At 44.1% G+C, this 138,495-nt stretch overlaps 7 protein-coding genes across 8 annotated transcripts; 3 read left to right on the top strand and 4 right to left on the bottom strand.

The window, feature by feature from the left end:
• Positions 1-18,616: 18,616 nt before the first annotated feature.
• On the top strand, positions 18,617-20,107 carry LOC308165375 (delayed-rectifier potassium channel regulatory subunit KCNS3-like; the record flags this gene model as incomplete). The annotated part of the gene is made up of 1 exon (XM_080539531.1): positions 18,617-20,107. The coding sequence occupies one exon, from the start codon at positions 18,617-18,619 to the stop codon at positions 20,105-20,107; it is 1,491 nt and encodes a 496-aa protein (XP_080395657.1).
• Positions 20,108-39,329: 19,222 nt separating this feature from the next.
• mideasa (mitotic deacetylase associated SANT domain protein a) lies at positions 39,330-53,429 on the bottom strand (the record flags this gene model as incomplete). Its single annotated transcript, XM_080546496.1, has 12 exons — positions 39,330-40,382; positions 44,563-44,741; positions 44,899-45,018; positions 45,152-45,295; positions 46,059-46,147; positions 46,285-46,360; positions 46,498-46,601; positions 46,870-47,012; positions 47,377-47,443; positions 48,281-48,641; positions 50,171-50,401; positions 51,891-53,429. The coding sequence occupies 12 exons, from the start codon at positions 53,427-53,429 to the stop codon at positions 40,058-40,060; spliced, it is 3,378 nt and encodes a 1,125-aa protein (XP_080402622.1). The 3' UTR covers positions 39,330-40,057.
• Positions 53,430-56,901: 3,472 nt separating this feature from the next.
• ttbk2b (tau tubulin kinase 2b) lies at positions 56,902-69,580 on the top strand (the record flags this gene model as incomplete). Its single annotated transcript, XM_080525420.1, has 15 exons — positions 56,902-56,936; positions 57,773-57,904; positions 58,227-58,374; positions 58,595-58,668; positions 58,814-58,954; positions 59,635-59,739; positions 62,402-62,467; positions 62,576-62,668; positions 62,949-63,074; positions 63,435-63,592; positions 63,972-64,161; positions 66,053-66,267; positions 67,059-67,551; positions 68,227-68,978; positions 69,202-69,580. Exons 2-15 carry the CDS (start codon positions 57,836-57,838, stop codon positions 69,578-69,580), a joined length of 3,009 nt encoding a protein of 1,002 aa, XP_080381546.1. The 5' UTR covers positions 56,902-56,936; positions 57,773-57,835.
• A 569-nt stretch (positions 69,581-70,149) lies between these two features.
• churc1 (churchill domain containing 1) lies at positions 70,150-72,226 on the bottom strand. The gene is made up of 4 exons (XM_080544709.1): positions 72,091-72,226; positions 71,692-71,827; positions 71,515-71,585; positions 70,150-71,173 (listed from the first exon to the last, which is right to left on the bottom strand). The coding sequence occupies exons 1-4, from the start codon at positions 72,127-72,129 to the stop codon at positions 71,081-71,083; spliced, it is 339 nt and encodes a 112-aa protein (XP_080400835.1). The 5' UTR covers positions 72,130-72,226; the 3' UTR covers positions 70,150-71,080.
• Positions 72,227-73,704: 1,478 nt separating this feature from the next.
• On the bottom strand, positions 73,705-89,949 carry capn3b (calpain 3b; the record flags this gene model as incomplete). The annotated part of the gene is made up of 22 exons (XM_080525409.1): positions 73,705-73,739; positions 74,174-74,232; positions 74,366-74,482; positions 74,750-74,828; positions 74,958-75,026; positions 75,504-75,565; positions 75,731-75,788; positions 76,158-76,223; positions 76,787-76,876; positions 77,999-78,038; positions 78,840-79,048; positions 79,836-79,847; positions 80,554-80,723; positions 81,658-81,818; positions 82,405-82,482; positions 82,842-82,933; positions 83,046-83,129; positions 83,523-83,691; positions 84,412-84,545; positions 85,486-85,604; positions 86,392-86,461; positions 89,659-89,949. 22 exons carry the CDS (start codon positions 89,947-89,949, stop codon positions 73,713-73,715), a joined length of 2,256 nt encoding a protein of 751 aa, XP_080381535.1. The 3' UTR covers positions 73,705-73,712.
• Positions 89,950-91,050: 1,101 nt separating this feature from the next.
• On the top strand, positions 91,051-101,180 carry LOC308152417 (macoilin; the record flags this gene model as incomplete). Its single annotated transcript, XM_080525398.1, has 11 exons — positions 91,051-91,127; positions 93,664-93,805; positions 94,438-94,564; positions 94,764-94,887; positions 95,791-95,969; positions 96,541-97,024; positions 97,353-97,511; positions 98,258-98,431; positions 98,851-98,977; positions 99,944-100,118; positions 100,990-101,180. 11 exons carry the CDS (start codon positions 91,051-91,053, stop codon positions 101,178-101,180), a joined length of 1,959 nt encoding a protein of 652 aa, XP_080381524.1.
• A 1,978-nt stretch (positions 101,181-103,158) lies between these two features.
• nrbp1 (nuclear receptor binding protein 1) lies at positions 103,159-124,354 on the bottom strand. 2 transcript variants are annotated; one of them, XM_080549249.1, is made up of 18 exons: positions 124,108-124,354; positions 123,447-123,701; positions 123,185-123,307; positions 119,127-119,228; positions 118,899-118,988; positions 117,668-117,708; positions 117,430-117,524; positions 115,045-115,128; positions 114,857-114,915; positions 114,164-114,262; positions 113,368-113,500; positions 108,951-109,041; positions 108,472-108,522; positions 107,648-107,783; positions 107,419-107,469; positions 105,642-105,705; positions 105,430-105,485; positions 103,159-105,319 (listed from the first exon to the last, which is right to left on the bottom strand). In XM_080549249.1, exons 2-18 carry the CDS (start codon positions 123,672-123,674, stop codon positions 105,224-105,226), a joined length of 1,599 nt encoding a protein of 532 aa, XP_080405375.1. In that variant the 5' UTR covers positions 123,675-123,701; positions 124,108-124,354; the 3' UTR covers positions 103,159-105,223. The 2 variants fall into 2 exon arrangements, with proteins under 2 accessions (XP_080405375.1, XP_080405376.1); XM_080549250.1 differs by having other exon boundaries at positions 123,447-123,698.
• Positions 124,355-138,495: the final 14,141 nt, after the last annotated feature.

Raw genomic sequence — 138,495 nt, 5'->3', positions numbered from 1 at the left:
GTGGCCAGCCGGGGTTTGAACCACCGACCTTGCAGTCGTTAGATGCCGGCTCCACCTCCTGCGCCACAGCCGTCCCACCTGACACCTGAATTGTTTGTACTCTTTAATTGTCCCTGTAGTTCTTCCAACAATCACTGGTGGCTGTGACGAGGAGAACTTCTACGTCAGCGTGATGTACGGCAACCAAGGGCACAACTTCCAGACCATCATTGGCGTCAGTGACCTGACTGCAGAGCTAGCTGCAGCATACGGGCTCACTGAGAACAGCACACACTTCAGCCTTGTGATGCCTTTCTCTGCTCCTGACACGGTGTTTGAGGTATGAGGCTTTCTGATTGACTGTGCTTGATACCCTACTAAATCAAGACAAGGGTCTAAGTGTTCCCTTGCATTACAGCTAGTTCGAACCTCTTCCGTGAGGGGCAGGATTGACTTACTTCTGTACGAGCCTCAGAACAAATGGAAACTCAACGACTTTTCCCTGGCCTGTGGCTTCCACCTGCCCACCACTGGTTGGTTGAGTTTAGTTACTACAGATTTGTGCTGCTTACAGGTTTCAATGCTATGTTTAACTCTACTCTCACTTTCAAGGCAAGTTTATTTGTATAGCACATTTAATACAGTGGCAATTCAAAGTGCTTTACATACCGTACATTATTTAAAAATACAGCAAGAGGAACATAGTAAGAAAATGACAATGAATAAAAGCAAATGTAGGAAGTAAATAGATACAATTGTTAATGGATAAAAGACTGAAGTTTGTGTTTAATCATAACTGCTGCAAAACATGAAGGGTTTTTAAAATATATATTTTTAGGGTTTGATTTCTTCAGGGAGTTTGTTCCAGGAGCATGTGGCAGCGTGACTGAAAGCTGCTGCACTGTTTTGCTTTCAGAGTGTTACTCTAACGGAACAATGACTGCACTAGCAGTGAAGGTGGAGTCTACACAACACCTCGTCCCCAGTCAGCTGACTCTGAGGGACAAGTCCTGCAAACCTGTCTTCAGCAACGACCGCTTTGCTTACTTCTCCTTCCACGTGGACACCTGTGGGACCACTAGAGCGGTACGCTGGCGTTGGGAGTATTACCAGCGATCTCTTCTACGGCTAGTTTGACAGCACTAATCGTTTTTCTTCCATCTTTCCAGTTCTTTGACAATGTCATGCTGTATGAGAATGAAATCGCCTTGCATCATGACAGCCCAGCCAAAGGACCCGGAAGAGTATCGCCAGTAGATCCAGAGTTTAGGTTGGCATACATTCACCCTCCCTTTTTTTGTTGTACAGTCATGTCCACATTTGTCTCCTGTTTTCTCTATTCTTTTAGCTGTACATATAATCAATAAAACAAAAAGGGTAGGGAGATTGGGGTCAGGTTGTGTGAGTGTAATGATGTAGCCGTGTGTGGTAATTGATCTCCCAGATTCATTTTGATGAGTCCCTTCACCGAGTCTTTTCTTTAGGCACACAGTCTCCTGCTACTACCTGCTGAACAACACTGAGACCATGGCGTTCCACACCAAACCACGGGATGTACAGCCCGTCGCTGAGGTTGGGAAGGGACAACTGGTGGTCCAGATGAACTTAGCCCAGGGTAAGCATGCACTACGTTAGTTTGACGTTAAGCAGTTCCACAGGCCTCTTTGCTAATTTGGTTTTCCCTTTCAGATGTTTCTTATGATCTATTCTACCAAGCGGAGGATTACCCAGTGGCCAAGTACTTGAGAGAGCCTCTGTATTTCGAGGTGGAGCTGATTCAGTCCACTGACCCTCAGATAGAGATGGTCTTGGAGAACTGCTGGACAACTCTGCACGAAGACAGGACCTCTCTGCCTAGTTGGGACGTTATTGTGGACAGGTAAACATGTCATACAAACTGTCAAAGATATGATCGATTATTTCCCCTGGATGTATGCTTGTGGACAATCATTTTGTCGTATTTTCAGCTGTGAGAACCTTGATGACCGTTACCTGACGGTCTTTCATCCTGTTGTGGCTGACGCCAGAGTTGCGATCCCTTCTCATGTCAAACGCTTTTCGATCAAGATGTTCACCTTCACCCGGGACGAGACAGTTCTGAAAGACCAGGTAATGTAGCCCTTGTACACTTCTCACTGGCACAGCACCAGAATGTCTGAAATACCTTTTGCTAGCATATCAGCCCAATAGAGCTCAGGTCTTCTGATGCCGGCTTTCTCTGTGTACCATGTACAAAAGAGATTTGGTGAGGCTGTATTCTCACTATGCACACAAATTGTGGAATGCACTGCCAGTTTACATTAGGAATGCAACCTCAGCAAACGTGTTCAAGACTCAAAACCCATCTTTTTAATATTGCCATTAAATGATTATATAATGATTTAAAGCACTGAGCTGCAATGTTTGCAGGAAAAGTGCAATACAAATAAAAGTTGTTATTAATGCGAAAATGTTAACACTGTCTCTTTCACAGATCTTTGTCCATTGTGATGCAGTCATTTGTGACTCCAACAATCCAACAGACAGCATCTGCAGTGGCCAGTGTGTGAATCCAAACAATCCTATGAGCAGTGCAAAGGGCCAAAGAATAACTACCCCGAGGAGAGGTAAAGATTTAATCACACCATCTGAAGTTGGTATGTAGTATTGAGGGTCTTTAATCTTTGCCTTTTTTCCAGGTCGTAGAGGTGCAGACTCTCGCGTTCAGTATCAAAAGTTGCAGAGCTCATCTGGACCCATTATTCTGTCTGACCCTTAATGATTTTGTTCTAATAAATAAAAGGTTTCTTAAAATATCTGTTTTGTGCTTCATTAGCTTGCTTATCAGTAGTGACTGGTTCTTAAGTCAGTATAGCAAAAATGATTGGAACTGTCTTGTCCTAATTTCTGGTAAATACTATAACTTGTACAAGTTATTCTGTGTGCTCCCAAATGGTATTTGATGAGTAATGGGGTGCCTAGTCCAGGGTATTGCCAAATCTCTCAAACGGAAGGGATGCTACACATTTAGTCACTGCTTTCAATCTGAAATGCTTTATTGCAAGAATGACTATGGAATCCTTAATGACTGTTGCAGTGACTTGGTGATCACTTCTTGATCACTTTTGTGGATTCTAATTCCAGTTGTACATGTACCTTGTCTTTATTTGGCAACTGGATCCTGTTTAAGATTTTTTATTAAGAGATCTTTATAATATCTATCTTTTTAATTGATAATTTTACCTGATTCGACTAATTGGCTCCCAGGGCCAGCCCAAAGCATAAACGGACTAAGCGGTCGCTTAGGGCCACAACCACTAGAGGGGGCCACACTTAAAAGAAGTTGAGGACTGGTGTTGGATGGTCCATTGAGTCCATATTAATGCAAGGCAGTGGCGTACCGCAAAATCCCGAGGCCCCCCCGCAAGGTGGTGGCGGGGGCCCTTTCGCAACGGAGGTAAAAAATAATAATAAAATAAAATAAAATAACGTGCGTTTTTTAGAGGCCGATGCGTTATTGACGTTGCGAAATTTCGCAATATGCACTCTACATTCTAAATGCTTGACTTAGCAAAAGGTACAAACAAGTGAGAGCAATAACTAAAACCAAATGGTAGACTACATCAGTAGAATGTATTATACATTTCTTTTAACAAAGTGTGGTGTGCACAGCAGCGCGATATCTGTAAACATACAAGCTGTAGACTCTCCGCTAAGGGTTGCCAGATGGGATTGAGAATTTCCAACCTAACCAATCTAAACTTCTAAATCCAACAAAAACCAGCCCATCTGGCAACCCTGTCTCCGCTGCATCAGAGTCTACTTGTTGCGTAAAATTGTCCAGGGTTAGGAAACTAGATGTCCAACAAAGGATTTGACTAAGTCCTGGTATATTGTGGCATTTCTTTACTGTTTGCCATCTGGTCTAGGAATACCCAGGGAGACGCAGACAGCAGAAGTAGAATAGAATAGTAGAATAGAAAAAGAAACAGCTATATAGCCTAACCATGCTGAATTATGTACCTGTATGATGCACTGACAGCCTGTGACTGTGAACCTGGCCGGACCCTGCCCTTCTGCCTGAGTTTGAGTATGATGCTGCCCAAATAAATGTTATTGTTTATTGCTGTACGCTTTCGTGGTATTATATTGTGTGAATTATCATCTGTATGTTGTTTTTCTTTCACTCGACTAACCGCCGAGATAATACTTGAGACATGTACTTCCGTAAACATAATTTTTTATTTGATTTTTTTACAATATCGGACCGACAGTCCCACATATAGCGGCTATAATGTCCGAATAGAGAATCTACCACCACCTAAAGAATGCTTATTGTACTTTGTATTGTATTTTCGCTTGCTCATTTTCCTTGTGTCTCGCTGCCTACGTGTGACGTCAAAGTCATGTTGCTATTGGATACGGCTAACTATGTATATATTTTTTAAATATAGGCCTATATATTAAAATTAAGGTTGACACAATGAAGGGCCACTTATTTTCTTTGTTTTATATATTTTTTAATTATAAAAAAAAAAAAAGTTTGGATCCAATGTTAGGGGCCCCCCTAGGAATCAATGTGGATCAGGTTGTCATTATAAATTGAGTAAATGGAGAGGAACAAAACTGCTCAGGAATGTGACCGAAAGGCCTGAGGAGACTTACAAAATGTACAAAGTTGAATGGAGGAGAGGAAAAAGCACAGTCGATGGGACATCTCAGTTACTCTACAAAATTGGTCTATAACCAAGTGGCCAAACGTTTGATGCTCCCAGTTTCTGCACCATCTCTTGTGTGAAGAATAGTGGTAGCTGTATCAATTTATGGGCATATTTGTCACTGGCAGGGACTGAGGAGTTTGTCAGGATCAAGAGAAAATTATACAATTTGCTGAGTTGGTAGTGACATCCTAATCTACAGTGTGTGATTGATTCCTATGCAAATCAGAGGCCCTATAAAAACAGATATTGATTCTAAAATTACATTAACTATTATCCTTGCATTAAGATGAACTCAATTCAACTGAGTGATTTGACATTTGTCACTCTTTTTAGCTAATTTTATGGACATGAAGTATTTCTGTGTTTTAATTTTAATACATTTGCAGAAATTTAAAAACGTTCACTTTGTCATGGGGTATTGTGTGTGGATTGATGACAATTTTTGATGCCCCCCTGTTGATTAAACATCCGTCTATCGAAAATGCCCATCAATTGAAAACTCCAACCCCCCCGACAAAAGTGTGTCCCCCACACATCTCTTAGCGCCACAAAAGGCCTTGGGCCGGCCCTGCTACTCCCTCTAGTACTTCAGCTTGTCAGAAGGGACTCATTTATCTATATTACTACTGACTGGTATTTGCAATTTAATTTAAAAAATAAAAAGCTATCCATTCTAACAATTAATCTGGTCTTGCATAAACATTTTTAAATTTAAGCCATGCACTAGTACATGTAGTGCAATCAGTAATTGTAATATGCATTTATACAATATTGACTTCTCAATCTTGTTTTTCTCACTTTCTATTCTGCGGTCAATCTTTATTTTTCTGTCATTCTAAGGACCATATGAGTTTGTGCTCCTAAGTGTTCATTTTCCAAGGAAACAAATGTGAACAGGTTGGGACAGCCTGGCACAGTGACTGTGTAACCTCCAAATCTACCATAGCATCCCACCACCTTTCATCTACCATAGCATCCCACCACCTTTCAGGAGCCAACAATAAAGATGACCATAAAATGAAATATCTGAAGGAAGAACAAAAAACAAGAATTGAGCTATGATCCAAAAGAGTAATGAGACCATTGTGATTACCAGCCATAGTGAACAATATAATGGTAGATTATTTTTTTTGTCATTGGGATATTCACAAGTATTTTATTCACTGCAAAGTACATTTTAAACCAGCCTTGGTTTAGTCACATTTAATTTTTCTGTACACTATTTACATTTTCTACAGAACAAATATACGCAAGAATAATCAATGAATACATTCCATATTTAAATGAATCCAGTTGATGTGCTGCAATGTGAAAGCAACTGTGTGTGCACTAAGTCCCCGTTGGTCATTGCCTGTGTTACGACCCCATATAAGATCTAAGGGATATGGGATGTAACAATAAGATAAAACCGGGGGGACAAGAACCAGAGGAGATGGGAGAATATAAAATAAACAAGATTTATTGTAAAAAGGTAACAAACAGGTTTCCGAGAAACACGTTAACTGAAAACTACTCTATGAAAAAGGAGAGCGAGATGAATAATGTATAAATGAAGGATAAAGTAATTTAATTAACTGATCAAGTGGTAACCCCAACTAACAGATCCAAATACAAATAAGACTAAATTGCTACAAACAAGATTAGCAAACACAAGATTAACAAACACAATCTACAAAACTAGGATCTACAAAACTACAGCTGTATCAAACAAAAACAACTCGGGGAGTTGTCTGGCCCACTGGCACCATTGAAGTGCCTCTCCCAGCATTCTATCCTCCCTCCACCCTTGATTGAGGATTGAGCACAGGTGTGCCCAATCAGGCCTTCACCATGGCACTAGGCAGGAGGAAGGCCAATCACCTAGGAGAGAACACAAGAAACAAACAAAACACACAGGACCACACACTACGGACGTAACAGCCTGCCTCAACCATGGGCCCAGTTGTTCAAAACTTTTAATCTGGATCAGAATGATCCTGAATCTTTTTTGCTATCCAGGATCAGATCAACCTGGCTGATTTCCCCTATATGACTCAATCAGCCAGATAGATCTGATCCTGGATAGCAAAAAAGAATCAGGATCATTCTGAACCAGATTAAAAGTTTTGAACAACTGTGCCATGGGCACATCTGCTTGATCCTGATCTTCCATTGGAGAATCAGGACAGCAATGCTGCTACGAGTAGGTGTGCAGCACAGCTGTAGCAGGGATCACCTCGCAACATCTTCTTGGCTTGAAACGAAGTGTATTGCATAAACACTGGAACAGATTTTTCCATACTCCAAACATACACTCAACAAACCAGTGCAGATATGAGCTCTGTTGTATATCTTTGCTGCTCAGCTGTGGTGGGATTTATAAGTGGAGTGAATAAACTGTTACTCTGACCATATCCACTGTCACCAAGTAGTGGTCCACTATATTGTCCTCTCTGAAACTGAGCACACAATGAAAAGTAGAGAAAAAACCTTGAATTGTGAGTTGCACCTTTCCAACAGGCAGCAATGTTTGAAAACCCTAAATTAGGTGTGCATTCATACACCCTGAACATTGATAGAAAACCAGTTGTTACGGTTCCTGTACTCCTCAGCATCAGGAGTTGATGGGCACTTGTGACGGCCCTCTGGCCTGTCTGTTAATCTTTGGCTTCGTTCACACTGCAGGTCTTGATGCTCAATTCCGATTTTTTTACACAGACCCGATTTTTTAATTTGGCAGTTCACATTACTTTTAAAATGTGACCTATATTTGACCTACATTGACTCCCGTGTGAACATTCCATGGCCCTGAACAGACCCGCATGTGCAGAAGGACAATAACAATGACGTCAGGATGTCACGCGCAGCGCACTATTTACGGAAGTAACCATGGATAACATGATAACGTTACAACCGGTTTCATTTTCAAGCACTCGCTGTTATATTTGCGTCTAGAGTGCAGAGTTACCAGATGGGGCGGGTTACTGCCGAATGGACTACTGGATTGAGCGGTTATAGACTGATTAGGCTGTAAACGTCAATCCCATCTGGCAACCCTGCTAGTGTGACGTAAAAGTCGCATTAAACGCAACTTGACAGTTCAGACTCCGGGTGCATTGCTAAATATCAGATATGTATCCGATATAATACCACCTCTGAACGAGACCCATTTTAAAAAGTCAGATTTCATGTGACTTGCGCTGTTGTCATGCGTAAATCAGATCTGAGTCGCATGTCGGCAAAAAAATCGGATTTGGGTCACATTTCACTGCCGTGTGAACGAAGCCCTTGTTTGTGTTTTAACAACCGGGTAGGCTGCCTGGTGGGTGGGGCTGGAGCCCAATCAGGCTGATTAGGGGGCAGCTGACTGGGTCTCCTGGTTAACTTAAAAGGCGCTCCAATCCTCCATCTCTCTCTTTCCCCCAGTACCATTATTCTTTTGTTATGTTATTTTACACCATACAACACTCTCCTCTCCTCATACTTTCCACTGCATTCACTCACTTACACTACTGACATACTGATTATCATACCCCATTGGATTATTGTTCAGTTTGGCCAACTTTAATTATATACAATTCTTGATTATTTCAATTATCCATGGTGTGTGTGTCCCTTTTTGTTACGGCCGAGAGCCAGGTCGTAACACACTTGATGGAAACATGACATCCATCTATACAACCACTCGCTCCATATTCATAGAATTGCACTTTATAGTTGGCTTGGCCAGCAGCTTCAGGAAACTTGATGTAAAGACTGAAATGGCCCTGCACTGCAGACTTAACTATTCTACACAGTTGCTTCACTGGCACCACACAAATCACCAGTTTCACAATGAAAGATTGCAGATGCCAAAAACCTCAACGTGATCAAATTATGGAGAGTTGGGTAAAGCCCTTCCTCTTTGGGACAAAGTTAAAGTTATTTATTTCAAAGTAATTTAATGGATTACTCCTATCCACAAGTACTGGTCTGGCTGGCCTCTGTAGAGCATGGAGGTCTTCATTTACATGTCCCAAATATGCTCCATGCTCCCTCACAAGCAGTACTAGGCAGAAGTTATACCTGCCTTTTTGAATCATTAATTTAAGCTTCAATTTAGTTGTAGATTCCCTCTTGCAATCATCTTTGTTTAATACAGAACAAGCTAAATCTAAGACTATTCAAAGTGATTTGCATAGACTTAACAGCTCAAACTAGCATGTTATTCTGGGACTAAGCTTAACAGCCATGGGTGGGGTCATTTGACCCTATGAGTAATTTAATACATCTGCACTCTATCAAATTTCAGGACCCTCCTTTCATGACTTTTCCTAGATATGTGCATTCTACCACCCAGTATCCTTACATTTTCAAAATCACATCAGGATAAGCTAGTATAAAGCTATTTCAGTTTTTCTGTAGGAGGCAGGCTAATTTACAAGACGGCCAACTAGTGGTCGTTGTATGTAAGTAGCAGCTTCCCATTTCTAAGACTATGGTAATTTGGCTGAGGCAGCTCTTATAGTAGGTAAAAAAAAAGGCACAGCTGTACTAGTGTTAAGACTTGTGTAAAACCAGTCCTAAGTAAACTAATCATCAAGTATTGACTTCACTTAACATTAGGTGGTGTTATTAGAACCCATGAATTATTACAGGTTGAGTGGAACCATCACAGTAGCATACTACTTACAACTGTTATACTTGCAGCCTGCACAATTTCAAAGATGCACCAATGAACAGGTTGTTGTTGAGTCAAAACTGAAATCTAAACTTATTAGGAGGGAGGTTTAACAAACATGTTAAGAGACTGCTATATGTATGCAGTGTCTATACAGCTCTTAAATTACCGTAACTATGCGCAAACGTTTTATTTATCTAATGTCGACTGAAGCGCTACTGGTTAGTCATCATATTCCAGGGTTTAGATTGTGCCAATTAAATATGATAATAATAACTTTTATTTGTATAGCACTTTTCCTGCAAACATTGTAGCTCAAAGTGCTTTAAATCATTATATAAATCATAATTTAATTATTTAGTCATTTAAAGGCAATATTAAAAACATGGGTTTTTAGTCTTGACTTAAATATTTGCTGTGGTTTGCATCCCTAATGTAAACTGGCAGTGCATTCCACAATTTGGGATCAATTACAATGATGTAATGCCAATGAATTAATTAACATGCAAGTGAATCCTTGTCATGGAATATTTTTTATTAAGATTAACATGTTGGACTGGAGCACATTCACAACATAATAATGGGTCCTGCTGAAACCTGTCTGGAATGGAACTCATCAGAAACTGCACGTCTTTGACCTAAGACACAGAGAGAGAAACAGTCAATTTCTGTCTGTCAGTGTATAATGACCTTTGCAAAAGATTTATTCCATACCTTTTTTCCCCTGGTTCACACACTGCCCACTACAAGAACTACCGGCATCGCAGATGAGCACGTCACAATGGACAAAGACCTAGAAATCAAGTACATTATTAAGGTCTGACTTAAAGGGAAGATCAGTGGTGCACAACTAAAAATAAATGATCTGTGATTCTGTGTAGCTTGTGTAAATGTCTGATCACCATTGTTTTGATGTTGATGGCATGCAGGTTTTAGAAGGTCTTGTTTTAAAAGTCAAAAGCAAAACCATAGAGAAAATGATGAATGAATTTCATTACCTGGCCCCTCAGATTGTCCTGATCCGTGGCAAAGGAAAACATCTGGACCTCAAAGCGTTTGAAGTGAGAAGGGTGCTGGACTCTGGCACAGGCCACAACAGGATGAAAGACAACATGGTGAGGGTCCTCTGGGTTCTCACAGCTAGGAGAGATGGATTGTGTTATGATCAAAGAATGATTAAACTCTCCGATTTTGTCTTAAGAGGGCAAAGACATGAAGGTTACCATATTTGTAGGGAAATAGGCATTCAAAATCTATTTGAAACGCTTGTTTCCCCCCCCTCCCCCCAGATGTTACCCATTGACGATGAGGTTCCATCTGGGTTGGGATGACCGGTCCTCGTGGAGCGTTGCCCAGCAGTGCTCCAACACCAGCTCCACCTTGGGGTCATGGGACCTTGTCAACTCCACCTCAAAGTAGAGAGGCTGTCTCAAGTACTTCACTATCGGGTAACCCTCCTGGACTACTTTATACGCACGATCTGGAAGACAAATGTTTACACATACAACGTTTACAGCAAACACCACCCAAACTGGAGGTCTGAAGTTAAGAAATTCTGCCCCCTTCTTACCCTCAAAGAGTCTCATTATGACCAGCAGTTCGCCCTTCGCAGGCTCAGCAAAAGGCTCTTTATTGCGTGGCCTTGTGAGGAACGCGACCGTTTGAGTAGTGTTGACCACATAGTAGCAGGACACCTTCAACCTACAGAGTCGTCGTGGTTAAATAGGGAACACTTGACAAACCAAGAGCATGAAAGCATTTCATTGTGAAACACACTTACTCATATTCTGGCCCCTCTTCCTCATGTGTCTTTGAGACAGTTTCCGCCTCTTGTTCCTCCGGCAAAGAGACCTCGTTCTCATACAGCATGACATGGTCCAAAAACTAGGTAATAGGAGTGACTAACTTTAGAGCCCTGCAAAAGAGAAGTTTAAAACTACACAATTTTCTGGGCCGTTCTACCTTTCTGGTGGTGCCACAGGAGTTCACGGTGAAGTGAAAGAAGGCAAAGCGATCGTCACTGTAGGCAGGTACACAGGCAGGATCTCTAAGGGTCAGCTGACTGGGGTTCAGACCTGGAACTGACTCCACCTTCACAGCCAGTACGGTCATAGTCCCATTGGAGGAACATTCTGGCAGGAAAAACAGTTATTAGACTGGTGGCCATGATGTCATACATGATTCCACTGCATAAATTTGAGAACAAACCAGTAAGTGCTGACTGGAAGCTGCAAGACATGGAAAGGTCATTGAGGTTCACATTGTTGTCCGGATCCCTCAGAGTCACGTCAAGTCTGCTCCTGATGGACGAGGAATGGACCGTCTGAGAACCAAGGGAAAAGTTTGGTTGTCTGGAGCTTGTGTACAGAGGGTGTTAGTCTAGTCCAATATAGTGCTGGTAGATAAAAACAGCACCAATCAATTTAGCATCATACCTCAAACACTGCATCAGGTGCAGCGAACGGTACAGTAATAGTGGAGTGTGTGCCGTTCTCAGTAAAGCCATATTCTTTAGCCAGTTCCTGGGTTAGCCACCTTTTGCCCAGTCTCGTTTGGAAGCCTTGTGTGCCGTGTTTAACACTGATATAGAAGTTCTCATGATCACAGCTGCCAATGACAGAGGGTTGAACTACAAAGAGATACAGGGACTTAGCAACATGACATGTATTCCAAGCCCCATGTTGTGACATCACCCAAATATATTATCCTTCACTGACCAAGACACTGGATAGGTAAAACCCAATAGATTTGAAAACTATGGTGATCAAGAAGGAAGCCATTTTGAAAACACCAAGGAAAATAAGGTCAACATACCAATATCCTGCAGTACAGCTTCCAAAACTGCAGGGTGAGCAAAAGGCAAGTAGTCTGGCACAACCAGTAAACCAAAGATCAGGTGAAGCTTGTAGCTCAGTACTCCATGACTCTTCTGTAATGGAGGTGGAAACATGATCATTTTTGTAAGATATTCAACATTTATCAAGTGACAGTACATTAAAGCCACAATCCCAACTACACCAGCCCTGCCAATAAAGCAAATTGAGGAATGTTACCCCTCAAATTCATAGACAGAACACTGTATGCAAGGACCGGAAAAAAACATGGTTGTGTAAGCTCAGAGGCAAGTAATATTCTTCAAGAATCAATGGGTACATCATGAAAGCAACCTTTTTAAATAGGCATTACAGATTGTGGCTTTAAATAGTGGGACAGGTGGGCCCATTCATGTTTGTTTTTGAGAGAAACCTACAATTTGCAGGACGACAGGGTCAGAGAAGGGCACTTCAAGAGTGATGGTCTTTGTGCTGTTGTCGATGCTCTCCTGAACTCTGAAGTGTCTGGCATTGCACTCAGCAACAGACAGCACACCACTTGAGAAGGTAATGTTCACCAGATCCACATCAGAGCTGATCCTCAACTGTACCCTAAAAACCCTCTCCTTATGAACAGTGTCTATGGGAAAGAATAAGCAGTAAAAGGATATCAGTGTAAAAATCATTCCATAAGGGCAAAAGTACCACTATTGGAAACAAACCAAACTCACGGTCAGTGACTTGTGGAGGCCTGGATATCAGAGGGGTGGTGATGGGGAACAGGACTTTATATCTGGTCTCTTCATGATCATCATCAAGCCACAGCAACTCAAGCATGGGCTCAACTGAGTAGGTGACATAGTACTGGTTCTCCTGGACATGGCTCTGCATTAACAAGCGATAAGGGAGTTAGTCAACTATATAATATTTGAAACACTATTTGAATTATACCCTACTAACCTTTAAGTAGCCTCCAACCACCCCGACTGGGATCTTAATGACAATATGAAGGTCAGTGATAGTCAGGGAGATCTGTCTGGCAGCCATCTCTGCTGGTTCCAGCCACTTGCCGTCAATCCCCATGTGCATCTCCAACATCCTGAAGTGGTCTGAGGAGACTAGCGGGTCGATGACCTTGGGCATAAACCAGCTGATCATCTCCGGGGTATAGTCAACACCACCTGCAATGAAACAAAAAGCCAGATACTGTACCAACACATACACAAAATGCTTTCCTCTTTCAAGAACCCATAGAGCCAGTCACAGACCAAATGGGGTATTCATTAACAACTTGATCTGTGCCTCTAACTCAGTGTAGTTAAAGTCAGTCCCTCTACACAGATAATTAGTCAATGAAAACCCCTTCTGAAGAAAAATGACTTAGACTAGTCTAATTTTAGACCGATTTCCAATTTTTTTTTTTTACAACCCCAGAACAATAGTTTAATATATATATATATTTATTTTTTACAGTTAAATGACTTTAGACACAAATTGTATCCTTGATACTTTTCAGTCAGTTTTTTTACCCTCATCATAGCACAGAGACAGCACTGGTCAAGGTTGTAAACGACCTCAGAATCAACACCGACTCCAAAAAGCTGTCTTTGTCCTTCTGGACCTGAGTGCAGCTTTTGACACTGTAGATCATGATATCCTTATTAGAAGACTTGAGAACTGGGTCGGCCTCTCCGGTCCAGTCCTTGACTGGTTCAGGTCCTATCTAACTAGCTGAGTTGTCACCCTTGGTGATCACAGCTCAAAACACTTGACATGGGGGGTCCCACAAGGATCCATTCTAGGGGCCTTACTTTTCACTCTGTATATGCTACCCCCATGTGATGTCATTAGGAGGTACAATATTAGCTACCATAGCTACACAGATGACACCCAGCTCCATTTCTGTGGCACACGATGACTACAGCTCAGTTGACTACTTGGTAGAATGTATTGCTGATGTACATGCATGGATGCCACTGAACTTCCTTCAGTTAAACCAGGACAAAACAGTAGGCCTAGCTGTACTTGTCAATTAAATATTTTCACTGTTTTCTCTTGAACTTTTTATATTTGATCTGTCTTGCTTTGTTTTTCTTGTTTTATGTACCATTTAATTGAACCATGTTTTTATTTATCTTTCCTTATTCTGTAAAGCACTGCTACATTTGCTTGTATGAACAAAGTGCTATGTAAATAAACTTGACTTTGACTTACACATTCTGATACAAAACTGAGGTAAAGCTCAAATTAATCCATTGTGGCATTTGAGAAGAAAAGTTTAGAAAAGCACACCTACCTGATGGTGTTGGACAAACAGCATCGGCATCTACCCTGGTCGACAGCCACTTCTGCACAAAGAAGGTCGAGGTTTTGAGCACCTTCATTGTAATCCCTGCAACCTGTTAAGACCAGAATGGGAGACCAGAGTCAGTGGCAATGTCAGAAATCAAGGAAAAGTTTAATGCTTATGGAGAAATGTGGAGTAAATCAGCTTCTTACCTTCAAGGAAAAAGTCTCAGGCGTTTGATGAGGGCTCCGCAGTACCAGCCGTGTGGGAGTGTTGGTGATGCCATAACCACTTCTGAGGAGCTCACCCACAGTCATGCTCCTCTCTCCTCCAGGAGTGTAGAAGGACACCGCTTCCATTTTGTATCCTGAATGTGTAGCCTGTCTCAGGAACAGGACAATCAGAATCACATCACAATAGGCAGACTCTGGGAGCTTGTTAGTGCCATGGGAGCCATTAAAACATGAATAGGAGATATACCTGTGGTTTGGTGTCTCTCGGTTTATGGCCAGGCTTTTCATGGTGCCCAGCGGTGGCTGGTTCACGCAGTATCCTTCTGACAGACACCTACGGAAGGGGGCCATTACACCCCACACAGTTAGTGGCAACCCATCCTAACACCAACTATTAGGTACTAGGATGTTTCATAGAAGCAGAAACTGAAGCCCCATGGACCAAATCCTGGCCTTTGAACAGGCAGGAAGGACATGCTTGTCAGTGGACATCTGCCCAGTGAATCCTCCTGCATTCACTTACCTAATGGACTAACTTAGCGCTTTACAATGGTCTCATTCACACACATTCACACACCAATGGCGGCAAGCTACTATACAATGAGCCGGCACGCTCATTGGGAGCAATTTGGGGTTCAGTGTCTTGCCCAAGGACAGACATGTGGCCAGCCGGGGTTCGAACCACTGATCTGCCAACCTTGCGATCATTAGACGCCGGCTCTACCTCCTGCGCCACAGCCACCACTTACCTCCATGTAATTGCGGTCACAAATGATCTCTCTGGAAGCCCAGTGAGTGTAGCTGCAGGTTTTGGCCACTCCTAACACTGTGTCCTCGGTCATGTGATTGCATGACAGTCGCAGCTGTGTGGCAATGCTGAAGGTCTCGTCTTTCTAATAGGGGGGATGATGCATTACAATATATTGTTTAGGAGTGACGTTCATTTTATGTTGAAGCTATACTCATTTTAACTGTACTCATTTTGTTACCGTGTTTTGGGCAAAGCAGTTTTGGAGAGAGGCAAAGATCATGGCATTCCCCATGGGGTCAACCTTAAAACTGTATCCACACTGAGAAGCGAGGCTCGGGGTCAGGGGTATGACCTTAGTGCCATCTGAAAGTGAAGGACAGTATAAACCTAAAATGCAGTGAATGAAAACATTTTACCACACTTCACATTAGGGATATTTTTCTGGTTTCAACTTACTTTGGACTGCTTCAACTTCAAGATGAAGTCCCCATGGCAGACTCATACTCAGACGCAGTACATTACCCAGGCATTCCGAGTGGACGTCTCCTGGATTGGCAGAGAAGGGTCAATAATCATTAAATATTCCTGTCAGTTATTTTACGGAATGAGACGCAATTATAAAGCACTTACTTATAGAGGACGACTCATGTGTATGACTCGAGTGTATGCTCACAGCCACCATCATTAGGAAAAACGACCTGAAAGTACATTTAAAATATAAGCGTGGAGGCACAGCCTAAATATCTACAATAGATTAATGTTACAGACAGCAAGCCTACTAACCCTGATCGGAGAAAACGGCCCATGGCAGAGCAGAAACGTAACATATAATTATATATTGTTGTGTGTATCGCCTACTTGCACAGTAAAATGCACAGTTTGAGAATATTTGACCACCGTGTTGGTCTTCGCTACCTGCGCGTCATAGTCCACCTACTGCCCAGGCGTCGTTATAAGCGCCATAAAAGCGCATTCGTACAGGTGGATCTCATTATTGCTTAATTGTAAATCTGTCAATTGAAATTAACAGCCCAGCCTAATCATGCAGAATAATTTGGATTTGATCCCACTTGAGAACATTTAGCCTACAACAGGTCAACAATTCGAGCCCAAAAATAGGACAGGTCCAAATTGCCATTATTAACAATAATTGAAAACCGGAAAATAGATTGTTTTTGTAATGTTGTTTCAGCGTCTATCTGTACGCCCACACAGGATGCCTATGCAATCGAGCGTGTAGAATCCCACAGGCTGAACAGCAGCTTTGTCTTTGTCCCTGAAAACCATACAGCTCATGTATGTGAACTTGCATGTGAGTGTCATCTGCATTCTTCAAGACCATTTTTTTTTTTTTTTTTTTTAATATATATATATAACATCCCTATTATGCTATGATGAACATATACTACAATAACTCAGACTCCCCCCACTTTCAAGCTCCTCCCCACTCAGAAAGGCAACCCTGCAGTATCTGGCCACAAGTGTACGGACGTTGGTGATGTTGGCCGATGCGTGTCCGAAACGCGCAGTCAGCATCCGCCGGTCTCCTTGGAGCGCTCGGACCGCAACAACACGGCGCGTGGGGATTATAGTGAACCATGTTAGTTTTGCTGATGCAGTAATCTGAGAATCACTCTCCAGAAAGTTATTTAAATGGAAAGAAAGACCGCAGGAATGTTTGAGACAATTTACCGTTGGTTATAACATCGATGGATACTTATTTATCTGAGACACTGTGAAAGGCAAGTCGTTTATAATTGAATTATAAAACATTTGGTTTCCATTTGACAAAGCAAAGTTACAGTAAGGGCAAATAAAAACGAAAAAAAGTAACTTTTATGCTGAGGCATAATCATTTAAGAGAAAGTAAATAGCTGTCATTATATAGCCTATGCATGCTATTATTGCTTCCGAATAATGTAATATAATAAGTAATATGCAGGTCTTATTCCATCCTTTTGTCAAATTCTTATTTCCTCTGGTGGCCTCGTAATTTCATTCTCTCGATGATGATCCTACTTTAGCACTTGTGTAAGTGAAACTGAGCCGTCCATACAGTAGGGTACAGTGACATTCTTACCATATCTGCTTTAGCCATTGCCTGCTGACACCAGTGTTTGCCTCTGGCAGCAGACGGTGTACTGTATATTCCTACAACCCCCCCCCCCCCCCCCTCCTAACTAGACATGGGCAAGTCGACCCATGACCAAAATGTGAAATTCATAGGAGCATATCAAATTGGACAGCCTTGGTGTCAAATGAGGATATTAAGTTCGAATTTTTCAGCCATTTTCCAACATTGCATTTGGGATAAATCAATGGTTTCAACTTCTTGTTAAACATCTAAGAAAATCTAAGAAAACATGTACAAGAAAAATAAGGGATTAGAAAAACATCAAACCACATTAAGGTTCAAATGTAGACTCTTGTTAACTAATATCAACACCAAAACCCCACATATTTGTAAGATATTTTCTAAAATTCACTCATTTATTTAACTCCCAAAATTGATGTACCAATCCCAGATTGCCCTATTGTTAAAGCAGCAGGGTGGAAATCTGTTGGAAATCTGCCAGTCTGGTCACCACAGCGAATTCAACAACCTCCCTAACAATGATATAGCCCCCGAAATGGTCTTTCAGTTTCAGCATTAGCTGTTGTGTTTCTGCATGCACAGAGACAGAAAGGCAAAAAAACAGCGAGTCCACTCCTCTAAAACACCCCTGACCAGTAAAAAAACATGTTTGTATACAAACCAAGTGTTGAGCAGGACACATTTTAGACCAAAACATTGTTCTTATTAATTAGTTTTAAATATTTCTTCTGCTTTTGGAAAGCTTAAATGTTACATATTGCACCTTTAAAAGTAGTCCTTGTACATAGAGTTGTATAGTTTGTTAAATATTTATATCAAAGGTTTTTGTTTGTGCTATATTTAAAAGTGAATCTTAGTATCAATCATTACCGTAGACTTGCCCATATATTCCTATGAGTTCTATTAATGTGTAGACCCATATTCATCTGTAGACCCATTGCTAATGCTTATAGCTTGTGCTATTGCTTGTGTAATAGAATAAAAGTAGGAATTTCTTTCCTCCCCTTATAGATGGACCCTTGAGCCTTAACGATCCCCACGAGCAACCTGAGGGCTGATAAACACCTTCAGTTCCCACCAGCATCTCCGTGCCCATGCGCTCTATGGATCATCACCACAATGGGATATGGGCAAGTCCTCCACCGGTGTGGGAATGAGGAGGACCAGGTCCACCTCAATGTGGGAGGAGTCAGGCACGAAGTGGACCAGGACATGCTACTCCGCTTCCCTTACACACGCCTGGGCCGCCTGCTGCACTGCCACAGCGAGGAGGCCATCCTGGAGCTCTGCGACGACTACAGCCCCACCGACAAAGAGTTCTACTTTGACAGGAACCCCCGCGTCTTCCTCTGCGTGCTCAACTTCTACCGCACGGGGAGCATCCACATGATGGAGGAGCTGTGTGTCTTCTCCTTCAGCCAGGAGATCGAATACTGGGGCATCCAAGAGATCCACCTGAGCTCCTGCTGCAGCAACTGGTTCCAGGACAGGAAGGAGTACATTGAGGACCGCGAGTGGGACGTGAGGAGCGATGACCAGCAGCCGCCCAGCTTCGACTCTTCCTTTGAGGAGCTCTCGGCCTTGGACAAGGACCTGGCCAAGTTCAAGGGGACCTGGTGCGCGGAGATCCGGAGTTACGTGTGGCTGAGGCTTGAGGACCCGGGTTACTCACTCGCTTCGAAGGTCATCGCCGTGGCATCTCTCGTGGTGGTGCTGACCTCTATCGTGGCCATGTGTGTCCACAGCATGCCCGAGTTTCAGCAAGTGGATGAGAACGAGAGGCCCATCGAGGACCCTGTGCTGGCCGTCCTGGAGGTCGTCTGCATCATCTGTTTCTCCGCCGAGTTCATCATCCGGCTCCTCGTAGCCTCCTCCCCCAGGAAGTTCCTCAGCAACCCCCTGAACATCATCGACGTTGCCTCCATCCTTCCGTTTTATGCCACGTTGGCGTTCGAGACTGTGGATGAGGAGAACAGGGAGGAGAACGAGAACCTGGAGAACGTGGGGAAGGTGGTGCAGGTCCTCCGGCTGATGAGGGTGTTCCGGATCCTCAAGCTGGCCCGCCACTCCATCGGGCTGCGTGCGCTGGGCGCCACGGTCCGCCACAGCTACCACGAGGTGGGCCTGCTCCTCCTCTTCCTCTCCGTGGGCATCTCCATCTTCTCCGTGCTCATCTACTCCGCCGAGAAGGAGGTGGCGGACTCCGAGCTCGGAACCATCCCCGTAGGGTGGTGGTGGGCCACTATCACTATGACGACCGTCGGATACGGCGACACCTGCCCGGTGACGTTGCTGGGGAAGCTCGTGGCGACCCTGTGCATCATCTGCGGGCTGCTGGTGGTGGCTCTGCCCATCACCATCATCTTCAACAAGTTCTCCAAGTATTACGCGAGGAACAAAGCCAACGAAGAGAGCCTGTGTTTGAGTCAGGCTAACGAGAGACAGGACCCGGACCTCGCTTACTATAACATTCGAGAACTGTACGCCCACACCTCCTTGTACCCCTTCATGGGGGGTATCTCCTTCAGGAACAGTGAGAGCAGCGGAGGGGACGACACGGATGCCTCCAGCCTCCAGGACATAGAGGACGTGTGTGACACTGACACTTGAAAACGGCCTGTGAAATGATGCCCTCATACCCCCCTACTGTTTGTCATGGCCGCTACTCCCCTATGAGCTCAGTACACCATAAAGCACTTTGTGGTTCTCAGGGTGAGCTTCTCCGTCATTAACTCCTTATCTGTCTTCCTTTCATGGCTGACACCATAGACCCTGACATCACTGTGACAATGGGGGTTTTGTACTTTTGGAAAAAATCTATGAAAAATATAGCATAAATAATAGGGAACAAAGAGAGCGACTTGAATCCCATTCAGTGGTGTCTGAATGAATGGAATTTGTCTACTTTGCAAATTGCAACGGTGCATGTGTATGTCAATGTTTTGCGAGATATTGTACTGATTTGTCTGCTTGAAAAGTCGAGATTTGCATGTGCAAAGGAAAAGAAAAAAATAAGATTTATTCTAAAAACAGCATTAAGAGCATTAACTTATTCTTCACATTTCAGAAGATGATGATGTTTCTCCCTCTGCATGAACCAAATACCTTTAGAGAGTAATCTATCCTGAAAGTGGATCATTACTGTGGAACTGCAACTACATAAAGAGACTAAATGTACTTCTCTGCCCACCGCTATAAGCTGATATATGGCCCTATGATTACAAAGTCATTAAGACATTGACTTAGACATTTATGTTGGCATGTTAGCTCCCAGGTTAAGGCCATATGGACATACTAATCAAATAAAGTCTGACCTGCTAAAGCGGATGAATTATGTCTCTTTATTGTGACATCGATCCGGCCCTCTGCGTCATTTATTTAGTTAAGTCTGTAAGTGGAACCGGATTACACTGTATAGTTTGATTCTACAGGAATATGCAGGAAGAGAGGCCGTCACTTTTAATTAATAATTGCATTTGAACTTACTGTACTTTTTATAGAACTTGTTAAGAAATTACTCAAATGTTTTACCATAAAAAGAAATGTTACATTCAATTAAACACTCGATTGTACAAATCAGCTTCAGGGTTGAATTATTATAAAATTCTTATCTAATTTGAAGACTTTTTTTTTACTTTATTGCATTTCAATGCTTTGTAGGCCCTGTTCAGAAACAGCACCCTTGGCTGTAGACACTTACGTAGATTAGTGTAAGCTAATAATAATTAGATCAGTATAAGCAATATTATGGTAGCTTCATCTTTCCTTCTGATGGGTGCAGTGTATTTATGCCATTTGGCTTGTACCCTAACCCTAACCCTCTCAGACCTATACACAACCCTCTCAGACCTACAGAAGTGTCTAGGAAGTAAGGGTTGGGGGTTGTTTCTGGACAAGGCTGTAGAGTACCATTGATTTACTGTCATCTGTCATCATCCCTGGATGAAGGACTTGTTATCCCAGCAGGCAGGAATGTGGGAAATTTGCCCCAAAACTCAGCAGGGACTCTGAAGTGGTCATGTAATTGCCATTGTGGTGTTCTCATTCGGCTATGAACCCTAGCAAAGGATTTTGCAAACAAAGTCTGAAGAAGCTCCCTATGAGGTGCAGATTTGCTCAAAATAAATCATGATTAATTTTAAGCTATGCCTTGATGATTATTGGTTAAAAATGTCAAGACACATCGAGTTACGTCTTTTTTGCTGATTGTACACTATGTACACATTGTAAACACAAACAGTTGCCGCAAACACAAATCAAATTTTACTCTGATTTAATGAGTGAATGAACATCACAGTGGCAAATCCTCAAACCTGAATCTGCGTTTTAATGAACAGCATTGAGATCAGTTTTATTCTGAAATAACCCTTCCCTGGATCATCAGATGGCAATGGGACACCCTTGGCAACACTTTATATCACACAGCAATAGATAGCGATGATATTTTTATGTGTTCCCCATCATTACTTTCAATGTTGTGGATTGAAGCGAGAGATACTTTGATGGTGTATGCAGCCAGTAACCTGCTGGTAGTGTTGACATGACATATATGACATATTGATTATGACATATTCTGTCATGTCTTTATTTCCTGCACAGCGTAATACATTCAGCAATTGGATTTATGTCAACGTGTGTGTCTTTCTTTAATACATCCCCAATTCACACCAGGCGCCATGACTTTCAAAAGTTACTGTCTGTTTAAAGTTAAGCTGTCTGTTTAAGTTTCTGTGTAGGGTTGATTTTCTTTTAGAAGGGCTTTATAGTGTGTTTTCTATGTTCTATGTATTTTATATTTATGTCCCTGTGATTCAGTGATTCTGAGCCGTGTCGTTTAGAAATATCCTAATGTCTCCTGGTTTCAGTTGGCTTAAGATAAGATGAACGGAATATATTTGTGAAAAAGAGTAAAACATATGTTGTTATGTATACCACCAATGTGGCTCAATCAGCAGTGCAAACGTTCTATACGTGACACTCCTCACCCACGTGGCGATGGAGGGGTTGGCTGTCGGCCACGGAGCCTCGTCTGTGTTTACTCTATCAGCCTGTCCAGCCACACGGAACCTCCTATGGGATGTGGGTGAGCAGAGGCCCGGGTCCATATGGATTTGTGAGAGGGTTCAGCCCCAAGGACAGATCGACATTGTGTCATGGTGAATCAGTCAGAGAGACAATTCTTTGGTCTAGTGGCCAGGGCAGAACAAGGCAGAACAGAACGGACAGGCTTAGCCTGTAGTGGTGAATGGAGCTTAGATGTAGACCATGTTGGATGAAAGGCAAATATCTATATATTGATTATGTATAACGTATGTATATTGATTATATATATATATATTGATTACAATGAGAGTATTTCAGAAAACCTTCTTAAAAAGTAAGAAAGGTGCTTTCTCTTAGACGTAATAACGTCTTGAAATATACTGTACATGTCTTGAAATGGGTTGTACTGTATGCGCTTGCCATTTCTCTTGCTTGTGTGCTTGACCTAATGGCTGTAAATATCTTGCGAGCATATCATTTTCTCCCCAGATGAAGGGATGTGATGGTGCATTAAATTGATAGAGTATGAAGTTCCATTAAGTGTAAAAAAAAAGAAAAGAAAAAGGACTAAAAGTTCAGTCAAAGGCGCTGCGGTCAGCTCAGATGGTCATAAAAAGAGGTGGTTGAGGAGGGGGGGGGGGGCGATTTGGGGGTTGTGGGGGGTGGAGATAAAAGATGGACATAATTCATTGCTTGCTATTTCCATTTTGATTTATATTTCCAATCAAAGCCCAACGGTGCATCTCTCCAATTCCGGCCAACTGGTCTAATGATCCTGTGCATGTAAGAGAGAGAGAGAGAGAGAGCTGTCATTTCTCAGCTGTCAGCATGTTCAGGAGAGTGGGGTTTTTCTTAATGGAGGACCCTGTACAGTGATTGGCTTGACATGAGAAACAAAAGGGCTGGCTCTTACTGGCTTTATTGGTGTACAGGAAATGGAGTGGCAGAGAGCATCATTTGATGGATGCTACTGTAGTTAGTTTAAATAATGAAATTATTGTTATATAATGATTGGAGCACTTTGAGCTGCAACGTTTGCAGGAAAAGCGCTATACAAATAAAAAGTTATTATTGTTATTATTATTATTGTTATTATTATATTATTATTAGAGTTCCCACAAGCATATGTAGTGCAGTGGGCTTAGAGTCAGATGCTAACATTGTCAATCAACCATATTCCTGCCTCAGATGCATAGTATAAACACTCAGGATATGTGTTATTTTACGTCATACACATACACATAAATCAGATTGTGTTCAGTTTACTGTCTTGTTTATTTATTGCTTGAAGAGGAGTACATTGTGAGTTCATATCCATCCGAGTGTTATCCATCATGAATCAAGCACATTAATGATTTCAAGTGGAAACCTGTCGTTCCTCTTATGAAGAGGTGCCATTCCATTCATGAGGGTGAGAACATTAATTCATTTTTGCAAAATGTGCCCTAGGGTCTCCAAAAGCTGTTGTTGCCTTAGCTTTTTAAGATTGCAATAATAAGGTCACTGATTCCTGGGGAGAGAGGAATGCTCTTGTGGAGAGAGAGAGAGAGAGAGAGAGAGAGAGAGAGAGAGAGAGAGAGAGAGAGAGAGAGAGAAGGAGTGTGTATAGTGTGTCTTGAGAATGTGTTTGTGTAATGTACCCCAAAATACATGAGAAATGTCAAGCTTTTATAACCACATGATTTGAAGCAAATGCCTGAGATTATTAAATTAGACCAGCACCAAACTTGACAAAACATTGGATTTAAGTTCATTCAAGGGCAGCTACTATTGGTGTTAAAGTGAAGGGGTAATGATAAAGATTGCATGACTCATTCATTTATTACTGTATTTCACAGCGTTGCAAACGCTTTTTAAGACATACAGGGTCTGCATGATATAGCCCAGAGAAACATAATGGCCCAATCTCACGGAGAAGCACTCAGCCTTATGTCTTTTTGAGGCCGTAATGAGCTGCAAAATGATGTTGTGGCGCTTGAGTGCAATCAGCAAAGTGGAGGGAAAGAGAGAACAGTTTTTCTGCTTTTGAAGTGAAGGAGGATGCAGGAAAACATTTGTTTTAGATTAAAACATTTGTTTTCAATAAAACATTTACTTTCTGTTTAGTCCAATGTTATTTTGTAAATATGTTTCTTTCTTAACTACAGCTAAATCAATATTAATTGTATTAATACAATACAGAGTATTGATGATTCAACATCAGTGGGTTTTCTGTGTGAGGCGTGGTGTACACTGAACTATTTCAATTAGGTTTTTGTCTTGACCTTTCCTAGTTCAGTTTTAGTACACTGAGATTGGATGCTCACTTTTACTGTGCCACTCAATCATCATTTATTGCAGTGACCATTGTTTGTATTTTGTTGTTAGTGCACCACTTCATAAATTCCTTTTCTTCACTGATTCAAGGGTATCCTTTATGTTCAAGGGCATTTTTTATTATTATTGAACTTCAGGTCCCCTCCAACCTCTCTTACCTTGTCCTCTTGACCTGGAGTGTGACTTATCTTATTATAGACAGGAAGACAGTGAGGCATTTTGCAATTAGGATCTTTGGCCATGCCTATTGTCCTCCATTAGAGGCATGCCCAGGAACCCTCACCAATTAAGATGGCGGAGATAAGCGTGCAATCCCCCGTCCCAGGTGGACTCTACTGTACCTCACATGGGGAGGACCACAGGCCCTGTTCAGTAGGACTGCAGTGTGCAGTTATCTACTCTCTCCTCCCCACCCCCACACCCTCCTTCCTTTGGGACCTCTAGTACTTACAGCAGGCTGATTCAACACAACTTGTTGATGCATAAAGGTTGCAAGGTTGTTATTTTCCCAAAAGTGCTGGCGATGTTCACTGAAGTAAAATAGAGAGAGGCAGACCAAAATTAAACAGCAGACTAAAGCCTAAAGAAGCTAACTTTATTTGGTTAACCATAGCTGCTTTGAAAAGAAAACTTCAGGAGATATACAGTATATAGTATATATAGTATCAGACACCAATATTACACTCTCTCCCAATTCCTTCTGCTGTATATCAGGGGCACGTCAGAGGCAGATTGGGTCTCTGACATATCCCTTACACTGCATGCATTGGCTGCCAGACACCTTATAAATTTACACATCGTTAATCTGGCCCAAACAATCCTGAAGAGTCAATCTGAACGACAGAAAGACGAGAAGAGCCAAGCTTTAGCCAGGCCAGGCTAAAGTGAATCAGATGAGAAATGTCTATGAGGGGGCGAAGGCCATTAGCTCAGATGATGAAGTGAAAGTCCTCTCCTCGATGGCCTGAAATGGAGACCACGGATATTATGGAAGTAGTAAAAGACAGAGGAAGAACTCTCTAAGCCCAGAACACACTTTCTGCGTGTGCGTGGTGTGAGTGTGGCGTGTGTGTGGCGTGTGCGTGGCGTGGCGTGAGCGTGGCGTGTGTGTTATTATTAAGTTATTATTATTATTTGTATTATTTCGGCACTTCAGCCGCGCTCGTGAAAATTATCTGTTGATAGTCACATAGTCAGATATCAAGTTGCAGGTGCTCCCAGAGTTGAGACGGCCAGTCCAACAGCTGCATGGGCGGGGGTGGAGCTGGAGCCCTGGTCTTACCACTAAGGAGTGGTAAGTGTGTCCTGTGGCCAGTGTCCTAGACCAGGGTCTCCAGTTCCCTGTCGATGCCTGGCCACCACACAACATCACGACAGCGCTGCTTAAGTCTGACTATGCCGAGGTGACCCTCGTCCGCCATAGCAAGGATATGCGCCCGAAGGACACCTGGGACCACAGTGCAGAACCTGCGAGCGACACAGGTGTCATTCCAAACCGACAACTCCTCCCTGATCCTGGAGTAAGTGAGTAGCTCGTCAGGTACTCTTGCTGGCCACCCCTGCCGGATGTAGGTCGAGAGTGTAGAGAGGATGGGGTCATCGGCTGAGGCGTCCCGGAGCTCTTGCAGCGACACCGTCTCCTGAAGGGGTGTGTGGAGGAGCTGGACGAGGTCATGCTCAGCCTGGTCCCGTCCGGGGGCCAAGGTTGGGGCTGTGGGTGGGCTGGGGATTGAGCGTGATAGCATGTCGGCTACCACGTTGTCTCGTCCTGGCGTGAACTGTAGCCGATAATTGTACTGCTGCAGGCGGTCGGCCCAACGATGGAGGCGGAGCGGCTTGTGGCCGGTACCAGACGTGGCCAGGAGGGTCGTGAGGGCCTGGTGGTCTGTCCTCAGTGTGAATAAACGTCCATAGAGGTACATGTGCCAGCGCTCACATGCCCAGAGGCATGCTAGGGCCTCCTGCTCCCCCACCGAGTACCTCTGTTCCGTGGGGCTGAGAGCACGGGCGAAGGTGATCGGTCTCTCCACCCCCCCTTGCAGCTGGGACATCACAGCACCAATGGCTGTGGCAGAGGCGTCACATGTGACAAGAGTGGGGCTGGCCAGGTCGAAATGCACCAGGACCGGTGGTGAGGTGAGTTGGGACTTCAGGAGGCGTACGGCATCTGAGCAGGCAGACGTCCAGAGCCAGGGCTCGTCATGCTTCAGGAGCTTCTGCAGTGGTGCAGTTGTGGCCGAGTACTGTGGCAGGAAAAGGAGGTAGTACGCAGTCCTACCTAGGAAGGAGACCACCTGAGCGGCTGTGGTGGGCTCCGGGACATGATGGATGGCCTCGGTGTTTGAGTGCAGCGGGTACGTGCCATCAGCTGAGAGACGGAACCCCACGAAGTCAATGGCTGAGGCGGCGAAGACACACTTCTCGCCATTGAGTGTGAGGTGATGCTTGGCCAATGCACTGAACAAACTGTGGACACATTCGTCGTGGCTCTCGACGGTGGCCTCGTGAACCACGATGTCATCAAGATAGATGGCCACACCTGGGATCCCAGCGAAGACGGAGGCCATGATCTTTTGGAAGCAGCTGGGGGCGGAGCTTAAGCCAAAAGCCATGCGTTTGTAGAGGAAAACCTCTCTGTGACTGATGAACGCTGTGAGGTTGCGGCTCTCGGGGTGTAGTGGCACTTGGAGGTAACCCTGATGGAGGTCCCTTTTAGAGAATACGCTGGACCCGTAGAACTGGGTGGTGAGCTCCTCTATCGTTGGCAGGGGGTATTTGTCGGGGATGATGGCCTTGTTTACCGCTCTCAGATCCACGCAGATGCGCAGCCCTCCAGACTTCTTCTTCGCCACCACCAGGTTGGAGATCCAAGGCGATGCATTCACCTGCTCAATGATGTCGCTATCGAGCATGCTCTGTAGTTGAGAGGAGATGTCATCGCGGAGAGCCAGTGCGGAGCGGTGGAGGGGCTGTATAACAGGCGTCACTGTAGACAGACTGTAACAGAGGCTGGTGGGCAAAAGTGTCGAGGCAGCCCACACCGCTGAACAGCGCAGGCCACTGTTGCTGCCAGGGGATGGAAACGGTGTGAATCTCTGAGCCAGCGGTGTCTAGCAGTGTGAAACCGAAGGCGTTGAAAAGGTCGAGGCCTAGCAGGTTGGTCCAGTGGCGTGCAACATTGAACCTGAAGGCCGGCAGTGTCCTCCCAGTACTTCACAGGCAGCTGAAAAGAGCCCACAATGTCAATCTCAGAGTTGGCATAGCCACGCAGGGTGGTGGAGGGCAACCCCAGGGGCACATGGGAGAAAAACTGTGTATAGATCGTCAAGTTCAGAAGGGACACAGTGGCTCCAGTGTCTAGGAGGAGCGGCAGAGTGACATCACCAACCATCTATGAGCATGTTTTGAATGGCGCTCGTCCTGAGCTGACATTATGGATGATTGTGGTAGGTGACTGGGAAGCTCTAACTGGGGCAGCCGCAGACCTACAGACTTTGTGAAAATGGTTTAGTTTCCCACAGTTGGAGCAGGTTTTACCACGGGCTGGGCATGTCTGAGCTCTTGAATTGTGTGAAGAAGACAACAATTCCCACATGGCTGGTGTGGTTGGTCGCAGTAAAATGCTCTCCCCGCCGCTGGCTGCACTCATGTGGAGGAGGGGCACCTGTAGGCTGTGCGCGCCCGCTGTCTCGGGCCGGTGAGTTGGGAGAGGCTGAAAAACTAACTGCACATTCCAAGGCTGTTTCAACCTGGGCCACTATGTTTAGAGCTGCTGCTAATGTAAGTTCGTCATTTTCCAGTAACAGTTTTTCCCTAATCTTGTCACAGTTCGTGTGTAAGATGAGTTGGTCTCTTATCATTTCGTTCTGTAATGTCCTGAACTTGCATAAGCTCGCCAAACCCCGCAGATCAGCCACGTACTGTGTCACTGTCTCACCTGTACGTTGGTGTCTACGACTGAATATTACGCGGCGGAGTAGTGCGCTTTGTGGAGGGGCGAAGTGTTGCTTCAATAGTTCCACAGCATCTGTGTATTTCGCCGCGGTGCCGAGAGTTCCGAACACGCGCTGACCCTCCGCTCCTAAACAGTGTCGCAGCAGCGCACATTTCCTCCTGTGGAATACCTCCTCCAAGCCGGCAGCTAGGATATATGTCTCGAAAGAGGAAATCCAGCGGTTCCACGGCATCGGTGGTTCTGCCGGGACTGCTATGAAAGGAGAGGATGGTGGCAGAGAACAATCAGCCATCCTCGTCGCCAAATGTTATGTTTAATAATGGAGACTGAAACTCTGAGCTCAAGTCGGAGCTTACTCAATTTAATCAACAACGTGCTAACCACATAACGTAAGTCGTCATAACACAAAGCAGAACACTGCACTGTAGTAAAGTCCAGACTGTCGTAAAAGTCCAGACGTGGGGCGCTTAGGTGGCGTAGTGGGTTAAGCGCTGACCATGTAACCGCAGGGTCCCCGGTTCGATTCCGGGCGGGGACATATCCTGCATGTCATCCCTCCTCTCTCTCTCACCCATCCTTCCTGTCTAAATCTTCACTGACACTGTCAATACATTTTTTTTTAAATATGAGTGGGACTGCCCCACTCAGAAAAAATTACTTAAAAAAAAAAAAGAAAGTCCAGACGTAACACAGTGCACTCCATACGTATTAGAAAGAGGAAGCTAATTTGTCAAAGCACAGATTCTCAGCTTTACGTAATTATATGGGGGGGGGGGGGGGGGTACACGGGTAACATCAAATTTGATCCAAAGTACTTTCTATAAATGAGGCCCCTGGACTACACGTATATGGATATTTTTTTAAGCGGATATTTTCGTCCTCGTTTAAAAAAAAATAACTCTGTCCACACCACAAAAATATCTCTGTCCATACGAAAAGCCAAAACTGAACACGATCTGTCAAATACCATAGAAGAACGTTATGGGCATGCGCAGTCAGTTGTAATCAAACGGCGGCAGTGACTCAAAACGTAAACAGACCAAACTCTTTGAAACAGACAGAAAAGAAAAGTACAAAACAGACAGAAAAGCAAGTTATGGCGACCAAGAAGAAAGCAAAAAATAATTATTTTGTGTGGACCGACGATGAAGTTGAGCCATTGTTAAATTAATTAAAGCTGAAAAAAACTCTACTTTAACCTGATTGTATTGTTTGATTTATAGAGCTAAAAATAAGACACAATGCTTCCCCATTCCAATACTAATGGAGTGCAGTGTATAAACACAGCCTGACTTACAACATACTGTACATCTATTGAATGATTGCATGGTTGAAATTCATTCAGTATACAGCCTGTAATTATCCAAGCTTTGCTTAGCTAAGATCAATGCATCCGTAAACTCGGAGACTGAGACTGTAAAATATTGCAGGGGCTTTTTCTTTCTTTTTTTACCATAATTCCCAAAAATGTTTAATTGGAATTCTAACCCCAACCCTAACTGTTCTATATCACGCCTGCATGAGGAGAGAGAGAGAGAGGGTGAGAGAGAGATAGAGAGAGAGAGAGAGAGAGAGAGAGAGAGAGAGAGAGAGAGAGAGAGAGAGAGTGTGTCTCTGAGCCAGGGCTCGTCTTGTAATACACACTCAACCTCTCACAACACTAATAAACCGAAGTAATGAAAAATCAATGAAAAGCAACAGTGCTTCTTCCTTTTTTCATGCAGTGTTTTATGCGGTATGATTTCATCTGTTAAAGCCATCTCCTTAAGTACATGCACTGTATGGGATTTCTGTAGAGTGCTTCCCAATACTGTTTCTAATCAGTGAAAACTACTGGCGGAACACATTGTTGGCACTGTGCCAATAAAGTGCTTACCATTTTAAAAATTACAATAATCAGACTCATAATGTCAATTTAATATAGCTATTAAATGATTATAGTATTCAGAATCAAAAGGCTTTAAAAATTAGATTATCATTACCAAGATTATTTAGCAATTTTTGGGATGTGAGTGGAGGGATGAATCTCTCTCTCTCTCTCTCTCTCTCTCTCTCTCTCTCTCTCTCTCTCTCTCTCTCTCTCTCTCTTCTCTCCCTCCTTTTTTCTTTCTCTCTCTGGGACTGCCTATACACATTGATCACCTGTGAAGGTGATCCATAAATCAAGCTGTAATCAGCTGAAAGTGAGTTGTGACAGGATACTTCATGATGATATATTTGCTATTCACTATCGTCCCTTTTTCACTGTAATTGTGCCAAATGACTCTAATCCAGTCGTCTAACACAGATCTCTGAACCATTCCCCACCCCATGTGTGTAAGAGGCCTGCAACAGAATCTCCATTTAGTCCTTGAGAAAGGTTAATGTTTAATGGTAAAAAGCTATCAAGCTTATGGCAGGAGAGGAAAATATCACTCTCCCCACACATCCCTTGACAGCACCTTATGGGAGTTCCCCGGCCCCTTCATTACAGCAAGGGCACAGAAATACTACATGCATTAGTGGCGAAGCTTCCAAAAATGGTGGACTTCGATCCATTCTACTCCACCCCCCCCAAATAGAAGTTCTGTTGATATCATAGTATGGGGGGCACCTTGGTCCCAGAGTTACAAATCACGCTGTTTCTGCTGAGTCATTCCTCAAAGGTCGCGTCCGTCCTGGGGGCTCATCCATCCTCTGTCCTATCGGCGTGCCTCTCAGGTTGCTGTGACTGTAAAAGAAACACAGCCAGCTCTCCCTCTCTCCCTCCAAGCACTTGGCTCATGTGACTTTGTGGTCCTTCATTTCGTGTTTCAAGGTGTCAATATCAATCACAAGGGGACTGGCATTTGGCTTTTGTTGTTGTCGAGGAAACTTTACAGGACAACAATGATACATGTGCACTGTGTGGCCCCATAGGCACTAACAAAGTAATTATTCATCGGGTAATTGTCTAATGCATTCAAAGCAGTGTTGGCGGCATCCAGTTGTTGAATACCTTGATACTGTATGTCCTCAGGCCTTAAGTGACCTAAATAGTTAATTTATATGCATTATTTACCTGATGTGATTATATATCAATATAGGTACAGCCAGTCAGGAGGTGCTTAACCAACCAGGAGGTGTCACCTTGTTGCTCTTTTATGCGTGCTATGTTATCCATCTAATTAGCTTAAGTACAGTATCTACTCATGCAGGGCAGGTGTAGTGTTTTAGCCAAAGGGTAGTGAGGCAGGTACTACGTTCTTATTTGTGATATTAACAAGGTATTGTAAATGCATTATAATTTGTTCTCATACACTGCCCTTGGCAGGAAAGCTAGCTAGCCACAGAATGAATATTCTGTCTGAAATTACAGTAGATATAACTATCATTAATCAGCCTAAGAACTGAGCAGGAATGCAAAGACTGACTGTATACTTTGCAATGTAAACAGAGAGAGAGAGAGAGAGAGAGAGTTACTGTACAAAACTGCAGCAGCAGGGTTCTTCAAAGAGCAATGCTATTGGCCTACGTGTCCAAACACAGAGGGGACAGAGGAGACAGAGGAGACAGAGGAGTAAGGGGGACACAGAGGAGAGAGAGGAGTAAGGGAAATATCCAGCACTGGCTATGATCATGAGAGAATAAAAGTAGCCTTATTCATCCAGATCAGGTTCCAGACGCCAGGCGCAAGTTCACGGTGATCTAATGGACAATAAAGTCAAACTAAAATTGTTTTTATGTGACGTCGTCATCTTTCTTCAGCGAAATAAAACCCAGCAGGTTGAGTAGGAAAAGGCAAATGCATTACATTTGTGTCTGTTTGGAAAATGCAAGTGCAAAGGTAATGCAATGCAAAAGAAACTGTGAAACTGTGTAGTTTTATTTTTTTTGTAATCAATTATTTATTTCAAAACAGTACACATGAAAAAACAACACCAAACAAAATAAGTGTCTGTCCTGACTTTTCTTCTTGATCTTTATCTTTGTCTCAGTCACAAATCTGGGGGTTAGGTTTGACCCCCACCTGACCTTCAGTGACCATATAAAACACCTGTGCAAAACCTCCTTCTATCATCTCAGAAATATTTCCAAACTCCGTACCACTCTAACCCTGTCAGATGCAGAGAAACTTGTCCATGCCTTTATCTCCTCAAGACTGGACTACTGCAATGCGCTCTTCATCGGGATTCCTGGCAAAAGCATACAGAAGCTGCAATACATCCAGAACAGCGCTGCCAGGATCCTGATGAGAGTCCGCAAATACGAACACATAACCCCCATTCTACACTCACTACACTGGCTCCCTGTCTCATTCAGAGTTGACTACAAAGTCCTTCTTCTCACCCACAAATGCATCAGAGGACACACACCTCCCTATCTGCAAGAACTCATCACTCCACAAACCTCCACCCGCACCCTCAGGTCTTCAAACAATTTGCTCCTCCAGGTCCCCAATACCAGGCTCCGCACCATGGGGGACCGAGCCTTCTGTTCGGCTGAGCCGCGCCTGTGGAACAGCCTTCCTAGACAGTTAAGGGCATTACAGAGCCTGGACTCTTTTAAGACAGGCCTAAAAACCTTTTTATTCAAAAAGGCCTTTGACTGCTGAACCTGTGTTCATTCTTGTGATTTATTTTGTTTTTATATGTTTTTAACTTATTATGTTTTTAGGTTGTTTTGTTTTTAACTTATTATGTTTTTACGGTTGTTGTTTTTTTTCTTCTCTGTAGCACTCTGAGATTCTTTTGAATGAAAAGTGCAATACAAATAAAAAGCATTATTATTATTATTATTATTATTACCCCCCCCCCCCCCCCCCCACTATAAACACCCAAGTAACCAACCATTACACTATAAAAATTGAGTTTTATTAGAGCCTCCGTCCTCCAAATAGACAGAGAAAGGTCGATCCATTGGTGCAGTCCACAGCACTTTCCTAGGATCATGTTTTGTCGTCTAATACCCTATCATGTTTTTGCAATTAGACACATCCGGAGTCCAGACAGGGCAGACTCCTGTCCCAAAAACCATGGTGACTTTCATACTGAAACTGCAGTATAGGCAGAAAGCCTTTGGGGGCAACAGGAACCATTCCGTACAGCCGTACCTGTTTGACCTGCTATAAGAGCTGCCTTGGGGATCAAATGATCATAGTCTTTACAGTGGAAAGCTGCTATTTACACACAATGACCACTAGTTGGCCGTCTTGTAAATGAAAAACAGCAAAATAGCTTTATACTAGCTTATCCTGAACTGATTTTGAAAATGTAAGGATACTGGGTGGTAGAAAGCACATATCTAGGAAAGGTCATGAAAGGAGGATCCTGAAATTTGATCGAGTGCAAAGATATAACACTTTTCTACTCAGAGATAAAGGACATGCAGGCTTTTGTTCCTAGCCTAGCAAAGAAACATTTAACTGCATAAATCAACTGAGTAACAAGACCATGATTAGTGAATCAGGTAGGTAGGTCAATTATGTCTTGATTAGATTAACCTTGTTCTGGCAAGAGCTCTATTGAAGGGCATTGTCAGAGGTGCATGAGAGTCTCTGTATCACAACTTGCTTTGACATCTCGTGCTCAGTAGTACGATTAAGATAGATAGGATGGAAACCTCGCCTGTCCAATTTGATATTGTTCTATTCAGTCTCTGACGATATCAGCCCTGAGCAGCAGATAACATGTATTGTTGCTGATGGAAAAAATGATGTGATTGCTAAAGACAAATCATTCTCTTAGTCATGTCAGCAACTCCCAAATTAAATAAGAAGGTGAGTTTTATGCTGAGGAACTAAGAAATGCACAGTCAGTATCAATCGTTGTTCTGTCTCTTTTCATTACCAAGACGGCTTGCTTGTTTCATAGTTCAGTGGCAATAGATGGACCTGCCTCTACCTCTTAAGATCCTTTTCCCAGACATGACAATTCTTTAAATGCTCTATTTATACAGTATACAGGGCTATACTTGTTATGACCTTTACAACCCTAAAGCAATGCCTTTCAGGTCAGATGTTAGTGAAAAGGCTACTGATGAAAGCCTATTATAATATTTCAGATATTCCTGTATTCCTGCGTGGATTCATCCACACTTATGTTAAAGTAAACCCTTTCGGAAACACAGCAATACCGCTGAAACGCCTCACTCATCTCACTCCCAGCTCAGTGTGTTGTTTGTAATCTACCGCATCACTAATGGACCCTTGGCCGCGGGCCAGAATCAATCATGAGGCTGTAATGCAGAACAATCCCTGAATTCACAGAATCTGGACACAGACCCCCTTCGCCCTGGATGCACAAGTGCCACTTAATCAAGTCTGTGGAGGGATGTGGAGGCTGGAGGGATGATGGGGGGCAGGTGAGATGGACAGCAGGGTTGAACACAGAGCCTGTGGGTGAATCACCCAGATAAATCAACCTATCCAGGCCACTAGATCACCTCAGCTCTGAGGGAGGAAGGCTGGATGCTGATGGGTTTATGATTGATGGCAGATTCAAATTCCATCAGAACGGGCTGATGAATCACAGTAGCGCAGGTTGACTGGGTGTGCGTGCCTCTAAAGTTGTTGGCTCTGGGTTAAGAAGAAGCAATTGCCTTGCAAATGTAGGCAGAGGGGAAATGTATACATGCTGACACTGTTTTTCATGTCATCCAGTGGAGACTGGTGGAGGTAGAAAATCCAATGGGAACTATCCATCCCTACCTCCACCACCCTACACTGGTGTCATCTGTGTTTAGCTGTGAATTTGTTTATGTAGCGTGTGTTGGTTTCATCATATTTCACTTCTTCGCTTCTTTAAAAGAAAGTATAGCTTAAAGGGTGACAGAGATATTCGTGTATCTGAGCAATTGTTCGAAGACAGTCCTTCTCTAATGTTGTCCAAAGCAAGTGCTGTGTGATTAAACTTCATTCTGTTGAAGCCAAGCCCTTTGGATTCAGATCACACGGAAAATTCATGAATGCAAATGTGGTTGGCTGACCTTTGTTTTGCTGAGATTCTTTACCTAGAATCTGTGCCAATCTCTGTGGATAAGCATTAACCTAAGGAAGCAGCATTCTGTTTTATTCCATAGAACGTTTTTGTCAAAGCGGTGACTCAGCAAGGACGGACTCTGCGCTCTCATTGGTGGATTGGCAGGAGTCAAGGAAATGAGGTCGGAACGGATTGTAGGCTACATTAAAAGGTGCATTTGGCAACAGACTATTTAGGCCACAATCTATTAATCATTTCAGTATATAATATCAAATATGAAGCAAGCTGACATAGAGAAAAGTGACCTCTACTGTTGTTTAGTCTCCATAAATGAATAAATCGACTTTAATGCATTTAAATATTATAGTGAGAGTTCTAAATATTACAGTTCTTATATTTAAAAATAGATCAAGTAGAACTACTCCATTCACCCTCTCCAGACCTCACTAAAGTTTACACTCGACTGATTAAAGAGTTGGAAATAATCCCCCTGCCTTGCCAGTAACGACCCCATCAGTCCCGACGCAGAAACAACAACGTGTCTGTCGTAAAAGCCTTGGTACTCCTTCAGTGTCACTTGGGGACAAGAGCCAAAGGACCTAACTGGAGCCCGGGGACTCTTTTAAACACGCCTCAATGCTTCATGCTCCAAAACCTTTGAGGGCAAGACCGACACACTCCGTCACCGTAAGCATTCCGTAGCGAAGCAGAGTATAAGTTTGCGGGCAAGGCAAAGACAGGCACCATAGACTTCGAGGGCAAGACAGACACACTCTGTCACCGTAAGCACTCCACGGGAGAAGCACCGCGGAGCGTCTCTGTACATCTCACTTTGACACTAGGCAGACTCACATCCTCATCTTAGTTTTTTTCCGACATTCATCAGGAGATGAATGTACACAGTACCTGCGCTACCCTCAGTCTGAGGGGTTATTTACATAACCGTTTGAGAGTTATGTTGCTGACGCCGTCGGAAATACTGACAGATGGGTTTAATTATGCTAAATGAGTTAGTGTGTAAGGGTGGAGCACCGTAGCAGAGCTTGATCTACACAGCATGCCACAGCTCAGCGCGGGCTTGTATAAATACAGCCAAAACAGTATAAATTGTATAGTAACCTTATGCATCCTACAGTGAAGTGAGGTTGACGGATATTGCCAATTGCCAAACTAGAGAGAGGGGTTTGAAAGGTTAGGTCAGTGGGTCATTCAGCGAGATTGGGTCCCCTTGGTCCCTGGGGGCTCGTGACTACAGGTTTAAGCTAGAACCCATTTGATTATTCAATCTCCCAGTTGCTTTAAGTGATGACTACAAATCAACCTCAAGGTTGGTGACCTACCTAACCCCCCAACCCATCTCAACGGAGCAGCGTCATCATCACCTTTGATGGACAGGCGAGACGAAGATGGACGAAGGTGGAGGAGGTCCACATCAAGGCCTGCTGTACTCATGCATCACTGATGAGATCACTTTACAACTACAGTATCAACAGTACACACGTCCACGTGCGACGATACTGCGTGGTTCCTATGGTAACCCTTTTCTCGTGTCACTTCTACTAGCGAGTTTGACCGTGACACCTGTTAATACAGGTCATACTGTCAAAATGATCCCGGCCTTTAGGTTGAATGATATTCAGTTTAAAGGCCTACCTGTCCGAACATATAAGTGATAGAACGGCATATTTCCAATGTACATCATTTTTAACCTCGCTGGGAGAAAACCCCCCCAATTGATCTGGACATTGATCCTCCTTTTGTCCTTGTTGTCCCCCTCTCTCTCTCTAAGCCCACACCCTAACGTTGTCTTCCTCCTCTCCTCAGTCCTTAACCCATCACCCAGGATGAACATGGCTGTGCTCCTAATGGGGCCTTATTAGCTGGCAGAGTGCTCGATGATGACATCTGATCCCCCCACTTAGCCCCTCCTGTCTCAACATTATCCCCAGGGAGAATAGGACCCATCATGACTCCCTTACAAGAGGAGGGGCCTAGTCATGGGCATCCACTCAGCCTCCTTGAAGTATTCATAGACATTATAAATGATTGATACTCAAAAATGAAAACATCACCCATGAGTGGAAGAAGACAGCAGCAGGGTGGTGGTAGATTTCTTTTTCTCTGGCCAACAACCATAAAGTATATTTAATATATTTCTTTCTGCTAGAGGGGACAGCCTTGGCCTGCATCCAGATCTCTCTCTCTTTCTCTCCGGTCCAGCAAAGCATCTTTGCAATGGTAGAAATGTAAACAAGAGCTGTCAGGCCCCAAACGTCTCAATGATGAGTGTGAGATGGAGGTGGGGGGGGGGCACTTTATTCACTATAATCTCCAGACGTCCAGCCCCCATATCTCATCTCATAAGTGCTGCAGGGCGGACTGCGCCAGGCGATCCGGCTCTTACGGAGCGTGCTTTTTAAAATCGCTATGAGTTATGTCACCACTGCATGGTCAGCAGCAACCACCCTCACCACCACGCCCTAGACTCTCGGGGGGAGCTTGTCCCTCTGTCCCTCTCTCCCTCTGCCAACCGGACGGACAGACAGCTAGGACACAGTGCCACCTTGACCGTTACCAACAGGGATTTAGACTAGCTCCGTGCTGGACTTTTGTATACCAATACACAATACAATATCCCATTTTCGAAACCAACAGTACAAGAGTGACTGACTAAACAGATAGAATCTAGAGCCTTTATCTAGAGCTCCCCGCCTCTGGAACTCTCTTCCACCTAACATTTGTAATATTGACACTCTCTCCACTTTCAAATCCAGTCTTAAAACACACCTTTTCACAATGGCATGTTGGCTGGTTTGACCTGCTGTATTCTGTTTGTTGTTATATCTGACTTTGCTGTTTTTATTCGACTTTGCTTTGTTGATTTTATAATGTTTGATATGTGGTTTTAACTATGTCTTGTAAGGTGTTCTTGAGAGCCTTGAAAGGCACCCATAAATACAATGTATTATTATTATTTGATATGCATATATAAACTAGTATATGGCTCTGTGTTATTAACATTTCTATTATAACTTGACTTAGTTACATAATATTCCATGATCCTGTAATGCTTTTCTGTTGTAATGTAATGTCTGTTTTTTATGTATTTGTGATGTTTTGTGTATAAGGAAAGTCATGAATTGTAACTCCGTTCTACATGATGACACTATTGGCATAATGGAGGATAGATACTAAGGAACTGCTTCCCTCTAGTGGAAGTTACTAGTAACAGTATCCAGGTTGTTGTTGGGCCCAGTTGTTAAAAAAATGTAATCTGGATCAGAATGATCCCACATTTCTTTGGCTATCCAGGCTCAGATCTAACTGGCTGATTTTGAGTGGTATAGGGGAAATCTGATCTAATCCTGGATCAGAGAAAAGAATCAGGATCATTCTGATCCAGACAAAACGTTTTGAACAACTGGGCCCTGATAACCATAATTCCTGAATGTTCTAAAACAGATGAAATCTCTAAAGCATGACACAGAGATTGAAGTCAATAAACAAAGGATTTAATCAACTTTTCAATTCACTATTCAAAGGGCAGTTGACATGATTGATTAGTTAAATGTTGGCACAAATATTTGCAATGCAGCATAAATATACGACATTTCATAAACATTTTTATACAGAAAACATTCAATTTAAAGGTCCCTTAATTGTAATACAAACGTGCAATTCAACCTTAGAGTTAGATGACAATTCTTAAAATTCACCATTACCGGTATTTTCTTTTAAAAAAGCAAAGAGGAATTTATACAAAATGACCTGCAAAATCCAACATTTTAGAAAATAGACTACTAATATAAAAGTATTTTTTAAAAATTGCTTTGATCATTATCTAGTGGGATATTACAAAACAGGTATCCTTAGGGTAACTATTTTGATGAAATATCAAAGGGCAACCATTACAGTGAGTCACACAAAGAAATAGAAATATATTTCAATATAGATATTCAATTAAATAAGTGATATAAAAAGCAAGATTGGCGCAAGCAGTAGAATAAAATATATAAGTGCATTTACAAAAATATATTTCCTTGAAGCTGTGAGATAAACACATCAAAATTGTCCAAAAGAGGTGGAGTGCGAAGGGACAGACTGGAAGACTGCGTGGCCCTGTGGTCAAGATTCTTGGGCTTCCTTGTTTTATTTTGTTTTTTGTTTTTTTTCTCCTGGAAGTTAAATATCTCTCTTATCCATCACTCCCTCTCTCTCTCTCTCTGCCTCTACATCTCCTTCCTCCTCCTTTCTCTCTCCCTCTTCCCACCTCTCTCCTCTCCCCTCTTCATTCTAGTTTCTCTCCTCTCAGTACCAGTCTTCATCATTATTATCATCTTCGGTCTCTGAGGACTCTTCCTGGCTACTGACCTCTGCCTCTGCACCCTCACCCGCACCCTCACCCGCACCCTCACCCCCGTTCTCATGCCCTTTCCCATTCTGCATGGCCTCTGCTGCCTCCCTCGCCTGCACCTCCTGTGCTGCCTCCCTAGCCTGCACCTCCTCTGCTGCTGCAGCTGCCACCGCCGCCACCCGCTCCTGCTCCTCCTTCAGGCGCAGAGCCGCAGCCTTCTTCTCCTGCTCCGAGTGACTCTTCATGTGGGCGCTGCGGCTCTTCACCTTGTAGAACACCCTGAATGAATGAATGAATGGTCTTTATTGTCATTGCTACAGTACAGGTACCAAACAACGAAATTTAGGAGGGGTGGCTCCCCTGGTGTTAGGAAAGGAAAAAAAAAACACTTTAAAAAAAACACAAGAAGGGAAGGAGCTGGTTTACATAAATAAAGGTACACTATCCACTATACTATACTGTACAGATAGACGACTAGGGTTGTCATATTGCACATAGTGTTATTGCACATTTATTTAAAGTGTCGCAGTTTGCAGGCTTGAAATGTACATATTTGTGCCTCAGCACTACACCTGATTTTTTTTTCAGTCCAGCAGCTGCCATCAATCCGTCCAGACTGTCCAGGGCCCAGAACCTAGGTCTTTGCTGTGTTCAGGGCCTGGACGGCCCTGTGGTAGAAGCTGTTCTTCAGTCTGTTTGTCCTTGCGGCCATGGTCCTGAACCGCCTTTTCGAGGGCAGCCGGGTAAAGTGTTCGTACCCAGGGTGGGTTGGGTCCCTGGAGATCTTGGAGGCCTTCCTGAGACAGCGTGTGTTGTACAGCTCTTCCAGAGAGGGGAGGGGGGCGCCGGTGATCTTCTGGGCTGTTCTCACGACTCTCTGTAGCGCATTTCTCTCCGCGGTTGTGCAGCTGGAGAACCAGTTGCAGATGCCGTAGGTGAGGATGCTCTACACTGCGCCGCAGTAGAAGGTCACCAGTATCTCCTGCTTGCTGTGTTCCTTCCTGAGGACTCTCAGGATGTATAGCCGCTGTTGTGCCTTCTTGATGGTGGCTTTTGTGTTGTCCTTCCAGGTCAGGTCATCCTGCATGTGCACCCCCAGGAATCGGAGGGTTGAGACTCTCTCCACGCTCTCTCCGTCGATGAGCAGGGGCTGGATCTCGGACTTTTTCCTCCTGAAGTCTACGATGATTTCCTGGGTCTTTGACTTGTTCAGCAGCAGGTTGTTAACCTTGCACAGCTTGCTCAGTTGCTCTACCTCATCCCTGTACGCCGCCTCGTCCCCCCCCGAGATGCATCCCACCACGGTGGTGTCGTCTGCAAACTTTACGATGGAGTTGCTGGGGTGGACGGGGGTGAAGTCGTAGGTGGTTGTAGAGGATGGGGCTTAGCACGCAGCCCTGGGGGGACCCAGTGCTGAGTCTGAGGGCTGTGGAGGTGTGGGGGCCCACCCGCACCCTCTGGGGGCGGTCGGTCAGGAAGTCCTTGATCCATGCACATATAGAGTGTGATAGACCCAGGTCTAGTAGTTTGGTCACTAGCCTGTCTGGAAGGATGGTGTTGAAGGCGGAGCTGAAGTCCACAAAGAGCAGTCTCGCGTAGCTGTTTCCCCTCTCCAGGTGGGATAGAGTGGCGTGGAGAGTCGTCGCGATGGCGTCCTCTGTGGACCTGTGGGCTCTGTAGGCGAACTGGTATGGATCCAGGTTGGGCGGGAGCCGTGAGTATGTGGGCCCGGACTAGTTTCTCGAAGCACTTCATGATGATTGGTGTGAGTGCCACCGGGCGGTAGTCGTTTAGGCAGCTCACCGTGCTTTTCTTCGGGACTGGGATGATAGTTGAGGTTTTCAGGCAGGGTGGGATGGTGGCCTGGGACAGGGACTGGTTGAAGATGTTGGTGAAAACCCCGGCCAGCTGGTCGGCGCAGTCCCTCAGCACCCGTCCCAGGACGCCATCCGGCCCCGAGGCTTTCCTGGGGTCCACCGCCTTCAGCACGCGTCTCACTTCATGCTCTGTGAGGGTGAGGCTGCTGAGAGCTGGAGAGAGTGGTGTTTGTGTTGTGGTTACCTCCGTTCGCCCCTCGTCGAACCGGGCGTAGAAGGTGTTCAGCTTTCCCGCCAGCAGGGGGTCGTCCTCTGCGGCTGTGAGCCTGTTGGCTCTGAAGTTTGTCATGTGCTGAACCCCCTGCCACATCCGCCTGGAGTCGTTGCTCAGGAAGCATTCCTCAATCTTCTCTCTGTGGTCTGCCTTGGCCTCTTTGATGCCGCGCTTTAGGTTAGCCCTGGTGGTGCTGTACAGCGGTGTGCTCTTCCCTGCGAAGAAGGCGTTGTCCCTCTCGTTGATCAGTTTTTGGACCTTCCCAGTCATCCATGGCTTCGTGTTGGGGTAGACCCGGACCCGTTTGTCCACGGTGACTGAGTTGGTGCAGTTCACTATGTGGTTCAGAACCGACGACGTGAACTGTTCCAGGTCCTCATGCTCATATTCCTGCCATGGGGTGTCATTTAGGCAGATCTGCAGTGGAGCGGACCCTTCTGGCCAGGTTCTGACAGTCTTAGTGGTGATGGGAGCACTTTTCCCCATGGTAGTGTATGCTGGGATCAGGAGGATTGACACATGGTCAGACATGCCTAGATGAGCTAGCGGTCTAGCCTTGTAAGCACGTTTGATGTTGGTGTATACCTTGTCCAGTGTTTTTTCTCCTCTTGTTGCACATTTAACATGCTGATAGACCTTGGGTAGTACTGCCTTCAGGTCGACATGATTGAAATCTCCTGCTATAATGTGAATTGCCTGTGGATCTGTGCTTTGTTGACCACTGATGACGTCATATAGCCGCGCCAATGCTAAGCTACCGTCTGCATTTGGTGCAATATAAACGCTTGTAATATACACTGCATTGAATTCTCTCGGTAGGTAAGTGGGTCGGCATTTAACAGTCAAGTATTCCAGGTTTGGGGAACAGTGGCTACTTACAGTTTTCGTGTTTAAGCACCAGCTATCCTTCGTAGATATTATGTTGCCGCCTCCGCGAGTCTTACCGCTGAGTAGCGTGCGGTCTGCGCGGTGTAAGGTCCGTCCTTCCAAGCTAATCGCGGAGTCCAAGATAGTTTCATTTAGCCAGGTTTCAGTGAGAATAATCACACAGCTATCTCCCACGATGTTATTTTTGGCAACCTGTAGTCTCAATTCATCCATCTTATTCGTCAGGGACCTGACGTTGGATAGGAAAATACTCGGCAAAGCAGGTTTGTCTGGGCACCTCTTTAGCCTAGCTAACAGGCCTGCCCTGCAGTCCCGTCGTTGCTTGCGGTCCTTACGCCGACGTTTGCGCCTCAGGGAAGGGACTGAGTACCAAGGTTCTCCCGGTAAGCGGGCGATATCGTGATGAATCCTTTGCTGTTTCAGGAACTCCGCTGTTACAGTCCTCTCGTTTTGCGCACCAACTTCTAGTAAGTCGTGCCTGCTGTAGGTACTATTTGCACAACCGTTCCCTATAAGTACAAAAATAAAAATGTACATACAAATGCACTTAAAAACACTAAAGAACACCAGTTTTGAAGCCACTCCAGCCGCAGCGACTATGCGCGCAGCCATCTTGCATTCTAAGGGTCAAAGGTTACACATGAACACAATTGTGTTTACAGTCACAACACTGGCCTGGGATGTTGTTGTTGTAGACATACAAACACGCAGACAAAAAACCTGTTTATGCCTATCGCGTTATTGTCTTGTGCTGCAATGTCATGAATGTCAGGAACATCAGCAATGTCAGGAAACGAAGCCTAAGAATTTTACTCTCTTAAGGTATTTGCACATTGATGCGAAATTTCGCAATATGCAAAATGGATCAAGCAGTGAGGATGATGATGTGCTCCTCTCACTTCTTGAGAATAGAAAAAGAAAAAGAAAATATTGGATCCACTTCAATCCTCAGAACTCGTCGGCAGCAAGGACAGTTTCACCTGCTGGTAAAAGATCTGAGGAATTATCCAGATCATTTCGAGGTCTACTTCAGGATGTCGGTGGTCCAGTTTGATGCGCTGCTAGCAACACTGGAACCACACCAATTTCCGCGATCCAATTGATACAGAACAGTGGCTGGCAGTATGTCTAAGGTACGCGCGCACACGCACGCGCACACGCACACACACACGTCAAGAGTTGAATCCAAATTGTGCTACTGGAAAAATGCGCGCTAGGTGATCAGCCTTTCCACTGGAGCCGCGATATTACATTTATGATAAGACAAAAAGGCTTTTGAGGGATGCACATTTTTTTTATGACAGATGAATATTTCGGATTAGGTGTGCAAACGTGATTGACGCAACATGAGTTCTAATTTTCTTTTGTAAACGGGTGAACATTTTGGACATAAAAAAAAAGATTAAATGTGCAAAGACCTTTACACTTGTGTAATTTGACCTAACGATAAACATGAAACTTGAAAGACACACAAACACACCTGCTACATTTCTTGCAGGGGAACACGCCCTCAGGCTCCTGGGAAGGCTTGGGAGGGGCTCTGCTCCTCTTCCCTGCAGCCTCGGGCCGAGGTTTACGAGCTGCAGGAGGAGGGGTCGACTTGAGAGGACCGTCCTTATTTATGAGATCCTGGTCCTTGAGCAACAGCACGGCTCCTGTCTGCTGGGTCAAACATGTCAAGTGGTAAAAATGGGGGTCAACTACAAAAAGCTGATAAGAAAAAAAAAATCTAATAAGCTTAGAATTTGAAAGTAGCAACAAAAAAATTGAATACCTAGCACAATTAAACAAGTGAAAATGAAAGAAGAAGACTTACATTTTCATGAGCCTGTAGTGTCTGGGTTACCCTCGCCTGGCCGCCATCTTGGCCCTGGTCATACCTTTCCCATTTTCTGTCATCCTCGCCGGCCTTGACCAGCGTCGATCCCTGAGAGCTCTGTTGTTGTTGTTGTTGTGAAACAGGGGGCAACGAAAGAGGAACAGTGAGTCAAATTAGACTAACAATGCAGCCTGCTTAAACTAACCAGTTTAACACTTCGGTTTAATAATCCACATTCAGCTCTGTTTACCTTTACATCCACTTCTGCCTCTGTGGTTTTCTCCACTGTCCAATCAGGAGGGCCATAGACGAGACTTCCGTTGCGGCCTATCTTGACTTGTTTCTTGTAGGTGTAGTAGAACTCCACGCACTGGGCCACTGTCTTGGTCTGAACCTGTGTGCGCACAGACACAGGTTACTTCCAATCTCACCGTTTACCATGCTAGTCATAATATGATGGAGGGTGTCCACCCACTGGTCATAGAACATGAGAAAACATGAGGGTTTTGCCAGGGTTGCTCTACAAACATTGACAGATTTTGTCTTACATGTCCATTTGTATTATAGTTTAGCTCTGTGTACTTGTAATTTCAATGTTACTGTTGCTATTCACTACTGCTTTCAGCAGCGACGTTCTAATCCCTATCTCAGGTGATTTTAAACTATTTACAAGCTCTCTTTCTTGCCATTTCTGCGTTTTGGACCAATAGTATTTAGTAATAGTATTTAATGGACCATTGTTTTTTTCATGCAATTCTCTATGTGGAGTATTTGCGGCCCACACAGGCATGTTACGCAAGCATACACTTTTTTGGGGTGTCTCATCATTATTCTCTTATTCTTGGATTGGATATTTCATATGCATCATCAATGATTCATCATACAATCATCATACATTCAGTGCAGTAGGCCTAGTAGTATCACACTGATGATGCATTTTTTAAGGTTTTAAAGAAAAGAATACAGTACCACGAATATTATTATTTTTTAATTAAAACGTTTTTGTAAAAAAAAAAAGTAAATAAAAATAAAGATTTCCCCATCATTTGGCGGCCCACTTGCAGTACCCTGGCGGCCCGCCAGAGGGCCGCGGCCCATAGGTTGATGATTCATGCTGTGTGGTGGAACAGACGTGGCCTGATGATAGATGGGCGTACCAGTTTCTGCACCATGAAGAAGTCCTTCCTGTAGGCAGAGATCCCTTTGTTGAAGTAGCGTTTTTCTGCTGGAGACCAACTGCCTGATCCTGAGGGTAAATGAATCACACTATTGTCGTTGAGGTCACACTGGGTTTGTGTGTGTGTGTGTGTGTGTGTGAGTGAGTGACACTCATCAAGCTCCCATTTCCCTCTGAACCAAAGCTACCTGAGCTAGCTTCCCTACCTGAGTAGTGATAGTCAGCCAGGTGATGGCCTTTGGAGAAAATAGGTTCCTTCAGCAGTAAGAGTGCCAGCCCCTCCTGAAAATCAACACAATGTATTATTCGTGGGAAGGAATCATTCATTTGGGAACATTTTTATTTATCAAGTAACCACATCACCAGGAGTCCACATCAATCACTGTGTCAACCAGGTGATCGTGAGTCATTAAACTCACAAGGACGTCGCCCCCGCATTCGTGCAGACAGTGAAGTGCCAGCTCCTGGTTGGTGCCTCCGCCATTGAGGGCACTGGAGCAGGCTAAGTTCATCAAGTCGTCCACTAGGGGGGGAAAGTGAGTATGGTTTATTTTTTGGAAGGAGGAGGACGCCAGAAGGGAGAGAGAGAGAGACAGGTGTAGGGAAAGTGAAAGAGGGAGAGAGAGAGAGGTGTAGGGAAAGCTAAAGAGGGAGAGAGAGAGAAGTAGCAAGAGAGACCAGGAAAGAACACACAGGACATAAAAGGGAATAGGTTGTTATGTGATAACTCATTAACTCAGGTAAGTCACCGCTGACAACAGACAATGGTTGAGAAAGAGCAATGTAGTTACCGCTCTCCTGCTCTGCATGTCTGCGTGTTGCCTCCTTCATGGGGAGCCACACCAGGTCAGCCTTGTGCTGGTCACACTGGACCAAGGACCGGTCCTGCAGCTCTGGGACCTCGGCCTGGTACCTCAGCCCGATGTTTATCCGCCTGTGGAACCCAGGGTCAAGACAGAGAGCGAGAGAACAGGTATGGAAAGAGGGCGAAAAAGCGAGATATAGAGAATAAGAAAAAGAGAGAGAGAGAGAGTAAAGTGTTTTGACACTTGGTGAAGTGAAATTTCAGCCTTGTAGGGACACCAATGTCTTCAACATCAAGGCTGAAATTGTGTGTCCTCTGCTTTCAATTCTGCCTGTCCTCCCCGCCTTAAAAGATTGGGGCCATATTGCATGTGGTGTAGATGAAGTGGCCACCACAGGAGCAGAGCAAGATGAGGGGTGGCATAGCACTGGTCATACTATGGGTAGAGAAGTCTTGACTGTTAAGTTTGACTGTTTGGGAAGCTCGTACTCACGGGTCAAAGCTGACAGGTGTGGCATCAGTGATCAAAGGGAGAACCGGAGGCGTGATGTCTGAACTGGCTGAAAAACACAAAGACCCCCTTATAGGCACTATCTAGACTGAGATAAGAGTACATTAGATTTTTAAATCTATCTTTATGGTCATTGCAGCTTGAGTAGAAGTTGACTTAAGGTAGTTATAGGTATATACAGGAGATGGATATCGGTAAGCTATACAGTTACACTAGCTATGTACAGTTAAGGTAGATATGTACAGTTACGGTAGCTATGTACAGTTAAGGTAGATATGTACAGTTAAGGTACTGTGTACAGTTAAGGTAGCTATGTACAGTTAAGGTAGATATGTACAGTTACGGTAGCTATGTACAGTTAAGGTAGCTATGTACAGTTAAGGTAGATATGTACAGTTACGGTAGCTATGTACAGTTACAGTAGATATGTACAGTTATGGTAGCTATGTATGTACTGTACAGTTAAGGTAGCTGTACAGTTATGGTAGATATGTACCGTTAAGGTAGCTATGTACCGTTAAGGTAGCTATGTACAGTATGGTGTATACAGATGTAAAATTAGAGGCTGTATCAAAAAAGAGGTATGTACAAATGTGCAAAAATATGGTATGGGCAAAGTTAGTATTTGCAAACAGCAGCAGTGCAAAGGGTTATTGAGACTGAGCTACGGTAAGGTTAGCTAAGACTAAGGTTGAGCTGAACTGAGGTATCTTGACTGAGCTAAGGTAGAAAGATTCCAAAGTACCAATGACAAAGAAAGACAAACAAAGCCTGGAAGAGAGACAGACAGGTTTAAAAAAAAGAAAAAAAAAGAAGGATGGTAGATATCATGAAAACTGGTTAGACATGTACACGGGAGGTTCCATAAGCCTCCGTTAAGACCTACTTGAGCGCAGGAGGCTACGCGACGCAGACTTGGGCTTGGGCGTGGCCGGAGGCGGAAGGAGGCCCTGATTGCCGGCGGCGATGGAGGACAGGAAGGTGGAGAAGTAGAGTCCCGAGCCCTCGCGCACCGGCGACAGGATGGGCGGGGGGGTGTACGGGGGCAGGGTGAAGGGGTGGTCCGGCAGGCGTATGGGGGAGCGCAGGTGGCTCTGGTATGGAGTGATGCTGGAGTACACGGAGGGGACGATGAAGGTGGCCGGTTTGGGCGGCGGGATGAAGAGGGGCTCCGGACGAGGCCGCCGCTTGGACTTTCCCGCCGATTTCCCGTCGTCATCGTGCCCCCCCGCGTCGCTCTCTCCATCCTGGTGGGACGAAACACAACAACAACACGAGGAATCCCTGTTATATTTCAGATGAATGGAAAAGGACCCTACCTCCCTGGCCAAAGGACCTACCTGGCCAAAGGACCCTACCTGGCCAATACACAACAAACAACAATATTTGAACAAATATGAGATTTTAAGTGACTTGTAAGGGTGGGAAAGTAAACTGCGATAATATAGGGAACCATTCTCAATAAGAATTGTGAGAAGATTAATGTGAGAATCTGAAGAAATTATTATGTACAGAATATTTTGAGTACATTATTTTTGTTTTATTTTCACATTGTATATTTAAATATTTTCTTCATTCACTGTACAATACCTGCATTCATTTAATTTGTTACCTCTTTTAAGTACTCTTTCCTCTTTAGCCTATGATGGGCTTAAAAACACCCTAATAAACAAACAAACAATCAAACAAACAAACAGGAGTAACGAGTCCAGGTGTTTTCAACCAATATCAGAGGCCCCACTGTCTCTAATAATTGATGATTCTTGCTAATCCAATTGTGTTTCTCCATCTAATCTCTGTCCCCTTGCAGGACCCTACCTCCCTGGCCAAAGGACCCTATCTACCTGGCCAAAGGACCTACCTGCCCAAAGGACCCTACCTACCTGGCCAAAGGACCCTACCTACCTGGCCACAGGACCCTACCTACCTGCCCAAAGGACCCTACCTCCCTGGCCAAAGGACTCTACTTCCCTGGCCAAAGGACCTACCTGCCCAAAGGACCCTATCTACCTGGCCAAAGGACCCTACCTAGCTGGCCAAAGGACCCTACCTCCTTGGCCAAAGGACCCTACCTACCTGCCCAAAGGACCTACCTGCCCAAAGGACCCTATCTACCTGGCCAAAGGACCCTACCTCCCTGCCCAAAGGACCCTACCTACCTGGCCAAAGGACCCTACCTGGTCAAAGGACCCTACCTACCTGGCCAAAGGACCCTACCTGGCCAAAGGACCCTACCTACCTGGCCAAAGGACCCTACCTACCTGGCCAAAGGACCCTACCTACCTGGCCAAAGGACCCTACCTACCTGGCCAAAGGACCCTACCTAGCTGGCCAAAGGACCCTACCTACCTGGCCAAAGGACCCTACCTACCTGGCCAAAGGACCCTACCTAGCTGGCCAAAGGACCCTACCTACCTGGCCAAAGGACCCTACCTACCTGGCCAAAGGACCCTACCTACCTGGCCAAAGGACCCTACCTGGCCAAAGGACCCTACCTCCCTGACCAAAGGACCCTACCTACCTGGCCAAAGGACCCTACCTACCTGGCCAAAGGACCCTACCTACCTGGCCAAAGGACCCTACCTACCTGGCCAAAGGACCCTACCTACCTGGCCAAAGGACCCTACCTCCCTGACCAAAGGACCCTACCTACCTGGCCAAAGGACCTACCTGCCCAAAGGACCCTACCTCCCTGGCCAAAGGACCCTACCTACCTGACCAAAGGACCCTACCTACCTGGCCAAAGGACCCTACCTCCCTGGCCAAAGGACCCTACCTGGCCAAAGTTTTCCGACAGAGAGTTCCTCAGCGAGCGGCGCCGGGCCACGATGACCGAAGGCTTGTGTTCAGGCTTGGGAGGGGCCGGGTCGCGCTGGCCCGGGAGGCGTCCATGAGGCCAGGCGCCAAGGGGGTCAGTTTGACCCTGACGCACCGGCACAGACACCGGCATAACCAGGGGCACCATGCCCGCCTGCCTGGGCACCGCGGGGCCCTCTGACTGGGACAACTGAGAAGGGGGGGAGAAAAGACAGAGATATGATAGGGGAGAGGGGGACATATATACAAGTAGAGGAATAGAAAGGTGACGAGAGTGCCAAGTTAATACATGGATGAGTAAACTTTCCATTCGAACATGCTTCAATTATAGAAAACCCTGGAGCAATATTGTTTATGTCAGACGAACGTTAAACGCCCAATGTGGACAGATCTTGCCTCGAGGCATCTGGAGAATAATGACTGCACACATTTGACACTTTTGGCGCATGTTAGTTTACATTCAGTTACTTACTGTGGTCACTGACAGGAAACAAAATTCACAAAAAATCCACAACTTTTTTTTTTTTTATAGAAAATGCAACCTTGTCTATCAACCCATGATGCCATGGTCACATAATAATGGAATGACATTAATTCCAGTCAATGCGACTGGATCAACCTCAACTGTACTTTACTCTGTTCAACTCCACTATACTACTCCAGTCAGCTGACTCAGTAGTACTACAAAAATAAAAACAGTTCAGCCTTGGATTGTGAATAACATTGGTAGGCCTGTTTGGAGCCATCTGGGTGGGGGAGTGGGAGTGTGCGGGCCTGGCCTGGCTGTGTGTGCTGCAGAGCGCGGCCCCTCCCTAGTTCTGCTGAATAGCTGGGGAGAGCCTGAGGAATGTGGAGGTGTGTGTAGACATGCAGCTGCTTCAGCAGAGCACCCAGCACACTCCTCCACAACTCCCTATGGACAGAAGCTCTGTATTCTGCTCACGCACGCACACACATTTCCCCCTATGGACAGAACTCCCTATGCAGTGCAGTATGTTCCCCAAAACTGATCAACAAAAAACTGGAATGTTTTGCATGACTCATCACTGAGTGTTTCAATGTTTAGCGTGATAGTGAGAGTTTTGTAAGACTAGGAAGTTACAAATGCGAGAAGAAAAAATGCAACTGCTGCAAGTGGGAGTGCCGAGAGGCATCATAAACATCATAAATCCTATACTGCCACGTTAGACTCTTTCGCAATAACATAAGGATATGACTCGACTGAGGATTCTCTGTTAAGAATTTGCTTTTCGAATCTATGTTCTATAAGAACAAGCATAGAGAATTAACCGTCCGTCCGTCCGTGTGTGTGTGTGTGTGTGTGTGGCTTGTGTGTGCGTGTGTGTGTGTGTGGCCTGTGCGCAGATAGACCTCACAAAAAGCTTTTTAAAACATAGGGAAGTCCTGCATAGAAACCACGTTCTTTCTCTTGGAAGAGGAACAGAGCTTTGTAGTGGTGGCAGCCAAGGATGTGAGTGTGTGACACAATAATTTCTCACATCAGACAACAAGGCCTAAACTAAACTTGGGTCCTCTGATCCCATTCAGGGAAAACATCCCAAGAAAAGGAATTTAAGTAAAACGAAAATCCTTCACTCTCGGACTGACACATTGTGTACAAAGGTTTTAATACATCTTTTTAACAAGTAAGTAAACACATCACTCACAGGCTTTGTTACCTTGGCAATCTTGGAAGGCAGGGACTCCATCTCAGAGGCCTTCTGGGCCAGAGTCTCCAAGTTGATTTCTTTAGACGCCCTCCTTCTCCTGCGCGTGCTCTGGATGACACCCCCAGTCGCAACCTGGGCCTCCTCCATCTTGACCCCCTCTCCTCCCGCTTCCAGTCCGTTCTGGGGGGCCAGGGGCTCCCTGGAAGTCTGGGTCCAGGGGGTTAGAGTGGGAGGGCCACCGAGTGGGGAAAGCCCGTCCCTAGAAAGACGACGCGAGCGGCGGGGGAGGATGTGAGGTGCGTCGGAGGGCTCCATGTGGCATGGGGAGATCTTTCGGAGGCAGGGCTCCTCTGGAGTGCCTGGGGTGTCACTGGGGGAATTATCTGCCTCCAGTGGCTGTCTTTGAGTATCCACTGATTGAACCTTGTCCTTCTGGGCGGGTGGGCTAACGTCTGATAGGCCTTCATCAGGGGGGTGATACCTCAGGAAGTGTTGATTTTGCTGCTGTTTTTGCTGAGACTGTGGTTGTGGCATTTCCTGTTGTGGTAAATTGTGTGGTTGCTGCTGTAGTGGGTGCCTTTGTTGCCTTTGCTCCTGTAGTTGCTGCTGTCGGTACTGCTGCATTTGTTGCAGCTGCTGATGTTGGATTTGATGCTGTTGCATTTGGTGTTGTTGCTGTAACTGGTGCTGCTGCTGTTGTTGTTGTTGATGATGCTGCTGCTGATGCAACTGTTGTTGTTGTTGTTGCTGCTGCTGTTGATGCTGCTGCTGGTGCATTTGATGCTGCTGCCTCTGCATCTGCTGCATCTGCTGCATCAGCTGGTGTTGTTGCGCTTTCGGCTGCTCATTGTAGCTCAGGTTGGGCATACCTTTGTTGCCTTGGAACACCTGGTAGTACCCAGACGGGGCATGCGGTTTGGTGGGTCCGAATGCCGTATGAAAGGGCTGCAGCATGGACCCTGGCAAAGGGTGCGTGGGGGGGGCATGGGGCTGACCCTGTTGGTCCGCAGCCTTGTGGCCCTGCTGAAAGACCTGGAGCTGGGCTTGGCGCATCGCACGCTGCTCCCACTCCAGGCCCCTGGACCCTGACCCCTGAGCGGCCTCTCTATAAGCCTCCATGGAGCCTAGGGGCTGCTTCTCTCCTCCCATCTGCAAGCCGCCGCGGCCTCCTCCTCCTTCATGGTTCCCCTTGGGGAATGCCATCTGGGCCCTGACGTTGTTCATCCCGCCCATAAACGGGCCAATGTTCTGCCCCCAGGTTGGCATGGGGGCTTCCTGAGTCCAGCCAGGGCCCTGGAGGGGTTCCGGGTGCATCCATTTCACAGGGGCAGTCTGCTGGTAGTGCTGCGCTCGACTTTGGGGCCCCTTCTCTGGGTTGAAGACCCCAGAACTGCCTCCAGTCTCACTGTGGACTGCTGACTCCAGAGCCGGGGTCACCATGCCATAGTAGACCTCCCCCGAGTGCTGCACAGGCTCCTTCATGGCTGCAGCCCTGGGTTTGCCACCCTTGTCAGTGTTCACTTTCTGCTGGGGGGGGGGCTGACTCATAATAACAACATCAAGCTAACAAGACGATGACAGAAAAACCAAAACGAGTTGGGCTCCTTTTTTTTTTTCTTCAATTGCTTTGAGTTCAAAAGGACCAACCAAGGCTTAGGAATTGGGCCTACCCTGCCTCTGTCTGATTGGGAATATTCTGGTCCCCCCTTTGTTTAATTCCATGAACAGAGGGATTTGGGAGGAAGCATAAGTCCTACAGGAAAGGGCAGAGGGCGGGGTCCACACACCCCCTCCTCTCCAAGTCAGATCTGAAGTGTGCTGCAAGGGGTCGCTGCAACCCTTGATCCTCCTTGGTCATTCATGTGAAGGAACCTAGAATTAAGACAGGACGGTTATTGACACGCACACACATGAGTATCCACCTGGTTTGCCTGAGATGTAAAAGTACAGTTAAGGTTGTAGGCATGGGCCATGCTCTGCACGGGAATGCATCATCAATACACAGTGAAAGTAAAAAAGCGTTCAAGAGAGAGCACAGTCAAGCACACGTAACACTACACCCCAGAGCACAGCTATGCATAAACAAAACGAAAAACTAACAGAATGCAACTTACTTCCAATGCGCTGCAATGTCACAGTCACCACAGAATACAAACAAGACCTGAAAGGAGCCGTGTCAGCTGTGTTTACAGACCCTACTGATTTCAACGAAGATAATAACAGAAGCCAACTGCAATACGGAGGCAGACACTGTTATGAACTGCCGTTTGACACAACGAGAAATACAGGAAGCGAGGGAAAACAAGCAGAGCCACTTTTCACCCCCATGCCGAGGCCCCCCACCCCCACGACCGTGGCGTGCAACCTTTTGTTGCGGCGAAGTTTACAGTAACCGGACCACAACCACAACCGGACCACTGGCTACAACATTTACGGTTTACGGTGCGTAAAAGCTTGAGTGAAGTCAAATGTCGCCAGGCTTCAGTCTGAAATCCGCCTACTGTAAACGCGGTTGCTTCCTTATTATATTATACATTTACCCAAACAAATGTATGTTTCATGTCCCTTGGTTTAAAATCATATATAATATAGTTACTTTATTTTAATACCAACAAACAACAAGACACATGACACGAGTTAAACAACTCAGTAGTTTAATCCAAGGACCTTACCGTTTCAATGTGGCACTGTGCAACAGAGCAACTGCGCTCGGCCAAAGTCTGCAGACATCTCCATAACGGGGTCATGCGCAACAGATGACATAGGCGACTTCGAGAACTTTTCTTCAAAGAGTAAAATAGGCTGTAATGTTGCACTTAAACCGCTAAAAACACGACATATGGTGCCGTAGACAGTATATAAGATCACAAATCCATACAGGCAGACTACTAATTTTGCACCCCGCAGTTAAATTGTACATTTCGGGAAACAACATGTCCACAACAACTCTCTCCTGGTTCGTTCGTACACAGATAATTTACAAAAAAAATCGTTGAGTGCATCAAAAATGCCACGTACTTTAAACTATTTGCTAATGTTCACAGACTTAACCACCATACACATGGTCTATAGTAGTATTAAGTGACTGCTCATTGGTCCGCGCAGAGTGTTTGCAGATCTGTGAAGCTGCGCAAACACCCTGGCTGCATTCGTAAATTCGCTCTGAGAGCGCCGGAGCGCACACTGGGTTCAAAGTCGTAAAGGGACCAAGTAATTTGATTGGACAAGAGACATTCCACGAGTGCTGATCAGATTTCAAGAGCAAGTTTACGAACGCAGCCTTTGACGTTCGGACGCCCGTGACGCCGCCGCCTCACCCTTCAACCGCTCACTGCTCAACTGACGCAGGTCTCCTGTTATCCAATCCGCGTGTATGGTCACGCCTATCTCCATATCCTAGTAATGTTTTCCCCCCTAGGTGTACTCGATTTAAATGTCTTGGTGGGGTTGGTGTGCATGGGAAGGGGGTGCGGTGTGCAAACATCATCCATCATGTGCGTCGTGGCCATGAAATGGAGCGCAACTGAAACTATGACATCATCCAATAAATCGCTGCACACATGTTTGCGTCTGCGGGGAAATTCCAGCAGCGAGGGGGGAAGGGGGGCGGGGGGCTTCCACATGGGTAATAATAAGTCAGTCCATGGTCAAAAGTCGAAGTGTGCATGGACATTAAGGCTCTACCAGTTTGCCGATTGGGTAGTTCAAGTCAGGCAATGTCAATCCATAATTTGCATTTTCAAAAGTAATGCATTGTAGGATTTGATGACACAACACAACACACACCATTTGTTATCATTGAGAGACATTATGGGTTTATTTATTGATAGTTTCACCTGTCACACATTGTACGCCAGCGACCTGTGCTGTGCTGCGGTGTCATGTGAGTTCCTACTCTTGCGCAATAAGTGTGACAGTAACATTTGTGTTCCAACAACTATCAGTACAGTATTGTTGTCTCTTTAGTTAGACAGACTAGTTAGACTAAATTAGACTTAACTTAAAGCTCTCACTGGCACAGCACCAGAATATCTGAAATACCTTTTGCTAGCATATCAGCCCAATAGAGCTCTCAGGTCTTCTGACGCTGGCTTCCTCTGTCTTCCACATGTACAAAAGAAGAGATTTGGTGAGGCTGCATTCTCATTTTATGCACCCAGAGTGTGGAATGTACTGCCAGTTTACATTAGGGATGCAACCTCAGCAAATTATGTTCAAGTCAAGACTAAAAACGCATCTTTTAAATATTGCCTTTAAATGACTGTATTATTTTCTAAATGTATATTTTAATGTTAGTTGATGAATCTATATATTTATGTATGTATTTATTTATTTATTTATATATGATTTAGTTATTTTGTTTATCTTTGTTCTATGCCCATTGGATATGGTTTATTCTTGTTTTATTGTGTAGTTTATATTATTGCTATTGTGTGTTTTATTGATTACCATTGTTCTATTATTATTTCAATGCTGTGTGTGATGGTAAAGCACTTTGAGCTGCAACGTCTGCAGGAAAAGTACTATACAAATAAAGGTTATTATTATTACAGAGCCTCGCAGAAGAACTCTGCAAGGATGCAGGGAGCTGCAGAAGGATGCAGGGAGCTGCAGAAGGATGCAGAGATGCAGAAGGATGTAGAGGGATGCAGGGAGCTGCAGAAGGATGCAGAGATGCAGAAGGATGTAGAGGGATGCAGGGAGCTGCAGAAGGATGCAGGGAGCTGCAGAAGTATGCAGAGAGCTGCAGAAGGATGTAGAGAGATGCAGAAGGATGCAGAGAGATGCAGAAGGATGCAGGGAGCTGCAGGGGGATCAATCAGTGTATACAAGGAGGAGTGCTTGGCTGTGACGTCACAGACCACCGCTGCTGCTGTTGCGTGAATGAGCGAAGAAGAAGAAACCTTCCCCGTCCTGTTGTGTCCACATTAAAACATTTTAAGAATCAAAAGCAAATGGATTGATGATTGATAGCCATACAGCTCACACCAATGGACACATCTATCAGCTAACTGTCTGATTTAATACTACAGGCTTGCGATGGTGCCATCAAAGGTAGGTTAGTAGGAAGCTGTATGGGGCAGATGATAACATCCCAGGCTAGCTAGCTGTAACGGGTGCGTTCGTAAATTTTCTCTGAGAGCGCCGGAGCGCACACTAACGTTCCACGTCATAAAGGGACCAAGTAATTTGATTGGACAAGAGGCATTCCATGAGTGCTGATCAAGATTCCAGAGCGAGTTTACGAACGCAGCCTTTGTTAGCTAACGACCGTTGTTGTGAACCGGAGAGCCTTGATCTGCTACTTGCTAACCCAAAGCGTTCCCGATACCTACCATTTGTTACGCGGGACTAGGTGGCTATAGGTGGCTATCACGTACATCTAGGATAACCCGTGGCAATTCCCCTCCTATGTTTTGTATGGATGCAGTAGGCGCTTTGTCAAGCAATGTATGTAGTCATCCTCGGTGCAAGCCCTATTTCAGCAAAGCGATTTAAATACATCCTTCCTCCTGCAAGGCAAGTCTGTTTTGTGCTCATCAGCTGTGATTAAACATGTGGTGCATGTATGTACATGTATCCTGGTGTCATGATAAGTTGGTGTGCAGAGATTGATGCATGATTCTTACATTGTTTACCTCTGGTAAATCTGTACCGGATTGCAATAGAATTTAGAAATGGACATCTTGCAGTTATAGGCTGAGGTGTTTGCAAATTTGGCTTTTACACTGCGCCCAGTGACATCTTTTGCATGGAGCATATTGGTGCATTGGAGTGACAGTGATTGATTAACCATTATTATGTCATGACATTGTTTGCAGATGGAGGTTGGTCTCCCAATTTCACATGAATTGTCACTTCAAATCTCTCTGTCTCCTTCCTTTGTGCAGTGAGAAGCCAGCATCACTGATGCCAGGCGCAGGCCTTCCTTGTGAGCACTCAGAGCACTCAGGATGAGTGGGGCTGCGGAGCAGGCAGACATCCTGTCAGTAGCAGACCTGGTCAGGGAGAGATGGAGAGTGGTAAGTGGCACTAATGAGAGCAGGCAAGAATCTGCACATATTGAAAAAAAAAATCTGTTGAACAGAGCTGAAGAATATGTCCAATACTGTTACACTCCTGGCAACAGCAGATACATTATTTTCACTTTCACTTTTATGTACTAGTGAGAGATCTGCACACATATCTGTCATTACCTGTTACACACACATACACACTCTCTCTCTCTCTCTCTCTCTCTCTCTCTCTCTCTCTCTCTCTCTCTCTCTCTCTCTCTCTTTCACTCTCTCACTCGCTTCTTGATGTCTTCAATGTCTTCTCTCCACCTTTCCCATCTCTTTGCAGGCGAAGAAGATTGGCGGGGGTGGGTTTGGGGAAATTTACGAGGTTCTGGATCTGTTGAGCCAGGCCAACGTGGCCCTGAAGGTGGAGTCTGCCCAGCAGCCCAAACAGGTCCTGAAGATGGAGGTGGCCGTGCTGAAGAAACTCCAGGGTGAGGGACTCAACCCGCTGTAATGGAAGTTCTACTCAAAGCGAAACTGTTTGACAAATATATGATTGTATAACCAAGTTAGTTTTAAGTTTGGTAGACCACTTGAAAGAAAAACAACCAAAGGTATTTTCACGAAGGTAAAAAAAAGACATGTTCCCCTCTCCACTGGTTAAGGTGTCACTGTACCCCAGGGGTAACTCATTTCACTCTCTCTTTTCAGGTAAAGATCACGTATGTCGCTTTGTGGGCTGTGGTCGCAATGACCGCTTCAACTATGTCGTGATGGAACTCCAGGTAGGAGTGCCTCTCTAGTGTTTTTTTCGGGGGAGTGATTAGGCCTGTGACAATTATGAAATAATTGTCTAATGGCAATTTTGACTGTGCTCCAACATGCTAGCTAACTAGCTCTGACTCTTCAAACACTTCCTGTGTGCTACAGGGGAGGAACCTGGCGGACCTGAGGAGAACCATGACCCGGGGCACCTTCACCGTGTCCACCACGCTGAGGCTGGGCCGGCAGATGCTGGAGTCCATAGAGAGCATCCATTCTGTTGGCTTCCTTCACCGCGACATCAAACCGGTAACGGAATAGGGTAGTGGTCGGGGTAGTGGATAGTGGGGTAGTGGGTAGTGGATAGTGGGGTAGTGGGTAGTGGGTAGTGGATAGTGGGGTAGTGGGTAGTGGATAGTGGATAGTGAGGTAGTGGGTAGTGGATAGTGGGGTAGTGGGTAGTGGATAGTGGATAGTGTGGTAGTAGGTAGTGGATAGTGGGGTAGTGGGTAGTGGATAGTGGATAGTGTGGTAGTTGGTAGTGGGTAGTGGGTAGTGGATAGTGGGGTAGTGGGTAGTGGATAGTGGATAGTGAGGTAGTGGGTAGTGGATAGTGGGGTAGTGGATAGTGGGGTAGTGGATAGTGGGGTAGTGGATAGTGGGGTAGTGGATAGTGAGTTGGACTGGAAATCAGAAGGTCATGACTCATGAGTTCAAATCCCACCTGGGAAAACACCACCACTAGTGTGCCCTTGAGTGAGTAAGGCACTCAGCCATAAGTTACTCCAGGGAGACTGTCCCTGTCAAGAGTCTGCTAAATGTGTAATAATGTAAATGGAATATGTTTAGAAGATGAGAGACATAGGCAGCGATGAATCAGGAGAGAGAGAGAACAGGATAAGGGTATATAAGATGACTGCTCATTAAATTTTACAGCAAGGACTCTTAATCAGTTGTTGTTGTTTTTTTGATTTTTTTACAACCCCCAGTCAAACTTTGCCATGGGACGCCTCGCCAGCACATGCAGATGCTGCTACATGCTGGACTTCGGTCTGGCCCGGCAGTTCACCAACTCCTGTCAGGAAGTGCGTCCAGTAAGTATTTCAGCCCCACCTCAGTGGTGTAGTGCTGTTTATTGTATTCTGTATTATGGGCAGTAGATTTGTGACACAGTCTGATCATTTGGTCCGCATGTCGGGATCCGATGTAATGATCAGACTTTTCTTCTTTTTCTTGTTGAGAATCAATGACAAATCGCTAGTCAACTAACACAGCTTGTTTTGTGAGCCTGCTAACAATGTAAAGTAGTGTTATAGTTAACTAGAGCCTCTTTCACACATAGTTCCCTGTAATTTCCATGGAATTATGTGTGTATGGAAGCTGTGTCGACCGGGCATTTTCGCCGTTCACACATGAGCTAAATGCCGGTAGATTCCCGTGTTGCTCCCTTTCACACGTCGGCAATTCCCTGGTTGCGCGATCTACTTGAATCATTCAACTGGATGCAGAACTGGAGCGGGATGGGCGCGTGGGACTGCCATGTATCATATATACACTACCGTTCAAAAGTTTGGGGTCACCCAGACAATTTCATGTTTTCCATGAAAACTCACACTTTTATTTATCAAATGAGTTGCAAAATGAATAGAAAATATAGTCTAGACATTGACATGGATAGAAATAATGTTTTTTATTTGAAATAATAATTTTGTCCTTCAAACTTTGCTTTCGTCAAAGAATGCTCCCTTTGCAGCAATTACAGCATTGCAGACCTTTGGCATTCTAGCGGTTAATTTGTTGAGGCAATCTGAAGAAATGTCACCCCACGCTTCCTGAAGCACCTCCCACAAGTTGGATTGGCTTGATGGGCACTTCTTGCGTACCATACGGTCAAGCTGCTCCCACAACAGCTCAATGGGGTTGAGATCTGGTGACTCCGCTGGACACTCATTACAGACAGAATACCAGCTGCCTGCTTCTTCCCTAAATAGTTCTTGCATAATTTGGAGGTGTGCTTTGGGTCATTGTCCTGTTGTAGGAGGAAATTGGCTCCAATCAAGCGCTGTCCACAGGGTATGGCATGGCGTTGCAACATTTTGTGATAGCCTTCCTTATTCAAAATCCCTTTTACCATGTACAAATCTCCCACATTACCAGCACCAAAGCAGCCCCAGACCATCACATTACCTCCACCATGCTTGACAGATGGCGTCAGGCACTCTTCCAGCATCTTTTCACTTGTTCTGCGTCTCACAAATGTTCTTCTGTGTGATCAAAACACCTCAAACTTGTCTGTCCATAACACTTTTTTCCAATCTTCCTCTGTCCAATGTCTGTGTTCTTTTGCCCTTTTCCTTTTATTGGCCAGTCTCAGAGTTTTCTTTGCCACTCTGCCTAGAAGGCCAGCATCCCGGAGTCGCCTCTTCACTGTAGACGTTGACACTGGCGTTTTGCGGGTACCATTTAATGAAGCTGCCAGTTCAGGACCTGTGATGCGTCTATTTCTCAAACTAGAGACTCTAGAGCAGGGGTGGGCAATTATTTTTTCCCCAGGGGGCGAAATGAGCAACTGAAAATATTTGTGAGAATAAATGGGCTTCAAAATAAAAGCAATGCGGTTTTAGTCCACCCATAAGATAATCGTACAACGATTCTGATTCTGGCCGGCCCACGAAAGATCGCATGATAATAATAAAAAAAACAAAAAAAAACATTATTTTTAAATAATTTTCTAATTATCTTATTATACTTGGTGATAAGCATAATACGAGTTGACTCAATTAGACATATGCGCTCTGCGGGCTATGCGCGATGCAGGACAGCTGAGAGGAGACGGTGTGTGTGCACTGCGTCTATATCACAAAATGTACATTTGATAAGTAAAAGTAAGCTAGCTAAGTAAGTAATCTAGCTAACTATGATTGGAAACGAAGTACTATCTAGTTAGAATTATAGAAGATCTAGTTGTGTTTTCCTGCTGGTCTCGCTGCTGGGTTTGAACAGACTTTGGGATCAACTACAACATCTCCATAGGCTACATTAGAACTTTGCATCCTTTGAAAAAAATGGTGGGATGTAAGGATCTTGTAACTTCGCAAACAATAGCAGCATTTAAATAGTTTCGTTTATGTTCAACTGGAAAAGGTAGTGAGCGCAGATTTTCATGTTTTGACTTTGCTGGGAGTTCGTTAAAAATGCCTTAAAAAATGCCTTTCCATCAAAGAACCGTATATATATATATACAGTATATGCCATATATCATACCTCCACTATGATTGGAAATTGTTGGAATTGGTGGCAGTTCTTATGCGCTTTTCCCTGCTGGTTGCATGATGCAGGACAGCTGTGAAAGGAGACTGACCAGGCAATGTTCAGGCTTCCATTCAGACATACAGCGACCTGGTAAATTGCATGGAATTATTCATGGTCTCGACCAGCTTAATTACCCGAGCGGATTTCTCTGGTCAGCCGCATTCAGACTTACGTCGACCCTGGAAATTGCATGGAATCTACTGGGAAGGCTTGTATGTGTGAAAGGGGCTTAGGTAGCAGTGGGGATTACTCACCCAATCCATTGTGTTGCAGCATTTTGGCTTGACTAGCAAGTTTGTGTTGTGATTCTCAAAAACATTGAAACGTAGTTCTGTGTTTCAAAAGAAAAGTCTGAACATTTTGATTGGTTGCCGACATGCGGACCAAATGATCAGACTGTGTCACATATCTCCATCACTAAATGTCCCCCCCCCTCCCTCTCAGCCTCGTCCAGTTGCAGGGTTCAGAGGAACAGTGAGATACGCCTCAGTAAACGCGCATAAAAATAAGGTGATTTTCGCATCATACACACACACACACACACACACACTTCTAAGCGCTGACCCATGCTGACTACAGTCTCAATGTCAACTCACCCGTGTGTGTCTGCGTCTGCAGGAGATGGGTCGCCATGATGACCTGTGGTCTCTCTTCTACATGCTGGTGGAGTTCATGGTGGGTCAGCTGCCATGGAGGAAGGTCAAAGACAAAGTACGTTTTTCCAAAGCAATGTCAGTATATTATATTGTGAATTTGTATCAAGGAATTAAGTGATTCTGCCCCTAGTACCTAGATAGCTACATTGTACTTGTGGTGTGGTTTCATATTACAGTGTGTTTGCGTGTGGTTGTATGGGTTGTTGGTTGCAAGATGTGGCCTTGTTGTCTTGTTTTGTTGTTATGTGCTTTAACAGAAAATAAATAAACATTTGATCACAAAAAAAAGGAATTAAGTGATAGTGAAGATAACACTCCCTTTCCTGTACTCCCAGGAACAAGTAGGAAATCTGAAGGAGACGTATGACCATCGTCTCATGCTCAAACACCTCCCCTCAGAGTTCACGGTGTTCCTGGACCATGTCTTGACCTTGGACTACTTCACTAAGCCTGACTATCAGGTACATTTGTATATGTATTTACTTGTTTGAATCTTATAGTAATTCTTATATTATTTTGTTTATCTTTGTTCTATGCCCCTTGGATTGTATGGTTTATTCTTGTTTTATTATGTAGTCTATATTATTGCTATTGTGTGTTTTATTACTATTGTTACTATTGTTCTATTATTATTTTAATGCTGTGTGGATGTTAAAGGACTTTGAGCTGCAACATTTGCAGCAAAACTGTACTATACAAATAATGGTTATTATTATTATTATTATTATTATTATTATTATACATCTCTCAGCCAAAGACAAAAAGATTGCCCATTGATTCTTAATGCTTAATGTTAATGGGTTTGTTTATCCTGTCCACAGCTTCTAATGTCCGTGTTCGAGAACGCCATGAAGAGCCACAGCGTGTTGGAGAACGACCCCTACGACTGGGAGAAGTGTGATTCAGAGGACATGCTGACCATCGCAGGCTCAGCCACCACCGCCCAGCAGCTCACCCGCCTCACACCAGCATACATGGGGTAAGTAAGCACCTCAACCTGCCTCACACCAGCATACATGGGGTAAGTAAGCACCTCAACCTGCCTCACACCAGCGTACATGGGGTAACTAAGCACATCAAACCCACCTCAAACCAGCGTACATGGGGTAAGCACCTCAACGGGGGAGGAACTCTCCAAAGTTTGTTGCAATACTCATCCTTATTACATTCAACTGATATTTCAAGTCATATGCATGTACTGTATGAAAAGCTGAATTTTTTGTGGGGGGATGGGGGGGATGGGAACCTGCTCAACCAGAGAGATCCCTCAGAAACCCCCTGCTCTAATTTTGTTTCGCTATGCACAGAGCAGCTAAAAAATTACCTTCTCTCTGTCCTTGCCTCCTGTGTGCTTCCAGCATGGCAAATGCCTCGGTGCTGCCGGGCGAGCTGCAGAGGGAGAACACGGAGGACGTCCTTCAGGGCGAGCGCCTCAGCGACGCGGATAACTGCCCCCCCATCCACGACCATAACACCCAGGGGGCCGACGTATGGGAGGAGATGGACCGCAACCTCAACAACAAGCACGCCCAACCGCTCATCAGGAAGGTTAGGAACATGTTAGGACAGGGATTGTTTTGGCATTTTAGCAGACGCCTTTATCCAAAGCGACTTACAACAAATACATTTGTCTACGTAAGTGAATCATCTGTCCACCAGTCATAGCAGGAAAAAGTAATCTATGCTGTGGCCAGGGGCCATTGGCAATTGTAGTGCTAGTAGAAGGAAGATATTTGTTGTTGTTGTAGAGAAACTGTAGTGGGGGGCGGGGTATAGAGAGGAAGTAGATGTCTCAGGACGGACAGTTAAGGTGTAGCCTGAATAAATGGGTGTTCAGTCTACGGCAGAAGATGAAGGGAGTGATTCTGCAGTCCTGACAGCAGTGGGAAGCTTGTTCCACCAGCGGGGAGCCAGGACAGTAGAGAGTTGTGACCGGGTTGGACAGGAGAGAGTTGTGACCAGGTTGGACAGTAGAGAGTTGTGACCAGGTTGGACAGTAGAGAGTTGTGACCAGGTTGGACAGTAGAGAGTTGTGACCAGGTTGGACAGTAGAGAGTTGTGACCAGGTTGGACAGTAGAGAGTTGTGACCAGGTTGGACAGTAGAGAGTTGTGACCAGGTTGGACAGTAGAGAGTTGTGACCAGGTTGGACAGTAGAGAGTTGTGACCAGGTTGGACAGTAGAGAGTTGTGACCAGGTTGGACAGTAGAGAGTTGTGACCAGGTTGGACAGTAGAGAGTTGTGACCAGGTTGGACAGTAGAGAGTTGTGACCAGGTTGGACAGTAGAGAGTTGTGACCAGGTTGGACAGTAGAGAGTTGTGACCAGGTTGGACAGTAGAGAGTTGTGACCAGGTTGGACAGTAGAGAGTTGTGACCAGGTTGGACAGTAGAGAGTTGTGACCAGGTTGGACAGTAGAGAGTTGTGACCGGGTTGGACAGTAGAGAGTTGTGACCGGGTTGGACAGTAGAGAGTTGTGACCAGGTTGGACAGGAGAGAGTTGTGACCAGGTTGGACAGGAGAGAGTTGTGACCGGGTTGGACAGTAGAGAGTTGTGACCAGGTTGGACAGGAGAGAGTTGTGACCAGGTTGGACAGTAGAGAGTTGTGACGGGGTTGGACAGTAGAGAGTTGTGACTGGGTTGGACGGTAGAGAGTTGTGACCAGGTTGCGCGACAATAATACAGGCCACTGTTGGAGTCTCCTGGTAGGGTCTCATCACTGCTGTGATGTCAGGAGACGTTGTCTCATCCCATTGACTTTCTTTCACGATGCAGTGGATGGATGGATGGAAATCCGCTGCATTGCAGTGAATACAAGCAACACCAGAGAGACTCAATCGTGTTGTGTATTTTATTTTATTACATAATATTAGATTAGATTCAACTTTATTTTGCAGAGTCACTGCAGAGGTACCAGACAACGAAATGCAGTTCAGCATCTAACCATAAATGCAAATAGTGATATATAAAAACATGATAGAAAAAGTAAGTGCAGTATGACAAGTAGAGATATATACAGTTATAATAATAATAATAATAATAATAATAATAATAATAATAACTTTCATTTGTGTAGCACTTTTTCTGCAAACGTTGCAGCTCAAGTACAGTTATGAGCTATGTACAGTTAAGGTAGCTTATGTACGATATGTCATTTTATGTTGAGCATACTACTACTAATAATAATTATTATTATTAATAATAATAATAATTATTATTATTAATAATAATAATAATAATAATAATAATACATTTATATACCACCTTTCTGGGGACCCATGGTCGCTTTACAGAGAAACAGAAAAGAACGAAAACAAACAATGACATGATATTGACCTTCTCTCCTCTCTCTCCCCCCTCTCTCTCTCTCTCTCTCTCTCTCTCTCTCTCTCTCTCTCTCTCTCCTCTCCTCTCGTCTCTCCCCCCTCTCTCTCTCCCAGGTGGTGAGCGAGGACGAGCACAGTCAGAACCAGGGGAACCAGAGCCCCAACACCGGGTCGGTCCAGAGTTCCCCCAGGCGGGTGCGTTCTGAGACCATGTTCCTGGACCGGGCCGCACCGCTCCTCAGGAGGATGAGACACAGCCAGAGCCTGGCCTTCGAGAAGAGGCTCGCCCCCGAGCCCAAACCCACCATCGAACGCTTCCTGGAGGCCTAGTCAGTACCAGAACCTCTCTCATTACTCTTCCTGGAGGCCTAGTCAGTACCAGAACCTCTCTCATTACTCTTCCTGGAGGCCTAGTCAGAACGAGAACCTCTGTCATTAGTCTGAATATCAGTGGATTTCTATTGTGGCAGTGTGGAGTGATACACACACACACACACCAGTTGACTGCCTCACATACACACACACACACACACACACACACACACACACACACACACACACACACACACACACACACACACCAGTTGACAGCTTCACACACACACACACACACACACACACCAGTTGACAGCCTCCACAAGTTAAGCTGCACCTCACCATCTTGTGTTGGACTGTTCATTTATATGTATTTTCATGTATATTTTGAATTGCTTTTAACACTAGAACAGCCATGGGTGAGTAAAACAAATGTTATATCTTTGCACTCGATCAAATTTCAGGACCCTCCTTTCATGACTTTTCCGAGATATGTGCGTTCTACCACCCAGTATCCTTACATTTTCAAAATCACATCAGGACAAGCTAATATAAAGCTATTTTGCAGTTTTTCTGTGTAGGAGGCAGGCTAATTTACAAGACACGTCAACTAGTGGTCTTTGTGTGTAAGTAGCAGCTTACCATTATAAAGACTATGGTCATTTGACCCCCCTATTATAGTAGGTAAAATAGGCACGGCTGTTCTAGTGTTAATGATGCTATTCCATAATTTTCGACCTGTGACTTCAAAGATGAATTGATGAACCCATTATACAAATTCCCACTTATCTCCTTATCTTCTCAGCTTAGGGAAGCAGCGTCCAGGCGGCCACTCCCAGGAGAGAGAGAAGACCATCCCCGAGGGGGAGCAGGCGCCCTCGTGTGATGAGGAGCACACTGGCGCCGGGACCCTAGACCCGGAGGAAGGGGGGGCGGCCAGCAGCGGCTTCGTGGCCCTCAACCCCGCCCCCCAGGAGGGGGACTCCCAGGAGTGGGTGATGCTGGAGATGGAGCAAGGCAGCGGCTCGGGGGCGGCTCTCAAGCCTCCTCCAGCTCCAGACACTCTGGATGAAGACAAGCCGGGGCTCAAGACACAAGCCAAGACTCAGGCCACCCAGATATCCGGCTCTCAGGACCCCCCGTCGGACAGCCAGTCCGCGGCAGCGGGCCCCCCGAGCAGCCCCGTCCTGTCCCACATGGCCATGCCCTGCACGTGGCTGCTGGGCCACCGCAGGCTGCCGGGCATGCTGGGACAGATGCCCTCCGCCGTCCACATGAGCAGAGCCCCACTGGAGCAGGTAAAAGGCGTTTAGATGAACACTCCTCCATCCTCCTTTCTCTCATCCCTCCACCCATCCTACTTAAAGACCATTCACGTTGGTTACCTCCTCCTTAGGCCTGTAACATTTCCAAATGTAGCTGTGCAATTAATTGTCTCAGAAATAATTGCGATTGGGGCGCTTAGGTGGCGTAGCGGGTTCGAATCCGGCCGGGGACATATCCTGCATGTCATCCCTCCTCTCTCTCTCACCCATCCTTCCTATCTAATTCTCCACTGTATCTATCAATAAAAAAATGAAAAATATGAGTGGGACTGCTCCACTCAGAAAAAAAAAAAAAGATTTTTTTTTAAAATTGCGATTAACAATATCATTGTTTCACTGTTATGTGACCCAGATAATGTACTAACACAGCAACCTATGAAGTAAACCATGCCTCTTTATTATCATAAAACATATTTCTGAACATAAAATTGAACATGTATTCTCGTCGATATGTGTTTTTAGCATGTTCATGTTCTATCAGCATGTTGTGATGTGCTAAACATGCAGAGCAGTTGTCTAGCTAACTCCATGTTCTTTGTTCAGCTAGCTAGCTAGTGTGTTGTAGCACAGTCAAGATTGCCATTAGACAATTATTTCATAATTGTTACAGGCCTACTCCTCCTAACGATCTCTGCTGTCTCTCACCAGTCTGCCAGCTCCACGGTGCCACAGTCGCCCATGCAGGAGAGGAGTATCGCCATCCCCCTAGAGGCCCCGTCGAGCCCCAAACCCCCCAAGCGCCAAGAGGAGGAGAAGGTGGAGGAGGGAGAGGCAGTTGGGCCAGTCCCGTGCCCCGCGCTAACCCTCCTCTCAGCTCACCTGGCTCACGTCGTCAACGACAAAGACCCGGAGAGTGATTCGGGGTTACCCGACCGCTCCTCAGAGCCCAACCTTCGCTCCCCCCAGGCCGCAGAGATGCCCGTCGGCGGTGGTGGTGCGGAGAGCACAGGCACGGTCTCCTCCTCCCCCCCACCACCCCTGCTTCGTCTAAGGGACCCCCCCTCCTCCCCCAGGCTGAGCCGCATCCCCAGACGAGACCTGGCCACCACCGCGACCCCCCCCCTGGACTCCTCCTCCTCCGCCAGAGACCCCGTCGTCATGGAGAGGCGCCATCGCTGGAGCAGCCCCGTCCCCGGCTCGCCCTCTCACTCCCCCTCGCCCTCGCTGTCCTGCGACAACCTGCCTCTCGCCCTCCCCCGGGACAGGCTGTCCTGCTCGGACCGGGGCTCACGCTCCGACTGGCTGGGGGAGGACGCCCTCTCCTTGTCCTCCTCCTCGGGCAGCAGGAGTAAGATCCCACGGCCCGTGTGCACCCCTCTGGTGCTGGAGCCGCTCACAGGGAAGTTCCTGCCTCGCCCGCCCCCAGGGAAACCACCGAGCCGTCCGGTTGTGGACAACAGGTACGAGCACAAGCACAGAACCTATGACAACTACTACCCCTCAGCACTGTGTCTCCTGAGACACCTGCCTTCCCCTATACTGTGTCTCCTAAGATTTCTACTTCCCCCCTTGTACTGTTTCTCCAGTGTCTATCAACAATATATATATATATATATATCTTTCTTCTATCACAGCGACTGCCAATTTTGTTTGTAAACTGTAACGTTATTCTCTGCTCTCTAGACGGCGGCGGTTCCGTGTCCGCGCCAGCAGCACCAGCGACGCCGACTTCCTGGCCAGCCTGACCCAGCTGATGCAGGACCGTGGGGGGGTGCTGTTCAGCCCCCCGCCCCACCCTCCGCGTAGCTCCTCCTCGCTGCAGCGCTCCCTCAGCTCCTCCCCCTCCCGCCACGAGCTCCGCGGCGAGGGAGGGGGGTTCTTCTTGGGGCGTAGCCGCTCTCCGTCCAGCTTTTCAGGATCCCCCCCCCCTCCTCCGAGGCATGCTTACCCCCAGGACAGGCCTGTCACTGGGCAGATTCCGTGGGGGTCAGGAGGTCATGGGTCAGGTCAAGGCAGAGGCCACAGCCATGAGAGCAAAGGCACTGGCAAAGTGAGCCGATAAAGTGAATAGATGTTACCGTGGCGACCACGACTGTATTCATTTACAAGGACTGTATCTGGTCCAATGATCTTTAACTCTGAAAAGCATGTGTAAATATATTATCTACTCAAAGGAATGTACTGTATGTAATGTAAAATGTATGATAGAATGTATTTATTTATTTATTTATTGTGTCTCTCAAAAGTACTTGACGATGTAGCTTGACTCAGCAGTCAAAACAAAGGTTTTCAAAGCCTTGATTGCCAACTCTTCTTCTCTCTCTTAATGCCTATTGTCTAAAACACTCTGTAAGCCATGAGACCAAAAATATCTGTACTGCGTAATATTCAAGGGATATAAAGGAGGGTGTTGCCATGTAGATATGTACCATTTGAAAAAATATATATTATAGAAAGCCCTCGAGTGCTTTTAACGTTACATTTTTCTCCTTATCGTACCAACATCAGCATTCAACCTTACATAAGGACCAGGGCATGTAGACCCATTTTAACTTCATTCCTTTTTCCATCAGAAACTATTAGATTAAATGTATTCGAAACTATGTAAACAAGTAGTAGTCACTCAACCTGGCATATTTACAATGTACTTGTATGCCTTTATTTGCTAGCAAAATAGCTCTCTTCTGTCATGCGAAAAAATGTCACAATGTTGGAATGTACAGTTAATGCACTCATGCTGAATTAATGTAACAAGTGCATGGATATCATTGCAAAAATATTGTTATTGTTTTTTTTATCATTTGTACAGTGTCAGCTATAAGAATCTGTATTTTTTAATGAACTGGTCCTGATCAAATATATTTATCATGCAGACCAGCAAAATCAAGAGTCAATTTGTATTTCCCCCCCACAGTGTAACTGATATCAGACAACTATTACAATGTTACAGCAAATTCAGTCTTTAACTGCAAGAAATGATTCACATTAGTTTCAACATGATCTTTACATTTAATGAGTCACAACATGCATACAAAAGTGTCTTACTCTTTCAGAAGTTCTATAAAAACATTACCCCAACACTTTCATTATGTTTCTAATTGTAACGAAAAAAACAACAACACTGTCAAACCTTACTAAACACACGTTGCGGTCTGTAACAGTTTATCTTCTGAGCGGCAGTCTACCTGGACTCTACCAGGAACCAAACTCCTTTAACTGTCTGGGAAGTTGAAACCTACCATAGGATTCTAGCAGAAACGATGTTTCTGGAATATTCTGTTGTGAGTTATGTTCTGGCTGCTGCATTGTGGTCTTTGTGTCTGCTGCATACTGGCAATCATGTCTTTTGATACGTTCTACAAGTATGTAAATGATGACTGGTAGTTAATGTTTTGACTTTGGGCCCTGTTTTAGAAAGGAGTTAGATTAGATTGGAGTCTGCGATACGTGTTCTAGATTTGAATATGTGCTCTAGATCAGTGATAAGGTATGTCCACTACAGCCCCTGTTGACCTAGTTAGTAGTTCCTGGATGTTTACGATCAGCCACGTTGCACCGAGGTCTAGAAGAGAGGGGCTGACTGTCTGGGGTCATCTGGCAGCACACTGATGGAGTCCTCCGCCTTCCCACAAAGCAAGCAGAGCATTGTGTACTCCTGTCCATCAGGTCAGAAATCGCAACAACAAGATATTAGGTAAATGCAGTGACAAATGTGTAACTGATGAATTTAGAAAGAATTTTGGAGTAAATGAGGGCTAAGTGCCTTACTCAAGGGCACACTAGAGGTGGTGTTTTAGGTGGGATTTGAACTCACAACCTTCCAATCACTCACTAGATCACCACTACACCATATCCCAACCCTCATTCACTATAACACAATTATCCACATTTGACACACTAGAACATATTCCAATGTGTGTTTCTTCTTTCCAATTTGAGGTTCTTTCACCTAGACTGACGTGAAGTCAAGAGGTCTCCAAAAACAGAGGTCCTTACCTGATAATCATCGACCACAGAGAACGTATACTCATGCCTGGCTACAACATGATCACAGTTTTTACACACATCTGCAAGAAAGAAAGTGAAAAAGGTTATTTGTCCGATTAAATGCATCTGTGTGAACTGCAGATACAGTATACCTGATCAGGGTTCAGGGGTTACAACAGGACTCACGGTCGTAGGTGACAATCTCCTCCCCATCCTCATCCTCTGTGGCCTTGTTGCTGATCAACAACAAGTCCCTCTGGTGGCAGTTCGCACATCCCAGGTAGTTCATCAGGTAGGACCCATTCTCCAGACAGGTATTCCCCTGTGGAACACAGGTGAGGATGTTGGTAAGACCGAGACATGCACAGTAAACTGGACAACTGCCTTCCGATTATTCATATTATTTATACATTTACATCATGTGTGAAACACAGACAATCTAATATGGCTAAAATATGGCTATATGGCTATATATATCATGGATAAGTGGTTAAACGTCTGTCTCCAGGCAGCAGAACAGCACATTTAGACGTGTCACATGTCAGTGATGTTTGATTTCTCTTTTTAAACATAATAATAACTCACCCTGTCAGGGTATTCTTTCTGCACACAACCATTGCACATTGTTGCTCTTCTCCACAAGGTGCCAGCAGTAATTCCTAAAGCTCATTAATGTTGTGAAATTGAAAACAAAAAATGATTTCCTCCTTGGACTTACACTTCCGCGTTGCTGAACGCTGTTTCCCTGCGCTGAAAATAAAATAGATCCATATAGTATGCGTTCAGGGGGGATGGCAGCATGTTGTCGTCTGTAGATCTGTGAAAGCGGCGTTTCGCCGAACTTCCGACCGTCGTGAGGTGGACAGCGAAGGGCGGCCGCAGCCACACGTGACGGGATGTGACGGGATTTGAACTACCAATGGTTCGTGGCACGTCACGTGTGGCTGCTGCTGGACTCTACTCCATATTTTGGAACAGTGTGCAGTATTTTACAGTGTGTCCTGCAATTTACAGCGGGGTCAAGCTGGTGGAAGTGTTGGTAGCTTAGAGGATTTGATAAAGTGCTCGTTATAGAGATAGACAGCTACCATGAAGCCTTGTTCGGCCTAATGCATTAGATACCTTTGGTATCAGTTCCATCATCACAAACACATTGTGTTTGTATGGTAGATGTTCTGCATTGTTTTGTGGTGAACTAAATGGTAGGGTAGCTAATATGTGGCATCTCTGAAAAGCCTTAATGTAAAGTTAGGAAACAATTGTTGTCTATTAGAGCTGTTTATAGAAACCAAGCATTGTATCATATTAATTAGGGCCACATTAAATAACTATGCTCTAAGTTATGTATCTGATAAATGTGTATACTATGTTTTTACAAGACTGTACATGTATATACAACCGTAAAATGACACATTTTAATTACTGTGAAGTGTTTTTGAGTGACAATGAATAATATACACAAGAAGAGGGACAATGATGTATCTACATTAAATATGTCTTTATTCTAAATGGTTTCTAAACATTGTTTATACTGTACCCGTTCATCAATCTAACAAAGCACTAGTCCAACTGTATCATATCATAGTCAGTCTCTCTTGAGAGCTTCTGAATATCCTCGTTCATATAATGACCTAGCCAGGAACTAGTGCAACACAGCATGGATATTGTACATAAGCACCACCATAGAATTATATTTTACAAGTAGCACCATGGGGAAACAAGCTAGTGTGCCTCTTCTTTAACACAAGAACAGCTGTGCCTTTTTTATCTATAGAGTCGCCTCGAGGGTCAAATGACCATAGTCTTTACATCTAGGAAAAGTCATGAAAGGAGGGTCCTGAAATTGGATCGAGTGCAAAGATATAACATTTGACCCCATCCAAATGACCCCACCCATGGCTGTTCTAGTGTTAACACAGTGATTCCCCTTCAGTCTCTCTCAGAGCTACAGTATAGTATCTCTCCTCACGTTCACCGACTTCAGGGAAGGCAGGCCCGGCAGACCTCTCTCCCCTGTCAATACCTTGAATTAGTAGGTTGTGTTTTGAATGAGAAAAGTAGCATAAGAGACTTCTTTGTAGAGAAAAGAAGACAAGTGTAGGTAGATGCGTTTGGTAGATGAAGGAGGGGATGTGATGGTGCCGTCGACTGTGGAAGACTGGCTGTGGTCAGACCGAGACAGGGACACGTCAGACAGCAGGGTGACCTTAAGCGTACATTGTCAACTGGAGCCACTGTTGAAGGAGAGTAAGAAACAGTGTTAAAAGACATAATATGTGACAAGTTCTAGTGTTTTGCTCCTCATGTCGGGATCTGATGTAATGATCAGACTTTTCTTTCGAAAAATACATTTCGTGAATACATTTCTGTGTTGTTGAAAATGACACATCGCTAGTCAACTAACACAGCTTGTTTTGTGAGCCTGCTAACAATGTAAAGTAGTGTTATAGTTAACTAGGTAGCAGTGGGGGATTACTCAACCAATCCATTGCGTTTTTTGTGATTCTCAACAATGTTGAAATGCAGTTCCATGTTTCAAAAGAAATGTCAGAACATTTTGATTGGTTGCCGACATGCGGACCAATTATCAGACTGTGTCACATATGAGATGAAGGACTGCTGTCCACCTTTATTTCCTTGTGACATCACCTCTATTGAATCGGCTTACCTCAAAGACGTTGAGCTTGATGACGCCGGCTCTGTCTTTGTCGAAGGCGTTGAACGCCCCTGCGAGGAGACCCCACACACACATCAGACAGTGCTTTGACTTCCTCAGTGAAAGAGATTGATGCTAGCATCAACAATGAGGTTGTTTCTGATTTCAATTCATTCAAATTCAGACAAACAAGTGCATACTTACTGAACATGCCCTCCAAACGTACAAAGCAGCAGATGAAACTGTCGAAGTCGATGTTGAGATGCTCGTCAGCGTAGCGCATGGTGATGATGTCATACAGCTGGTTGTTCAGACGGAACCCTGAGCAGGAAAACAGAACACAGAAAAACTGCAAAATAGCTTTATTTTATTAATAATATTTATTAATAGCTTTTGAAAATTTAAGGATACTGGGTGGTAGAACGCACATATCTAGGAAAAAGGGTCCTGAAATGTTATGAAAGGAGGGTCCTGAAATGTTATCGAGTGCAAAGATATAAAAACATTAGTGTTAATAAGGATCACTCCTATGGCTTTTTTAGGGAAGACAGTTCACTTGTTGGGAGTTAATGCATAGTGTTCATTCACCTGCTTCAGTGACAGCGTTCCTCAGCTCAAAGCTGCTAATGGAGGAGGACCTGTCCTTGTCGTAGCGTCTAAAGATCACCTGTAGTCACAGCAGAGATGAGTGTGTGTGTGTGTGTGTGTTAATGTAATGTATTATCTGCTTCAATAACAGACTCATATGATTTGGCCCTTGATGCTGATGGTGACAGCCTTGGACATGCTGTCCTACCTGCCATGTTTTGATCTTGTTCCACAGATGTTTGAACTCCTGCAGGTTCAGTTTCCCTGTTCCATCAGTCTGAGGAGAAGCCGTGAAGGCAACACAACCAGGCAGCCACAACTAGGCAGCAGATTTACCTCCAATGTAAATGGTAAATGGACTGTCGCCTTATTCCAAAGCGTTTTACAACAGCCTCTCATTCACACACACATTCACACACCAATGGTGGCATGCAAGGCACCAGCCCCGCTCATTGGGAGCAATTTGGGGTTCAGTGGCTTGTCTAAGGACACGTCGACATGTGGCCAGCCGGGGCTCGAACCGCAAATCTGTCGACCTTGCGATCATTAGACGCCGGCTCTACCTCCTGAGCCACAGCCGGCCCTATATGTGACGTAACAAAGTACTTTTCAGGGTCGTACAACACCATCCTCTGTGATGACATTGTTCACCAGTGTAAGCAGACAAAAACATGATGAAAACAAGGTTCTATATAGATTATAAGATAGATAGATAGATAGATAGATTCCCAGGCTGAATGAAATGAAAGGATACGTCCATCAAAGCGATCATGCTCCGGCAACTCTCCAGGCTGAAACCTTCTGTCTTCACGTCATCTATGGAGACAAACAGACAGTGAAGTGCACACACACACACACAAACACACACACACACACACACACACACACACAAACACAGGACAAACATGTGAAGAGGAGGGGGGTCACAGGTCAAGTCTGGGTGACAAGAGAGAGGAATGAGAGACGTGCACCCTGACTCACGTTTGGCCAGCACCTTCTTCATGACCACCTTGAGCTCGTTGGCACAGATCTGCATATCCTACAGGGAGACACACATCATCTATATAATATATACATGTAATATATGTATCTAATATTGCATTAGGGATGCAACCTCAGCAAATAAAAACAAGACTAAAAACACATTTTAATATTGCCTTTAAATGACTAAATAACTTATGATTATATAATGATTAAAGCACTTTGAGCTGCAACGTTTGCAGAAAGTGCTATACAAATAAAGGTTATTATTATTATTATTATTATTATGATTATTATTATGATGATTATTATTATCTGAACTGTGTCCATATAGTCTTCTCAGACTGCTCCATTTTATTTTATTTAGACATAGCGGTACATTCAGACTCGCACTGCACCCAGTACTCCCAGTAAACCCAGCACTTACCTCTCCAGCAATCTGCTGGAAAATGGCTCTGAACTGTTTCTCCTCTTCAGTCTCCTCCTCTGCTTTCTGTGATTTTGCCTGATAAAAGAGGAAGTAAATTAGAAAGAGAGGGGAGGGGGCGTATTTAGAAAGACAAGACAAGAGAAAGATAAACGCATGCTGTTATCACATGATAGTTCAACTCCACCTCTCAGAACCATGCTTTTCTTTTTCTTTCTATTTAAAAAAAGAAAAGAAAAAAAAAGCTAATCAGCCATGCATCTCCAAAGATTCTGTAGGTGGCAGTACCTCTTTTTACCAGAGGAGGGCAGTGCCTCTGTTAAATAGTAGGACCTGAACATCACCAGTTTAAACACAGCTCTGAGAACAGGTGCAATATGGCCACTGGAGATTGTTTGACCTTTTAAAGTTGATTGTCGCTCAGTGGGCAGACTTATTCTTGGTCAGGAGATGCAGTATGTGACCGAGTAAGTATTGGGTTTCAATCCTGTCCATGACCACACATTAGAGAGAGGGTAATCATTGCACTGATTACCCTCTCCCTGACTGCAGACACTCTTGACCAACTTTCACTGCACCATGCTCACACACCCCTCGCCCCCCCCTCTCCTCTCTCAAAGGAGAACAACCTTGTCTTTCTTCTCCTTCTTTTTTGCCTCAATGTCGTCTTGCTCAATCTCCTTGTTGGACTTTGCTCTGTCTGATACAAACACGATGGGCTGGGGTGGGTGGGTGGATGTGGGGGTGGGGTGGGTTGGGGGGGGGGGGGGAGAAGTTGGCAAGGGTTATGGGCAGATGGGTGGGGGTTGGGAATGAGTGAGACACCAAGGGTAAGAGATGATAGAGTTTACAGACAAAGTAGAAAGGGAAAGGACAGTTTACTGGAAGTTCATTCTACTGGCTACAGTTTGCATGTGAAATAACACCTGTCAAAAATACAATTTACATATCTTGAGTGAAAGGCGGTGTTATTGAAAAACTGTAACAAATATTTTATATATACACTCACCGGCCACTTTATTAGGTACACCTTTTCAACTGCACGTTAACGTGAATATCTAATCAGCCAATCATGTGGCAGCAACTCAATGCATTTAGGCATGTAGACATGGTCAAGACAATCTGCTGAAGTTCAAACCAAGCATCAGAATGGGAAAGAAAGGTGATTTAAGTGACTTTGAATGTGGCATGGGTGTTGGTGCCAGACGGGCTGTTTTGAGTATTTCAGAAAGTGCTTCCCATCTACTGGGATTTACCCGCACAACCTAATCTCTAGGGGGTATCAGAGAATGGTCAGAAAAATAGAAAATATTCAGTCCAATATTCAGTCCAATCCAAATGTCAATATGGACCAAAATCACTGAGGAATGTTTCCAGCACCTTGTTGAATGTATGCCACAAAGAATTAAGGCAGTTCTGAAGGCAAAAGAGGGGATCTAACCCAGTACTAGCAAGGTGTGCCTAATGAAGTGGCCGGTGAGTGTATATCTATATATACACAATATATATATATAGAAAGAAAAGATACTGTGATTCACACATGCAGTACATGCATTACCTTTTTTTTCTGTTTGCCTTGCTGTTGGCACGATGGTAGGAATGGAAAGGTGAACACATGAAATGGAGGAAAAGACATGGAGGAACAGCCTGCTCAGCGGTGACAGGTACAGTCATTCAACAGCGATTGTTAGTGTGGATGATGGGAGATGGTAAAAGACTTAATTCAAAGTTTTTAGATGTGCTCTTGGTAGATGGACAACAACAGGTGGATATAGAGACAGAGGTGGTGAGGGATTCAGGACAGCCGAGTTCACAGAGAGAGAGGGACTCAACTTACTCACCTCTATTTGGTCAGACCCTATCGTTGTGTTCTCTAGTTCCCTGAGAGAGAGAGAGAGAGAGAGAGAGAGAGAGAGAGAGAGAGAGAGGGAGGGAGAGAGGGAGGGAGGGAGAGAGAGAGGGACAGGGAGGGAGAGAGAGAGGGAGGGAGAGACAGAGAGAGGGAGGGAGAGGGAGGGAGAGAGAGAGAGAGGGAGGGAGAGGGAAAGCGAGAGAGGGAGAGGGAGAAAGGGAGAGAGAGGGAGAGAGAGGGAGGGTGAGAGAGGGAGAGGGAGAAAGGGAGAGAGAGGGAGAGAGAGGGAGAGAGGGACAGGGAGAAAAGGAGAGAGAGAGAGAGAGGGAGAGAGAGAGGAAGGGAGAGGGAGAGAGAGGGAGGGAGAGAGAGAGAGAGAGAGAGAGAGAGAGGGAGAGGGAGAGAGGGAGAGAGGGAGAGGGGGGGAGAGGGAGAGAGAGAGAGGGAGAGAGAGAGAGAGAGAGAGAGAGAGAGGGAGAGAGGGAGAGGGGGGGAGAGGGAGAGAGAGAGAGAGGGAGAGAGAGAGAGGGAGAGAGGGAGAGGGAGGGAGGGAGAGAGAGAGAGAAGGAGAGAGGGAGAGAGAGCACAGGCAGACATTACTCATCATCAACTTTGAAGATTATTGAGGTTGAAAGGTCTCAAAGACGCTGTTACTGGTTGATTTTGACTGGCTTACTGTCAACATTTCCCACACAAGCATATTCGTTCAAACAAATAGCCAGGCAGTAATCCTCGTACTGTCGCACATACACACTCACGCACACACACACACACACACACACACACACGCATACACGCATACACACACACACACCCTGCTAGGCACTCACTCTGAGGTGCTCCTTTTCTCTGAGAAGACCCTGAGGATGAACTCTCCCTCCTGATTGGGGTCAAAGGTCGAAGGGATGACAATATACTCGCCAGGGGGGAGACGGAAGCGCTCGCTCACCTCGCGGAGGTTGATGTAGGACTTGCACTTGGCCTTGGAGGCGTTGTACAGGAAGAAGTCCTTCTGCAGGTGCTCCCTGTTCCCGTGCATCTGTGGATGAAGAGGGGGGGAGGAAGGGAGGAGAGGGACAGAGGGACGGAGGTGGGGGAGAGAGGGACAGAGGAGGGGGGGAGGAAGGAGAGGAGAGGGACAGAAGATGGGGAGTAAGGGAGGAAGAGGTACAGAGGAGGGGGAGTAAGGGGAGGAGAGGGACAGAGGATGGGGGGAGGAAGGAGAGGAGAGGGACAGAGGAGGGGGGGAAGGAGAGGACAGAGGAGGGGGAGGAAGGAGAGAGACAGAGGATGGGGGGAAGAAGGAGAGGGACAGAGGATGGGGAGGGAGGAAGGAGAGGACAGAGGATGGGGGGAGGAAGGAGAGGGACAGAGGATGGGGGGAGGAAGGAGAGGGACAGAGGATGGGGGGAGGCCGGAAGGAGAGGGACAGAGGATGGGGGGAGGCAGAAAGGACAGAGGACGGGGAGTAAGGGAGGGGAGGGAGGAGAGAAAGAGAAGATGGGCAAATAAAAAATTGCTGAATCAGCATATGATGAAGAAAATTAAACATATTTTTTATATTTAAAATGATATGATATTTAAAGTGATATGATATACTAACAGCCTATGGTAGTTTCTGTGTCAATTCTTTTTAACACAAAGATAGCATCTTGAACACTTAAAGACACAGACAAAACTACACACAAGACAGTAGAGCTACTCCGATGCTTTAGATGCAGAAGCAGAGGCGAACAACACACACAAGCAGCACTTTGGAAGACAGGCAACAAGTGGGAACAGCTCTAACATCGTCACATCAAGGTCCTCCTTCCAGACGATCATACCTCCTTGGGAACCTACGGAAAACAACATAGACAAGTCGATCACAACCAGAATCAGAATCAGAATCAGAATTATTTTTATTGCCAAGAATATTTTGCATATACAGGAAATTGACTTGGTGAGGTTGGTGCATAGGACATAACAAAACAACAATATATAAGCAAATCTTTTTTAAAACACCACCACCAGAATTAACTGAAAATAGGTCATGAGAGTTCATGATGCTGATATGTATGGGGTTGGGGGTTGATTCATGGTATGGGGTTGGGGGTTGATTCATGTTTGTGGGCTATGATTTCCCACTTCCCACGGCTGTCAGAACTGCAGTCACTCCCCAACTTCCGTCGGAGACTGAAGACCTCCATCTCTTCAGGTTACAGTTATCTTAACTAGACATGCTTCTCCTGAGACATCTGCTACCCCCCAGCACTGTGTCTCCTGAGACACTTGCTTCCCCTTTGTACTGTTTCTCCTAAGATTTCTATTTCCCCCCTTGTACTGTTTCTTCAGCTATTCTTCTTCTATCACGACGACTGCCAATGGCCCCTGGCCTGAGCTAGATTACTCTTCCTGCTACGACTGGTGGATTAATGATTTACTTGCTTAGTCAAATGTATCGATTGTAAGTCGCTTCGGAATACGGCGTCTGCTAAATGGCAAAAATGTCAATGTGAATGGAAAGGATTTCAGTTCAGTGCAGCTGGGGGGGTAACCCTGTACCTCGTAGATGGAGAACCCGATGGTGAACAGCTTGGCGCCCTTGCTGCGGTCCCTCCTGCGGCCCTTCTGCATCAGAGCCACCACCATGGTGCAGGCCACCTGCTCGTCCTCCGGGTCGTCGTCCTCCTCGTACAGACGCAGGCGGTACTGTGGGTTGGTCCAGAACGTGTCTGGTGGGACATTAGATAGAAAACTCAGTCTCAGTGGTGTCTTCTTCCTCTCTACTGTCTATTGACTTGTTACTACCAGGCTGGGCATTATGAGACCAACTTAACACTAGAACAGCCGTGCCTATTTCACCTATTCTTAGCGCGGCCTCGTGGGTCAAATGACCATAGTCTTTATAATGGGAAGCTTCTACTTACACACAAAGACCACTAGTTGGCGTGTCTTGTAAATTAGCCTGCCAAATTAGCCTGTAAAATAGCTTTATATTAGCTTATCCTGATGTGATTTTGAAAATGGAAGGATACTGGGTGGTAGAACGCCGATATCTAGGAAAAGTCAATGAAAGGAGGGTCCTGAAATTTGATCGAGTGCAAAGGTCAATTTCTTTTTTACTCACTTGGTCAAAATGACCCCACCCTTAGCTGTTCTAGTGTTAAAGATCTTCCACAGAGCTGAATTACACATTACCATGACTGCATACACAATGACAGTTGTGTATAACGACACACATCACAGTTCAGTCCATTCAGAGCTGTCTTAACAACATCGTCCAACGTTAGCTCCTTTTCTATTGCATGAACATGCCCCAAGATGAGCCATATCTGTGCTTGTTCTCATCCCTGAAGCCTACCCTGCAGAAGTCCCTAGATGGGTGCCAACACACGTCGACCACGAGGGCGTCCCACACTAACATACGTGGATGCAACTCAAGAAAGATGCAGGAGCGGAAAGTATCAGCGAGCTAGCCAGATGTATGGAAGATCAGGGAGCTAGCCAGATGTATGGAGGATCAAGGAGCTAGCCAGATGTATGGAGGATCAGGGAGCTAGCCAGATGTATGGAAGATTGGGATGACTGGAAGCACCGATGGAGGGCTAGTCCGAGAACGACCTAGTAGTAGGGGTTAAAGGGCAGAGGTTGACTCGAGGCATTTACCTGGGAAGTTCCTGCAGCCCCCGGCGGAGCTGCCTCGGACCCAGCGGCCCTCATTCACGGCCACCGTCCAGCTGTGCGTCTGGTCGGCCTGCAGCGTGTCAGGGGTCAGGTTACACATCTCCAGCTTGGTGAAATTCTTCCGGAAGTCATCGAAGGACATCCTTACAAGTCCGGGAGGGAGGGGAGAGAGGAGGACAGAGGAGGGAATGGAGGGAAGGTAGAGAGGAGGAACAGAGGAGGGAATGGAGGTATGGTAGAGAGAGGAGGGACAGAGGAAGGAAAGGAGGGAGGGGAGAGAGAGGAGGGACAGAGGAGGGAAAGGAGGTAAATGTTAAATGGACAGACTTATATAGCTCCTTATTCCAAAGCACTTTACAATGGCCTCTCATTCACCCATTCACACACACATTCACACACCAATGGCGGCAAGCTACCATGCAAGGCGCCGGCCCGCTCATTGGGGTTCAGTGTCTTGCCCAAGGACACATGGCCAGCCGAGGTTCGAACCGCCGATCTGCTGACCTTGCGATCATTAGACGCCGGCTCTACCTCCTGAGCCACAGCCTCCCCAGGAGAGATTGTATGGAGAGGGAAGATGGTAAACAGCAGATGGGGAGGAATGTTGGAGAGAAACTGTCGATACTTTTATGAGCAGCTAAGCTAACAGACATCTCATTCATCGGTCTCAGCTTTTTCAGAGGGCCCCACTCATAGAGAACAGTTCTGTATCTATCTACCCCCACTTACCAGAACTCGCTTTCCTCAACGGTCTGCTTCTTTAGTCTGTTCTTGTCTGAACTGGAAATAGAGGACCAGTCGTTTGACCTGTGGAGAGGAGAGGGCGAACGAGACAGTATAGCATTATGTACAGTGGGGTGGTGCTTTATACATTTACATTTGACATTTTGGGCATTTAGCAGATGCCATTTAGCAGACACCAAAATTAAACGATTCTGTCTCTCACTGTTGAAATGAACCTACCATTAAAATGATAGACTGTTCATTTCTTTGTAAGGGGGTAAACTCACAAAATCAGCAGGGGGTGAAATACTTATTTTCCCCACTGTATACATATACATATATAAAAAGTGCTCGGGCCAGAGGCTATATAAAATGCTAAAGAAGGAAGTTTTTTATATAGATGTTCAACAAGACTGTGAACTTGCTTACTGCAGTTGACTTACTTTGCACTAAATGGTCCTTTCCACAGCACCATACCCCAGGGGTTCCGCATACGAATCAGGCGAAGTTTGGCGCCCTTGGTAGCCTTGTCACACTAAGAAAGAGATCCCCCCCCCATGTCAACACTAGGGGATGTGGGAATTTTAAAAGTAGTAAAATTGCTTTTGACAATAATGCTGTTTGGAAGCTTTGAGCAGCATCTGTACCTCCTCCAGTCCAGTGATAGAGTAGGCGTGGCCCTTGACCAGTCCTTGTTTAGTTTTAGATTCAGTTTCACTCTGGTTCAGGACCTGAGAGAGAGAGATGATGGACAGAACATCAGAAGAGAGCCAGATATGAAAGAAAAATAAACTAAAATGTTTTTTGCACAGATTTGATTGTGCTGATGCTGTTTTTTTGCACTCTAGAGAATTTGCTTGAAATACTACATGATGTTAGACTTGCATGTGGGGGCTACAATACACTATATACTGTTTTTGATGCGTCTAATTTAGTTAAATTAATTGTTCGGTCTTACAACCAGGAATTGCGATGCAGTACTATTAGAATTACAAGCGTGACAATCAGACGGTCGACGCACTGCTGTACAGTAGATGTTTCTACAAGCTCTGTCGTGTTAGGATCCATGCCTTAGGTGATCAGTAGAGAACCCTATTGGGTCACAGAGGGCAGAGCAGACTCACGTCTATAGAGCAGCCCATCAGGGAGCCTCTCTCCAGGGCCTTCCTCATGATCTTGTACAGCTCCTTGGGCGCCTCAGACACCTCAAAGAACTCAGTCACGCCCCCAGTGAAGTCCTCCATGGCCTCCAGGGTATTACCACCTTTCAGGGCCTCGTAAGACCCGTGCAACCTGACCAGGACGCAAGGCAACAACATCAACTTCAACAGGTCATAGTTGACTGTTGTTCCTGCTGATTTCCCCCCTCCCCTCCCACATACACACACGCACGTGCACTCACAGACACACACAACCCGCCCCCCCCCCCCCCTCCTCTCTTTTCACTCATAGGTTAGTCGACATTGTTTTTATTTATTTTATCTTCACTTGCCATGCTCATGTATTGTATGTATTGTTTTGAGTTGACTCTTGTGTGTATTTCTGTTTATATGTTTGTTTTTTTATTCTTGGCCAGATCATCATTGTAAATGAGAAGTTGTTCTAAATTGATATTATCTGATAAAATAAAGGTAAAATAAAAATATATGATCTTATAGAACACGATTATCTGAACTTACTTCCATATGAATAAAATGTTTCAATGAATTAATTTAACTCCTATCGTTATATATATTTATATAGAATGTTATATCGGCCCGACCGGCCCAAAACTAGCGCGGCCCACCTGCCAGCGGGCAGGTAGATTGTATGGCCAGTCCAGCGGTGTTGGTGAAGTGAGGAGAGTGAGGAGTGAGTGTGAGGATTAGTCTCGGGTGTTTGGGGTGGGGAAATCTGAACCAGGTTATAGAGATGGATAGTCACACTGGGGCAGTCGCAAAAAGTGTTGTGCACACTCGTCCTCTGAGAGTGTATTAATAAACTTCATTCGTAAGGCGGCGTCATCGCACTTACTTGGCGTAGGCTTTTTCCAGGAGAGCGCTCCAGAACTCGTTCTTCCTGCCAGACTTGGTGAACACCAGCTGGTTGTTACAGGTGGGGATACGGTCGTCCACAACCACGTCCAGCCATTCACCGTAACGCCAGAACTGCAGGTGAGAGCAAACATGGGGGTTAATAATAATAATAATAATAATAATAATAATAATAATAGCGCCTTTCACAAACCCAAAGATGCTTTACAGAATTTACAGAGAGAAAGTCAAACAGACAGGACAGAAAAAACACAGAGACAGCGACAGCGAGAAAACTAAACTAGAGACCAAAGGCTTTGGTGAACAGATGGGTTTTGAGGGCTGATTTGAAGGTGTCCAGGGTAGGGATGTTAAAGGTGTCAGGGTAGGGGTGTTGAAGGTGTCAGGGTAGGGGCGTTGCGGATCACTGTGGGGAGGGGTGGGTGCTGCCACACTGAAGGCTCTGTCCCGTTGGGAGTGAGAGCTCGGTACCAAGGAGACTGTGTTGTGTGATGCGTTCAGTATTGGGAATACTCATCTTTATACTCCAGGGCCCAGTTGTTCAAAAAGTTTAATCTGGATCAGATCTATCTGGCTGATTTTGAGTCGTATAGGGGGGAAATCAGCTAGCTCGATCTGATCCTGGATCAGAGAAAAGAATCTGGATCATTTTGATCCAGATTAACACTAGAACAGCCATGCCTATTTTACCTACTATAAGAGCCACCTCGGGTGTCTTTACAATGGGAAGCTGCTACTTACACACAAAGACCACTAGTTGGCACGTCTTGTAAATTAGCCTGCCTCCTACACAGAAAAACTACAAAATAGCTTTATACTTGCTTATCCTGGTGTGATTTTGAAAATGTAAGGATACTGGGTGGTAGAACGCACATATCTAGGAAAAGTCATGAAAGGAGGCTCCTGAAACTTGATCGAGTGCAAAGGTATACATTTTGTTTTACTCACTTGGTCAAATGACCCCACCCATGGCTGTTCTAGTATTAAAGGTTGTGAACAATTGGGCTTTGAAAATGTGTCTCTCTCCAGGTCATGGACTAACGGGCGGCCGTACCTGAAAATGGAAGATGCCAGCGTAGTTCTCTGTGAAGCTCTGATCCGTAGGGATCACCCTGTACAGCAGCATCTCATTCAACGTTAGGCAGGCGATGGCAGCAAGCAGCCAGCAGTCACCTGTCCATAACAATAAAGGCTTTTATAAGGGCAAAGGTCAAATGGCAGGATATCACTTCACATATGATGTAATCCAACAGAAGAAAAAATGATGGTCCCTTTCTCCAACAGTGATTCAGATGGTGTCATGTTAAGCGAACCCCCCCCGCCCCCCCCCCCCCCCCCGCTCCCCCCAGACAGACTGTCATACTGCATACTGTGTACCAAAGCTAAAATAAGACCACTATACCAAGACACAGAATCCTACAGAATAGTTTCATTGCAGGTAATTTGCTCACATAGACACACACACAGACACACAGACACACACACACACACACACACACACACACACACACACACACACACACACACACACACACATACCAGCCATGTTATGCTGTAATACACTTTAGCCTTTTCGTTGTCAATGTTACAAAATGCTGAAGTCAATAACACGGCAGTCAAGTGACTTTTAAATAATGGAATGCAGACAAAGTCTTCATTATTCTGTCTATGGTTCTGTCATATTATTAGTTGCATTGGGGTGTCTGCAAGGTGTTTTGAACATCCATAATTAATGGAGCCCTCTGGGGCCTATCTAAGAGTATAAGGGAGCAACAAATCTAAATAAACACTGTCTGGGCTAATCAACTACTGCCAAACCAGAGAGGAAATGTTCAAAGGAGGAACACTAAACCCCCCACTGTCTAATGAGAGTTCTGTCTAAATGTGTGTGCACTGTGCAGATATTATTATCAGTGCCTGCTTGAAACTATTGATCATGAGCAAAGAGTAGGTACCTTACCCAGGTCTCCTTGACAGATGTCAGTCCTATTGGCTCCATCTATGATGAACTGGGGGTTGTCACAGATTTCCTACCAGAGACAAACAGACAGAAATACAGATGTAACTGTGATGGTGTTTTTTGTGAAGCTTTTATGGGGATGTGGCAAGGCAAGGCAAGGCATGTTTATTTGTATAGCACATTTCATACAACAGGGGCAATTCAAAGTGCTTTACCTATAGCTAGCATAAAAAAATACAGAAAAAGAAGGATAGTAAACCCTAACCCTAACCCTTTTTTTTAAATGGCAAGAGTAGATACATATATATAGAAAATAAATAGCTAAACATTTAACAACATAATAAGACAATTAATTTAAAAAAAATATATAGATAAAAGTATTATTACTTCAACTGTATTCAAGCGCTGGTCTTTCCGATATGGCGTGTGAGATTGCAGGTACTGCGTCTGTGTTTAGCTGCTATCTTGCGCGATGCGGAGTGTGAGATCGCAGTGTAAAATGACACCTTTGATGTGGTGCATCTTGTGAGAAAGTTGAGCTATTCCATTTCATACGGTTGTATGCCTTGGGAGGAGAGCGGGAGGACTGAGGGCATTGATCATAGTTGGAGTGGGCCTATCTTGGTCAGTAGAGCGTGACACTAACAACCCTATAGACTGTGAGTCTGATTCCTGCTGAGACCATACAAATGCATGTGGTCTCTGTACTGTAAATCACTATGAATAAAGGCCTCTGCCAAATGGTATTTATATAGACATACTGGGCATCCATACCATACAAGCAACATTAATTTAAGCCTGGTGCGACTGTGTTTTTTTGGCCATTGTGTACTTATTTGGACATAAGGACATGGAATTGTTCACCGGGAATATGAGGTGATTCATGTCCTGGAATCATGACGAGACTGTGTGTGTGTGTCTGTGTGTGTGTGTGTGTCTGTGTGGGGGGGGGGGGGGGTTATTAAGTTATTATTAAGTCCTGTACAATGCAATGACAGCTCTGAGGTCTTCATACCAACAGCGGCAACACTGAAGTAAAGGAATTGCTGGCAGAAAGAGACAATGTGTCAACCACCAAATAGATGAACATGGCTTTTGATAGCATGATCAGACAAATGACCAAAATAGTGCTTTCATGGTATCATATGGTATCATGGTATCATATGGTATCCATATTATTTCTGTCCATCAAGACCAAAGACAATGATTGAAGGGGAAATCAGGGTGAAGTTGATTTCTCTGGCTGGGCTGAAGAATACTTAAGACATCCAACTACAGTATATGAGCTCTGTCATGGAAGAGCAGCTGTCATAGGGTCAAGCCCCGGAGAGTCCTCTCACCAGAGGTTAACGTGGTGTCTCGTAATAGGTTCAGCGTACACTTTCTCTGTTATGTGCAGTAAGATTGAGTACCCAAGGGAGTAGACTGCAACGAGAACTATCTTCTCAAATGATCAAGATGTCTGTCAACATGAGGCCTGAGGACTGTTCCAGAAAGCAGGATTCATGAGCTAACTGTCAAATAACGTCATATTTCCACATGTATAAAGAATGATAGTTGTTGTAATTGACTACTAGACACCCCCAACAACCATATTCAAGTTTAGCTACGTTGAGGAAACAGAAAGTGATATATCTGAAAGTTAGCTGGCTAATTTAGCCATCCTGCTTCCTAGAACATGTTGTTGGTGAGAGTGCAGAGTACTGGTCAGTGATGGGCATGTTTATGGAAGCATATGTTAAAGGTGTACCGAGGTCACTATAAAAAGGGGCTCGAGTTTCAACTTTGTCACTCTCAATTTACAGTTTTCACCCCCTTGCAGCAGAGCAGGCGTCAGCTTTCTCTGTAACCTAATGAGGGCCATTTTCTCAGATGGTTACGGTTGATTTTTTTCTAAAAAATAACATGCTAAGCTGGAGATATGGTTGAAATTTATGGTTGTTTATTTTACACATATCTACCATGTTTCCAACGTGTTTTGTCATAAAGAGATGTCAAGTCAGCATGCTCACACCGGCAGCGACCCCTCCTTCCACATCACATGAGATGTCCCTTGGGTTTGTGGGATATGGCACAAAGTCATATCCTTAAATTAGCTTGGACAAATGTTGACCCTTTGGCAGTGAACTTAATCGAACATGCCTGCAAGAAAGCTTGACCACCAAAATCAACACAAACTTACTGTATCGCATACGTTTGTATACACCGTTTAGTGACTTTGCATACATTTTCTGCTGAATGAATAATGTGTAAACACGATAACGTGTATAGATATGAATAGACTTCATACTTTTTAATTGAGAAATTCTAATGCCAAACCAATATTTGACTGTATGCATAATATCATACTTTTTCATTTTACTTGTGGAATGAGAACTGATTAACTGCAACAACAAAAAAAACATTAAACTGAAAGCTGCAAAGCCTTGAATACACAGATTTGCCCATCAGAGCCGTGTAACTACACACCCCCTGGCGAGGCCCGCTATTGGCTGACTGTAATATCCCAGATCTCCTGCTGACAGCCCTGGATCGCCGCCAGCAATGCTGCTGGGGCCTCCTGTTGCAATGACTCAAGTGCAGGAGGGTTCAAGAACGTGACAAACCAAAACTATGCCCCAACAAACATGCAGCAGATTACCCTCAAATGCCTCAGGATAGGAAGTGACGTAGCCAGCTTCTTTTTCTGTCTTTTTGTTTTTTCTTTCAATATGGACATGACTAGCCACACATTGGACTGTTAATCTACCTGATTGCATCTATTTTTTTGTCTTGGCTTATATTATAACACATTATTTGTAAATTGAGATCCTGTGTTCTAGCCACCTTAAATGCAATATGTTATGTTATGTTAATTTTATTTATAATGCGCCCCCCATCCAACTTTTACATCGGCCCGGGGCGCAGAATATGAATGGGTGAAGACCATTGATCTTTATTTTGTTCTTTATTGATCTCTTTATTTAGTTCTGTAATTTTAATATTTTTCCTTGATTTATTTTTTCATTAACTGATTAAATTCGATGATCAAGGGAGACGCTCTAGCCCCTCAGGGTTTCTTGTCAACCTTGCACTTACTCTATCTATGATGTATTACGGTTATTGTATGTATGATTTTTTTTTTTTAAAGACTGTTGGTAGACCTAGATATGTTGGTGATGCTCTTATAGATTACTTAATAATATTCTATCCCAACATAGAGGTATAGTTCCAACCCTGAGGCAATTCAACACCTTCAAATGGAAAACCCAGTTACTGTACACTTACAGATGGACGCTTCCACTCAAAAGTCATGGGGAATTTGTTGTTGTAGAAAAGAGAGGAATCATTTGCTGGGAAGAGAGGGTCCTCAAACAGCACCTTCTTGCCTACATATTTGTCCCTCAATTCCAAGAAGTTCTTCAAACGTTTGGCATCTTTGACAGCCTCGTTTCTGCTCAGAATGGCAGTGTACATGGCGTTGCTGGCGGTGGAAGGGTAATCAATTTTATCCTCAGACAAAGGTGATGCTCCAGTCTGCAACGCCACTGACACTGGAACTTCTTCATGTTGGGCCATCTTGTCTTTGTCTTCACCCTTATCTGTATCAGCCTCCCACTTTGTCATTCCTCAGGGGTCAGTTAAAAGTGCAAATTATGAATCCTTTAAGATTTGCAGATTCAGAGTATGAACTTGCAAAACTTCCCGTCTCCTCCCTCGTGCTTTATTCTCACTCTCAGTTCCTTTATATGCTGAGGCCACACGCAAAGCACAAACACTCCCTCTCTCTCTCCCCCTCCCTCCCTCCCTCCCCCACACACACACACACACACACACACGCGCACACACACACACACACACACACACACACACACACACACACACACACACACACACACACACTTTCAATAACTCACACACACACACACACACACACACACACACACACACACACACACACACATACACACTTGCGCCTTTGCCTCTCTGGTGCTGGGTCTAAAAATAGTCCTCAAGAGAGAGGGGAGGTGGCTACTCAAAAAAGGCTTGCTCTCTCATCATTCCCGGTCTACAGTGTGCAGTCAGTCTACTAGGACATGGAGATATGTAGAGTATCCGCTGATGCAGGGCTTTGGAGTAATGACTGACCCAAATGCAATGCATACAGGATGAAAACTAGGATTGAGATGTTGTGGAGAGATCCATCACAGGAAATTGTCCCATATACACTACTGTGATACCTAGCTACTCAATCTGCCATGTCACATTGAATCTAAAGGACTAGCCACTAACAGTCTCACATTCTCATGAGGGGAAATGTTATATAAAGCAAGCACAGTAAACACAGCTACTTCTTATTCTTCGCGCTGCATGCGAAAGACGTATGTGATATATATCTCTAACTGTAATTTCAATAGTCACAACAGACTGGGATGATAACAGTCTGGTGAATGGTCAGAGAGGGATAACAGTCTGGTGAATGGGCAGAGTGCGCCTGTCATCTCCAACATGGGCACAGAGCATGCGCAGTGTATCATCCGCGGATGGGTTTCATTCAGATACACAAAGACTCAGAACATCAGGTTGTTGTATAAGGCCATCCATATCCATATTGGTTTTACTACTTTGTTCGCCGCGTTTTGCGGTCACTTTGCAGCACACAGTATTAGAAGTCATACAATGAAGAAACGTTTTGTGGACGCCAGCAGGCTACGGAAAATGAAAAAACTCAAAATTACGGAGAAGATATCTGAAAGGTAAGGCTGTGAGCCGACGCATCGGACGGGATGCTTTTGTGATGTGAAGGCTTTGTTTAAATGCGCATCTTCATCTTCATCATTCTCACCTGGTTGTCTTTTTATTATCGCCGTCGGCATACAGTTGCCTTTCTTCGTGAACACTTTTCTATTTGACGTTATAGATTATGGTAAACGGAGCATAGTTGCCAAATGCAATCATTTTAGCTATCCAAAGTCAACATGAAGCCCCTACCAGGCATTTACAGCAGGCTGAACAGTAAGCTGATTCATTAGCTGCCATTAGGGGGCTGCATACATACATGTTGACGGCCTGTGCGCATTATGCATTATTGTTAGTTTTTCTTACCATAAAAAAATGGCTGACTGAAGTATAATTGTAATTGGTATTATTATTGTTATTGTTATCGTTATCATTGCTGCTGTTTTTGTTATTGTTGTTGTTAATTACCACCACTGTCATATATTGTGTTTACATAATTCGTGGCAACGGTTATACCACTTTAACGGTTAAAGCACTTTGAGCTGCAACGTTTGCAGGAAAAGTGCTATACAAATAAAGGTTATTATTATTATTGTTATTATTATTATAATTATTACTATTATTATTATTATTATTATTATCATTATTATTATTATTATTATTATTATTATTATTATTATTATCATTATTATACCAGTTGCTCAAAAGGTAGCCATTTGAAGCGCTAGGACACAGACAGCGTGTCTAGACTAGAGGACAGTTCCATTTCCCTGTGTGACACAAAGCGCTGAGGAATGTTGGGAGGTTTTTGCATTATTCAAGAGAGGGGAATGCTCCACATAAACGATCTGTCACTTTTACCCCCCCAAACCCCCCCCCCCCCCCATTTAAAAAAAAAAGATAATAATAATCATAATCATAAATACATAAATAAATAATTGTATATATATTGTCCATTGTTCGCCTGGTAAAGGGTAATGTTACTTGCCTTTTCTAGGTTTTACAGATTCATAGAGCTGTAAATCTGCTTTATTTTTTTTATAAATGGGTGAACATGATGTGTAGCGGATGAGGGGTTGTCATGGTTACCAAACAAAAAGGGGGCTACGATGAAAGTAGAACAAAGGATGATAGAGATCAGCCTGTAAGGATGAGGGCTACACACCACCTAACCCTTTTGAAAATGTTCCACTGTGTAAGAAACTGTGAGATGATAATGTAATTAACTAAATAATTTAAAGGCCATTTGTTTATTTCCCTTTTTTTTTTTTTTTTTTCGGTGTGCAGGGCAACAGGGCTTAGAAGCTATTGTGACATAATATGTTGCTGACATCACTGACATCGCTTACATCACTAACATCACTGACATCACTAACATCACTGACATCACTGACATCACTAACATCACTTACATCACTGACATCACTAACATCACTAACATCACTGACATCACTGACATAATCACTGACATCACTTACATCACTAACATCACTGACATCATCACTGACATCATTGACATCACTGACATCATCACTGACATCACTTACATCACTAACATCACTGACATCATAACTGACATCACTGACATCACTAACATCACTGACATCACTGACATCACTAACATCACTGACATCATCACTGACATCACTGTAGACCATTTACAAAAGTACAAGGCTACATATGCCCATAATTACTGTACCTATTCACCCATAATTACTGTACCTATTCACCCATAACTACTCTACCTATTCACCCATAACTACTGTACCTATTCACCCATAACTACTGTACCTATTCACCCATAACTACTCTACCTATTCACCCATAACTACTGTACCTATTCACCCATAACTCCTCTACCTATTCACCCATAACTACTCTACCTATACATATTCACCCATAACTACTCTACCTATTCACCCATAACTACTGTACCTTTACCTATTCTGTGTGTCTCCGATCTCCATACAGTCCATGGCAGTAGTCCATCATGGAGTCCATGAGCCTAAACTAACCCGCATAACCCTCATAGGCTCAATGGGATTCCTCTCAAGTAGGCCTAATGTTAAAATAAAGCAAGGTTGATACTGAATTAAACAGCTATGGACTGTCTAACCAATGAGCCTTTATACACGATAACGATCAAGAGACCGCAATGTGGGTTAAGTGGATAGGCGAGAGACTGTCGGAGGTCATTGATTGAAAATAGACATTGATTGCTTTCAAATAATACTGTCATTGGACTGCTTTCAAATAATACTGTCACTGGACTGCTTTCAAATAATGGGCTATAGGCCTAGCCTACTACAAAAATACTAATAAAAAACACAAAAGAACGCCTCTCAATGCCTGATAGCGACTTACATACGATAGGAAACACATTTCGACAGTTTGACATGAATGTACCTGCATGCCGAAGTGATTGTTACAAAGGTCCATCTCAGCTGTTTCCCTGTCATTCAACCTCCTGATTTTTTTTCAACCATGATTTTAATGCAATTGTATTATGATACATTTTGACATAATATTTCATTTACAATTATGTCTTGTCAGCGCTTACACCTTTCTGAAGTTCATGATGGTGTGGACCCTGGTGCTGCTGGCAGACTTTATCCTGGAGTTCAGACTGGAGTACCTGTGGCCCTGCTGGCTGTTCTTTGGTAGCGTGTACAGCACTTTCCACTGCCACGGGCTGGTGAGGACCTCCTTTGATTTGATTTCATTTTATTTAAGGATCCCCATTAGAAGTACACGGATGTACCTCTAGTCTTCCTGGCGTCCTGAACATACAAAATACAGATATACAGACATAATAAATGTACAGTCAACGAAAGATAAAAAGACACTCAGTCAAGCTAAGTGTCTATAGTAAAAACAGACTATAACTGACAATCGACATACCGATTGTGAGCAATACCGACATGTGGAATAATCAGGTACAATCAATTGTACAGCAGTGCAGGTATAGTCAATTGTACAACAGTACAATTAAGCTCACAAGACAAAGAGAACCATTTAATATAATAAAGTATGTTGCTAAACAGCTAGACAAAAGAAAGAGTTAGAACTGGAATATTTAAAATACCAGTCAACAGTCATATTCAAAAATAACAGTCAGACATACATACAAAAATCTTCCATGGAATCTTCCATGGAATCATGACAGTTCCAGTTAGGCTTATTCTGCACATAAGATCAGGGGGGTATTCCATCAACCTCGCTAAAGGAAAATCTAGGCTTATTCAAGACATCATTTTTGCTCACGGTTCTTTGAATGTAAGTCAAGATATCAATGGCACCAAAGTGAATGAATTCTCTCTATTGCAGGTTATTTGTGTGGTGTTTGTTTGTGCTGCGTTCACCCTGGACATATTTTGTTTGATTTTTGTTCCTCTGCACTGGCTGTTCTTTGCCGCCAGCACCTATGTTTTATTCAATTACATATGGCACACAGGTACGTATCTTGATAATGTTTCATTGCTATGTGTTATCTTAAAGTAGCTAATAGTTTTAAAAGATCAGTTATAATCTGTCACCTAGCCTAATGTTCACTTAAACACATCTATGATAGTTCATGGTTGAATCATATGTGTGGTGGTAGTAGCTTTATGCATAGTTTTTGTATTTTCTCATGCAAAGTTTATTTTTCTCAGAGAAAGGCATCTGTATGTCAACAGTGTCCCTGTGGATCCTGCTAGTCTACACAGAGGCTTCGCTCAGGCTTAAAGACCTGAAAAACTCCCACGCTAACCTGTCTCATCTCTTTGCTGCACACTGGTAGGTCGATTTAACAAAGCAACTCTCCCAGGGGAGACTTTCCTTGAGCAGAATCCAAACAGACTCAGTCTATTGTAGATCCTTTTAAATGATCTGCTTATAATGCAAGGACATTCACACTATTTGAATCCAGCAGTTGTAAGCATAAATCAAGCATGTTTTTATTAATCATTAATACAGGGGACTGTCAAATAAATAATATATAAGGATGTCAGAGGTAATTAAAAAACAGTTTGTATTTATCGGGCTTAGCATTTACATTTACATTTACATTTTGACACATTTGACTAAGCAAGTAAATCATCAATTCACCAGTCGTAACAGGAAGAGTAATCTAGCTCAGGCCAGGGGCCATTGGCAGTCATCGTGATAGAAGAAGAAAGGAAGATTTATTTTTTGGGACACTGGAGAAACAGTACAAGGGGGGAAGTAGAAATCTTAGGAGACAGTATAGGGGGAAGCAGGTGTCTCAGGAGGCACAGTGCTGGGGGGTAGTAGATGTCTCAGGAGGCACAGTGCTGGGGGGGTAGTAGATGTCTCAGGAGGCACAGTGCTGGGGGGGTAGTAGATGTCTCAGGAGGCACAGTGCTGGGGGGGTAGTAGATGTCTCAGGAGGCACAGTGCTGGGGGGTAGTAGATGTCTCAGGAGGCACAGTGCTGGGGGGGTAGTAGATGTCTCAGGAGGCACAATGCTGGGGGGTAGTAGACATCTCAGGCGGAGCAGTTAAGGTGTAACCTGAAGAGACGGAAGATGGGGAGTGACTCTGCAGTTCTGACAGCCGTGGGAAGCTCATTCCACCAGCGGGGAGCCAGTGTAGTGAAGAGCCCAGGGGAACCATGCACTATCTGCATTAGTATTCTATAGCCCACACATAAGTGTCTCTCTCTGTTTGCCCCCTGCAGCATTGGCTACCCTGTTGTTTATTTGGGGTTTGACGCTACCTGCTACTTCACCAGCATCTTTAAGCTGCGCACGCAGAAAGCCGTGCAGAGCGAGAACGACTTCCACATGCATCTCCTGCAGCAGTCCCTGCCCCCGGGCCTGCACATCTACCCCAAGAACCTCAGGGACGGCGGCGGCGGTAAGACCGCTGATTAGGTTCATTTCCAATACTGTTTTTTATTTTATTTGCTTACAGAAATGATTTCCATGGAATGATAATTGAATGCTGTAGGTTGAGCCGTTAGAACCTTAAAGATGCTGCTTTGTTTGTGGTTTCTCTTGTCTTATCTACATCTATTAAGTGTTCTTTGTTGTATATTGAACTTTAGCTATTGACGGGAGTGGAGCTATGTACAAGCCTTCTGGGCTTCGTTCCCTCCTTGCACTGTTTTTTTAACCCTAACCCTAACCCTAAATCATGCGCTAAATAAATAAACTAAACTAACTGAACTAACCGTTTGATGCTAAGATTGATGCTAAGTGCAGTAAGGTCTATATACATACAGTATTCATGATAATGTGCTTATGTTCATTAGCTGTCAATATGTATGCATGGCAATCATGGCAATCATTTAAAGAGACATTACGAAATGCTCCACTTTAACGCTCCTGTTCTTGGAGACATCAAAGACATGTTTGATTCCAGAATAACTGTGTCCAAAAATCTGTAAGACATTGGCTCTGAAATATGGCTGCGTTGTACTTCGCAGACTCAAAGTCCAGCCAATATCAGTGTCAGAACGATGCTTTGGCGTCTGACGAGCGACACACAGTGGAGTGCCTCCAGATCCACAGCGGGGAGCGAGGAGCAGAGAAGGGGGGGGTGGAGGAGAAGGAGACCAGGCCGAGCGACTCAACAACCCCCCAGCCTCCGTCCTCAAAACACCGCAGCAGTGAACCCAGAGACCACCCCACTACTGGAGCAGGAGGGATAGACCCTCCGTGTTCAGTGACCTCAGAAAATCTACCTCAGGAGGAGCAGGGCGGGAAAGCCCCCCGGGCGGTGAAGGGCTCCCCACCACCTAAGACTCGTAGGGCCCCCGCCTCCAACACCCCTCTGCTGCCCCCAGTGGGCAAGACAGATAAGAGGCAGCAGAAGAACAGCTCCAAAACAGTCAGTCCCAACCGGGACACAGCCACAGACAAGAACACTGTCTCGGCCAATCAGAACCATCACGCTGAACAGATCACCAAGTAGGCCACATTTTTTTTCGGAGCATAATTTGCTAAGTAGAGAAATCTGCTGGAGCATAGAAGTACTTAAGCATTGCCCCCTCATGCTCTATCATTCCCTAAATCCCCTCTGTCTCTCTCTCTCTCTCTTCCTCTCTCCCTCTCTCTCTCTCTCTCCCCGCCCTCTTCCTCTCTCTCTCTCTCTCTCTCTCTCTCTCTCTTCCTCCCTATCTCTCTCTCTCTCTCCCCCCCCTCTCTCTCTCTCTCCCTCTCTCTCTCTCTCTCTCTCCCTCTCTTCCTCTCTCTCTCTCTCCCCCCTTCTCTCTCTCCCCCCCCCCCCCCCCCCCAGGTTGGAACAGGAGTTCAGGAGGCTGAAAGGGGAGCTGCAGGCAAGCAGACAGAGCGAGCAGGAGATGCGTAGCCATGTCTGTAACCTGACCAACAGCGAGCGGAGCCTGAGGCCCGAGGTTTCTCTGCTCAGACAGAACAACGAGCTGCTCCAGAGCAAGTGAGTGCTGCTCCAACCTGTCTGCAGGCCTTTGGCGTCCTCTACTGGTTATTTGTGGTCATTTGTTTCTCTTTCTTTTTGCACCAAGGGGGCAATCCCTCCCTGTGTGCAACGGACATGCATCATAAAACAAAGACAACGGCAACACAGTCTGTAACTGATAGCCTTTAGGGGTCACCAGGGGCGTTGTTTGGGGGCCATCCCATGTTTAGGCCATCCCATGTTTCGTCAATGGGGTTAGCAGAATGTTTGGTTGAGGAGTGGGGGCTTACGCTAAACCGATGCACTAAATCGATGGCGATGCAGTTAGATGGCGACTTTTTTTTATTCCAGGATCCGGAGATCGGGCCCCCCCCGGATGTCCAGGCCTAACGACATCACTGGGGGGGGTCACATGTTCACAGTAAATCATGTTAAATTATGGCATACAAGCTTTTTAGGGTTATTAAAGGGTGCTGAACTCAAATTTGCTGTATGCCCACCTCAAAAATGGCCCATAATGCCTAAACATTTAGAAATCCAAGATGGCGGTCACCCATGGGCTGAAATGTATTAAATGTCCATATCTCTTTGACTAAACAAGTTGAGGCATGAAAAAGAATGAAATGTGCTTTTGTATGTTTTAATTTATGCCAATGCCATTTTCAGTTTTGAGATAAAATAATAATAATATAATAAATAAATAATAAATTGCTTAAAACGAATTTCTGCAAAATAATCTAGTCTAAGTGGTGTTTGTGTTTCAGGATTGTGTGTCTGACCAAGACCAAGCAGAAGGACAAGCAGACCAGCACCGTGCTGGAGAAGAAGAGCAGAGCCGAGACAGAGGCCAGGCTCTCCGCCGAGAAACAGCTGGTGGAGTTTCAGGCTCAGAAGCTAGAGGAGGTGGCTAGCTTAGCAGCACGTAGCCTGTCGAACAGGTAACCGTCTCACCTTCCTCCTGCTTGGGTCGACGTTGAATGTTAAAACTGACTGTGCCAGAACTTAACAACATTTTTTATTTTATTTTTCCTGTTGATGCTCAGTAATAGAAATGGGATGAATTGACTGGGGGGACTTGCCTTTTCATAACAGATTTGCCTTTCATTATAACATTACCGTACATAAAATTACAACATTACATTTAAAAAAATTAAAAGAGCATGATTCTGAAGGAAGTGACTTAGTCTAATGCCACCAACTGTCATTCTGAGACCGCAGGATGTCTGAAATGTTTCTGAGGTCACTTCTTTATGGTGTGTGTGTAATGTTTCTTTCTGTGTGGATATACTCCCTCCCTCCAAAAGCAGCCCCTCTCTGCCCCCCTGCTCAAAAGCCTGTATTCTATCTTCCTCACTAGGCAGGAACACTCAGAGACCCTAATGTTAAGGAAAAAAGCTAAAGATCTAGAGACAGAGTACAAACAACTACACTTGGAGTGTCAAGGGAAAGAGGGTCGTGTGATAGCTCTAGAGAATGAAGTGGAGGTAAATTACTCTTTCACATCCGTGGATTCTTTTGAGATGTACATGTCACGTTTGTGTGAGTTCAATGTCTGCACTCAATGTACAGAGCTTGTTGAAGTGGTACTCAGCTGTCTGCAGTGTTGGATGAAGCCATTGTTGTAGATGTGTGGTTTGTGGTGTGTGACTTGTGTGTATTATTCTTTGTGCACTGTATGGTGTTGTTGTGGATTTGAGTAGACTTTACTGTATTGGTGGCAGTGATCTTATGCCTTTTTTGATCAGCATTTTGTGTTGGCCTGAATTCAACATTAAGACGTGGCACTTTGTATTGGCATTCAATATTGTATGTAAGTGGTTGTATTTCTTTCACATCAAGCTTTTTATCTTGTTGTCTGTAATATTTTCCCTCATTGTGGTGACATTGTGTAATCCATGAAGCATGCAGTGGCAGAAGCCAAGTCTTTCATAAAACATTGTACAGCTTTCAGTGAACTTCTCATAGGTTAGTAAGTTAACTCCCCTACTTACCCACAGTCATGAGATCTCCGAAGTGAATGTCAAAACTGTTGACCTACAAGCACAGAAAGAATCATCTCCGTATAGCATTTTCTTTAAAAAAAATACACTGCTCTTATTGTTTTTGAATGGCTTGCCATCCTCCAATCCACCATCACCGTTGGATGTGTATATGTGTTGGATGTGTATGTTGTGCATTGGTTCCCAAACTGGGGAGGTTAAAAAATGGTCTAGGAAAGTAGTGTATGTCCAATGTTGACACTGCAATAGTCTAGTGCACACATACAAAAATAAGTGACTCAAAAGGGATTGAAGACTGAAATTAAGTTTTGGGAACCAAAGCACATTCTTAAAAAGCAGTCAGCACCTAAGAGTGCACACACACCACCACACCACCAGGTGTCAGTGTTGTCTGTGCTGCTCCTGTCCATGCCTGGGCCCCTCTAAGCCACTCTCTCCCTGCCCTCCTAGGCTTTGGGAAAGTACCGTTGTGTGGAGCAGGAGACAGACGTGCTGCTCTCGGCGTTCTCTGCCCTGCAGGACAAGGCTCAGCATCTGGAGTACAACCTGAGCGCCGAGACCCGCATCAAACTGGACCTGTTCTCGGCCCTGGGAGACGCACGCAGGCAGCTGGAGCTAGCGCAAGGTAGTCCTCTCACCGGCCGTCTGTCATATACGTGACGGCAGCTGGTGAAAGAAGCGGGAACAGGTTGCCACCAACCAAATTGTTCACTTTTATGAAAAATGGAACGTCAACGTTGTTGAAAATCAATGACACTAGTGTAGAGTAGTGGGGATTACGGACGAATCCATTACATTGCAATGTTTTGGCTTGACTAGTGAGTGTGTATTTACATTTTTCAGAATAAACGTCCGAACATTTTGATTGGTTGCCGATTTGTTTCCGCTTTCACCAGCTGCTGTCACATATTTCCATGTACTGTATATATTCACCCAAAAAAGTTATTGTACATTCATTTGTGCATTACGGAGTGTTCCTTAACAGTTCATTGACTTCATAGAGCCCTCCCTCCTGTATGAATCACACCTTGAATATGAACAAAACTAATCTAGAAAGTTTTTCCTTGATTCCTCACATCCTCTATCCTCACCTCCTGTCTCCTCTCCTCCTCTCCCCTCACCTCCTCTCTCTTCTCCTCCTCTCTCCTCTCCTCTCACCTCCTCTCTCCTCTCCTTTATCCTCTCCTCCTGTCTGCTCACCTCCTCTCTTCTCACCTCCTCTCTCCTCTCCTCCTCTCTCCTCTCCTCCTGTCTCCTCACCTCCTCTCTCCTCTCCTCCTCACATCCTCTCTCCTCTCCTCCCCACATCCTCTCTCCTCCTCTCTCCTCACCTCCTTCTCAAAATCCATTGGAGGAGAAGTTCTGAGGCTCCTCTACTACTCGAACCTCCTCCTCCAATGGGTTTTGAGAACAAATCGAGGAAAGGAAGACTTTTGAGATTGGACCTTTGTTTGGCTCCTCAGCGACTTACCAGGTTTCTGCCTCTTATCCCACAGGAAAAGTAATCAAGCAAGACAAAGAGATTGGAGGTATGAAGCAGAAAATCGCAGAGGTCATGGCTGTCAGTCCCGGCATGTCCTACGTGACTCCACGACCTGCAGTGCCACAATACCTCACCAAGTACCTCAACTCTGAGCACTACATGCTCAACCCACGAGCGCTCATGTACCAGTGTCTTAAGAAGTGAGAGACAACGTCACGGCCTTTCCACACCATAGACCTCCTGAGGCTCTCTCCTGTGCAGTGCTCGGTCTGCGCTCACACATACCTTTAACGCTCGTCCAGAGGATGGGAGGATAAACTAAACTTCACGGACGTGGTGTCACGGAGCTCCAACAACACTTCTCAGGCCACATTACTGGCCATACCAGATACATCGCAGTTCTCACAAAAACGATGAACTGAGAGACAAAAGTCACATCAGTAAGTCTCTATTAATTAATAGCGAGGTAAGAAACAGATGTAAACCCTATATTGAGCTCCCCTGGCTACAGTTTACTAAACGTGACAACATGTGTTATATCATAGGTGCTTGTCCGTTAGCACATAATTGGCTTTTTCGATGCAGAATCGTGTCAAAAAAGAATTCGGAAGAGATAGAACTTTTAGCTCACTCTCAGCAACTCTCTGTCATAATGTTGTTTTCACTTTCTGTGTATTAATTTGCCTTATGTTTAACAGTAACCTTCATTCAGTGTATGTTTTAGTGGACAGACCCAGCCCAGGTCATCAAGCTAGTGGTCCTTTGGGACGTGATCTAATTCAAAAAAGGACTGTTGACACCATCAACCATTTCCAGTCACCTAAGAGGTTGCTCTAGTGTTCTATACAATGAAAATGTAACACGTTCTAATGCTTTGGTCCTCATGTCGGGATCTGATGTAATGATCTGACTGTTCTTTCGAAAAATGGTAATATATTTCCGCGTTGTTGAAAATCAATGACACATCGCGAATCAACTAACACAGCTTGTTTTGTGAGCCTGCTAACAATGTAAAGTAGTGAACTAGGTAGCAGTGGGGATTACTCACCCAATCCATTGTGTTGCAGTAGTTTGGCTTAACTAGCGAGTTTGTGTTGTGATTCTCAACAACGTTGAAACGTAGTTCCGTGTTTCAAAAGAAAAGTCAGAACATTGTGATAGGTTGCCGACATGCGGACCAAATAATCAGGCTGTCACAAATGTATATTGTCCATAAAGTACAGTAGGTGGTATAGGGAGGTGTAAACAGAATTTTGTGGACCAAAAATACTGGCTGTGCAGAATTGCTCATGAATTGACTTTTTGTGCCTATATACAACATTACTTTCACAACTGGAAGTAAAACACTATTTGACGTGAGACAGTAATGTGTTTGAAGTGCTATGTACTGTTTTTGTATTCTTTTTTACACTCACAATATGTAAAGAAATGGAAAACACCCATAATTGTTTATAGAATTGAGGAACACTTATGAAGTTGTTGACTTGTTACCATTTTGGTCTCTTGGTTTAGATTCAATGTTTACAGGGTGTTTTATATGAAAAATATTTTTTAGGCATGATGTACTTTTCACATGAAAACTTACTTATTTAATTTTGTATGTCAATGTGTGTCAGCATGAAATGTTGTGTATTACAATTCCTATTTCTTTGAGCACAATATCATTTTTGTGATTAAAGGTTGTGCAGTACAGTACATAAATAATAATACTAGTACAAGGGCTCCTGTTTTCTTACAATTCTGATGAACAGTTGTTAATAAAACACTTTTAACCAATCATCTGTGAATGTGGCTTAATATAATTTGTTCAAGAATTATAATAATTTACATGACTGCTTAAAAATCATTTTTTTCCCACAAACATGCATATAAAAAAACAAGCATACAGTGAATGAATGTAAATGGACTGACCATATTCCAAAGCGCTTTACAACGGCCTCTCATTCACACATTTATACACCAATGGCAGCAAGCTACCATGCAAGGCGCCGGCCCGCTCATTGGGAGCAATTTGGGGGTTCGGTGTCTTGCCCAAGGACACCTCGACATGTGGCTAGCCGGGGTTCGAACTGCTGATCTGCAGACCATGCAATCATTAGACGCCGGCTCTACCTCCTGAGCCACAGCCACCCCCCTTGAATGTAAATAAGTCAGAAGAAGAACCACAAGGGAAACAAGCTAGCGAAGTGCTCTAGGTGTAATTTATTTCAGGTGTAATCAAAAACACAAGAGAGGAGAGATGTGTCGCAGAAGCGGATACAGCACACAGGTCCATTACGACAGTATACAAGATGGATACACTCTCTCTGCAGGCCCACGATACCAACAACGTTAAATAGGACACCCTGTAAAGATATACAGAGTGTACAATAGATAGACTGTGGGTCTTGACAATGACTCAGTAACTTAGAATATTGAATACCCGCTTAACAGACCCTCACCTCTCCCATAACATGTAAATATGTACGTTGGTGGTCTACACAGCTCATAGACTAATAGTACAGAATGTGAAAGATAAGGAATTAAAATGGAAAACAATACAGTAGTGCAAATTAGCTGCGATTTGGATCTCTCTCTGAAAACAACAGCAGAAGTGGGTGCTCTGTGGCTGCTGTGGGCTACCTCTGCTGCCCCCTACTGGAAGCAGGAGAGTGTGTGGTGGCAGCACAGGGTTAGTGACAGGTAACCTCAACAGTGATGACAAAAACGTTGTCTCAATTTCACACACTAGCCTTCCACTTCCCTCTAAGGAGGGTACACTATCATTTCAGTTCATGAAGAGAAATGAACATCCTCCCTTCACCATGGTTGTTAAAAAAAAAAAAAAAAAGTGCTACATTATACTTAAAAAGGTGCAATATGGAACACTCAAGCGTTCTAATGGTTCTAAATGACTTATGTTGACAATGTTTAATTTGTAGCGATCAGGCAACGGAATACATTATTCATCTACCAACGCTGTTTTGGTCCGGAAAAGTGCTTTCTAAAATGGATGCAACACTGGGTTTGTTTACAATTTATTTGACTAATTTGACCATTTGCCTGGGGTGTTCTAGGGCTGGGGTGTTCTAGGGGAGTGACTCACTGATTTTCACCTGATTCTGGTGGCTGCCTCTTCGAATCGTGTCTACATGAAGAAACACAACTAATGCTAATGTCTGACACTGCAAGTCCATTTCAGGGACATATTATTATTAGGGATGGTGTGTTTCATCTCAGTGGCCAGAGTTGGCAACAGACACCCAGGTCCTCTAAGAGAATCAGGGAACGATCATTTTAAACTTTTGTGACAAGTGATTATTTATACAGTCAGAAGACTACGTTTTGAATCATTAACAAATTCAGACCATGTTAACCAAGTTCTTATAAATATGGTCCAAAGTGTAAACCAGAGGTCCTTACATGGACACTGCTCTGAAATGGCACTGGAACATAGTACAGTGTTATCGTCAGACCGTGATAAAGTGACAACACCGCTTTTCACATAATAAAGTAGGATTCACAGCGATACAGCAACTAAATGCAAACGTTCACAAAAACAACGTATTCGGGCTGACACTGAAATACACATAATTAAGCATAATAATTAATAAGCTTAATTTATCACCATGACATTCTTACCATATTAGTCTCTTGCCCTCGTCATCTTGGCTCAGAAGGATTGGTTATTGGTGTTACAATCACAGCTAGTTTGTTCACAGCTACAGTTTGTTCAGATGTACAAAGAAATAAACACAAGCATCTTACGACACGTCAGAGCCACCTATGACTGATTCTAGAGCGGAAGACATACCTTATGGTATGGAAGTAGAGAAATAGACCAATCACAACCAGACTCACCTCCACAACAACACCACGCACACACTGTAGTATGTGAGAACGAACATTTTTTGCTCGCATACAGACTGAAAACGTTCCAACAAATTTGAGTAAAAACGTTCAAAATACAGCTTTGTAATACTGACTTTAAGCTACGGCGAGTCGTTTTCTTCTTTTAAAACAGAGAAGCAGATAGCGTATTGGCTACACTAAAAAACAAGACATACGTACAAAAAGACCTCCACCTTGTGGCAGCTACACCCACCACAAGGTGTGAAGACAGGCTGCAGGAATATTTTTTGGGGAACAAAAGACCAAGGCTTTCCCTCTGTCCCTGCAAAGCTTTCCCACAATCCTTTGGGGTGAGCGACAGCAAGTCCTGTGGGAGAGGATGAGGAAGAGTGGGGATGGGGGTTCCCACTCCACTGCTATGAGGAGACGGTGACTGGATTCAGAGAATCGTTGCGGTTATAGAACTTGGAGAACGCCTCTTCCAGAACTGACGCAAGACGCGGCTGATCACCCTGGGAGAGAGAGAAAGAAAGAGAGAGAGAGAAAAAGAGAGGTAAGTTACCATACATAGAACTGCAGGCTGCTCTCTTAACTCTGCAGGCCTCATCACCCCTTCACTGACCTCATTGATGAATCCCAGTTGAACGAGCTCCACAGCCAGTTCCTGCACGTTTTCATCTGCACAGAGAAGATACACAGGCTGTCAGACCTACTAGGCACACAGACATAGACACACTACAACCCCCCCCCCCGCCCCTCCCCGTACATACACACAAATTCCACAAAACTTCTGCTCTGAATAACCAACCCAAGCATAGACGTGGGAACACTCACGTGGTAACAGATCACAGCTTAAGTGCCGGTTTAACTTGTCCTCAAGCTTCAACAACAATGTTAGCTGAAAAAGAGAGAGAGAGACAAAACAAAAGTTTAATAAAGAGTTGCGAGAGTCTTTCGGCTGCAAATCACAGCCTCTCTGCTGAACAAAGACAGCCGATATGTCTTACCCCTGCGCTAGAACGTCAGGGCCTGGCTTCACAGACAAGGCTTAAGCCAGTGGCGTAGCGCAAAATCCCGGGGCCCCCCCGCAAGGTGGCGGCGGGGGCCCTTTCGCAACGGAGTAAAAAAAAAAAAAAAACACGTGCGTTTTTTAGAGGACGATGCGTTATTGACGTTGCGAAATTTCGCAATATGCACTCTACATTCTAAATGCTTGACTTAGCAAAAGGTACAAACAAGTGAGAGCAATAGCCTATAACTAAAACCAAATGGTAGACTACACTACATCAGTAGAATGTATTATAAGTAGAATAGTACAAGCTTTATTTCTTTTAACAAAGTGTGGTGTGCACAGCAGTGTGATATCTGTAAACATATCTGTAGACTCTCCGCTAAGGGTTGCCAGATGGGATTGAGAATTTCCAACGTAACCAATCTAAAAACTTCTAAATCCACCAAAAACCAGCCCATCTGGCAACCCTGTCTCCGCTGCATCAGAGTCTACTTGTTGCGTAAAATTGGCCAGGGTTAGTCAAATCCTTTGTTGGACATCTCGTATATTGGTATATTGTGGCATTTCTTTACTGTTTGCCATCTGGTCTAGGAATACCCAGGGAAACGCAGACAGCAGAAGTAGATTCGAATAGTAGAATAGAAAAAAGAAACAGCTATATATAGCCTAACCATGCTGAATTACAGTATGTACCTGTATGATGCACTGACAGCCTGTGACTGTGAACCTGGCCGGACCCTGCCCTTCTGCCTGAGTTTGAGTATGATGCTGCCCAAATAAATGTTATTGTTTAGTGCTGTACGCTTTCGTGGTATTATATTGTGTGAATTATCATCTGTATGTTGTTTTTCTTTCACTCGACTAACCGCCGAGATAATACTTGAGACATGTACTTCCGTAAACATATATTTTTTTTTTTATTTTTTTTTTACAATATCGGACCGACAGTCCCACATATAGCGGCTATAATGTCCGAATAGAGAATCTACCACCACCTAAAGAATGCTTATTGTACTTTGTATTGTATTTTCGCTTGCCCATTTTCCTTGTGTCTCGCTGCCTACGTGTGACGTCAAAGTCATGTTGCTATTGGATACGGCTAACTATGTATATATTTTTAAATATAGGCCTATATATTAAAATTAATGTTGACACAATGAAGGGCCACTTATTTTCTTTATTTTATATATTTTTAAATTATAAAAAAAAACAAAAAAAAACGTTTGGATCCAATGTTAGGGGGCCCCCTAGTGGCTGGGGCCCCCCCGCGGTGCGTCGCTTGCGGGCCCGTCCGCTACGCCACTGGCTTAAGCCTAATGCTAGACTAAAAAGCATCTTTGTGGATGCTTTGTGGATAGTGAGTTGGACTGGTGAATGGAAGGTTGAGAGTTCAAATCCCGCCTGAAACACCACCACCACCACTAGTGTGCCCTTGAGTAAGGCTCCAGGGGGAATGTCCCTGTAATTCGTAATTGTAAATCGCTTTGGATTAAAAGCGTCTGCTAAATGGCAAATTCTAATTCTAATCTTTGATTGGAGATTTTTACATTGAAAGTGTGACTTAGTCCAGGAGTCCGAGGAGTCATGACACAGACTTACATGATGTTTAGCCTCGTCTACAGGCTCAATGTTGCACTGCATCTGCAGGACCTGGTGGGGGGATGAGAAGGAAAAATTTCAGCTTGCGGATTTTGATACGATCAGTAATATTCAGACATAAAGCCTCCTCCATTCGCTCCATCATCCCTCTGTACCATCCCCTCCTCTTTCCCTTTCTGTCCATCCCTCTACTCGTCCCTAACATCGACGCTCTTCCTCCAGGTCTCACCTTCCTGGTCTCCAGCTCTGCAGGTTCAGGGGTGGGGCTTTTGACCGAGGGGGGCACGATGGGAGACTTGGCGGCCGCCTGGTGGGCTTGCGGGGGGGAGGGCACCCCGAAAGCCATCAGAGGGTAGATCCCATTCCTGACACACCAGGGAGAGACGGGCCAGGCATCACATCTACGTACACTCACTGGTACTGGTACTATCTACCATCTACAACGTACATCACTGGTATTATCTACAATCTACAACATACACTCACTGGTATTATCTACAGATATTAACTGGTACTATCTACAGATATTAACTGGTAATCTACATACACTCACTGGTACTATCTACAGATATTAACTGGTATCTACATACACTCACTTGTACTATCTACAGATATTCACTGGTACTATCTACATACACTCACTGGTACTATCTACAGATATTCACTGGTACTATCTACATACACTCACTGGTACTATCTACATACACTCACTGGTACTATCTACAGATATTCACTGGTACCCTGAGTATCTTCAGATAATTGGAACAGAACACGCACACGCACACTAGCCTGAGGGAATCAGCCCGATTGCGCCATGATGTTCACTCTGCTTCACTTCACATCTCAGTGTGACCCTCCCCAGTCATTCTAGAAGTGTGTCAAAACTCACTGGTATAGGATGATCAGCCTTTAAAACAACCAGACAACCCAACCCAACCATCTCTGAAAGCCAGGTGGAGGAGTGAAGTGAAACAGAAGGTGAAGTATGATGTGATCCGGATGGTTCTTCTACCAGATTACACACACACACACACACACACACGAGGGCCTTACCTCACATCTTCCAGGAACTTGTCCAGCTCAAGAGCAGGAAACTGAGAAAGCCTGAGGAGATGAAGAGGTAGTTGATGTTAAAGGTAAATGGACTGCACTTATATAGCGCCTTATTCCAAAGCGCTTTACAACAGCCTCTCGTTCAACCATTCACAAACATATTCACACACCGATGGCGGCAAGCTACCATGCGCCGGCCCGCTCATTGGGAGCAATTTGGGGTTCGGTGTCTTGCCCAAGGACACCTCGATACGTGGCCAGCCAGGGTTCGAACCGCCGACCTTGCGATCATTAGACGCCGGCTCTACCTCCTGCGCCAGAGACGCCCCATGATGTTGAAGAGACATGACAGTGTGTGATCAAAAGCTGTCTCTCTCTCTCTCTCTCTATGATAAAAGTCTTCCACGAATCGAACAGCCAAGTTGTCGTCACACAAAGGGAAGAGAAAAGGCTGAATCCCTGCAACAGTCAAGACTTACTTCATCTGAACTCCTTCCTTGCACTCCACGATCACCAGGTTGGCGTCCATGTTCTTTGTCATCTCCTCTAAAGCGTTTTCTGGAATCATGTCTATAAGATGAACAAGGTTCAGCCAAATGAGAAGATTCACATCACATTAGTTGTGAGAGCAGTGAGTGTTAACACACACAACGTGTGTGTGTGTGTGTGTGTGTGTGTGTGTGTGTGTGAGTGTTAACGTGAGTGTGTGTGTGTGTGTGTTAGGGATGTACCCGAATACGAATATGGTATTCGGATAGTACGAATAATGAGATTTAAACAGATACAGATACTATCCGAAGTTGCTCGATATTATTCGGAGAAAACGATTGACATGATGGCTGCGTTCGTAAATTCTCTCTGAGAGTGCCAGATGGCACACTGGGCTCAACGTAATAAAGGGACCAAGTAATTTGATTGGACAAGAGGCATTCCATGACTGCTGATCAGATTTCCAGAGCGAATTTACGAACGCAGCCTAGGGCTAAACCAAAACCACTCGCAGACTCGTTTTGTTTTTCATAACACGAAACGAAGTTTTTAAGTACCACTCGATATAATAAACAACAGTTTAATGATCGTTAATTATGTATCATTTCTGGATTGGATTCACTATTCTCGTTTGCCGGAGGCTACTGGTAAGGGAGACTTTTGTAAATACTTTCGTTGGGGGACGTGTTCGTGTTTGGGGCTGGGTGATCATCTTATGTGTAGTTATGTGTTTCTAGCATGTCGATGTTCTATCAGCATGTGATGTTATAAACATTAAGAAGATGAATGGCCAGGGTTTTTCCTGCATAGAGAATTATGAGGCGGCCACCTCCGTCATATTTATACAGGGGTGCAAACTGGCGATGGTCCAAAAAGGTGACACTTTTTTTTTGCCCGTAGATGGTTAGCTCTATCGTTAACCTTTTAAACTTTTAGGTGGATTGGTTACCCTAGCCTAGATGGTCTTTGTGACATTTCACAATCACAAACATATATGTACAGAAACTCACTAAAGTATAAAACACCGCTAAAATACCGCTTCTCTTCAAATCACTCCATGACTCTTTGAGGTCAGTGCATTTGTTTTTTTGGTGAACTACCGTAATACCCCTACATGGCTAGAGAGTGCAACTTCTGTGCTTTTAGAAACTGTTGGATTTTTTTCGATTGCACATATAGTTCAAGAATTACGATAGTTTGAACGAACCCTGTAAAATCCTGTTGAGAAGTTATCGCAACATAGAAATAACTTCTATGTGATTTTATTACTTCTTATGTTTCTACTTCCATCTTAAGACCTTTTTAAGACGTTTTATTTCAACTGCAGCAGAGTTTAGCAGACAGGAAGATGTTAGCTTGGGCATCATGTGACTTGGATGAGATGAGATGTAGACCCCCCCCTCTGGTCCCTACCAATGTTGAGACCAAACCTACTCCCTTGATTTATTTTAAAAAGAAAAATTGTTTCTGATTGTTAACCCCAGTTAAGGGTGGTGGTGAGGTTCAGACAGTTGTTAAAACTTAGTTTAGTTATAAAAGAAATTAAAATAAAAAAGATAGAGAGAGATGAAAAGTACAGTATGAGGATGTGGAAATATATTTCATAATTATATGTGATATGGTTTGATTAATAGGTCCCCATCTCGGCAATTGTGAAACCTCACAATCGAGCCAAACAAGTCTTGTTGTGAAAAAATTGGTTTTCCGGTTTTTGGCATAGGACGACAAACGAAGCGATGAAGAACCCACTCGATGTCATATCCAACAGTTTTACATTCACTAAATACCTACATTTAGTTAGCAAAGTCGGGTGGGGGGTATTATTCGTTTTAGTGTGGCAGTGTGTGGAGCCACGCCCACCCCAGCTGTATGTAAAGAGCCATGTGTGTGCGTCTGGACCTGTTGACAAATTTACAAGATGGAGCTGAAGCTGAACCTCTCGCTAATGCCATCAACAGAATTTCAAAAGCAGGCAGAAATATCGACAGTGGGCAATTAATGAACTCCTTCATACTGGACTATACATAACGGGAACTCCGAACTCCGAATCCGACGATGACAGATGACAACGGAATTTCAGACATTGATCTCCACATCAGTTCACTATTCTTGGGACAGTCGTCTGCACAGACCTTCTGCTGTGTTCTTGGGTACGTTTTAGTGAGTTACATGTGTTGTTTACTAGGATTTTGTATTGTTTACTTAGGATAGCCAAACAGTTATTTGATGTTTTGTGAGTAAGGTAGATAGCCCCGTTGTTAGCATCAGTTATCAGACCACTGAAACTGCTCACCACAATTATGCCACCCCTCTACAAAACTAATGAGATGGTGGGAGGAAGAAATACGTTGTCAAAGATAAAACATAATAAATAAATACATTTGTTGGAGACCTACTAAACATGCAACATAGTCTAATATGTTTCATGCACCATTTTAGTGTGTTTGTGTGTACCAGCTAGCCAAACAAGTGTTAGCTTGTTAGCTAGCTAGCTAGCTTTGTTAGAGATATAATAGATTATAGAAAAAGTACCGTAAATGCTTTTGCAATGAACGCTAATGTTGTCGCTAATGTAATCCTTATATCAAAAATAAGGATTATTTCATTGATATGTAGATTTGCTGTAGAATAATACTGTGGATTGAAATGATTTCACTAGCCTACTACTCCTTACAGTACAACAATAGTACACTGAGAGTCTATGGAAAACCTACACTACCAGTGTGTCCACACCTCTGACCTGACATCTTTGTTACAGAATGACGAGGTGAGAGGTTCTGAGAGATGACACCTTGATGAGTCACCAGCACTTCAGGTATTTGTCATTGTCATTGTATAAGCAATTCTATTTTATGAACATAGTAGTATTTTGTAAAAGTGGTGTGTTGGTAACAGTGGGCAATCATTTTAAATGTACTGTCTTCTTTTTTTATTAGGCTACAGCTTTGATGCCCGGATGGGAAGGAACTACACCAAGTCCCACTAGATGCTTTATGGACTACAATGATAAATGCATACACACGGACACAACATTATCATTTTTTACCATTCTATTATTGTATTGCTCAATTGTATCTCCCCACGGCTGTCAGAACGGCAGAGTCACTACCCATCTTCCGTCGTAGACTGAAGACCCATCTCTTCAGGTTACACCTTAACTGCTCCTCCTGAGACATCTTCTGCCCCTCACCACTACGTCTCGTAAAGACACCCGCTTTCCCCTCTACTGTGTCCCTAAGAACTTCTATTGCCCCCCTTGTACTGTTTCTCTGTTTCTCCAGTGTAAAAAAACAACAAAAAATTAGGTTTTAGAAGAAGGTGATAGGAGAAGGTTTTTCCTTCTATCAATGGCCCCGGGCCTGAGCTAGATTACTCTTCCTGCTACGAATGGTGGACTGATGATTCTCATGCTTAGTATTCAAATGTATTGATTGTAAGTCGCTTTGGAATAAGGTGTCTGCTAAATGCCAAAAATGTAAATGTAAATGTTGTATCTTGCCTAATTTTTTCCATTGCCATGAATTTTACTCTCTTGTACTTGTAATGGGACGTAATGCACTTTTGGCACACATGGCAATACAATTATGATGAATCATGAATCTTGAATTATTATTATTATTATTTAGCTATTTAAACGTGTCAGCCCTGCAATTTTGCTTCCTGAGGGTTAGCTGACAACCCCACTGACAGATGACAGGTAGGTAATGACAGGTAGTGTAATGGGGGAGTGGTTGTCTTGAGGGTGTGGTTGTCTTGAGGGAGTGATTAGGGTGGAGTTAACCAGCTATTGTTCCCACCCATTACCTCTGTGAAAAATGTCTCTGAAATGTCTCTGAAGACTTATCTCAGTACGGTGGTTCAGGGGGTATCAACATTCAAATATCCATGACTTCTTCAACTTGTTTCAGATTTCAATGTATGACACATCATTTTAAAGCTTACAATCTACCCTTTCATAATCTGGAAAAAACAGAAAAAAGATTTTGCCCTAGTTGCGGACTTTTTAACTATGCCCTGTCACATATGTCAATATGAAATCAATTTGAAGCTACAAAGACATAAACATTGCATTGCCATGAATTATTAGATGCGAAAATACGAAATGTTACGACTTCCGTTACAAACCACGCCAATTTCCGGTATAAACCACACCCACTTCCGGTCTATCCGAATACAGATATTAAACAGATATTTTTGGGGTTAAACAGATACAGATACAGATACAGATAATGACGTCTCGTTACAACCCTAGTGTGTGTGTGTGTGTGTGTGAGTGCATGCATGCGTGTGTGTGTGTCTGTGTGTGTCAGTGTGTGTGTGTGTGTGTGAGTGTTAACATGTGTGTGAGTGTTAACGTGTGTCAGTGTGTGTGTGAGTGTTAACGTGTGTGTTTGTGTGGTCACGTACGTTGGTGGCTGACTATGCAGTGAGCTGCCAGCAGCTTCAGTGAGGGCACCTCAAACAGCGCTGGGTGGAACAGCAGCTCCTTGGCCGTGGGCCGTTTAACAGGGTCCAGCTCCAGACACTTCTGAATGAACTCCTACCACAGGACCATAGGAAAACACGCAGTTGTATGGACTGACTTATATAGCTCCTTATCCCATTCACACACATTCACACACCAATGGCAGCAAGCTACCATGCGAGGCGCCGGCCCGATTTTGGTTTCAGTGTCTTGTCCAAGGACACCTCAACATGTGGCCAGCCGGGGATTGAACTGCCGATCTGCCAACCTTGTGATCATTAGACGCCGGCTCTACCTCCTGAGCCACAGCCGCCCTGAGTTAGTCAGTTATGACACACACACACACACACACACACACACACACACACACACACACACACACACACACACACACACACACACACACACACACACACAGTATGCTAGGACTGGGATTGGAAACCCTCAGAATGAATATCCAACAATCTCTTGATTTTAGAAATATCTAGAGCCAATCAACACACCGCTGGGCTCTGTGACTGGGGTCTGACTCACCCTCTGTAGTAGGTCTGTGGGGGCTCTAACTCACCCTCTGTAGTGGGTCTGTGGAGGGGGGGCTCTGACTCACCTTCTGTAGTAGGTCTGTGGGGGGGGGGCTCTGACTCACCCTCTGAAGGGTGTCTTTGGGGGGGGGGTCTGTGCGGGGCTCTGACTCACCCTCTGCAGTGGGGGCTGTGGGGGGGGGGGGCTGTGACTCACCCTCTGTAGGGGGTCTTCCAGGGACTGGATGGCGTTATTGATGGCGTCCTGGGAGACGTAGGAAGACTCTCCGTTACGCTGGATCTCCAGCACCGCCATCTGGGCAAAGGAGGAGGGAGACGGTTGATTATTAAGACTAGAAGAGGACGTAGAACGTGGAACTGTGGAGCTAGTCATCAGGCTAGTCATCTGCTTTGATGATTTATTTTATTATTTTTCAATGTGCCTATACTATGATGACAATGACAATACTTTGCTAGCTGCTAAACCCTGGTTGAAGTGATCAACTCTATAACCTTTGCACTACTGACTACTTTACATTACTACCTTTGAACTACTGTGTATTACACATTGCACATGTCTCTTGATGTAGATTCTGTTATACTTCAACACATTAGATACTGTACATAAACTACCTCACTGTACATAGCTCATAACTGTATACACCTCTAAACTATACTGATGTTTACAACTACCTCTGCACATACTGTATATTACATAGTCACCTATCACTACCATTCTTGTTCTATTTATATCATGCTCTTATATCACAATTTGCACTTCTGGTTGGATGCTTAACTGCATTTTGTTGTATAGTACTTGGAGTCTGCGATGACAATAAAGTTGAATCTAATCTAATCTATGAATACAAGTATGTGTTGCTTGTTGACAGAGTGTAAGACCAACGCTCACCTCCAAGGCACACATCCCAAAGGAGTAAATGTCCACAGCCGTTGTGACGTCAACAACAGCTGAAATCAGAATGAAACCAAACCTTTTAAAAATGTTAGAGACATTTCTTCAGCAAAAAAATACTAATAATAATATATAATAATAGTAAATAAAAACAAAACAAAAAGGTGCTGAGGGAGAACGTTCACCTCCGTACTCCGGGGCAAAGAAGTGCAGACTCTTCTGCTCCTCGCGACAGGTCTTGACATGGTTGTTGATGGTGTCTGGAGCCACTACAACAAGAGGAGGAACAGGTTAGGGGCGGCTGTGTCTCAGGAGGTAGAGCTGGGGTCTAATGATCGCATGGTCGGTAGATCTGTGGTTCGAACCACGGCTGACCACATGTCGACGTGTCCTTCAAGACACTGAACCCCAAATTGCTCCCAATGAGCGGGCCGGCGCCTTGCGTGGCAGCTTGCCGCCATTGGTGTGTGAATGTGTGTGTGAATGGGTGAATGAGAAGCCGTTGTAAAGCTCTTTGGAATAAGCCGCTATATAAGTCAGTCTGTATGTCAGTCTATATAAGTCAGTCTGTATAAGTCAGTCTGTATAAGTCAGTCTGTATAAGTCAGTCTGTATTAGTCAGTCTGTATTAGTCAGTCTGTATTAGTCAGTCTGTATAAGTCAGTCTATATAAGGCAGTCTGTATAAGGCAGTCTGTATAAGTCAGTCTATATAAGTCAGTCTGTATAAGTCAGTCTGTATAAGTCAGTCTGTATAAGTCAGTGCCGTACCGTTTACCATTTATTTACCAGGTTAGAATCAAGGACTCCTGGGGGGTATTCCACGTACCTTGATTAGTATATTCGCGATTAAAAAGAAAGCCATGTTCAGGGAACTCTCGACTGGAATTCAAGCCTCAAGTGACCGCTGACCGATTATTTTAAGAAATGAATATTCACTACTGTGGTGATATCAGCAGCAGGCTATACACGGTCAGATCATTACGATGGCATAGTGGTATTAACCACAGCCATAGTATCAATTCATCGTTTTAAGACGGGGGTTCAAATCCCTCTTCTGACACACTTTTGACTGCATTCCGTTGTCTGATGCTTGTACTCTATAACAATAAAGTTGAATCTAATCTAAAAATGTATGTATAAAATGATGGTGTAGGCAAATTTACGAGAACTGACACGATTACAATGGTGTTTGAAGCCTTTCTGACTAGTAAATGATGTTCTTCTAACTGGACCCTGGATTCGGCATAGATCATTTTTTCTTATGATTACTGATGGATAGATAATTCACTTACTTAGACAGATGTATATATTGTAAATCGATTTGCATGAAGGCTTCGGTTAAATGTAAAAAGAATAAACATTAAAATACATTAAGTATCGAACTGGCAACCTTCCGACTTCTATCTGGCTGCCTTAACCCCTGCGCCAAACACACCATTGTGACGCTGTCGATGCATGTTGATAGACATACCTATTTTTTTTTACACCTTTTTATTTATCTATCACACTATCAAACTATCTATCTATCTATCTATCTCGTAAAAGGTGGGAACTAATATTTCCAAAAAGACACTTGACGGAACTGTCGTTCGGGATATGGTTTTCGCCTGTGAGACATTTTTGACACACGTCATTACTTAAACCTGTCGCTACCAGGTTTGTTCTGAAGGATTGGTTGAAATTATCGCGAATTAGAAAAACTTGCCAGGATTGGCTCTAATCGCCCTTCTAGGAATAGGGCCCTGGGGCTATTTGCATAAACATAGATTAAGACTGGCCTAAGCCTTAGACTAGTCTTATATTCTCAGGTTAAACCAGTATAATTAAGACTGCCTGTTGCATAAAAAATAAGACTCACCTATTTTGAGGTTAGAAAGTTAGCCACCTTCCCCCCTGGCTAATCTTGATTTAAGAGCTGTGTTGCTATGGGAACGAGTCAGGGCTAGTAGCTAGCTAACACTGTAACTCCAGCGCGGTAAACTACTTCACTACTTAAAACTGCTAAGCAGTATACTTTTCTCCACATTATATCCCTCCAATATACATATGTTTTCAGCAGAAGAAAATGTAGTTTCTCTCTCATATCTTCCGCCACTAGGTGTAGCTAGGTGTAGCTAGGTGTAGCTGTTTCAGCCACCATGTTTTTTTTCTGTCAAGTGTCTTATTTTACTTTGAGTGCATTGCGTGACAGGCTAAATGCACTCAAAGTCAGTCTTACTTTAGTCACTCATAGGTGAGCTTTATGCAACAGGAACATTTTAGAGTCTATAGCAAGACTGACTTAAAGTGAGATCTAAGTCTAAGACTGAGTCTATCTTTATGCAACCGGCTGAGTGACAGGCCGAGAGAGAGTGTGGCTGAGGCCTAACTAACATTTAGCAGATGTCTTTATCAAAAGCGATTTGTTTAAATTATTATTATTTACAGCAGAGAAACTCTACAGGGGGGGTAGAGGGGACGGAGAGTTTTCAGGTTTCAGGAGGGACAGTTAAGGTGTAGCCTGAAGAGATGGAGGTCTTCAGTCTACGGCGGGAGACAGGGAGTGAGATTCTGCGGTCCTGACGGTACCTGAACCGATCTTGATGAGGCCGTTGTGCTGGATGAAGATGGTGTCACAGGTCAGGTTGCCGTGGATGATGGGAGGGTCACATAGGTGCAGGTAACTGGGGGGGGAGAGAGAACGCTTACAAGATGTCTCCAGAAAAGAGCACTTTTGAAAATCTGTCTTGTTGAGGTGAACCTGTGGGGGGTGAGAGAGTGTGTGTGTGTGAGTGTGTGTGTGTGTGTGTGTGTGTGTGTTACTGACCTGAGAGCAGACAGTATCTGTGTACACCAGCGCTTCCAGGCCTGATCGAAAGGTATAAAATAACAAACACCACATAGATGAGATCACTATGATGTCTGGAACAACAGGCAAACTGATCAGAGGGATTCCTGCTTTCTGAGGCTGTCATAACAACAAAGAAATGGGACACTGTCCTTGTAACCATGGGAACACAGGACAGTACACACAGGAGACATACACTATATGTGACACAGTCTGATCATTTGGTCCTCATGTCGGCAACCAATCAAAATGTTTAGACTTCAGACAGAAACACAGAACTACGTTTCAACGTTGTTGAGAATCACAACACAAACTCGCTAAGCCAAAATACTGCAAGGCAATGGATTGGGTGAGTAATCCCCACTGCTACCTAGTTAACTATAACAGTATTTTACATTGTTAGCAGGCTCCCAAAACAAGCTGTGTTAGTTTATTAGCGATATGTCATTGATTTTCAACAACGCGGAAATGTGTTCACATTTTTCGAAAGAAAAGTACGTAAAAATGACATTGGATCCCGACATGACCAAAGCATTAGAACGTATCACATATGGAAAAAAGTATGTGGACACAATTTTGGTCTGGGGCTGTTTTCATGGTTTGGGCTAGGCCCCTTAGTTCCAGTGAAGGGAAATCTTAATGCTACAGCATACAATGCGATTCGAGATAATTGTATGCTTCCAACTTTGTGGTAACAGTTTGGGGAAGGCCCTTTCCAGTTTCAGCATGACAATGCCCCCATACACAAAGTGAGGTCCATAACGACATGGTTTGGTCTGGGAGAACTTGACTGGCCTGCACACAGAGCTCTGACCTCAACCCCATCCAACACCTTTGGGATGAATTGGAACGCCGACTGCAAGCCAGTCCTTCTCGCCCAACATCAGTGCCCGACCTCATTAATGCTCTTGTGGCTGAATGGGAGCAAATCCCTACAACCATATTCTAAAATCTAGTAGAAAGTCTTCCCAGAAGAGTGGGAGCTGTTATAGCAGCAAAAGTGGGACCAACTCCATATTAATGCCCATGGTTTTGGAATTAGAAGTTCAACAAGCACATGTGGGTGTGACGTTCCGGTGTCCCAATACTTTTGTCCATATAGTGTATGTTCTTCTTATAGTTAAGTTTGGTAAGTCCTCCCTTCATGTTCCTCCCTTCATTCTACAGTATCTCTTGACTCCTAAAAGCTAAACAGACACATCTTCTGTACCTTCTCATTCATGGTCTTGTGGTTTTTCTTGGTCTTTTTCAGAAACTGTTTCAGACTTCCTGAAGACATGTATTCTGTGATGAAGATGACCTGCCAGGGTTAAGAAAAAAGAAAGAAAAAGAAAAAGTAATCAGTAATCTGTACAATAGATTGTCCCTCAACAAAGGCATTTGTAATAAATTAATAATGTAATAATTGTTATGTTGTCCCAGGAAGTACGACACTTACCCTGGCCCTGATCTCCTTGACATCAGCCCAGTACTTGTGAAACTTCACAATGTTCAGATGTTCCAACTGGATCAAGTTGTCAAAAACTGCGTTGACTTTGTCCTGTCGGAAGTGATAGAGGAGAAAGAAACAAGTGAAACATACGGTACAGTAGTTAAACTGTTTACTGAAACAAACATTTACATACCAAATATCAACTAATAATACATGGTTGGAGCAATAAGCTTAATACTTATTTCCTAATGAAATGTACATTCTCTGCTATAATCCACTGAGGCATTACCGGATGGAGTTTGACACTTAAACCCAATTAAGCTCTTAATATCTAACTAGCCCACTTCGTCTGAGTGTGTGAGAGTCAGAATAGGCTACTCTTAGAACATGGGCTAACCTGGTATTCATTTGCCATATAATAATAATAATAATAATAATAATAATAATAATAATAATAATAATAATAATAAATAAATAAAAAACGTTTTTATTTAAAAGCGCCTTTCTCAAACTCAAGGACACTGTACAGAAAAAAAGAGAAGCAGGACAATAAACCAAAAACACAACATAACAAAAACAGAATAGAGATATAGAAGATAAAATCGCATTCAAAAGGAGGGTGCTCCAAGGGTTTAGTGCGGGTGAGGATCCTGGCAGAGTTTTTTTTATTTGCAATCATTGTGTTCTCAGGAGTTAATTCTAAATGACTTTATTTTTACTTGGGAACAGGTCACTGTTCAAAAATGCAGCACACAAATACAAAAAAAAATCTGAGAATGTTACGATAGATTTGTTGGACCAGGCGACAGCACAATGCACCAATGATTCAGAATAAGAACCAAACTGCATCGTTGTATTGTTAGTTCATCACAATTCTCTGCAAGTCATGCCTTTCTTTCGTTGTCAAAAGTATTGCTTTTCATATAGCGGAAAACACCATCACAAAATAGGAGATAGGAGCTCATCTTACTCAAAGCTCAGCCTCTGTTCAACAGACGCCAACACAGCATGTTCATTTTTCAGAACAGAAGGCAGATGTAACTGTCTGAGCCTGCGAACTGACAAGACCTCCATACAAACTGCTTACAGAGAATCACAGAGTAGACACATCCAGAAAAACTCATCCAAGAACTGTCCACAGAAAAGGGTTTCAACACCTAATGTGGAGGTTTATATAACAACAATCCCCTCTCTTTCCAAGAACTGTTGAAGTAACACTTGTACAGAGAGATGTTGTGTTCACCATTTTGCTCTGGGTTTAGCAGCAACTGGTCATGCCAACTCTTTATTAAGCCGATGAGCTCTGATACCGGAATGCAGAGAGGAAAAAGTAACAGACACTGTTTCCGTTTCGCTAGATCCTGAGCTGTAATGCTAATATTAACAAGCACAAATACGGCAAGTAAATGTGAACATTACGCATTTCTAACTGGACCTAAACCTGAATGTTATGACATAATAATTAACAAAATAATGTCCAGCTCATAGACACAGAACAATAGATAACCGTTCTATCTCTATGGGTCTGCCTTTGTAAGAAGTCAATCTATCACTGACCTCCTTGCAAGTCTGCTGGCTCAGTGTGTGATGATGACTAACCACTGTGTTACGTCCGTAGTGTGTTTGTGTGTTCTGTTTGTTTTCTGTGTTTCTCCCAGGTGATGGTTCTTCCTCCCTATCTATATGGTGATGGCCTGATTGGGCACACCTGTGCTCAAACCTCAATCAAGGTGGAGGTGGAAGATAAAAGCCTGGGAGAGACACTCAGATGGTGCCAGTGGGCCATTCCATAACTTGTGTGTGAGGTTAAAACTTTAAGGGCCAGTTGCACAGACAAGGCTTAAGCCTAGTCCTGGACTAAATCACACTTTCAATGTAAAATCTCCATTGAAGATGCTTTTTAGTCTAGGATTAGGCTTAAGCCTTGTCTGTGAAACTGGCTCCTAGAGACTAGCTATGGGGTCGTAACACACTGTGACATCATAAAGTGCATTGTTTGATGCAGCTGCGTTACGGCCAAGCTCCACCTACTGCGTTGCGTCACCTCGCCATCGGCATTGCGTCAACTTCCCGTTGTCCAAGCTCCACCTACTGCGTTGCGTCACCATCAACGTTCTACCTGCTCCACTGTCATTTTTTGTATACGGGAATAATTTCACCCTTGACTGCAATATGTCCACAACAATAACAACATCATACAGAACATTTTCCAATCAGGGTAATATTTTATCTACATATTCCCAAATAGATAGTTGTTAGTTCAGTAGATGTTCAACTAACTGTCAACAACATTTCAACTAACTAACCACTAATCCTAAACCTTGCCCTAACCTTAAATCTAACCCTATCCTTAACCATAAATCTAGTTAGAGTCTACAGAGTTGCAGTTGATAGTTTGAGCAGCTGTGGATCATCTATAAGGGAATAAAGTGTGACCCCAGTCAAGTATGAATTGTCATACTGTCATATGCTCCACCGAGCGCGCGGAGCCCGCGAAGCGCGAGGAGAGCTCAGAGCCCGAGGAGCGCTCGGTTATTAACAGAGACGTTCATAGCGGGAATTTCTGGATCAGGAGAGCACCTACATTCTCTTACAACATCTCTTTCATCAATTATGGGTACGTATAGCTTAATTTATCCACATCTGCTAGCGGTTTTAATAAACTTATTGAGGACACAAGTTGGGTTGTGTTGACATAGAGCTGAATGTCGTACTTGGAGCTGTCCGTGGTACTGACGCAGGTAGCCTACCACAGGACAAAAAAAACCTATAGTAAAAGTACCTCAGTGTATGCTAGCTTTTTCTTTTTTACTTCAGGAAAGCATCACCCATTAGAACAGAATATAGCCTACAACAAAATGTGTATGTGTGCTAAATGGATATGTATCTAAACGTCCTCAGTGTTATAATAAATAAATAAATAAATAAAAACACCAATTACAATTACATTGGGAATAGACTTTTTCTCTTCTTCCCATCTCTGGCAGCTGCTTATAATCGCAGGAGAGCACTGGCTCTTCTTTTACTCCTCCAAAGGCTTCAGAGAAGAGGAAGAGGGAGAAGATGGTGGGTTCATCCCTTGAACCAGAGGAGAAGAGAGCAGGGAGCTTTCTATCATCTGGTCCAAGAGCTCCAGCTGGATGAACAAAAGTACCGGGAGTACTTTCGGATGACCCCTAACCAGATGGACCACCTGCTCGCCATAGCTGGCCCTGCACTTAGAAGAATCAACACAAAGTACAGGGACTCCATAGAGCCAGCGCAACGGCTGGCAGTGACTTTGAGGTAACAATGGCCAATTTTATTATCAATAAATACTTACAAATAGGTAGAACATACCGGTATTTAGATTATATAGCAGTGAAATACACTTTGAACACTGTAGCCCGCAACCTCAGCAAATATGTTCAAGTCAAGACTAAAAACGTTGCTCATTGTTAGCATGTTAGACGAGTTTGCCCACATAGAAGCACAAAAAAAAGCACAAAAAAATATTGCCTTTAATTGACTAAATAATTAAGTTAAGATTATAAAAACCCATCCTTTTAATATTGCATTTAAGTTAAGTCAGACTCTGTTTGGTTTTGTGCTTCTATGTGGGCAAACTCGTCTAACATGCTAACAATGCGCAAACGCGCAACACGTCTCCCCCTGAGGCTCAAACTATTCAGCATAGGAACAATACTCATAGCAAAGTAGTACATCTCATCATTCTCTTGAGGCACATGTGGAGGCTGGGATGGTTCCTCTAGTATCTTTAGCAGCCTGGGCCAGACAACCTACAAAGACAAATGAACCCACTTTTTGACAATAGGCTATACAATTATAACCAACAACTGCAATTGTAAATACAATTGGTCTCATTGTGACGTCTGCGTCCACCGTCAAAAATCAAACTTCAAAATGTTTTACTTTTGACGCAGCCATCGGACGCAACGCAACGCTACGCAACGCAGCAAGTGGAGCACCTTTCATTGATTACAATGCATTTGATCCCAATTCCGGACGCAACGCACATTTGACGCAACGCTCGATGGCCATGGTGGAGCTTGGCCGTTACTCACCTCCTGCAATTTGAAGATCTTCCTCTCTGAGAACATGACCTCATTCCAAACTACCTCCACACCCTCCTCAGTGTCCATGGCCAAGTAGGCATTGTCGATCCCGGGGACATTTCGCTGATTTACCTAAAATAGGTACAACAGTAGCAGGTGTTTCAGGATTAATCCTCAAATTATACAAAACACAGCAACTGACTAAAACAAGTGATCCTTCCCATGATGCTTCTACACTAGAGGGGGGGGGGTGTTCATTAAAAGACCGTACCTCCTCTCTGCGTTTCTGCCAACGTCCGCACGGGCTCTCCTCCAGAATCTCAGACTCGTCCTCACTCTCCTCTTCCTCATCCTCAGTCGCTTCTGTGGCGGGAGACTGCGTCGTCATGGATACAGGGGGGGATACGGATGACACTGTCTGTCCGGTGGCGGCAGCTGCCGTGGACTCCGGCTTCCCCTCCTGGGCAGGGTCCGGTGCCTTCCCCTCTCCCTCTGACATCACTTCCTGTCAGGCTTGGCAAGCCTGCTGCAAAACAAGACAAATATTGTAGTCACTGTCACACACAGTCCAAGCATCATTTGTATGTAGTGTAAAAATGCTTAACTAAGTACATACAAGCTCAAATACTTCTCTCAATGTGGATTGATACATTTACATGGCAACGGCTGAGGCAGCTAGCAAGCTAGCACATGAAGGCCTCCTATCATAGGTACTATTATTCAGAAGAAAATGTTCTTGAGACATAAATGACGAAGTGTTTTGGATGACAAGCAGCTGCAACCAACCGCACACATGACCTGCCATGACATGACCAAGCCAGCTTATATAATATTAACATTATTAGCTGGTTTCGTTGCTGTCGTCTCCTCTACTCTACTGTACTGTACTGTAGTCGACAGCTAAAGGCTATATCTATCTCTACGGAGTTTACCTTTTTAACAGGAGGGACGTGGATCCAGAATCTAACCGTTGAATCCTTGTGGAAAAACAACGATTAGTCAGCCGAGCTAGCAAGCTGCTAACAAGCCACTGTCAGAGGACACACTTCCTGGTTGTGTTGATAACGGAGGTCTCCTCTCTCTGGTGAATGCTGCTCACTGCTGTTGGTCTACACAACCACAACCCCGGGCTGACGAGCCAGGCTAGCCAGAAACGGCGATGGCTTCCTAGATGTCGAACAACATATCAACGTCTAAGCTTGAACAGTTGCATTATCCACACGAGAATCCTACTTTAAATTATTCCAAAGGAGTAGGTTAGTGTTTACCGACGTCTCCTGATACAGTGATGTGATGGCGAAAACAATATGAATAGAACTCCGCCCACCTATGTCCGGTGTAGGTAAATTAGGAATTATTTCAAAATAAAAGTGCTTCATTCACCTTCGGCCTAGGACGAGGCTACACGACGACAACATTTTAGATCTCTGGCCACACAAGCGTTTTCTCATTGTCGCGCAAAAGACTTTGGCCACATGGAACCGCGTATTCATGTACACTGGACATGGCATACAGTTGACCCAGAAAATTGTTAAAATATAATTGAGACAGTAGCCTACCATAAAATAATAGAAATTCATAACCCTCATTTTCATTCATACATACTTCTTAAATGCAATATTAAAAGGATGGGTTTTTATAATCTTAATTTAATTATTTAGTCATTTAAAGGCAATATTAAAAAGATGGGTTTTTAGTCTTGACTTGAACATATTTGCTGAGGTTGCATCCCTAATGTAAACTGGCAGTGCATTCCACAATTTGGGTGCATAAAATGAGAATGCAGCCTCACCAAATCTCTTCTTTTGTGCATGTGGTACACAGAGAAAACCAGTGTCAGAAGACCTGAGATCTCTATTGGGCTGATATGGTAGCAAAAGGTCTTTCAAATATTCTGGTGCTATGCCAGTGAGAGCTTTATAAACAAGCAGAAGGATCTTGAAATATATTCTGAACTTAACAGGAAGCCAGTGTAGAGTTTCTAAAATAGGAGTTATATGAGCTTGTCTGCTTGTTTTGGTAAAAACTCTCGCTGCTGCATTTTGGACTAATTGCAGCTGGCCAATAGCTTTCTTCGGAAGACCAGAAAGGAGACTGTTACAATAGTCCAAACGTGTAATAACAAAAGCATGCATTAACACTTGTGCATCAACTTGCCGGAGAAAATCTCTAAAATCTCTAACTTTAGCAATATTCCGTAGATGATAAAAAGCATTTCTAGTGATAGATTTGATGTGAGGCTCAACGCTTAAGTCAGAATCTATAATCACACCTAGATTCTTAGCTTCATGTTTGCAGTTTGAAAGCAAGGTTCCCATCGTATTCAACAATTTGTCTTTTTGTGGTTTTGGTCCAATGACAAGAATCTCCGTTTTGTCCTGATTTAGTTTTTGGGCATCCAACGTTTTATATCTCAGAGACAATTCTCCAGCGAGCTGAGTGCATGTGAATTGTACAGCTGAGTATCATCAGCATAACTATTACAATTTACACCATGTTTTCTGATGATTCCACCTAATGGGATCATCTACAGGGAGAAGAGCAAGGGACCAAGAATAGACCCCTGAGTTGACATGTGATGTTAACATTATCAGAAACTGAGTCTCCCAGGACAACAGAGAAATGCCTACCAGCTAGATAAGATTTAAACCACTCTAATACAAGTCCTGAGAGGCCGACACAGTTTTCTAAACGATGTATTAGAATAGTGTGATCTACTGTATCAAAAGCAGCACTCAAATCTAACAAGACAAGAACTGATACACTACCAGCATCTATGATAAGTCTGAGATCGTTTACAACCTTTACTAATGCAGTCTCAGTACTATGGTTAGAACGAAAATCTGATTGAAACTTCTCAAATAAAATGTTTTTGCTAAGAAAATCAGTAAGTTGTCTGAAAATCACTTTCTCAAGGATTTTACTTAGAAATGAAAGGTTAGATATTGGTCTGAACAGAATTATCTTGCTTTCCTTTCTTAAGTAGTGGTTTTATTGTAGTATTGTCAACTCCCGATCAATCTCCTCTCCACTTACATTACGTCTGCATCCAAGAAATGGCATGTATACGTTATTCATCTGTGTACATTTAGGTCGTATAAAAAGAGCTGATGCATAATACATTTTATGATAATTGTTGAAGAGCCTCTTGCTAAGATGTTTCTAAGACGATAAATAATATCACAGCACTGGTTTATCAAGTGTAGGATATGTATAGCACAAGACTTGCGCTGAATGGTTGGGTTGCACGCTATGCGCACATACATCAATCAATCAAACTTTATTTCTACAGCATATGGATGTTACGTGCCTAATGCCTAGACCTTTGATGCGCACACTTGTTACTTGCCACTTTCATACTTTTATTTAGCCTATATAGTACAAGTCATACATTGAATGTAACCTCAAGTGCTGAACAGTATTAAGTAAATCACAATACATGTGTGGGTGTCCGCGTCATTGTTATCGAAAGACACACTCAATCGCCGACCACACAACTCCAAAAACGATACAGAAACACCCTCCCAGCGTTATCGTCTCGTCAGTTTAGTCTCAGTTTATGAATTCGGCGGAGTCGTGTAGCCGTGAGGTGCAAACGATATCAGATCATCGCCGTTTCAGTCGAATCTGGCACAGTGTAGCCTATGCCTTATAGTACTTCATTAAACGTTTAAAAAATAGTCACAAATGATATTCAACGTATCTCTGGAAATAAATATTTAATCCGCAATGTATCACTCGTGTTTTTAAGGGTTTGTAACTCATACCTTAATTACCCTGATGAAATGATACTTTCTGTTCGGTATTATTGTCATTTTTTTCAGAAAAAATAAGAGAACATCCTATTCCATTCATCTCGTGCCTAGAACTTTTATTTTGAAGTTAGTAAAACGAAACCGGAAGTCTTAAGTTGTTGCATATCATTGACAAAAGAACAGGGTTGCCAGATGGGGCGGGTTACCGCCGAATGGGCTACTTTTGATCACACCGGGCAGTGCCTGAAAGTTACAAAATGCGTTAAAACACACACCCTAGTAGCTACATACAATGTGCAGGTTTTTATTTATTTTACAAACATCATTGGAAACAGACATAACGTTTAGGGCCAGGAGATGGGCACCTGCCCAATAGTAATTGCGTTTTTCTGACAATAATAGGTTTTGGGCTAGTGGTTTTTGGTGGATTTAGCTGTTTTTAGACTGTGGTTAGGCTGGAAATTGTCAATCCCATCTGCCAACCCTGCTCACGCACACACAGCGACGCGTTGACACCTAGATATCTACATCACTTTCCTGTTCAGCTATCAGCTGTTTGTTTGTCGCTCATAAGAAGGGAGGGGAGGAAATAAAGCTTTGTAGCGAGACATGGACCACAGAGTTTTAACCCATCTCTTTGCATTTACAGTATTTGCCGTCAGAGGTCAGTATAATGCGATTTGGCTGGCTCAGGCGACGCTTGTGTCACGAGGGACAGGACCCTCCGCCTATATAAGACGTACACACGGCCTTTGCTCTCTTCTCACCGGCGCTGACAACAACTGTGCGGGTGGCTAGAGCTAAACAGTCCACAGATACGAGCGACCACAACACACACGCACACACTGTATGGAAAGTTTGAGCGGCAGTGACGGCCGCGCGCTGCACTTAGTATTTATTCTTGATTATTTTGAACGTCTCGCTCAGCCCGTCAGTGACGGTGCAGTGTGTGTGTGTGTGTGTGTGTGTGTGTTAGCCCGTCAGTGACGGTGCAGTGTGTGTTAGCCCGTCAGTGACGGTGCAGTGTGTGTGTGTGTGTGTGTGTGTGTTAGCCCGTCAGTGACGGTGCAGTGTGTGTGTTAGCCCGTCAGTGACGGTGCTGAGCCGTGCTGTACGTTAACAAACACGTTTGTACAGCTGTTCCTTTGTGTCGACCTCCCTCTGTGCCTAGAGACTCTTACACTAACGTTACCACCAGGTGCTAGTTAGCTACGGTAGCTAATGTTACCACCAGGTGCTAGCTAACTAAGGTAGCTAACGTTACCACCAGGTGCTAGCTAGCTACGGTAGCTAATGTTACCACCAGGTGCTAGCTAGCTACGGTAGCTAACGTTACCACCAGGTGCTAGCTAAGGTAGCTAATGTTACCACCAGGTGCTAGCTAGCTACGGTAGCTAACGTTACCACCAGGTGCTAGCTAGCTAAGGTAGCTAACGTTACCACCAGGTGCTAGCTAGCTACGGTAGCTAACGTTACCACCAGGTGCTAGCTAGCTAAGGTAGCTAACGTTACCACCAGGTGCTAGCTAAGGTAGATAACGTTACCGATGCATCATCAGACAGAAATGAGCAACTGCGACTCCGCTGGCAGAAGGGTGAAAGAGGAGAAACGCTTTGAAATGGATACCATTTCCACCGACATAAGAAATATTGCCTCTCACGTAGACTATTATGAAGGAGTGCACACAAAGGATACGTGCACACTGCACATATCGTATTCGTCCATGTCCTGTACGCATCACACTATATACATATATATTTACTGTTCATATCATATTGATATTCATGCAAATATATTTACTTTTTACATTCATATTCATTGCACGTATAGCGCGAGGTTGACCACCGTCCGCATTGACTTCACAGTAATGTACGTCTTCATAAGGGTAACATTCCCGATAAGTCCAATGATTGCAATATCCATACAGTGAAGAACATGAACAGGCCCACTGTAGACAATTGACTATCATCCCCAAGTAGGCCTGTATGCATGTTATTTAATTATCTTGTATCCACCTAAGGTGACTAAGAGTAGCCTGAGAACATTGGAATGCTTAGAAGTTAGTGACATTACATTAAATCCATGACAGGAGCCGATCAAAATCCTAAACTGCTTTCCAAAATGTGCATTTCATGGACAAATTCATGTTTGCAAAAAAAACAAACATGGAAATAACATTTCCACATCATCTTCAATGCAAAAACAATAATTCCCACATAAAATGTCTAGGTGCATTGATAATGTATATTTGAAATCTTAATCTCAAAGACCAACGTTAAGAATATTAACCTTTTTTCCATGATGCATTGCTGTATTTTACCATGACAAGCAACTAATCCTGCTGAGTCTGTTGGGTCAAGCTGCCATAGGAGCTCTCCCCCTCCTACACCCCAGAGCCTCAACCTTGATATGAGCTCATCAAAACAAAAAACGCTGCAATACCTTGCAATCACAAGGACAGAACGTCCCCGCTCTACAGTCATGTGTGAGGAATAGAAAGCGACAAGGGATTTCCCCCTCTATCTATTGTTTTATTCAGCCCTACAAAGCTCAAACTTATTTGACAGCAGATGGAGATCTCAAAGCAGACATTTCTGATACAGATAATGAAACTTTGTATTGTACAACTGAAATGTGTTTAATGAAGAACTGGATGAATTAACATAACGAGGAACAATCCGTGTCATTTGCACACACACAAAAAAACAAAGGAACATACAGAGACAGAAGACATTAGCAGCAACATTCCTGGTGGTGCCCCCCCAAAACACAGCACAAGCATTACCCTCTAAAAGTAAATGTCACAAAATGTACAAAAACCAACAAAAACCCCCACACAAAAACACTAAAAAAGCCAGTCTGTTAGCTTGAAGTTCTTCTTTTATGCTGAATGTCGAAACATCTCGGCTCGTCCTCCTACAAAAGTTATCGGGGGGGGGGGGGGAGGGCATATTTAAGGGCACAGGGTTTAAATCAAAGAAGTACAGCAAAACATTTTTATTTTTTTTAGCACTTTACATTTTGCTTCAGTAACCAAACTGGCTGACAGTAAAATATTACTTACACATTTTCCAGGGAAGGGTCTTTGGAGCACAGGGTTGTTAGTAGTGCTCAACTCGGGCCTGTAAAGGAGGATCAGTTTGTTACAGGGCTGGACTGGGACAAAAATTAGGCCCTGGCATTTTTGGCCCAGACAGGCCCACCCCAATCGGTCGGACCACACCCACCAGCACAAAAATACTTGCCTTATATACTCGTCTTATATACTGTGCTGTACAGTCATATGACAAACTGTAGTATTCCCCCAAACCACTACAAAGACGACTACATGCAGTAAGCAATGGTACCAGTGCAAGTAGACCAGTGTACTCACTCACTCTTGACTGGCGGTGGTGGCCATGGGGTACACAATCTCCATACTTGACTCAAGTATAGTAGAAGTAAAATGTTATCAAAGAAAAAGCACCAGAAGTCAAAGAATAATTTCAAATGTTTTATTATATTAAATAATATATAATAAATTCAAATATTTAAATACTAGTAATAAATACAGCATAGACTGTGAACTCACTGCTAAATGGAAAAGAAAGACTGAAGTCCAGTGAAATTTTTCAACGCCACGCCGACCTTTGAGAGAGAGAGAGAAACAGAGACAGAGACAAGGGTGAGACTAAGACATGATCATTTAGTAGTAGTAGTAATAATTGCATCATTATTAGTACCTTTTTATTTACTGTAGAACAATGTAGAGATAGCAGCATATCTGGAAAACAGCCACTTCAACAAACTATAACAATAATGCCATCTCATGATGGAGAGAGAGACAGATAATTAATTCAAAATTGTAAATTGTACATTATCATCTGACAGATTCAGATGATCAGAGCATCTTCCAGAAAATGGAGAAAAAAACCTGACAGCTACTGTACTGTATACTCACTTAGTGGAAAAGGCTGCATGGCCCTCTGGATACTAGTCTCAACAACAATGGACAATGAACCATACAGGGCATCCTTAAGGCCCCTGCCCACTGTGCGATGTTATGTCGGTGAACCCCTCACACTGCACGACTGAAAGTTTCAGTCCTACCGTATCCGACTTGATCAGACCTTACGACGTGCGTGCTCACACTGTACGATTGTGCTCACACTGTACGATTGCTCTCAGCCACGATTGTCATCCACGATTGCTTGTGACGCGACTTGTGCAGTTGTTGAAATTGTTCGATTGTGAACTGTAAACAATACAAAGGTTCCTACCGTGAGTCAGAAATGGCGGACCAACAGCAATTAGCTCACTTTACCTACTCGTTTTTAATTCACTGCGATGGAAGTCGCTTTGGATAAAAGCATCAGCTAAATGGCATTCCATAGGTAGTATTCCTCCACAGTAAAAGACTGTGGTGCAGACCTGGTGTGGGAATAGAGGGACTCTGTGGTCCAGCCTCTTTGAGGAGCTGAGAGGAGCAGAACTTATACCCAATCTTCTCCGGTGGGAAACTAGCCCCACCTTGTGGTTCAGAGGACTCTTACTATCCCCTTTTGGATGTGTCATTTTAGTAATGCCAGGAGCTTCATGGTAATTCAGAACAATGTGTTAATATACTTAGACTGACTCTCTCTCTCTCTCTCTCTCTCTCTCTCTCTCTCTCTCTCTCTCTCTCTCTCTCTCTCTCTCTCTCTCTCCTCACCACTCCTCCTCCGTAGATTGTTCAAGGGAGTTTCGGGCCCACTGAACACACTGACCCTGCCCAGAGGAATCGTTCCGTCCCTCTGGGCCACCCTCGCCTCTTCTCTTTGTAAATTGTATGCTAGAGAAATGCCAAAACCTCTTTGTTTTTCATTTTATTCTCAAAAAAGTCAAACATTGACTGGTGTAAACAAGTTTTAAAAAAGTTTTAAAAAAAAGTCTTAAAATAAATTTCTCAAGATAAAAGTAAAGCAGGGCTTTTATTTGTCCCCTCTCCTGTATTGAAATATGAAACAGTATCAGTTTTTAATGCTTTTCTGCACCTTCACAAAACACTATACATTAATGTACTGAAATGAACAAGGAAAACTGCTTTTCTACACCTTCACAAAACAAAAGTCTGTACATTAATGAACTGAAATGAACAAGGAAAACTGCTTTTCTACACCTTCACAAAACAAAAGTCTGTACATTAATGAACTGAAATGAACAAGGAAAACTGCTTTTCTACACCTTCACAAAACAAAAGTCTGTACATTAATGAACTGAAATGAACAGAACAATGTGTCAGTGGGGCACATCTCTAGGTTTTTAGCTGTTCTGTTCCTCTGAAAGCATCCCCATGAAGCCTTGGGTTTGTGTGTGGGTTGGTGTGCGGGCATAACCCTGCAGGGGCATATAAGATGAGTGAGGCACTGGCATTGGTGTGGAAAGTCCATACATGGGCTCATGCAGTCGGTGTTGGGGAGTGGCTGGGCCTCCTGATGCATAGGATGACATTGATGACATCAAACCCCTGGCATGTTCTGATTCTTGGGCATCATACAATAATTCCATTATATTCCTTTTAACCCTGACTTTTATGGCTGGATCTTTAACTTGGCGCAATTCACTTGCTACCTGCTTAGCAAATGTGTCCTCATTATCTGGTGGTTTGAAAGCACCTGCCATCTGCTTCAGTACTGCTAGTTTTTGGAACTCTACATTCCCCTCAGAAGCCTTTCTCTTTCCCTGACGCTGCGGTGCGTGGGACCTTGTCTGGGCGTCTTCCTCAGTGGGAGTCATATCGGCTACGTTTACTGGAGTAGAGCTTCTTATGGTAAGTGGGGTGCCTGGTCTTGAGCTCATGGGTGATATGTGGGGTGACTGCACAGCACTCATGGCAGGGTCACGTGAAGTCACATGTGACCCTTCACTCTCCACATCAAGCTCTCTTTCTGGACCTGCATATGTCTGCCTCTGATCTTGTGTATCATCATCCAGTGGTGTTTCAGGAGGGTCTTCTGTTGAACTATTCAACTACAAAAAAAAGGCACAGCTCAGTAGCAGTACAGTAAATGCAGGCAAAGATGCTTTCTCATTAATGTTGTATTATTATGTACTTATTGTGGCATGTAACACAACCTATCCAGGTCACCAGACCTGCAGAAGGAGCTGTTTATATAACCTGTATAACCCATGTTTGGTGCTGAATTCAGTCTATTGAGTTCTATACATTTACCTCAGCCTGACACATCTCCTCTGTGCTCTGTCAATCTGATTCTACAATTAATGGGAATTGTGTGATATTCTGTGCATTTATTTCACCTGTATAGTTATTAGAAGTATAGCTATAACTCAGGCTGTCTACCTTGAAATCACAGGCCTACTGTGGAACTATTTAGTGGGGAAATCTGCATGGTAACGGTGATGTAGGCCTACTTACTGTCAAACTAGTTTCTGCATGCTGATGAACAACATATGGTTTAAAAAAATCATAATGTGTTAAGATCCAGGACTGCCTTGGAGTTGGATTTTTGTCTCCACTCCCACTTGGCTTTGGCTTCAATAGTTTGCCATACTGGGTGCGAAGAGAAGCTGCTCATTTGCACCTCATTGGCTGAAATAAAAGAAACAGCTAACGTTAGCTAGCTACTACTTAAAAAAACATTAGCCTACTAAACAGATCAAGAAAGACGGCTAACGTTAGCTGCTGTCTATTGATTTAATTTCATGTATTTCATGTTTCAATGTATGTCAATGTTGACTAGCTGTGCGTGGTTCACGTGAATCTAGCTAGCCAAAGGAAGTCATTGAGACCAACAGAGATTGCAATCAAAACTCAGCGTACCAGGTAGCTCAAGGGCAGATGAAATCTCTTTCCAACTGTTCTCCCTCATCCCTCTGTCATGATAGGAAGCGGAGGAGACGTCAAACAGACACCCGTGTTCCCTCCAAAGCTCTACCAATCTTTCTTCCAGTGGCTGGGACAACTGAACACGAGCAGTAGGGTTTCTTTTGGCAGCCATTATTGGGCTTGTGATGATTTTGAGCGGATGTATGTGCCGTGTCGTAGGACCAGCCACACTTCACGAGCCACGGCGAAAATTTCTGACCTGCCAGAAATTTGTCGGCAGGTCGTAGCCTCGTCTTTAGAACGTAGGAGCAATTAGTCGTTGATCGCTGACTCTCTCACACTGTGCGACTTACGACGTCCCGATTTGGCCTTACGACGCTAGGATGTCTCTACGACTACGCAACGTAGTCTGCGACAACAAATTCGTGGCAAAATCGTGGACAAATCGCACAGTGGGCAGGGGGCTTTAGAGAGGTGGGGAACTGGGGATAACAATGAGTGAGTCACATGATCAAATTATCTTCAGTCTAAAAAGCTGCTAAATTATTAGAATAATTGTATTTGAATATTCTCTAACCTTAGTACAACAGCAGTTTCCTCATGAGCTCACTCTTCTCTGCCACTTTGTCAATGACAGTGTCTGTGTCCAAAGCCACAGTGGCCATCAACATGAAGGCTTCCAGTTTGCTGGAAGACAGGCTGCTCCTCAGTCTGCTTTTTATGTACTTAAGTGTTGAGAATGATCGCTCGCAGGCCACCTGGGTTATTGACAATGTCAGCAAGAACTTGTATGCAAGTCCAAGCAGGGGGTATGCATCTGTGAGCATGTTGAATCTCTGCAGAATTTGGTAGCAGCACAGCGGGCACTCTTTGCAGAAGGCACAACTTTTGGTGATCTCCATGTCCTCTTCCTTTCCTCCATCGGGTCCCTCTTGGACCCACTGTCCTGGTCACATATTCTTCTAGTGGTGATGTTTTCAGCTTGTCCCACTGGCTTGCTAAGCTTTTCAGCTCCGACTGCAGGTTGTCCACCGTTGCCATGCTCTCATATTTATTACTTATAAATTACAGCTGTTTCTTCATCGCATTTTCACCGTAGCTACCGGAAAAGCAGAGCTATTAATTAATAATAATAATAATAATTAATAACTTTGCTTTCCCGGTAGCTGCGGTGAAAATTCCAACGTGTCTGGAGAGTAGAGAAGATGGGAAATCCCACACATTTTGAATGGAGTCGATACGACACTCCTATCGAGATCAGCACAACTAGGAGCGAATTCCGTGTCTCTCCCCGCTTTCATTGGGTGTCAACCACTGTCAGCGCCTGCAGGCTGCAGCGAGGGGGGGAGGGGGGCTTTTAAAGACGAATATCTCAGCCTCCTTGTGGTTTAGAAATCTAAACTAAATTTCCCCGTGACCAGAATCACATGCCGAACACACTGAACTTTGAATGGAGTCTTAGTCCGTTACCGTTAACGAGATATAATTTAAAAAGCAGATTGGTTACAATGATTACAATGTAAATTGTCACTTCCTGTCCTCCACCTGAGAAGCGCGTGGATTTGTGACGTCATTGAACCACGTGATTGCAAACAAGCTATACATGAGAAAAGGGAAACTAACAAAAAAGAGAAACAGGACTTCAGAACTTCAATACTGCAGCTTCCACCTAAACTTAATTTCTTTGATCTGCTGTTATCCGGTTGCGAACATAAAACTTTACTGCTTTCCAGTCTCTGTTCATGAGAGCTCTTGGAGAAGCAGCGATGCAGTTCTCGCAGTCGTGCTTTCCGGGTGTTTTCCCTATGCGGATGAAGGTCATCGGGGAATTCTCCACTGCACACACCTCTTCTTTTGACCATTTCTTTCGTGTTCCTTGGGCACAGTGAAAAAGGTTGCATTAGACGCCATTAACCCACAAAAACAACCAGACATAGGCAGCAGGCCTTGCTTACCATGTGACGCTTTCATGCGACCTGCTGACACCTCTTCTGGAAAATAGCAGTATAAAAACAATGATATCTCCCATTCCAACATCATGTTATATTACCAGATTTCCCAGGAATCAATAATGCTCTATCGGTCCCCCTCCTTCCCTCCCTCCCACCCATCCATCCATCCATCCATCCACCCACACACCCACCCATCCGTCCATCAAGGCTGAGGTCAAGACATTAAATACATCTATCCATCCACCCATCAAGGCTGAGGTCAAGACATTAAAATACAAATGGGAGGTATATTTGAGGTATAGGCATACCTGTCTGATTTACTTCATGTGACTCCAGTCCTCCCTCTGAGTGACTTCCAGTTGTCCCAGACTCAGCAGTCTCCATTTCGTCAGGCATGACAGTTTCTAACAGACAGCAAAAACCTCCTATTACCACACCAACACCACGGCTTGGTGCACCGTGCAGCTATGTTAAAGGTTTAAGTCACACACCTGATAGTTCTGTGCATTTTATTTAATTACCATATGTAACATTTAAATAAATATTAGTTGCAGTTAAATGTTACATAAACCGCAAGTGTGAAACAAACATGTTAAAGTGAAAATCAAACCAATTTCTAGATCATATCTTACGTGGAATGTCCATCCAACAGTTGAATACCAGTGTGTGAAATGCGTTCTCCTCATTTGACCCATCCCCTGGGGAAGCGGTGCCACGCTCAGGAATCATTAAGTGATCTAGCCCCACAATTCCAACCCTTGATGCTGAGTGCCAAGCAGGGGGGAAATGGGTCCCATTTTTATAGTCTTTGGTATGACCCGGCCTTGAACCCACAATCTCACAGTCTCAGGGCAGACACTCTACCACTAGGCCACTGAGCTGGTATAAGTATGTGCTGTAAGAGATGAGTACACAGTACAATAATAGGGTAAAGGCTGAGTGTATGGGGCCTTTTCCACAGCCTGGTTAGTAACCCACTGCTGAGTGAATATACCTGACAGAAGGCAGCAGGCCTTTTTGCTTACCATGTGAGCCTCTCTTGTGACCCATCTTTGCTCCTGATGTGGCAGGAAGGTGTCTGTAATCCTTGTATTGCATTGCTGATATCTCTTCTGGAAAATAGCAGTACAAAAACAATATTATCTTCCATTCCAACATCATGTTATATTACAAGATTTCCCAGGAATCAATAAAGCTCTATCGGTCTGTCCCCCTCCCTCCCATCCATCCATCCATCCATCCATCCATTAAGGCTTTAATCATTTGTATTTTAATCAGACATTAAAATACAAATGTGAGGTATATTTGAGGTATAAGTATAGACATGACCGTTTCTAAAAGACAAAACAAAAATCAGTTAGAGTTAGATACAATTTTAAACCATCAAATTTCAATATTTTTGGAATTATTCTTAACAAAGTCTTACCACTGGGGCTGATAGAGATTTGGTCTAGACTTTTCCCCTTGAATTGTGACAATTTGCCCTGTTCACAGGCCATCAGTATCTTGCTGATTTTCGCCAACTGTAGGGTTCCTTCAGGGAGACGGTAGAACTTGCGATGTACTCGAATGTCATGTCCCAAGAAGTCTGCAAACTGGTCCTGTTCTGTATCATTGAGATTCAACACTCTGGAGAGGGTGGCAACCTGTTTTCGTAGTTTAGTAGAAGACAATGCTTCTGGACACTTGGCTCCACATTGTTTGGCATATTCTCGGATGCAGTCGGACCCCCGAAGAGGCGTATCATATTCTGGCCTTGCAAATAAGTAGGGGTTGTTTTCGCCCACCTCACATGAGCTCCGGTCCTTGACGAGCAACTTTAAGGATGCCACCATGGCTGGAGTGAGGATTACAGCCACCTTCCTGCCACATTTCCCACGGATTTCAAGGCGCTCAAAGTGTGCGCAGAGCTTTTTCTCCACCTCTGTCAGGGCCTCTGCAACGTCTTCATTAAGAGGAGCATTGTCCCTGGAGACAAATGTTGCCACAGACATCTTTGAGACCTCGCCTTCTCTTCTCCGGTTAAAAAGAATGATCTGTGCAAGTGTAACTTTTGCCAGATTGCTCCAATCTTTTGACGTTTTCTTGGCAGACAGTCGGTTGTAGCACTGCTGCTGCTCTTCATCCATAAACATGTGGATTTTCTTGACATCATCTGCAAATGGAATGAGCTGAGGCACATTCCATTTCTTCTGCTCTCGTGTTCGGTATGCAGCAGCAGCAATCATTTCATTCCAGCGTAGGCGATAGATGCTTCTGAAGTCTCGGACAAGCTTACATTTTTGTTCATTCTGGGCATTGTTAATAATGTTCATGTCATATCTTAGCTTGTTTATATCATATTGTTCTTATAAATAACTTGTATTGCTATAAAACACACCTGCAGACTCCTGTACTGATTTTTCCCTTCTCTTGCGGGCTCTTTCAATGTTTCGTATGTTGGCATACTGCATATAGCATTGTCTATGATAGCCAATATTAGCTGGCACATCTGGAATGTAACTGTCTACTACTAGGTTATATTTTTTTACAGTCCTTTCTGCAATTTGGCTTTCTGCAGTGTGAAGATTCACCCACTGTAGAGAACAATGTACAAATTTGGTCCAACTTGCATCTGAAAATGCTATAATATTGTCCGTTCGGTTTGTTAAATGCATACAACACTCCATCATTCATCACATCTCGTTATTTTCCCGCGGGGTTGTTACGTCTTCTGCCTGGACTAACAGTAATACGGATGCATGAACAAGGAGCTACAGTTTTCACATCTTTACTGTCAACGTCAAGTTCAACAACCACATGTACATA

The sequence above is a fragment of the Nansenia antarctica genome (genome assembly GCF_963989245.1).
Source record: "Nansenia antarctica genome assembly, chromosome: 1".
Lineage (NCBI taxonomy): Eukaryota > Metazoa > Chordata > Actinopteri > Argentiniformes > Microstomatidae > Nansenia > Nansenia antarctica.
The sequence above is the reverse complement of the archived record's forward strand: the minus strand, read 5'-3'. Positions and strand labels throughout refer to the sequence as shown.

Coding starts and splice junctions, on each gene's coding strand:
- churc1 (XM_080544709.1), bottom strand. CDS start 72,129: ATGTGCAATGGTTGTGTGCAGAAAGAATACCCTGACAGG. Junction 71,586..71,691: donor GGAGATTGTCACCTACGACC/GTGAGTCCTGTT, acceptor TCTTTCTTGCAG/ATGTGTGTAAAAACTGTGAT. Junction 71,174..71,514: donor CTGTGGTCGATGATTATCAG/GTAAGGACCTCT, acceptor CCTGATGGACAG/GAGTACACAATGCTCTGCTT.
- nrbp1 (XM_080549249.1), bottom strand. CDS start 123,674: ATGTCAGAGGGAGAGGGGAAGGCACCGGACCCTGCCCAGGAGGGGAAG. Junction 107,470..107,647: donor CAGAGCTGGAGACCAGGAAG/GTGAGACCTGGA, acceptor TCCCCCCACCAG/GTCCTGCAGATGCAGTGCAA. Junction 105,486..105,641: donor AAGCTGTGATCTGTTACCAC/GTGAGTGTTCCC, acceptor TTCTCTGTGCAG/ATGAAAACGTGCAGGAACTG.